Source organism: Leopardus geoffroyi, chromosome B3 (assembly GCF_018350155.1).
Source record: "Leopardus geoffroyi isolate Oge1 chromosome B3, O.geoffroyi_Oge1_pat1.0, whole genome shotgun sequence".
In the NCBI taxonomy this organism is placed as follows: Eukaryota; Metazoa; Chordata; class Mammalia; order Carnivora; family Felidae; genus Leopardus; species Leopardus geoffroyi.
The window spans coordinates 51,635,464-51,772,953 of record NC_059337.1 but is presented as its reverse complement, the minus strand read 5'-3'; the positions used below and the strand labels follow the sequence as shown (position 1 = coordinate 51,772,953).

General features: G+C 42.3%; 2 protein-coding genes and 2 long non-coding RNA genes across 4 annotated transcripts; all 4 read right to left on the bottom strand.

Annotated features, from left to right (window-relative positions):
* Nucleotides 1-15,796: 15,796 nt before the first annotated feature.
* On the bottom strand, nucleotides 15,797-17,691 carry LOC123583000. The gene is made up of 3 exons (XR_006704691.1): nucleotides 17,417-17,691; nucleotides 16,819-17,160; nucleotides 15,797-16,132 (listed from the first exon to the last, which is right to left on the bottom strand). It is a non-coding gene; the product is annotated as an uncharacterized LOC123583000 (long non-coding RNA).
* A 9,063-nt stretch (nucleotides 17,692-26,754) lies between these two features.
* Nucleotides 26,755-72,890, bottom strand: ONECUT1 (one cut homeobox 1). Its single transcript, XM_045449697.1, has 2 exons — nucleotides 71,323-72,890; nucleotides 26,755-34,519 (listed from the first exon to the last, which is right to left on the bottom strand). Exons 1-2 carry the CDS (start codon nucleotides 72,425-72,427, stop codon nucleotides 34,227-34,229), a joined length of 1,398 nt encoding a protein of 465 aa, XP_045305653.1. The 5' UTR covers nucleotides 72,428-72,890; the 3' UTR covers nucleotides 26,755-34,226.
* Nucleotides 72,891-82,770: 9,880 nt separating this feature from the next.
* On the bottom strand, nucleotides 82,771-87,713 carry LOC123582998. Its single transcript, XR_006704690.1, has 3 exons — nucleotides 87,230-87,713; nucleotides 86,957-87,046; nucleotides 82,771-83,588 (listed from the first exon to the last, which is right to left on the bottom strand). It is a non-coding gene; the product is annotated as an uncharacterized LOC123582998 (long non-coding RNA).
* A 37,284-nt stretch (nucleotides 87,714-124,997) lies between these two features.
* LOC123582172 (40S ribosomal protein S15a-like) lies at nucleotides 124,998-125,357 on the bottom strand. The gene has a single exon (XM_045448441.1). The coding sequence runs from the start codon at nucleotides 125,340-125,342 to the stop codon at nucleotides 124,998-125,000; it is 345 nt and encodes a 114-aa protein (XP_045304397.1). The 5' UTR covers nucleotides 125,343-125,357.
* Nucleotides 125,358-137,490: the final 12,133 nt, after the last annotated feature.

The window sequence follows — 137,490 nt, the reverse complement described above, 5'->3', positions numbered from 1 at the left end:
TCTGAGGGGGGGAACTGGAGACGCATAAATGCTCTTTCTCTCCCAGGGCTCTGCGGAGGAAGGATGGTCTATGGGTTACTGCTCTGGCTCAGTGATTGGCCCCCAGGGGAAAGGAAAGACAAGAGATCTGCACAAGCTCCAGACCAGATTCCCTGAAGGTGAAGCTACTGAGGATCATTGCAGTGAGAGGATCAGGACAATTTGGAGTTCAGTTCAAGGATGGGCTGACCGCATGTCCCAGGAGTGATGGATCCACTGGTTAATGTAACCACTGGCTTGTTGCCATGGTGATTTATGTCTCATGATTAGGGTGTGCAATCACAAAATACAATGACATCATGAAAATGTGTTTAATTTTTTTAATGTTTATTTATTTTTGAGAGAGACAGAGCACAAGCAGGGGAGGGGCAGAGAGAGACGGAGACACAGAATCCAAAGCAGACTCCAGGCTCTGAGCTGTCAGCACAGAGCCCGATGTGGGGCTTGAACTCACAAACCATGAGATCATGACCTGAGCTAAAGTCAGCCACTTAACCAACTGAGCCACCCAGGTGCCCCATGAAAATGTGTTTAAATGTGTATCTGTAAATAGAGTAGAACATTGCAGTTTCAATACTTGAAGCAAATCATGCCAACTATTTATTCATTCATTTGAGCCAGCATTCAAATTCAAGTATGTAAGCATGCCAGGAAGATTACTGAGGCAAAAAATATTAATGTATGCCTCCTGGTTTCTGAGTCAACTTGTGTATCACTTTTAATAAATATATAGCACCTGTTTCATCTCTAAATGATGACATCAAATGTTCCAGGGAACTTGACCTTCTCTAGAGGGAAACCAATAAAACTATGACAATATAACAAATACCTTGAAACAAAAATAAGAGCAAGGGAAAAATTTTAAAGTAGTTATTATGATAGGAATAATCTCCCAGAATTTTGACCCTGTGATTTATCAGCCAGAGAAGTCCTAGAGTTGGCTATAAAATAAAAACAGACTAGTTTTACAATCCTGAGTCAAAAAATATTTATTTTATACATATTAAAGGATAAAATCTTATTGGAGAGCCAAGACTAGCAACAGGAAATAATTAGCAAACAGTGCAAGATAATATTTAACCAGGGGACAAACCTAAAAATCAAGAGATCAAAGTTGCAGATATAATGCATGGATGAGGTACATAGTTGGAATCTAACTCATGATTGAAAGTAAAATAGCAAATATTCACATAGCGATAATAATATGCCAGACACTGTTCTAAGTCATTTAAATATATTAACGAATTCACTTCTCATTAACTACCAATGAGATAAGGTTTTGTTATACTCATTTTACAGATGAGAGAACTAGATCGGTTGGCATAGATCAGTTAGGTAATTTGTCCAAGGTCACACAGCCAGTAAGTGACAGTACTGAGGATATGATCCTAGGCAGTCTAGTCCCAAGGTCTGTGATCTTAACCTCATGATAACTCATACTTCTGTTCCTAGTAGTAATAATAATGGTAACTTTTAAATTATTATTTCCTATGTTATACCTGAAGTAAAGCTTAAGGTGTTAAGTGAAATACACGTATGCAGGTCACTGGTCTTAGTTTCATAATAAGCCACATCCAGAATATCCCATCTTCCTGTCTCCCGGGCTATAATGGACAGACTGTATCAGCAGCTGACTGATTACCCAGCTCATGTACGTGAAGCCTCAGGTTGTTTGTAGGTCCACAGCTGCTTTATCAGGAACCTAGGTTGCATAAATTGCTTTAATTGTGCCATGGAGACATGACTCTCCACCCTAGGTGAACACCTGCTCGAAGGCAGTCAATCTAAAGGCCGGCCGGTGATCTACGATTGGCCTCACCTGAGTCCTTTGGCCAACACTGCAGTGACCAGATCAGTCAGACTCTCTTCCTCTGAGATTTTTCTGTGAGGTAGAGATGGGATGCTAAATAAGTGATTTGGTGTTGAATTAGAGAGAGAAATGGAAAAAGCAGTAAAGAGGCATCAGGAGGCAGTAGAAGTAGGGGAGTCAGTCCACTGCAGAGTGGGAGGGAAAAACCAAGAGATGGCAGGCTCTGAGGACCTGAGTCACAAACTTGGCCATTGAGGAGGACTGCAGTGGAGCCCTGAAATGATGCTGGATTACCAGAGCCACGTCTGAAATGTCATGAGTGACCTTTTCATGAGGCCAGCAATGCAATCACAGAGGTGGCTCTTTGTCCCCTTTAGGTTTCCATGTGTCCTTATCATATAATCCCATTCGTGGAGATACTTTGATTATTTGCATTTTGTAACCTGAAAAAAATCTCACTAATCCAGGGATTTGTAACTCCATCCAGACTTCTCTTTGTTCCCTCTCCTCCCATATGCCATTATCAAACCCTGCTAAATTTGTTTTCAGACCCCTCTTTCTATAGCTACCTCTTGACTGGAAGACCTTAACCCTCCTACCCATACGGCTACAGTGGCCTCCTCCTGGCACAGCCAACTTAAAAACTCAGAAACAGGAACTCCTGGCTGTCTCAGCCAACAGAGTATGCAACTCTTGATCTTGGGATTGTGAGTTCAAGTCCCACATTGGGTGTAGAGATTACTTAAAGACAAAATAAAAAAAAAAAATCTTCAGAAACATTACTTTCTAATTTGTTTAAATATTGCTCTGGTGAAGAATTTCAATGGGATTTGGACTTTTTTTTTTTTTTTTAAAGGAACAAACCTTGAAATCAGTCCCTTCTGATTAGTATGCTATTACCACTGATTGAAAGCAGATAACATGGAAATTTCCTAGCTGAATCTCAACAAGATTACTTACATAATGAGCGTGTGGTATTGAAGAAATAATAACTATTGTGATTTATAAGCATACTGCTTCCTCTGGGTCTGCTTTGTTTTGGTGAGTTATCTTTTATCAGCCATGACAGCCACTAAAACCCAATGTCAAAATATACCCATTTTCCATAAGTTAATTTTTCCAGAATAATGAATCATAGCCCAGCTTATTGCTCACATAAATTATATATATATTTTTTAAAAATATTTATTTATTTATTTATTTATTTTGAAATAAAGATAGAGAGTGAGTGGGGGAGGGCCAGAGAGATAGGGAGACAGATCCCAAGCAGGCTTTGCACTGTCAGTGCAGAGCTCGACGTGGGGCTCAAACCCACAAACTGTGATATCGTGACCTGAGCCGAAATCAAGAGTCAGATGCTTAACCAACTAAGCCACCCAGGTGCCCCTAATTATTATTTTTAAGAACAAATATTAAGAATTATTTTTAGGGGCACCTGGGTGGCTCAGTTGGTTAAGCGACCTCAGGTCAGGTCATGATCTCATGGTTCAAGGGTTTGGGACCCAAGTCGGGCTCTGTGCTGACAGCATAAGCCTGTTTTGAATTCTCTGTATCCCTCTCTCTCTCTCTCTCTCTGCCCCTCCCCTGCCAGCTCTTTCTCTCAAAAACTAAACATTTTTAAAAAGAACTATTTTTAATGCTTATTTAACTCATCTAGCTCATTAATAATTCTTTTTTAGGGGCGCCTGGGTGGCGCAGTCGGTTAAGCGTCCGACTTCAGCCAGGTCACGATCTCGCGGTCCGTGAGTTCGAGCCCCGCGTCAGGCTCTGGGCTGATGGCTCAGAGCCTGGAGCCTGTTTCCGATTCTGTGTCTCCCTCTCTCTCTGCCCCTCCCCTGTTCATGCTCTGTCTCTCTCTGTCCCAAAAATAAATAAACGTTGGGAAAAAAATTTAAAAAAAAATTCTTTTTTAGTGTATGTTTCATAATATACAAATATATACAGCTGCACAAATTCAAACATATTAATGGATGATGTGTGTGATAAAAAAAATAAAAACTGGTGGGGGGCACCTGGTTGGCTCAGTTGGTTAAGTGTTCGACTTCAGCTCAGGTCATGTTCTCATGGCTTGTGGGTTCAAGCCCCACATGGGGCTCTGCACTGATAGTGTGGAGCCTGCTTGGGATTCTCTCTCTCTCTCTCTCTCTCTCTCTCTCTCTCTCTGCCCCTCCCCCACTTGCTCTCTCTCAAAATAAATAAACTCATTAAACAAACAAAAAACAAAAAACAAAAACAAAAGCTGGGGACCTCTTCCTGCAGGACAGAATGTTAGGTCTTTGAGGTTTATTCTCCCGCCATCCTCTACCCTATTTCCTCCATGCTATCAAGCTTGCTATTTCTGGAAGCTCCTGCTACTCCAACATCTTATCCCAGCTGCTGTTTAATCAGGTGATCTCAGTTAACATACCTTTAGTCTCCTATCAATACAATTGGCTAAATTTTATTATTTTAAAAAAACTTATGGGTGCGCCTGGGTGGCTCAGTCGGTTAAACGTCTGGCTCTTGATTTCAGCTCAGGTCATGATGTCAGGGTTCCGGGTTCGCGGTTTGAGCTTCTCGTTGGGCTCTGTGCTGACAGTGCAGAGCCTGCTTGGGATTCTTCTTTCTCTCTGGCCCCCCCCAGCTCATGCTGTCCCTCTTTCCAAATAAATAAATAAACTTTAAAACAAACAAATAAACTTATAGTTCCTAACTTACTTTTTCGTCTATAATAGTGATACAGACTAAACTATACTAGCAGCCAATATTTTAATTATGTTCTGTTTTGTTTTGTGTTGGACTATAAGGTAGCTACTAACATTCTCATTTTATACTAACAGTGTTTAGGTGTACCTACATGGTAGCTAGTTAGTTTATTGACCCTTATTCTTGTATAGCACAGCAGACCTTCCCCTTGCACAATTCTTTTGTAGTTTTCCGGCAGTACGTGGGTAGTAGGCTTTGCCAGTGGCGCTTCCATATCCCCTCAGCACTTACCATCTCCAAGCTCAGCTGGTCCTGCTTTCTCTGCCTGAGGGCTCTGGCCACTGCATCCCTTTTGCTCCTGCCAGGTGCAGACAAGAATGCGGAGGAGTAATGCCTCCTGGGAGCAGCACACAAGCAAGTTCTGAAGGGAACCGTGGATTTCCCAACTCTCCTGTCCTTTGGGTAGGAGAACTCTCATTCTATTCTACATTGGCCCCAGGGTTCTGCCGTGGGATGAAGTTTCAATTGCTCATGGTGGTGACTTGCTTGACAATGCACTTTCCGGGCTTCCTTTACTTTCCTGTCTCACTTCCCTACTTGCTTACAACTTGCATTTAATCAGTTTACTTTTGGGGAAACCCCAGAGAAGACAAGTGCATTGTGAAATTCTCTTTTTGCAGGTTTATTGGTGGCAAATTCAGTGTTTGTTTACCTGAAAACATCTTGGGGTGTCTGGGTGGTTCAGTCTGTTGAGTGGCTGACTCTTGATTTCAGCTTGGGTCATGATCCCAGGGTTGTGAGATCGAGCCCCCTGTGGGGCTCTGTGCTGGGCTTGTTTGAGATTCTTTCTCTCCCCCTCTGCCCCTCTCCCCTGCTCATGTGGGTTCTCTCTCTCTTCCTCTCTCTCTCTCTCAAAATAAAAAAAGAAAACATCTTCATTTCATTCTTATTCTCGGAAAATGGTTTTGATGGATACACAGTCCTAGGCTGTCAGCTCTTTTGCCTCCAACTTTGAAAGTGTCATTCCTGGGGTGTCTCGCTGGCTCAGTCAGTAGAGCAAGTGACTCTTTTTTAAAAAAATTTTTTAATGTTTATTTATTTTTGAGAGAGAAAGAGAAAAAGAGACAGAGAATGATGGGGGGAGGGACAGAGAGAAAGGGAGACACAGAATCTGAAGCAGGCTCTAGGCTCTGAGCTGTCAGCATAAAACCCAACATGGGGCTTGAACCCATGAACTGCAAGATCATGACCTAAGCCAAAATCAGCTGCTCAACTGACTGAGCCACTCAGGTGCCTCAAGCATGTGACTCTTGTTCTTGAGGTTGTGAGTTCACACCCCATGTTGGGTGTAGAGATAACTTAAAAATAAAAAATCTTGGGGAACTTGGGTGGCTCAGTCTGTTGAGTGCCCAAGTCTTGATCTTGGCTCAGGTCATAATCTCATGGCTCGTGAGTTTGAGCCCCGGGTTGGGCTCTGTGCTGACAGTGCTTGGGATTCTCTCTTTCCCTCTCTCTCTGCCCCTCCCCCATTCTCTTTCTCAAAATAAATAAATTTTAAAAAATTAAAATTAAAAATAAATGAAAAATCTTAAGGGTACCTGGGTGGCTCAGTTGGTTAAGTGTCTGACTCTTGATTTTGGCTCAGGTCATGATTTCACAGTTTGTAGGTTCGAGCCCCTATGCTGACAGCTGACAGCATGGAGCCATCTTGGGATTCTCTATCTCCTTCTCTGCCTCTTCTGCTTGCATGTGTTCTCCCCCTCTCTCAAAGTACATAAATAAAACTTAAAAAAAAAAAAAGAAAGTGTTATTCCACTGTCTGTCATTCTAATTACTATTCCTTTGTAGGTGATCTGCCTTTTCTCTCTGAAAAAAGATATTTTCTTTGTCTCTGGTATTTTTCAGATTTCACTATGATGTAACCAGGTTTAGATATTTAAGAAATTATCTTTCTCAGCATATGTTGTTTTACTGTAGCTTTAAATTCTTGACTTTAATCATTCTGGAAAATGCTCAGCAATGCTCTCTTTAAATACTGCATCCTTGCATTGTCTTTGATCTCTCCTTCTGAGACTCTAATTAGACATATGCTAAACATTTTCCTTCTTTCTATCTCAACTTTTCTCTCTGTGCTACATCTTGTTAATTTCTGAAGCTCTCTCTTTCAGTTAGCCAATTTTTGCTTCAGTTGTTTCTAATCTGCCTATTTAATCTCTATTGAGTTTTTAAATTTTCTATATATTTTTTATTTTAAAAGTTCTATATGTAACATATGGCCAACTAATCTTTAACAAAGCAGGAAAGAATATCCAATGGAATGAAGACAGTCTCTTAGCAAATGGTGTTGGGAAAACTGGACAGCAACATGCAGAAGAATGAACCTGGACCACTTTCTTACACCATACACAAAAATAAACTCAAAATGGATGAAAGACCTAAATGTAAGACAGGAAGCCATCAAAATCCTAGACGAGAAAGCAGACAACAACCTCTTTGACCTCTGCGGCAGCAACTTCTTACTCAACATGTCTCTGGAAGCAAGGGAAACAAAAGCAAAAATGAACTATTGGGACCTCATCAAGATAAAAAGCTTCTGCACAATGAAGGAAACAATCAGCAAAACTAAAAGGCAATCGACAGAATGGGAGAAGATACTTCCAAACAGCATACCTGATCAAGGCTTAGAATCCAAAATCTATAAAGAACTTATCAAACTCAACACCCAGAAAACAATCCAGTGAAGAAATGGGCAGAAGACATGAATAAACTCTTTTCCAAGGAAGATACCTAGATGGCTAACAGACACATGAAAAAATGCTCACCATCACTCATCATCAGGGCAAGACAAATTAAAACCACAATAAGATACCACCTTCCACCGGTCAGAATGGCTGAAACTAACAACTCAGGCAATGACAGATGTTGGTGAGGATGCAGAGAAAGAGGATCTCTTTTGCCCTGCTGGTGGGAATGCAAATTGGGCTAGCCACTCTGGAAAACAGTATAGAGGTTCTTCAAAAGATTAAAAGTAGAACTACCCTACCACCCAGCAACTGCACTACTAGGTATTTATCCAAAGGATACAGGTGTGTCTTTTCAAAGAGGCACATGCACCCCAATGTTTATAGCAGTGGTATCGACAATAGCCAAAGTAAGGAAAGAACCCAAATGTCCAGTGATAGATGAATGGATAAAGAAGATGTAGTATATTTAGACAATGGAGTATTACTCAACAACCAAAAAGAATGAAATCTTGCCGTTAGTAACATGGACGAAACTAGAATGTATTATGCTAAGCGAAATTAGTCAGAGAAAGACAAATATATGATTTCACTCATATGTGGAATTTAAGATACAAAACAGATGAACATAAGGGAAGGGAAGCAAAAACAGTGTAAAAACAGGAAGGGGGACAAAACATAAGAGACTCTTAAATACAGAGAACAAACTGAGAGTTGCTGGAGGGGTTGGGGGTGGGTATAGGGGCTAAATGGGTAAGGGGCATTAAGGAACACACTTGTTGGGACGAACACTGGGTGTTATATATAGGGGATGAATCACTGGATTCTACTTCTGAAATCAGTATTGTACTATATGCTAACTTGGATGTAAATTAAAAAAATAAATAAATACATACATACATACATACAAATTCTCATTTAAAAAAAAATTTTTTTTTTAACGTTTATTTATTTTTGAGACAGAGAGAGACAGAGCATGAATGGGGGAGGGTCAGAGAGAGGGAGACACAGAATCTGAAACAGGCTCCAGGCTCTGAGCTGTCAGCACAGAGCCTGACGCGGGGCTCGAACCCACGGACCGCGAGATCATGACCTGAGCCGAAGTTGGCCGCTCAACCGACTGAGCCACCCAGGCGCCCCACAAATTCTCATTTTTTATTGTCTCCTTTTTCCATTTTTGTGACTCCAACTTTTATTTATTTAGACATTTCATATATTATTTTCTAGTCTTTATTTGGTAATTCTAGTATTTGAAGTTTGGACGGTTCTTACTTTCTATAAGTCATGACTTATGATCAATGTTTTTGCTGATACTCACTCATGGTGCCTTTTTTCCTTATTGATCCTTGGTAATGAGTACATATTTGTTTGATCTTAACCTGGGGGAACCCTCAGGGTGAAGCTTAACTTTCCTTTTTTCAAAGGAAACTTTCATTTGTTTCTGCATGGAGGGGGCACTGCCTTCAGGGACCTTTTGGCCCCTTCCAGGGTCTCTGGCTTAATCTAGAGTGTAAGGTTCATTTTTGTGACCAAAGGTGTAGGCTCTGTTAAGGGCTGAATTGTCTCCCCAAAATTCATATGTTGAAATCCCAATCCCCAGTACCTCAGTATGTAACCATATTTGGAGATAAGCTCATTAAATATTTAGGTGATAACATTAAAATAAGGCTGGGTCTCTGATCCAATTAGGGTGGGCCCCTCATCCAATATGACTGGTTTCCTTATAAGGGAGTCATAAGTTTTCCTTATAAGGGAGTTCACCTCTGTGAACAGGTTAAGAAGCAGTGAGATGGTGACTATCTTCAGGTCAAGGAGAGAGGTCCAAAAGGGTTGGCACCTTGATCTTGGACTTCTAGGCTTCAGAATTGTGAGAACAATGAATCTCTATTGTTTAAGCCAGTCATTGTGTGGTATTTTGTTATGGCAGCCCAGCAGACTAATATAGGCTGCATGGTACAGTTCATTAGGATTTGCCCTCAGGGTAACAGCAGCTTTCCTCCTGTGTGTGTATTATTCAACACTCTGTTTTTAGCTCACATTTTAATCTCTGCCCCTGGGAAATGTCCCTTACTTCCTACAAGCTCACTGATGCAAAGAAAATATGTTTCACTACAGATCTAGCTGTTTGGTCGGGGTATCTATTCAGAGTATCTAGTCTGCCAGCAGCAGAAGTGCTTCAAATTCTATTGCTTTTTTAAGTACCAGTTTAACAATTCTTTCTTTATGATATTGTCCTGAGTGACCTTCTCCTATGGCAATCCTTTCCCTCCTTAAAAATCTTAGCGTTTATACATATATCATTTATTGCCATTCAGGCTGCCTTAGAATTAGTCACCAACCATTTCCTTGAAAACAGAGGCCAAACCTTACACCTTCTCTCACACAGCTCGTAAGGTAATCATAAGGTGCCTCATAAGGCACCATGGGGATCTATTTCATGTTTATGGAATGGTGAATAGAAAATGAAAAACAAAGGACCAAAACTCTTTAAGCTGTGACTACTAGCTGAACAGACTGCATGAACCACAGAGTTGATTATGGCTATTAAGTGATCTAAATACATTTTAACTACAAAAACATCACATCTGAGGCCCAATTCACAGAGAGCCTTTGAGGAGTTAGTGAAAAGGCCTTCCATTATCGGTGAGAAACACCCCTGAAAGAAATGAAAATTGACGTGAATCAGATCAGCAATCCTAATTTATTTTACAAATCCTGCTCTTCCTGAGAAACAAAAATAATAGAAACTAAATTTATCCTGCACTGCCTAACACCAGAAAGGAAAATACAGTCACCTGTTGTGACTCATGTAGCCTATTTGGCAATGATTTCCAGATTCCTCTTCCAATTAAGAAGCAAGACAGAACTAAGATTGTTCAGTTAAGTCTGTGTGGCTATAGATATTAGACCATAACCACATGGAGGCACTTAACGACATGGGGACTTAGTCTGTAAATGAATTCTGATTTTTATTTTTTTTATTAAAAAATTTTTTTAATGTTTATTGAGAGAGAGAGAGAGAAAGTGTGTTTGAGCATGTGCAGGGGAGGGGCAAAGAGAGATGGAGACAGAATCTGAAGCAGGCTCTAGGCTCAGAGCTGTCAGCACAGAGCCCAACGTGGGGCTCGAGCTCACAAACCGTTGAGATCACGACCTGAGCTGAAGTTGGATACTTAACCAGCTGAGCCACCCAGGTGCCCCAGTGAATTCTGATTTTTAAATTTACCAGGTTTCTACTATCAATTGTGTCATTTCATATTGTTGAAGAAATTAAAAGGAACCAAGTTGAAAATAAAGATTTAATAGCTATATAACAACATGGTCAGAATTACTTTATTATTTTAAAGCTTGATTTTTATTTATTTATCTTTTTTTTAAGTAATCTCTACACCCAACGTGGGGCTCAAACTTGCAACCCTGAAATCAAGAGTTGCATGTTCTAACAACTGAGCCAACCATGTGTCCCTAAGCCTTAATTTTTAAAAAGCTAAGAAAGACCCAAAGGAAGAAGAGGGACAAGGAGCTGAGAAGGGCAATGGAGGTGTGAGATGAGATGGAGGGATGTCACAACCAAGAGGAGTCAAGCACCGAGGCCACCTTGTGGGGTGACTCAGGAATCTGGAAGTGGTCCTCCTCCCTTCCAGCTCTCAGGGGCTCCTGGAGAAGTTCCGAACAGGCATTTGGAATTTGGAACAAGACAGATAGCGGTAAAGTGTATGTTAGTTGTCCTGCCTTGTAACCAGGGGCATTCTGTGTGAGTAGTACAGGAGTGGCCAGTTCTTAGTTAACTGTGATCTGGGAGACTGCTAGGAGCAAGTTTATTCCTAGACCAGTGCCAATCCAAAAAAACGGGACTGAATTTGATTTAGATTCTTCAATGGGCTCCATTTTCTGAAAGGCCATCAAATTAAAGAATCACATAGCCTCGTAATTAGAATTTTGATGGTTTCCATAGACTTATCTTCCTATTGTGTGATGTGTTTGTTTGAAACAAACTCACAGCTTGCTTAAGTTTACCTTCCTTTCTCTTAAGGGAAGAGACAATTATCCCCAAATGGGCCCAGACTAGTTGCTTTCTAGCCCAGCACTTGTGTAGGTGGTGACTTATAGGGGTATATATTTACTCAAGTGATATTTGTACCCCTCTTTTGTTAATAAATCTGTAAATCCATACCCCTTCAGACTCATTTTGTGGAAAAAAGAACCCCCACAACCCCCAATTTCCTACAAATCTTTTTGTGTAGCACACATATTTCAACTTCTGTCTTCATCTCATGAAAACATGATCAATTTCCTGTTGACTTGATTTGTCTCATGCACATGCTATTAGATCTTATGACTAATGCATGCCACCTTCTGAAGAGGACCTAAATAACCTACCTGTAATTCTAGTTCTTTTGTAATAGACCCACATCTGGTTTCTCTTCCTGGTCTAGTTAAGGCAGGTGATGTGCAGGTAATTTTTCTATCCCCTTCCCCACGGGGGTGGGGGTGGAGTGAGCTGCCCATCCCTGCACTACACTTCTGTGTCAGAAACAAAGGAATATGATATCCAAAGGGTTTCTGGGGAACTGTAATAAATAGTTTTCACTTATTACAGCTTTTATAGTCCAATTCTCCAAGGTGCATAAAACCAGCACATTGAGGTAGGGCAAATGAGTCTAAGTGTCAGATCTCAGCTTTCTTGTCTCATAGTACACCACAGAGAATACCTGAACCTTTGTGTAAGCCAACACCGAGGTTAAAAATACCTCTCTCTGCTCTAGCTGGGGGAGAGTAGGGCTTTACCTTGGAGAGGAGCGGATAAGGCCACAGCCACCCTCCTGAGCAGGGCATTCTGTTTCTGGAAAGCTGCCCAAATACAAAGATAGCCCATCACACAGCTCCCCCAGAAGCATAGTGGAGACAGTCTTGAGCTATCATAGAAATTTTAGAAGAATTGAGAAGCGCTTTCCCCCGGGGCAAGATACCTTCCTTATTCTAACAACCAGCACCTGAAATTCTATTGCTGTTAGATGCTTTTAGCTGAAGACATGTGAATTTGCAAACCCTCCCAAGAATGGTAACATATATCAATACATTAAACAAAGAAAAAACAACCTGTAGTTGTTGAAAAAGTCATATATCCACACAGTAAAAAACAAAACAAAACAAAACAAACACAGATAGTTCAAAAGGCTATACATTAAAATTAGTCTTCCTCCCACCCCATACCTTCAATCTCTCTGCAGTTATACTAGTCAGACTCAGGCAGATGTAAGATAGGTGTACCCCTATAGCCTTTCCCTTTGTTTCTTACCTACATGTGTACACACAGTTGTGTCCCTCCAATCTCCACTTTTTTTTTTTTTTTTGACCTCCTAGTTTTCTTCAATCGACTGATTTATTCTGAGGGTATGCTTGGAGATGGAGCACATCCTTCCCCGCTGCTGTTCAGTGTTACATGACCATCATAACAGGCTCAAGCTATCCTTTTTTTTTTAATTGTTTATTTATTTTTGGGAGAGAGAGTGCAAGTGGGGGAGGGGCAGAAAGAGAAGAGGATAGAGGATCCAAAGCGGGCTCTGTGCTGACAGCTGAAAGTCAGATTTGAGGCTCAAACTCATGAACCGGGAAATCATGACCTGAGCCGAAGTCAGATGCTCAACTGACTGAGCCACACAGGCACCCCCAGAGTTATCCTGTCTTAAGAGGATCCAGAGGCGCCACTTCCTTAAACAGAAGAAATATCTGAGATCACTTTAAGGGGGCTTTTTTGAGTAGATCACATGTTCATAGAACAAATTCTTTATTCCACAAAACATGGTAAACTATTTAGATTTGCGGGTAAATTAAGTTTGGAAATTGGAAGCTCTTGTAAACTTTGGGAACAGGTAAAACTTCAAATGTCCAATCTTCTACTTATGGGGCTGGGGCTGAGGGAGGGACCAGGCAGAGCAGGTGTGAAGTGGACGGTTGGACCAGGATCAGATCCAGGGGTGGGGTCAGAACAGGGCTGTGAATCAGAAAATGTAAACAGATCAGGCTCCCAAGAAAAAAACAGGTGTTTCCTGTAAAAGATTTAAATATTCTAATTTCTTTTATGTGGGTTTCTTCCAAGCCCTATCAGAGCATATATTTGTGACTTATGAGATTCCAAAGGTAGAATTATAAGTAGACTCTGATCCATATAATGAATAAGTAAGTAGGTTTTGTGTTTCATGGGACTAAGATAAATGCAGTCTAATTGAGCAGTACCAGTTGATACGTGAATGATACTTTATACTATTGTCATTTATGTCATTCAGTCTTTCTGTGAGACACTTTCTCCATTTTATAAAAACATACTTAGAATTCTGGCACTTTAAGAAGAAAATATTTTCTTTTTAGGAGATCTCTGTACCCAACATGGGGCTCAAACTTACAACCCTGAGATCAACAATCACATGCTCTACTGATTGAGCCAGCCAGGTGCCTCTTAGAATGCTGGCTCTTTAAAAACATTTAACCCAGGGGTGCTTAAGTGGCTCAGTCAGTTGAGTGACCGACTCTTGATTTCAGCTCAGGTCATGAACTTAAGGTCCTGAATTGAACCCTTTGTCAAACTGCATGCTGAGTGTGGAGCCTGCTTAAGATTCTCTGTCTCTCTCTGTCTCCCTCTCTCTCTCTCTCTCTCTCTCTCTCTCTCTCTCTCTCTCCCTCTGCCTTTCTCCCTAGCTTGTGCTCTCTATCTCTCTAAAATTAAAAAAAAAAAAAAAAGTTAACCCGAATCTCTGTTTTAGACCTAACTTCCGGGTTATAGGAGACTTCACGGATAGAGCAACAAGCTAAGCCACATCTGGAAGAAGTCATCAAACACACCCAGGAGGCAGGCATTTTCCAGATCAACTGATCACAAGTCTCCAAGTCAGAAGCATTAAAAAAGGGAATGTTGTAGATTAAGAGACAATAGGGAAATAAAAAACAAGTGCAATGTGTGGTCCCGCTATTGGAGCCTACTAATTGTTTGTTTGTTTGTTTAAAGTTTATTTATTTTGAGAGAAAGAGAGATCATGTGCAGAAAGAGCAGAGACGGGAGGGGGTGTAGAAGCCCAAGAAGATTCTGCACTGGAAGTGCAGAGCCCAATATGGGGCTCGAACTCACCAACCAGGAAATCATCACCTGGGCCGAAGTCCCACACTTATTCAGCTGAGCCACCCAGGTGCCCTCTTCTTTCTTTATTTTTTAGAAAAATGTTCTTTTAAGTAATTTTACACCGCTCAAACTTACAACCTCCAGATCAAGAGCTGCATGCTCTTCCGACTGAGCCAGCCAGGCACCCCTGGAACCTACTTAAGATGAACAACTATAAAGGACATTTTTAAGGACAATTTGAGAAATTTGAATTCTAACTGGGAATTATACATTAAGGCATATATTTATATAATTTAATTTGGTTCAATGTGAAAATGTTATTTGGACTATAAAAAACGTTCTTTTTTATTTACTTACTTTGTTAATGGGCTGAACTTTATTTGCTACCCACCGTCGCGGTGTGCCCTCCAGGGCTGGCTCAGAGCTTCCCCTATTACAGCAGCAGGTCCCCATCCACCTCCAAGAGGCACGCACTCGAGGGCGTATCTGGTAGCAGAAGTGGTGGCACCCAGGATCGCTGACCACCACCTTGAGCCCTTATTCCGCGTTGGTGAGGAGCACGCGGGAAGGCTGTCTCGTACAGAAAGTGAATGCCTGCGCCACTCGCCTCTCGGCCCCAGGTGCCCTGCACCAGGGTGTTGAAGACCACTGCAGACTCATCCAGCCCAGGGGTTGAAATGCAGGGCAGAGGCACCACCCTGCGCCTGGCTAAACAGCAGGCTCACATAAAACCTGCCAGCCTTGACAGGAATGACGCTACGAATCCTCATCACATTGCCGGCCCGGATGCCCTAGGGCAGCGGGGTCTTGTGGGACACATTCTGCAGGATCAGCGGTGTGGGGTCCAAAGGAACCAGGGACACAGAGGAGTGAAGCAGATGGGTCAGCCCCAGGGAGAAACGACCAGGACCCAGATCAGCAGAATCAGTAAGAAGAAAGGCACAGAGCCAGAGAAGAGAGAGCCAAAGCTAGGCAAAGAACTGGAGAGAGAAATGCAAAGCATCAACGGAAAAAGAGAGAGAGAGAGAGCATCCAAGAGGCAGATGGGAGCATTGGGATGGGTTGGGTCAACCCAGGAGCCACAGCCCAGACACTTCTTAGCACACCCTAGCACCCACTTTCTCCTTTCAAACAGGAGACCTCAGCTGGGCCAGGCCCTACCCCCTAGTCTGGTGCAGCGTTGGGTCCAAGCCCCCCAGGCCTCTAGGCCCCTGAGACCCTCACAGAGCTCCCCTGCCATGGCTGGGACAGTGGGGCAGACAATGAAATGAAAAATGTTCTTGTTTTAAAAAGATGTATACTGAAGTTAAAAAACAAACTGTGTCGTCACCATCCCCTCAACCCATCCCCCTCCTTCCACCACCAGACTTTGATTGAGTTCTTAAAATGAAGGCTACCAGATCAGAGTAGGGTACAGGACTGTGCTTCATTTTTCTTTTCCTTCTGGTTAAAGCCAAGTGTTATCACTGACACGTGGGGGTGAGGCGTGGGGAGAAAATTACAACAAATCAAAATGTTCACAGCCATGCATGTCTTTCTTGAGTTGCTTCTTTCTTGTATTGAATTTTGCACCGTCAGCAGAGCAGAGCTTGTGTTATGTAAAGCCAGGGATTCCTGCATCGCAGTATCTAAGTCCTCTTACCCACATCCTGTCACATTCAGCTGCAGATGTGGGAAGAGGCTCCAAAGCAATACAAAAGGTCTGTCTTGGGATATTGTGGGTCAAAATGAACTGCAAGGATTCTGGGTTAGAAGGGAAGACAGAAACAAGTTAGGTGGGCCCCTGGGCTGGCTGGTGCCTGCAGTGACCCCCAACCTGGGCCTGTACCAGAAACTCAGGAACAGCTCCTGTTGGGATCCTTTAACCCCATCTCTGTCAGTCTTAGTATTTCTCAAGCCTAGGCCCCAGGGAGCCCCGCTGAGTCTGGCTGATTCTGCAGGCCATGTCTTTCTATACATCCAATCTGCTGCTTTGCTGAACGGGCTGGGAGGGCTGGAGGGGGAAAGGATGTCTGAGGATGCCAGGCAGTGAGTGTTAACTGGGTATTTTCATACTGCTGGGGGACTCTGAGCAGACACCACAATGCCCGTCTGTCCATTAGCAGTAGGCTATGGATTAGAAGTGGTAGAAAGGATATCTTTAAATAGATTTCTTTTTTTGTTTGTTTGGTTTCAAGCCTAGTGATTGAGGTCACTCTGGGAGAAGCTTCAGAAGAAGCAGGAAGCTCTGGTCAGAAGCTCTGGGTTTTACATTTCACAACCATTATCCTCCCTCCTACTTCAATGGGAGAAAGAAAAGATTAGGTGGGTGGGGTAGTGGAATGAGGAACAAAAATCCTCAGTCTAGGAAAATCAGACTAGAAAACATTACAATACATATTTTATATGTCTGAACCATTGAGGGAAGGGTTTGGCTTAGCACAACTCACCTTCATCAGGGAATCCTTGGTGCCCAGCATGCCTGAAATTGTCCCAGGTCCCTGTTACCTTTGAGCCCACTCATTTTGCAAATAAATGGCATGAGCTCAGAACCAGTTTCCGTTCCAGTGGAAGGACTGGGCTTATCCAAATTCTTGTCTTTAAGTCCTAGCTCTGGCACCTGCTAGCTGTGGTGTTTTAAACCAGTCTCTGGCCTGCCCTGGGGCTCAGCAACTAGTAAAGATGGCTGAGATAAGGGGGTCGGGTATCAGACTTTCATGGGAGCAGTTCTGGGCTTTGGGGGAGAAGACAGAGGAGAGGAGAGAGAGAACCAAGTGGAGTTTCTTCCAAGTCTACAGTTAAAAAAAAATGCTATTAGTTGTATTTAAAAATGATTAAACGTCTTATAATATTAATAATTTATCATTTCCTTGTAATTCATTCTTTGAAAGCTTAAAAAACATTTGCAAGCCATCCTTTGTTATAATTTCAACAGCGTGGCATTAGCACCCAGTGGACGCAGTGCCCAGGGCTCTTTGATGCCCCAGGCTGGGTGTGGGGGCAGGGTGGGGATAGGGTGGGGTAGATAATTTTGCCTCCAAGCCTTACCTCACTGTTTACAAGTTCTTTCCTTCCTGCCTCATCACTTAAGTGCCAATAAAAATGGCATCTCCCTACAGTGACTGTACATCATATAATGACATTGTCACCTTCAACTCCTGGGTTGAGGATGTCTCATTGTTTTACCTCCCCTCTTTGCAATCTCAGGTTTTGTCTGGAGTTTTGCTGAAAATAACCTTGGTTGAGTGCTGCCATCTGCTGGCCAAAATGTATATAAGTAAGGCGATGTGGCAGGGAAAATGTTAAAACCTGATTGATGTTTCCAAGACCATGCTCTGTGATGTCACTGGGTTGCGGCTTTTCATATTATTCTGTCAGCAACCTATAAAGCAGAGACGGAATCCATAACTGACTTTCAGAGAAAAATAACTCTAGAAATAGGGGTTTAAATAAAAGTTTTTAAACCTTTTATGTTGAAGTAATTTGAGATTTACAGGAAAGTTGTAAAATAGTACAGAGAGTTCCATTAACCCTTTACCCAGTTTCCTTTAATTTTAAGTCTACATGACCATAGTGCCATTATTGAAACCAGAGAATTAACATTGACACAATACTTTTAACTATACTAGAGACCTAATCTGACTTTCGAATGTTCTTTTTCTTGATCCAATTCAGGAGCTCATGTCGTCATTTCTTCTTAGTCTCCTCCAATGGTGACAGGTCCTCAGTCTTTCTTGACCTTAATGCTTTTGAAGAGTACTGGTCAGCTATGTTGTATAATGTCCCTCGGTTTGTTTGATACTTTCACATGATGAGATTGAAGAAATACATTTTTGTCAGTGCATCATATAAGGGGAAACATGATGTTGATATGACTTAACAAATAGTGATGTTAACTTTTTTTTTTTAAGATGTTATTTTTTTAAAAAAAAATTTTTTTTTCAACGTTTATTTATTTTTGGGACAGAGAGAGACAGAGCATGAACGGGGGAGGGGCAGAGAGAGAGGGAGACACAGAATCGGAAACAGGCTCCAGGCTCTGAGCCATCAGCCCAGAGCCCGACGCGGGGCTCGAACTCACGGACCGCGAGATCGTGACCTGGCTGAAGTCGGACGCTCAACCGACTGCGCCACCCAGGCGCCCCTAAGATGTTATTTTTTTAAAGAAATCTCTGCACTTAACATGGGACTTGAACTCACAACCCCAAGATCCAGGATCACGTGCTCTACTGACTGAGCCAGCCAGGTGCCCCCAGTGATGCTAGCTTTGACCTCTTACTAGCTCTTCCTTAAGGAGGGGCCTGTCAGGTTTCTCTGCGATAAAGTTATTATTTTCCTCTTTTAAATTGATGGGTATCTTATGGGAGACACCTTGAGATTTTGCACACGTCCTGTTTATCATACTTCCACCTAGTGATATTAGCGTTCATCAATGGGTGTCACTTGCAGCAAATATTACTGTGTTGTTTGCCTAGTGGTGATTATTTCCATTTCTCCTATATTTTGAAATTGGAATTCTGCTGTAAGGAAGGGCTGTCTCTCCCCTTCCTTTCTCCCTTTGTCCCTTCCTTCCTTTTCCTTTTCTTTCTTTCTTTCTTTCTTTCCTTTATATCAGTGTGTACTCATGGATATTTATTTTATTCTATGGGTTAGAATCCAATGCTATCGTTTTTTGTTTTGTTGTTCATACTGTCCAAGCTTAGGCCTTTGGGCCTTTTAAGTCTGTTCCTGTACCCTTCAGCAGGTACCATCATTTAAAAAATAACAATGGTATTGAGATATAATTCACATACCATAAAATTCATGCTTCTAAAGTGTACAATCCAGTGTTTTTTAGTATATTCATGAGATTGTGCAACCATCACCACTATCTAATTCAAGAACATTTTCATCACTCCCAAAAGGAATCTGTTAGCACTTACTCCCCATTTCCTTTCCCTCAGTCCCTGGAAACCACTAATATCTACTTTTTTTTTTTAAGGACTTGCCTATTCTGAACATTTCATACAAATGGAATTGAAGGGTAGCAGACACCCCAAATTGTGCCACTTTGGCATGTGGATTATTTTGAGCTGCAGTCAATCAAAATGTTGCAGGCTCAAGAAAAACTTTTACCTCTCCCTTAACTACCTAAAAGAATTTAGACAGGGGGCCTGCCCAGAAAGAGGGCTATTAACTCAGATAGTGCTTTTTATCTGAAAGACGTATCTGTATGTCAGGGTAAATATATGGTTACTGAATACCTGCTCTATGAATTACCCACCTCCCCTTCGAAGCCCCAGGTCCGTATCCTATTCCTTTGCTCAGGCAGGCATACAAGCCACAACTGGTTTGCCCTTGAGTCTCATACCTTTGGGGCCCCCCTACATATGAAATTAAATATGTTTTTCTCCTGTCAATCCATTTTGTATCAATTTAAATATTAGAGTAGCCCAAGAACTTTGAAGAGAAGAAGGGATACATTTTCTGACCCTGCAGCATCATACACATGTGGCCTTTTGTACCTGTGTTCTTTCACTTTGCATAATGTTTTTGAAGCTCCTCTGTAGTGTAGAGTGTATCAGTTCCTCATTGCTTTTTATAGTTGAATAATAGTGCATTGTACAGACATGCCACATTTCGTGTATCCAGTGAACACTTAGCTTGTTTCCATTTTTTTGGCTATTATGACTAATGTTGCTATGAACATTAGTGTACATGTTTTTGTGTGAACATATTTTCAGTCCTTTTGGTTATACACCTGTGAGTGGAATTGTCGGATCAAATGGTAACTCTATGACCAACTTTTTGAGGAACTGCCAAATTGTTTTCTAAAGTGGCTGCACCTGTTTACATTCCCACTAGCAATGTGGGTTTCAATTTCTCTATATCCTCACCAATGCCTGTTTTGGTCTTTATTATAGCCCTCCTAGTGGGTATAGAGTAATATTTCCTTGTGGTTTTGATTTGCACTTCCCTAATGACTAATGACATTGAGCATCTTTTTTGTTTTTATCTTCCATTTGTATATCTTATTATAATTTATTTAGATTGCTTCAAAATTTTTTCAACAACGTACTGCAGTTTTCAATGTACAAGTCTGGCACTTCTTTTGTTAAATTTGTTCCTAAGTATTGTCTTGTATTGTATTTTGTTCTATTTTATTTTATTTTATTTTGAGAGAGAGAGAGAGAGAGAGAGAGAGTGAGCAGGGGAGAGGAAGAGGGAGAGAGAGAATCCTAGCTTGCTCCACGACCAGCATGGAGACCCATGTGGGGTTTGATCTCATGACCATGAGATCGTGACCTGAGCTGAAATCAAGAGTCAGACACTTAATTGACTGAGCCACCGAGGCGCCCAGTATTTTATTATTTTTGATGCTCATAAAAATGGAATTTTTTCTTAATTTCATAATCAGATTATTCATTCAATATATTAGTACAGAAATATAATTTATTTTTGTATAATGACCTTGTATCTTGCAACCTTGCTGAATTCATTCATCAGTTCTAATAATTTTTTTATAGATCCCTTAAGATTTTCCATACACATGGTTGTGTCATCTGTGAGTATAGTTTTGCTTCTTCTTTTTTATTCTGGATGGATTTTACTACTGTTTCTTGCCTAATTTCTCAAGCTAGAACCTTCAGTACATTTTTTAATAGAAGTGGTGATACTGTACATCCTCATCTTGTCCCTGATCTAAGGAGGAAAGCAGTCAGTCTTTAGCTATTAAATATGATGTTGGCTGTGAGTTTTTCATAGATGTGTTTTGTGTGGTTGAGGAAGTTCCCTTCTATTTCTGGTTTGTTGATAGTTCTTATGAAAAGATGTTGAATTTTGACATTTTTTCCTGCATCTATTAAGATGATCATGTGGATTTTGTTCCTTATTGTATTAAGATGGTATGTTAAATTAATGCATATTCACATGTTAAACCAACCTTACATTCTTAGGATAGATTCCCCTCAATCATGGTATGTCATCCTTTTTGTGTGTTGCTGAATTTGGTTTGCTAGTATTGCATGGGGACTAAAATCATCCCTAGTTGAGATTACTATGCTAGAGGAAAGACTAAATTATCTTTCTTTCCCCTTTATAGTGAACATTTACATAAGGAGGCAATCTAACATAACAGTGTGTAGCCAATGCCTTGGCCTGATGGAAGGAGAATTTTTATAAGATTCCCAGCCACCTCCTTCCGGTGGGCATAGCTGTATATGGCAACCCTAGGTGCTATGGAACTGAGAACAGGTGGGGCAATCCTTGAGTAAGGCATAGGCAGAGGAGGCAAGCGAATGTTTGCATAGAAAGTACCTGGCATATAAGTTAGAATTGCAGTTAAGTAAACAAAAAATTCCTTTTGTAGCAGGATTCTAACACAGACTCGTGATACTGAGGCTTTTCTTTCCAGGAAGCAACTTTATTCCTGCTGGCACTGCTCAGTTGGGTTGTACCCAAAGAACTGAGCCCTGAATGCCACGTGGCATAGTTTTTTATATATTTTCTACTTCTTTGTCTCCCATATATAGTAACACACAAACATGTAGCCTGATTAAGGGGTCTCATGTTACAACATCATCAGTCATCATCATCGTCATCTTTGTGAGGGATGTTGTCACCTATAGCCAGGTTGCCTTGAGGTTTTTTTTTTTTTTTTCTTTCCTTAGGGAGGGGACCCTACCACACTTTCTTATGATTAGATAGCTCCCAGGTTGGTCTTAGCTCTTCCCAGAGGATGATAAGGTGCAGATAAGCAAGTGCTTTGGGTGCCTTGAATGTTCTGGGCATATGGCCTGAGATCCTCTGAGCCAGCTGATTGACTTGGCTTAGATGAGTTACTATTAGGTGGACCAAACACACATTTAAGGTACCAACCATGCAGGGGCACTCAAAATGTGACAACAAATTTTGGAAAGACTATGATGTTTGATCTATTAAGAAAAGCATTAAAGTAATTACCATGGGAAAAATAGAAAATGTGTTTAATTTCTTTTTGTGTACTGTAGGTTTAGTATTATTTTGAGTTTGAATTCTACATTAGGGATATGGTAGGGAGGAGGTGGGTGAAAGGAGGTACATCATAATCTTTTCAGTGCTTAGTGCCTCTGAAGATCCAGCCCTGCCTGTGGGGTTATCAGAATGTGCTTTAATGGGAAGAGCCTCCAAGTCTTAATCCCTGATTTTATAAAAGAGGAAGCTGAGGCTCAGAGAAGTTAAGTCTTTGCTTTGTAAAGTGTGGTCTGTGGACCAGCATCACAGCATCACCTGGAAGCCTTTTGGAAATGCCAAATCTCAGGTATCATCTTAGACTTATTGAATCTGACTATGCATTTTGACAAGAACTCCAGGTGATCTGTGTACAGAGTCTGAGAAACACCGGGTTGAGAAATTTATTGAGGATCAAAGAGACAGCAAAGCCAAAGTGGGACCATACTGCTACCTACCATGTATTTATGATTTTGATGTCATAATTTACTTCTTTTTATATTGTGTATCCATTAGTAAATTATTATAGTTATACTTATTTTTTTAATGTTCACTTATTTTTGAGAGAGAGAGAGAGAGAGAGTGAAAGCTGGGGGGGGGGGGTGCAGAAAGAGCAGGAGACACAGAATCCAAAGCAAGCTCCAGGCTCTGAGCTGTCAGCAGAGCCCAATGTGGGGCTGGAACTCATGAACAATGAGATCATGACCTGAGCCAAAGTTGGACGCTCAACTGACTGAGCCACCCAGGCACCCCTCTATGTTTTCTTATAGCTCATTGATCTTCCTAAAAACAGCTGTTTAAAATTCTTTCTTGGGTAAACTGCAGATCTCCATGTCTTTGAGGTAGGTTACTGGAGGAGTATTGTGATACATTGGTGATGTCATGTTGCCTCAAATTTTCATCTTCCTTTAAGTCTTGTATTGCTATCTTCATGTTTGAAGTTGTAGTGCCCCTCTCCAGTCTTTACTGAATAAGTGTGACAGAGAACTATCTTCCTTGAGTCCTGCTGGGGATTCTGAGGTTTTCTCAGACCTTCTATGGATATCCCTGCTCCATGCTTCTTGCTGCCTCCTGTGGCAGAATTCTTAAGCTGTGTGCCTTCTTTTGATCCTTCACACCAGGCTGAGTGCTGATAGCCTCCCTTTTGCTTTCCCAAAGGTGGTGCTAAAGCTCAAGTTTTATGGTCTTTCCCTCAACCAAAGATTTGGACTGGTGCAGGCTTTCTGTGAGGGCTCCCTAGCCGTCTGCAAAGCTTTCTCTCACTACTATTGGGAGCACACATAGGTAACTGGCTATAGAGTGTGTGTGTGTGTGTGTGTGTGTGGAGGGGTGAGACTTGAGTAGTGCTGGGATGACTGTGGCCACTTGGAGAGATTTGTGGGTGAGGGATCCTCAGTAGATCATGGGTAAGCTTCTTGATGGAGTCCATGACATGGTTATTAGGATTTGTGTCTCTTTAGTGCCCTGAGAGCTCTATCTGCCACTGTGCCAGCCACCTTCTGTCTCCCATGTGTGAGCTCACAATTCAGTATTCTAGGTGCAGTGGGAGAAAAATGGGCATCTTTGGCCCTGTGCTGCACAGCTATAGAAGTTGCGTGCTCACTCATGTGCTTTCACTTTCCACTGTGGGAGAAATCATGGGCTAAGAAGGCCTCTCGGGGGAGGAGTGATGTGGGTAAAGTCAAACCACTCCTCTTACCCTCTCCAATGCATCCGAACTCATTTTGTTGTTGTTGTTATTGTTGTTGTTGTTGCTCCAGTGGTGTTCTGGAACCTCTGCTGGACTCCTGGACTTCCACAAAAGTTTTGTTGTTCATGGATAATTGTCTAAGATAGTGTTCTCCAGGGGTTCCTGGACCATGGGTAAGAGAGGCTAGAGCCAGTTCCTGGTACATTGCAGGGTCCACAAGCTGGGACTTACTACCCTGTATGGGTGGGCAAGAATCCTCCTGAGTCCCTTGGTAGATGATGCTGGATCCCATAGCTCCCATGAAGGTACTTGTGACCTTGGATGGATACCAAATTGTTGTTGATGGCGGGATATGAGTGAGGAACATCTTATTTGGCAAATTTACTGATGTTCATTCCCTGGGTGTTTTTTTAGACTGCTGGTTAAGAAAAGATGTCATATCCTATTACTGAAATTCTTGTTTTTATGGAAAGATGGCTTTGAGACCTAACCCTTTTCCCCCAAAACAAAAAATCTGAAACAAGAAGCCAAAGGCAAAAATGTTCCTGCTTAATGTTTTCTAAGGAACTGGCTGATGTAATAAACACTGTGCGGTCCTGACCATGGTAACTTGACTAAATTCAAATGGAATGAAGTAAATGCCCTGGTTGTGGAGACTTTTAGTAGTAACACGTTAGAGGGTTGGTGGTGGGAGTAAAGTTTTAAACACCTGAAAAGGGAATAAGGTGAATTGTCTCCCATCACCTCCTTTAAGCCCATGAACAAACCTACTGAGTGCATCAGGTTGTCATGAATGTAGTCATTGGAGGTGAGGACCCTTCCTAGTAGGGTGGAAATAGAAAAACTTTTTTTTTTAATGTTTTATTTATTTTCAAGAGAGAGAGAGAGAGAGAGAGACAGAATGCAAGCGGAGGAGAGGCAGAGAGAGAGGGAGACAGAATCTGAAGCAGGCTTCAGGCTCTGAGCTGTCAGCACAGATGCAGGGCTGGAAGCCACAAACCGTGAGATCATGACCTGAGCCAGAGTCGGTCGCTTAACCACCTGAACTACCCAGGCATCCCAGAAAAATCTTCTTTGGAAGGATTTGAAACCAATTACATCTTATAGGTATTTATTTTCCATCTGCAGTCAGTATGTATGCTAGTTTTAGCACTTAATGAAATAGAGAACTACTGACCCCATCTAGGAGGCTTCCATTTTTGTTTGACTTCTCTTCCCCTGGGCTACATTTATAATTTCTTCTGCAGGTACTCTTAGACCCTCTAGGTTCTCTCTGTGGAGCCTTCCAAATCTACCCAAACTAGCTCCACTCGGCTAAAGACTCTAATAGTTGAAGCCTTCAGGAGACAGTGTTTGGGATGCCTACAAGGAGACTCTCAAAGTCCACTTTCCCTTCAAAAACTTCTTCCAGACAGGCAATTGCTTTTTCCTTTCTGGTGTCCTGGAAGTTAGGCATTAAACTGGGCATCTCTTTAGGGTCAACCCATTGGACCACTTGGCAAATCCCTATTCACATTTTATTGTACGTCTTTGTTGCATATCTCCTAACTTTGGAAAATGTAAAGTAATTGCTGGAATATGCTGAGAAAGCAATCTTGCTTTTATATTGAAAAAATGGAAAGCCTAACTTAGATATTATTTCTTTAACTAGAAAAATATCTGCACTTTAAAATATTTACCAATAATAAAAACAGCTAAGATTTATTAAAGATTTGTCATATACCAGATACCATACTTTTACTTACTTGTAATATCTAATCCTCACAGCAACCCTGTAATATAGATACTTAGCCCACAGGGTGCCTGGGTAGCTCAGTTGGTTGAGTAGCTGACTCTTGTTTTGGCTCAGGTCATGATCTCATTGTTGGTGGGTTGAAGCCCCACACTGGGCTCTGCCCTGGCAGCATGGAGCCTGCTTGGGATTCTCTCTCTTTCCCTCTTTCACTGCCCCTCCACCACTCTTGCTCTCTCTCTCTCTCTCTCAAAATAAATAAACATTTAAAAAATATATAGATACTTATCCCCATTTTACAGATGAAGAAACTGAGATTTAGGGAAGTTAAATCATTAAAGTTAAAGAATGTGCCCACAAATCTAGTAATGAGCATAGCAGGAATTCCAAACCCAGTTTCCTTTTGTACCTGAACCAGGCCTCTTGATCAATCACTAGACTACCACTGCTTTCTAATTGAAGATCCTAATTCTCCATCCTCCCCTAGCTCTTGAGTCACACACACACACACACACACACACACAGTATTTTACTGATGAGGACTTTTAAAGGTCATTCTCTCTAATAATAATTTTTATTTCTTCTGAAAGTCAGTCAGGTTAATACAAATGGCTAACATCTACAAATAGAATGTCCCACTTCCATTTAAAAACAGCCTCCTGAGGCTCCTGGCTGGCTCAGTCGGTAAAGCATGAGACTCTTGATCTTGGGGTTGTAAGTTCAGACCCCAGGTTGGGTGTAGAGATTACCTGAACATAAAATCTTTAAAAAAACAAAACCAACCAAAACACAACAAAATAAACAAAACCAGCCTTCTGCTCCACTGGAGAATACCATTTTCTTTTTTCCCTTGTAATGAACCCTTCTTTAAACCATGACACTGGCGTTAGTTCTCAAGCACGTCACCCTCTCAGTTTCACCCTTCCTCCAAAGAAAAACTATGAGCTCCTTGCTGAGAATTGCAGAGAATAAGAACAAAAGAAGGCAAGAATTGTCTAAATTTAAAGTGCTGGAAAATCCAACATTTTATTTTACTACATTTTGGTGACTACATAAATGCTGAAACATTTTAACACTGAAAAGCATGATGGCATCATCACTTGCTTTTTTTTCTTTTTTTCTTTTTTTGCTTAGCAAACACAGCAGATGATATTGCACGGCATAAAGTGAGAACAGTAGCGAAGCTTAAAAAAATGAAAGAAACCTTAATGCAGTACAGGAGATACTCATAAACAAACCAGAATAATGCCTAATGCATTACACTTTTTGTTGCTACACACAAAAATACAGAAGAAGCATTAGACAGAGAGAGAGAGAGAGACAAAATATTAGCGAACAACCATAACTGGGTACAATAATCATTTAGTCTGAAATGCAGATGCAACGTAGAAACTACCACTGCTTTCTAATTGAAGAAGAAAATGACAACAATGTTTGTCTTTTATCAAAAAATCTTCTAAGCCCCTCATGGTTAGGTTTTTAAATTAATTATTTAATTATGTATTTACCTTTTTTTTGGGGTTTTTTTTTTTTTTTTTTTTTTTTTTTTCATTGCTAAGGAAGAACTCCCTCTGCTCTTGGAAGATTTTCTACTCTACTGATCTTTTTAAAATTTTATTTTTAATTTTTTTTTTTACCTGATGATTGTCTTAGGCACCCTCCTTACATAATAAACCATCAAGCTAACTTGAACAGGGAAACTGAGTCACACTCAAACGATAGTGAAGGTCAAAGGTGTACTGAAAATAGAAGGGAGGGGGGACAGGTCTGAGTGACACATGGGCTGCCTTCTGAAGGGACAAGGAACACAGGGAGATATGAAAACTACCGAAGCAAGTGGAAGACAATGTTTTAAAGTTTATTTTGTTAAAAAATACTTGTCACTTGGTTCAGACGGCAAATCTAAAATGAGCCCACAATGATTATGTAATAAATGCAGAACATACCACAAAAAGAAAATCAAGACTAACACAGAAACAGAAAATATGACCTTGTGAATACAACTCTGTTCAGCGTTTCATTGCTGATGGTAAAAGTCTACTCCCTCAACCATTTTCCTGGGCTTTCTGTAATTCACTGCTCAGCATTTGTATTAAAAACAAATAATTAGTCAATGCTTACCAATGATCCTGCAAGTCAGAGCAGATTTATTGCCCTATTAACATACATAACGAGTATAAAAATGTTTCTAAGAAAATGGAACATTTGACCCAAAGTCTAAGCCCTCCCTTTCCTTCCCCACCCCTAATACCCTTGCAAAAGAAAATAAGATAAAATTCTTGTATTGAGAGGAAAAGTATTTACATCTATGGATTTATTCCATATAGTTGAAGCAATTTATTTCCGCAAAATAAAACAGTGGGCACCGGCACTTCTGAGGATACTGCTAGTTGGCTGAGAATTGTGTGTGTGTTGACCTAAAGCAGGGCCAAGAATCTGAACAGCTTTGATTAAGGGGGCCTGGGGCAGGGACCATCTCTGGTGTGGACAAGAAAAGTAGTGGGAAGATGAGTGAGAAGAGACAAACTCAAATAGGGCTGGGATATATGCACTCAGGACTCTGACATTTGAGGAGAGCTCTTGCCATTTTGGGGGGGTGGTTGAGGGGGGGATGGGTAGAGGTGGGAGGTGGTGGGCGGGGGGGGGGGGGGCAAAGGGGAAGGGTAACTGTAGGTAGCAGATTACAAGAAATGGATGTGGAGAGGAGCATGTAACTGTGAAACATTTTCCTTGATTAACTGGGGCTAAGCAATTATGTCTTGCTTTCCTGTGGGTTGGCCAGACAGGCAGGAGCTGGGCCGGCTTCCTCTCAGCCTTGACTTTCTCAGTCAGGGCACAAAGCCATTCCACTTTCCTCAGCTCAGCCAGAAGAATTGCCTCTCTGCCTGCCCCCTGCCTTGAAGCAGTTCAGAAACTTGGTGAAACTTAAGAGGATTTCCAAATTCAAGTTAGCTTGCCTCTTTGATTTTTTTTTTTTGTTTGTTTGTTTTTCTGTGTTTTTTTACACTCTTTACTTCTCATACCCGTGTGAATGGTTTAAAAAAAAAAAAAAGTAGCAAAGTATCTCACAAAATGCCGGTGCTTTGAAACATTAAACAACTCTAAAATTCTTTGGAATTTCAGGTCTAACCTGCAAAATAATCTTTTCTAAAAAAAAAAAAAAATTAATAAATTAAAGGAAGAACACGAATAATGCCTTTCTCCTTTCTAAGTGACAAAAAGGACTACCGTGAAACACTCATTTTGGCATGTACAAGTGTTTTGAGGGGGGAACCTGGCAGTGTTCACAACACACATTGAAGTGTCTGCTAAGAAGCTGAAGATACACCCTGCAGTTAGAGAAGCTCTTGCCTTCAGCTTCATCTTAGCATCAAGAACAAAAAGATTGTAACGTAAAGCTTTGGCCGTTTCAATTCTACTATATACATTTTAAAAACTACACAGTCATAAATTAAAGCAGTGATTAAATAAGCTCATATAAAATGTAATTAAATTAAAAAAAATCACAGCACATTATAGAGAAAAATAGGAACCAGTTTCACAAAAAAGAGATTATATATATATATATGTATATATTTTTTTTTACCCTGTGGAAACAAATTTACTACAAAACACAAAAACTTCATAAGTAACCATCAAAAGGAGAATCATTTCTTATTCCATTCTTGCATTTTTTTACACAATCCTTAACCCACCTGGGGAACATTTCTGGAAATTAAGTCTTCCTTGAGCAACAGAGCAGTTCTGCCAAGAAAATAAACCCCAAACCAAAGCGGGGGGGGGGGGGGCGGTGGCGGGGGGGCGGGGAGGGTGGCGGGGGGACATCCCAAACATACAAACTACAAAATAAATAAGAATTATAAAGTTTTTTTTAAAGTAACCTTAACAATTATCAAACTAGTAAGTTCTGCCTTATCACATAGACTCTCTATACAACATAACCCTAAAACTTTATTACTATGAGGTATTTGGAGGAATTGGTAAAAGTGATGCACGGCCTGCCTGGTGAAGGGGCTCGGTGAAGTGGGGGGATCTTGAGAGGGAACGAGGAGGAGGAGCTTTGGTTTATCAGCAAGAAATTGGGGGGAAAAGTCATCCTTTGGTATCAAAGAAAGTTTCATTGCATGGTTGCACGGAAAAAGCACCACGGTGAATAATTATTCCTTTTTTTTTTTTTTTCATTAGTGGCCTTTCTAAGAGGCTGAGGTATTCAAAGAGTATAAGGTGAGAGGTCAACAGCGGTTTAACACTTTGGTTCAAGCAAGGCACTCGTCCTAGGAGTTTACAAAGTTTGCAACATGTTTGCCTAGAGATTTACAAGTAGAACTAGCAGTAGTAAGAGTAGTATTTCCTAATGTTGTTGTTATCATTTCGTATCATTATTATTAAGAATGAAGACAAGTTTACACACTGAGTGAAGAGTGAGGAGGGGAGGAGAGGTGGGGGAGGGAAAAGGGTGGAGTTCCCTCTGCAGACCAAGGCCGTGCATGAAAATATCTTTGGTATTCTTTGGTATCATCAATGTGATTAAAATCACCAATGGAAATCGAGTGAGGTAGCGTCTTTGGTTCACACTATAAATAGTAGATCTTTACACTTTTTTTTTTCTTTTTCTTTTTTTTTCTTTTTTTTTTTTTTACACGTGGAAGTAGCTATTTCTTACCTTCTGCTTCTTTGTCCTTACTATTTAGGAAATAGTTACCAAATGTACTGTAAAGCTAACCACACCACAAGAATAATCCAGAAGGCCAATCGCATCTCAAAATGGCCTCTGGTGTTTGAATGCACCCTAAACAACTAGATAGGAAAGGGGGAAGTGCTTTCTCTTTGTTTGCTAAATGCATAGTTTTCATCCTTTATGTACAAAGAAGGGAGGACCTTTCTTACAGAAAATGCCTTTATAGCTCATGTGAAAATGTCCTAGGACTCTTTGGTATAGCAAAGTTTGCATTTAACCTGCAAAGATGGATCATTCACCTGGGGTAGCAATGGGAGTGGCATGAGTCCAAAAGTAGCATGGTGCTTTTACTTTTTTGTCCTGGAAAATTAATTATGCTTTTTTTTTTGGGGGGGGGGGTGCAGAGTGAGTGACATATTCAGTTAGAATTTCTGAATTTCCCCACATTCTCTTTGGGTTTTGGGGTCTATGACAGCTGCATCCAGGGACTGAATACTTAGTTCCTGACATTCAGAATTCATTTACCTGAACATTTACTGAAGTCTGGGCCTCTGGAGTATCCAGACTTCTCATCTTCCACTCTCTTTCTTTGCCCCCTTTCAGGGAAACTTCTAGGCATGAGAGGACCTGAATGGTTTATGGTGAAAAACAGTCTAACTTCCATTCTACCAAAAAAAAACCCCACAGAACCCCAAAACATGTTAAGTGAAGTGCGGTTCTGGAAGAAACAAACATACAAATGAAAGAAGGAGATACCTTTTTAGGTGAATTTTCCAAAAGGATTGAGAAATAATGGATGAGCAAATGGCATGTGATCTGCTCCGTTGAGTGTGGTAGGTTAAGAAAGCTGAGCCATAAATTAATGCCACATGCCAAGTTAGAAGCAATAAAGAATCAGTTGTACATGACGTAACGAGTATATTGCTCGTGAGAAGCTGAGTTTGTCGTTATGATTTCTAAAAAGCAAAGGTTGTGAGTATACTTGGTCAAGTAAAAAAATTGTTTTTCAGGCTCTGATTTGTGCATCTGTTTATGAGAAAATATATCTCTAGGCCCTGAAATTGCGTAATGGGTGCAAATTCAATGCTGGTATGAAAATTATCTTTGGTGTCAGCAAATAGGATCACTGTATTTTTTTTTTCAAAAAAGCATTATGATGGGAATATTAGAAATGTAGTAATATTCTCTGAGACTGTGTCTACACAGTACCAAAATAATTGGTTGAAAGGTCAAATGCAATTGGATCAATCTGAAGGGGTTATGTAGCACAAACGAAGCAAAAACCATGGTGTTTGAATTCAACTTTTGTTTTTCCTGGGGAGCTGAATTTGGTAAGATTGTGTGTAGACACAGCTTGAATGTCCCTGCATTTAATATTCTCATGTTTTAAATAAATAAGGCTTTCCTCCCTCCTGAATTATAAATATATTATTATAGCTGTACCCCTGGCCCCCACCATTCCTGGAGAGAGTGAAAAAGTTAATCAGTTTTTTTCCTTTTGGTTTATGTCATTGACAAGATTATATGTTAAGCAAATCTCTAAGGGTGGCCACTGAAATGCTCTCTTTTAATAGCTGAACTGTAGTTGTGCCATATTTAGAAGAGAAATTTTTAAGCTGGAGTTTGGTATGAGATAAAAAAAATACTAAGACAAAATGTGTCAAGGCAAATGCACTATTTCATTAAAGGAGAAGTATGTGTTGGTTTGCTTTTCTCATTCTACAGCAGACATAAAGGAGATCCAGATGGCTTGTTGGTTTAGTTTCATCTCTCCAGGTGCCCGTCTCTTTCTAGACCTAGACAAGACGCTGAGACTTGACCTTAAGGAGTTAGGTTTTGTGTCAAGATGGTTCAATATTTTTCCTTTAGCATTTTAATGAATATCAATTAACAACTTATTGTTGTGATAACATTTCACTTCATATCTCTAATTAGGTGTGCTAATTAACCAAGAGTACCCAATTCTTTACCTAATAGTACAAAAGACATCCATTTGTTTGAGTTACAATTCAATGGAGTTCAGAGAGAATTTTTCTGGGAAGCAAGTGATTTACTTGGGTACTGCTAGTACAACTGTATTAGTTTTTTTCTTCCCCCTTGATTTCTCCAGTTCTGGTTAAGTGATTTGGAAAAACAGAAATTGAAAATTTTGTATTTGGAAGCTCAGATCTAGTGTTTTATCTGTCCCTGTTAGAGAGTGGACTCTCTGTTAGAAAATTTCCAGCTTAATGCAGTAGCAAGAAAGAATGTAGTATACTTTGGAGGCTATGCTTAGTGAAATAAATAGCTTTACGCCAATAGAACCCAAAGTCTTGTCTTCCACTAGAACTCTGGTTTTTTGTATGGCGTTCCACCACTTCTCAGTTGCCTCTGCTATTTTTATTGATGTTCAAGTCATAATATGTCAGAGATTGGCAATAAGATCAATTTGGTTACAAATACTGGATAGTTCATTTTAATAATAATGTTGGTCTGCTCACTTTGTGTGTTCGTAAAATATTTTTAAAAGGTATTTGGTGTCAAATGCATAAAGCAACTTTCAGTCAAATCAACCCAAGTATGATATCCTTTATTCAGTGGTCTTTTACTAAAAAAGCATTACTTTGAACAAATGTTCTAATTTAATTGTTTGCTCTGTTAAACTTAGTTTTCTAATTTATAAATGGGGTCCTACTTTGGAAGAATCCCCAGGTTTTCTCAGCTATGAACAGATTATGGCATCACGTCTATATGTCTAAGTATCATTTATGGATCCCGAAAGGGAGTGTGCCATCTGGATGTACATGTATACTACACTGACCTCTCTGTTCTGATATTAATTGCTTCCCTGAAGCTACATTCTTTCTTGCCAGTTCTGAAAACTAATATTTCAAATGCTTCAAGAGTCATAAATAATAGTCATGATTCTATGTGGCATGTGTATTACAGCTAGATCAGTTTATACGTATAACTTTACATAGTATCTTGTGTAAAAATAGCTTTGGTTATTAAAATCATTGCAATAAAATACCTGCACTATAATATTAAGTGTGTTCTTTGGTACCTAGGTGATTTTTCTTTTAATGGATGGACTCTTGTTTCATTTCTTAAAAAATATCTGAACATTCCTTAACAAACAAAGAGAATGCACTGGTTTAGGTGTCATTCAAATTTTCTTTGCTGGGTTTGAATCTGCATTTAGGTTGCGGGCCTGGCAGGTTCAAACGCTAGGCTAGACGAGCGAAATCACACTCCTATCCAATGAACTCAGACAACCCCACACTATGTTGGGTGCACTCCTATAGCACAACCCTTCCTGAAGACCAGCCTGCCTAAGTCCCTAACCACTGGTGATGCGTGTGTGTGTGTGTGTGTGTGTGTGTGTGTATGTATGTGTATGCACTCACGTACCCACACACAGTACTGAGACACCATACACCTTCGTGGCATAGTGGAACAGATGAGAAAGTCTGATCTTAAAAGATGTCCACTCAATGGCTCAAAATCACTATGCTCCAAACCACAAAACAGCCAAGCACAGCGAGAATGATCATGGATTGAAGGTGTGAGATCCAGTGGTGCTTTTCTGCTCATATTTTCTCTTGCCAAGTCGTTGCCCCGCTGAAGTGTGTGTCTCCGAACAAAGTCAGAATGCAGGTGAGCTAAGTCTTTGGTTTCTTTGGACTATAAATAACACTTTTTTTTTCTTCAAATATTTCTAAGTATAAACCTGCTATCTTGAGGTCCTGGTCTTTTAAAAATTTTTTTTATTTAAAGCTTTTCCACCGAGGTTTAGTTTGTGGGTGTTCCTTCATGCTTTGGTACAAGTGCTTGATGAAGAAGATGAGTTGCCTGAATTGGAGCTGCCCTCGTCCTGCCACTTGTCCAGACTCCTCCTCCTTGCGTTCATGAAGAAATTGCTGACCGTGCTCAGCTCCAACCCCAGCTGCTGGGAAATAGTGATTTGCAATTCTTTGGATGGACGCTTATTTTCCTTGAATATTGCATGTAGAGTTCGACGCTGGACATCTGTGAAGACCAACCTCGGCTTTTTGGGTGTGTTGCCTCTATCCTTCCCATGTTCTTGTTCTTTCCTTTTGCATGCTGCAAAAAAACATAGCAAGTGTTAGAACAAACTTGCCTGGGAGATTCAAGAGTAGAAAGGCAGAGCCAATAGCATTTGTTTGCCATTCCTCATGGACCACTTTGTGACTGCTGACCTCTAATTTTAGCACCATGTTGGGCTGGGAAGAAAGTGTAATTTAAGGATAGAGAATTAGGAGATGGGGTTCTGCGAGTCCTGGGTGTGGGTCCTGGCTTTATAAGCATCAACTCTTTGTCCATGGTAAGTGGTAAATCAATTAACACCACCAGCGCCTCAGATTCCTCATCTGCAGAATGTATTTTCTGTATTGTTCTGACAAAACAAACTCATTGCTTGAATTTTTGTATCATCATCTGCAAAAAACCTACCTTGCTGGGTTGTGGTAAGGATATATGAAATAGTACATGCATAAGTTTGTGTTAACTGAAATGCTTTACAAAGTCTTATTACCTAGATGTGGTTGTAGCCCTCAAGGGGTTTACGGTCTGCTTCTGGTAGAATACTAAGAGCCTAAGAGAGTCTGAAAACAATAGAAAAAGGAATTGCATTTGCTATCCTCCTGATCTTTTTTGTTTCCGAGGCAACTCCGTATGTAAGAAAACTGTATATAGCATGCTACCGTGCCCATCAAACAGTTTTCTACTGATTATTTAGTGGAACCAGGACTTTGGGAGGTGTGAAGCCTGCTTCCTTGCATTTGGGGCTAAACCTGTCATATTAGGCACATTCCCTTTTGGGGTTTCTCTGTGCCTTTTTGCTGTTGGAGTCTCCTTCTTCCCCTACCTCATCTCCCACTCAGAAGACCTATTTCCTCTCATGCCTTTTGGTCCTGCATCAGGTATCATGCTTCTTGGCTGCTAGAACTGTTCTGGTGTATCATCCAAATGTGGCCTTTGGGCCCCCATGGTTTGGTGTTGGATCAGGGGTTCTCCTAACCTCAGGTGCCATACTTCCTCTTTGAGGGCTAATATGGCTCACTAGCTTCCACCTGCCAAAGAGGCACTAAGGACTACATTGCTAATAACACGCTCCACCCACTCCTAATTTCCATCATCAATCAATGTCTATAGCCATCCCCAAATAACTGCACAACCTATATAAAAATGATGCTTTGGTTATGCTAATGCAACTTAAGAAGGCTCCTATGGGGCGCCTGGGTGGCGCAGTCGGTTAAGCGTCCGACTTCAGCCAGGTCCCGATCTCGCGGTCCGTGAGTTCGAGCCCCGCGTCGGGCTCTGGGCTGATGGCTCAGAGCCTGGAGCCTGTTTCCGATTCTGTGTCTCCCTCTCTCTCTGCCCCTCCCCCGTTCATGCTCTGTCTCTCTCTGTCCCAAAAATAAATAAACGTTGAAAAAAAAAAATTAAAAAAAAAAAAAAAAAAAAAAGAAGGCTCCTATGCCCTGGCTCCAATCAGATTGCTGCCTCTCAGCCCCCTACATAGGCACTGTGGAGCAACCAGTGCTTTCTTCATTTCTGGCTGGCTCTACTCTGACATGAGCTCCAGTAACGGTGACAGGCAGATGGGGTATCTTCCTGATTGACGTAGAGGCTGTTACTCTTTTATTCTTTTCTCTTCTTTTCTTTCCTTTCCTTTTTTCTTTCTTTCTTTCTCTCTTTCTTTCTTTCTTTCTTTCTTTTCTTTCTTTCTTTCTTTCTTCCTCTCTCTCTCTCTCTCTTTCTTTTGGCTTGAGTGATGCAACAGCCTATATTGTTGTGGTAACACTGATACAGATGCCCCATTCTGGGTTAGGTCTACCCCCACCCCACCCCACCCCTTGGTCCTCATCACTGTGGAACTTTGGAAAGGGAGGGGGCAGAATCCCTCAGCAGAGCTGGAGAGAGTCAAGTGGGACTGGTGAGTGTGGGGGTCACCTGGAACCAAGGGTTCAACAGGGTCAGGATGCTTGAATCCTCTGTCTTTTTTTTTTTTTTTTTAATGTTTATTTATTCTTGAGAGAGAGAGAGTCAGAGAGTGAGCAGGGGAGGGGCAGAGACAGAGGGAGACACAGAATATGAAGTAGGCTCCAGGCTCTGAGCTGTCAGCACAGAGACCAATACGGGGCTCCAACTCACAAACCATGAGATCATGACCTGAGCGACGTTGGACACTCAACCAACTGAGCCATCCAGGCACCCCTAGAATCCTCTGTCTTGATGGGGGCTGGGAACACTTGGGTCCCAGGTTCAAGACTGGTAATGCCCTGACCTGGGTTCAAAGCTGGGGTGAGGTCTGGAAAAGCCTTAGTCCAGGTTTCAAGAGATTCCCTTGGTTCCAGATCCCGGCTTTGGGGCTGAGCATGGGAGATGGGGGGGGGGGTCCCAGATTGAGGGTGGGGGAGTATCTCTGGGTCCAGAGTTTGAGGTTGGTCATGGATACTCTGATCTCCAAGCCCCAAGTTCAGGGCTGGGGAAGAGTCTGGTCTCCTAGGTAATGGGGACTGGATAGGAGGGATATCCCAATTTTGGACCTGGGTGAATGGTCACAGATGTCCTACTTTTTAAACTGGAAGGGGAGCTCTATTTTTAGGGCTGTGGATAAGGGCTCTGGGTCGCTGGTTCCAGGCCAGAGTCGGGGGTGGGCAGACATTCTCCAGGCCATTGGTACAGATCCCAGGCACCTAGGAGACCAATACTCTCAGTCTTGTTCTCAATCTTGTTCTTGAGGTTTTGCAGGTGCAGTGAGGCATCCACCAGAATCAGAAGCATAGGCCTAGCGATGCTGAGCAGGAAGGTACAAGTGCAGCCCGTCACCCAGAGGACGAGGAGGCCAATGGCAAGCACTGCAGCCAGGCAGTTGATGGTGGGGTGGCTGCTTGAATCTCAGCTGCCCACACCAGCACGTCGAGGCCACCATCACTACCAGGACATGTAGGAGGGTGTGCAGCAGGAGGGTGTACCCGCCCCTGGCACGATCCAGGCTCCCCTCCAAACCCAGAACCTCCACAAGTTCACCCTCCCAACACTTCAACTTGACTATGTCCCAGTCCCTGTCTCTGCCTGAAGTCCTGTTACCCTTTCATGCCTCCTCATAACTCCTGTTGGCTGCCCTCCTATTGCTGTCTCCTGCTCCACCTCCTGCCTCTTTTTATTCCAGGTTCTCAATTTCCTACCAGATGGCTCCAGTTTGGGACAGATGCAGTCTCTGTGCTCTCCACACATAGCCCTGCTCCTCTGCCTGCCCCTACCTGTCATTCCTAATCGCTTTAGCTCCTGGATTTCAGAGTTTTCCTAAGGCCTTAGCACAAATTAGCTCAGCAATCAGATCAGCTGAAAAGTTAATGGGTGATGGCTGAAGGAGACTCCAGTCTTTGGAGTCCAATAAAGGAGTCTCTAAAATGTTTTAACCATGTGCTACTTAGCAAAAAATGTTTTGAGTGTACACTTCCTAATATTATTTATTTACAAATTATATATATGTGTTACTCTACTACAGTATTATATACATGATAAAATATATACAAAATATAGAAATTTTGAAACAAGTAAAATAAAAATAAATAGACACAGAAATTCTCTTCTCCAGATGAATTAGGTTGCCCAGGCCCTAGCACGCACTCACCCCAAAGGACCACTGGTCCAATTCCAATCACAGGGAAATATGAGGGTAAGAATTTCAGAAAGGCCATGATGGGAAAGCTCAGTCATAAAAGAGACAGTTTTAGGCCAGTCAGGCCATATGGTACCTTTCATAACATCACCCAAACATTACTGGCTGTGCCCCTTCTCAACATAAGAGGTAGCATCCACATAATGGGAAGTATGTATTAAATGCCCCATCCCTCAGAGCACTGAGTCACATATACTGAACCAGCTGAGATTTCCCAAATAGAATCCCTGCCCCCAGGGGCAACTATAGCCCTCATTGGGCAAACTAGATTAAGTCTCTGAAAAAAGAGCTGACTAGACTGAAGGCAATTCTAGTTAGTTTGAATCAGCCCATGTAGACCCAGCTTTACACAATACTGATGCACGTAGCTGACTGATTCATTCATTCACTTTCAAAAACGAATATGACAGGGTTGCCTGAGTGGCTGTCTGTTCAGTTTCCAGTTTTGGTTCAGGTCATGATCTCTAGCTCTGTGAGTTCAAGCCCTGCATTGGTCTGTCTCAGTCAGCACAGAGCTTACTTCAGATCCTCTGTACCCCCCTCTCTCTGCTCCTTCCCCTCCTCAAAAGTAATAAACATTAAAAAAAATGAATACAACACAGGCTTTGCTCTTAAGGAGGTCACTCTTACAGTCACAGAAGCAAATAACTGTGAGTATAAAAAGAGTATACAGGATATTACTTCTCCTTGGGGATATTAAAGGAGGCATCAAAAAGAAGGTGTGCTTACTCTGGGTTAGAAAGGATGAATAGGAGCTTGTTAGAGAGAAGTGGGACAAACTCATGCCCAGCAGGGGGAGCAGCACTCATGTAGGATTGATAAACATCAGTAGATTGGGGTTAGTGGGGCAAGAGCACATAAAAGAGGAAAGCTGTGGGAGACAAGGTTTCACAGGTGGACAGAGATCAGAACTGAATTATCTTGTTGGTAAGGAGGAGTTACCGAATGGTTTGAGAAAGGGTGTAGTGTGATTAAATTTGGGTTTAGAAAAACCCTCCTGGTGGTGTTGTGAGGGATAAATCAGAAAGCACTGGGAGAATTGGGAGAATTGGGAGAAGGGTGCTGGGGTATGCCACCCTGATCCCCTCCGGAGTAAGACATTCATTCCTCTGCTATAAGAGTTGGTGGCTGTTGGCTCTCAGCTGAGGGCCATTCTGGGAAGTGCCCTTGGCCAAAGGTTATGGCACCCTGGGAGTGGGGTGGGAGGCTGCCTACAACCAGTGGGGGGTGCGGAGGGTACAGGATGGGGGTTGGAGGACAAAGGATGAAGAGGGTGGGAATGTGTTAGTTTAAGGATCTCCTCCCCAACCCCTTGCATCAAGTTGGGACAATTCCGAAGCGTCACCCAGTTCCATAGCACCCCATAGGGTTGGTTGAGGCTATTGTTGCAACTGTATCAAAGTTCAACTTCTTCAGCCTGCTCTTTCTTCCTCCACTCCCCCAGTGGGAGTTATTCTCCATTGCTCTCTCCAATATCCTGCCTACATGCAAGACTCAGAAAACCTGACCCGAGAAAACCACTGTACTGAGGATCCCATATTAGACAATGACAGTTGAAGGTAGAATACAGAGACCAAATGTAAGAGCTTCTTGGAAGGTAGAATCAAGAGGACTCAATGACAACTTGGCTGGGAGGGTAGAGATTGGAACATCTCCTAGGTTTCTGAGTGGAAGGTAGCAATGAGGCCATTAGGGAATGCAGATGGAGAAATGAACTTTATGAGAGCGGTAATCACTTCTATGTGGGACAAACTGCATTTGAAGTGCTTGTTTGACATTCTATTAAAGATCTCCAACATGTGGTTGTCCAGCAGATAGCAGCATATATATGTATATATATAGGGCCTAGGGCTCAGTGAGGAGGTGTGGGCTAGGACTGTAGACTGGGAAGGCATTAGGGCTCTAGATGGCAAATTACACAGAACATACCTATGGAAAGGTAAGTAATTGAGCATCAGTTGTAGACTCAACTTACAGAACTATAATTTATCATTCAGAAGGCAGAGCTAAGGGAAATCACAACTCATTTTCCACCTAACTAGGTTGTATATTTGAATGACTTCAATCTGGTCCTTCGCATTTGGCAGGACTGGGTGGGCTGAAGCTACTTCCAAACCAGCATTTTCCTTTTTAAAAAAAATTTTTTTAACGTTTATTTATTTTTGAGAGACAGAGAGATAGAGCATGAGTTGGGAAGGAGCAGAAAGAGAGGGAGACATAGATCTGAAGCAGGCTCCAGGATCTGAGCTGTCAGCACAGAGCCCGACGTGGGGCTCAAACTCACGGACCATGAGATCATGACCTGAGCTGAACTCAGACGCTTAACCTACTGAGCCACCCAGGTGCCCCCCAAACCAGCATTTTCCAAATGGTGTCAGAGAAATGATACTGTCTCCAATGGGTTCCTGGAAAAGATGGCTTGCAGGTCAAACACATTTGGAAAAACCTACTATATATATATATCTTTTTCCTCAAAATTCACACTATGTGTTAGCAAATGTAATTATGTTTCCCAAAAGTATTTAACCCTTGAACTCTGTATGGTAGGGAATGTCTATTAATATCTCATACTAATGTTGGGGAAATGCAGTTTGGAAGCTTCCTCCCTGAACTCTCAAGCATTACAGATGTCACAATGCCAGAACCTGGGAAGTGAGATATTCCAGGAACAGGGCACCTGGCTGTCTCATTCTGTATATCCAGGGCATGCTGGCATAGTGCCTGGATAGAAGGGTAAGTATTGTAGGGGGGGTGGCTATGACTCAGTGAATGTGGTATATCTGCAGAGAACTCTGTGAATAAGAATGCAGAGATATCAGTAGAATAAAAAGTGGACTAAAGCTTGCTGAGGCTCACTGGGTGACCTTAACTAAGGCTAGGAGGAACAACCCACAGAAGTAAAATCATGCTTCAGGAAGGCTCTACAGAACTACAATTGTTAAAACTGTTAAGAGAATATGAATGAGAGAAATGCTTTGAGATTTTTATGGAATAAATTTCAGGGTAGAGATTACCCTGGAGACTACCAAATGGAGGTCATGAGAGTCCACACAGTGTGCAAGGGAGGGAGCAAGAGGAGAGGAGTGAGAGTGAGGCATGACAAGAGATACTGCTGCTCAGGGAAAACCACTGCATGTGTTTTATGTGAAAGTTATACTTCTTGCTTAGCTATATAGTTTCCATTAAAAATAGATAAGTATTTATCATAGAAATGGATTAAAGGGAAGCGGATACTTATTGCTTGTGAAAGGTAGTGTTGAAGAGGAAGATGACCTGTCGTGAGTCACTTTTATGAAGGTGCACAGCTAGTGTATTTGCAGGATGCAGTGGCAAAGTGTAGTGGGGACTATCCTAGGAGACTTTGATCTTCTCTGTGGGCAAGGTCACCCACAGTGAGTACTAAGTGGGAGGCAGAAGTAGGCATGAGAGATGGTAAAAGGCAGAGCATGACTTTGGGTGCTACAAGAATAAAAGATGGTAAAGAATTATTTTTTTTTTTAAGGCAGAACATGAGGATATGGGTAAAAGACAGAGGCTCTCATTTTAGGCATGCCTACCTGTGCTTTGCCCATAGTTGGCAAGACTGAGCCAACTGTATTTCAAGAAATATGAATTCTGCAGGATGTTGAAAGGTATCCAATAACAATAACCTGAGTTATTGAGGTCAGTTTGGGAACTAGTGAGTAATTAAGGATTAAAAAAGCTTTTTAAATGCAGGACTTCTTAGAGCCTTTATATGTTAATGTGCACTGACACTTGGGGGTCTCCCCCAATTTAATATACTAATGTGCACTGATACTTATGGGGTCTCCCAAGCTTCTTTGATTAAGGAGCTCTTTATTCAGGGACTTTCTCTCAGGAATGGCATTACTTAGGACAGTGTTTCTCAAAATGTGGCTGGCAGACCCATACTGGTCTGTGAACTCCCACTGACCTGCAGGAAGATCAGGACAGAAAATTGAGAAGAAGCAGTTAGAAATTTTCATGGCAGTTTGGTATTGCTACAACATTCAACTGTGTTATTATTGTCCTAGTAATACATTTTTAATTGTATTATCAAAACTATTGTTCCAGGACAGATGAAAATTATAAACAAACAACTAGCCCTTGACTACATAGGGTTTAAGAGACCCTGTCTTGGAACATACTCTATAAAGCATGGTAGACAGTAACATCTTAGAATCTGTTGTTGGCCAAGCATTCCTTCATCAACTTGTATCCAGTTTCCTGATTTAATGACAGAAAGGACTTTACAGTATCTAAAGTGCTGACTGAGTTATGCAAAATCTGCCAAAAATTTGTCTAGGATCATGTGGGCACAGACATACTGGCCTGGAAGACATTTATAAAGCCAGATACATTTATAAGATAACTTTGTAGATGAACATGGGCTCAGGACACAGCTCAAGTCCCAGCTCTGTGACCAATGGTAGATGTGTGATCTTGGACAAGTCCCTCACTTTCTTTGAGTCTTAGCTCACCCAGCTGCAAAACAGAACAATGGCCTTCTTTCATCACAGGATTAAAATAATCACTAAATAAGACAATATATGTTGAAGTGATTATTAAAACTATAAACCCTTAAGGGAGTATTCCAGATGTGTGCAAATTAATTTTCTTCTTCAGTCATGATACAAGTATAAATATTGAATTTACACAGTAGGTTGGAATATTTGCTCTGCCTCTAGTATGTTGCATGAACTTGGACATGTCACTTGATCTTTTTTTCTTCCTTCTTTAAATGAGCAGACTATGCTTCAAGGCCTCTGTGTACTCAAAAGCCCTGTCAGTCAATTAATGCATGGCTGCAGTGTCTCTCCTGGTTTCCAAAGTCTATTATCACCTCTGTTAAATAATTTCCAATGCAACCTTACTTTGTCTTTTAGAATATATAGCCACTATATTGACTTTGTAGCACATCTCCTCTCACCTTATGGCTTCTCAAAAACAGCAAGTAATGGCTCTGCCGGATCATCAGCCAGTTCTGCAAATAATCCAGATCTGCGTTCATCTGAATGAACGTGATAAACAAAAACTCACATTCCTCATAGTTGCTTTGACTTCTAAATGTTATGAGCTCTGGAGGTTAAAATATTTACAGCAACCAGGACCACAGACATTGAGAACAGGTAAGCATTTGCCCTCCTAGGATTCTGAGCCATTAAACTGTTGCAGCTTATATTTTTACTGGGTTGCTACATTTTCATGAAAATTGTAGGACAATTTATTTAACTTGCTTCCTGACTTTCTTGATAATTTGTCCCAGAGTTGGCTGCTTCACATCGGATGAAATTGTGTACTGGAATAAGGCTACCTTCTTGTGTATGTTTCAACATGTACTTACTGAGAGTGTACTGTGGGTCCAGGTATAGTCAATGTATACTCCATCTTATCCATCTATGAGGGAGGAAGGTTTTATAAAAAGCATTGCACTAGTCGTCAGAAGCTTTGGGCTCTTGCTCTGACTCTGTCATCAATTAGTCAAACGTCTGGATTAAGTCATTTAACCAAGCTGGGTCCAGGTTCCTTAACTGTACAATGAAGGGATTGGACTAATGACTTATAGTCCCTTCAAGGTGCAACTCTATGACTTGATGTATGTAAAGGCTTTCTACATCACTCCAGAGGGAAGCAGCAGGCAGTACAGACCTTGTTCAGGACTATGGGTTTCTATGTCATTAATGGGCACCTGGACAAGTGTGAGCATTGAAACTGTTCACACTAGGGATAGCTGGGCAATCTTTCCAGTCCATGCCCTCTCTTTTGTCAGACCACCCACGTACCAGTACTACCTCCATCTCACTCCTGGCAGGCAGAGGTGGCCGAGGGGATTAAAGAGAGAAGATCGTTGGGCAGAACACCTTCCAGTGAGGTGGGAAGGGGAATAAGACCTGCATGTATGGTAAATGATATTATCAGATAGGATCAGAAAATTGAGCTTCAGAAGCACAGAGTCTTGCATTTGATAGGAACTGGTGCCTGGATAGAAACTTACATCACCCATCACCCCTGCCACTAATAAGTAGGCTCTTCTTATTCACTACTGCATCTTGGGTACCAGAACAATGCCTGGCTCCATAAACGTGTATTGACTGACTTACTAAAAAAAAAAAAAGAAAGAAAGAAAATTGGGCTTCATAAATTGTGTTATTCTTAGACATACTTTGTAAAAGTCCTTCAGAAAATTCTAGCTTGGGGCACCTGGGTGGCTCAGTTGGTTAAGTGACTGACTCTTGATCTCGGCTCAGGTTATGATCTCACAGTTCATGAGATCGAGCCCTGTATCATGCTCTGCGCTGACAGTGTGGGGCCTGTTTGGGATTCTCCCTCTCTCTCTCTCTCTCTCTCTCTCTCTCTCTCTCTCTCCCACACACACATCCTTGTGCGTGCCCTCTTGCTCTCTCTCAAAATAAATAAATTTTTTTTTTTAAAAAAGGAAAAGTCCAGCTTACCTTAGTTTTACTAAGAAAGACTAAGTGTTGTGGCAGAGGCGGGGGGTAGATGCACATACACACAAGTGAAAATCAGGACTGGGGGCTCACTTCTAAGCAGTCATGCCTATCTGATAGAATAAAATGGGAATGGGGCCAAATGAGAAACAAATCATGCGTCTGTCACTTTAGAGGCATTACTAAATCTCAGCAATGCACTATGAGGACTACATATGATAGGCTGAATGAAATTTAGGCACTTAACCTGTGGGGAGGGCAGTTTTAGCCTTGATGTCTGGATGGAGAACCCCAGAGAGGCAGGGTGAAAGAACCAGGCCTGGGGGGTTCAAACTGGATTCATTTGGTGGTCTGAATGTAATACATTGAAGGAGGACTGTATGCCTACCCTGTGCTATGGCAAAATATCTTCTCCCTCCAAACAACTGCCCAAGTGTCTGCCATCCTAACAGGATCCCAAGGGAGATGGGTCAGAGAGAAGTAAAGGGGAAAGCTGAAATTTCCAGGGCACCATGAAATTGCCTTGCCATCTCAGGACGGTGTGGCATTTTAATAGGGGCCTGCTAGAGACCCAGTGTCTTTGCCCTAAAGGCCAATGCTGGGGCCAAAATCCACAACCTGCAAGTCAGAGTATTCTTGAGCAGGTGACCCTGTGATGCCCCCTGTCATTCACAGGAGGTCTGGCCTCGGTTTGGAGGAGAATGCAGGCAGCTGCTCAGGCCCTCAGGCCCCTTAAGGCTCCAGGGTCAGGTGGGGTGCATTGGTAAGGTAAAAGCACACCCCAAAATTCTACCCAGATTTCTGATGGGCTTGCCCACGTTCATCCCTGCATACTCAACCCTTCAACCCACCTTCATCCCTGCATACTCTGCTCAGGGGAGCTTGGGGCTTCAGGGAAGCCAAGAAAGGGTAAAAAAGCAGCTGGGCCAGAATAGGCAAAGCCACAGGGACGGAAAGTAGGTTGGTGTTTACCTAAAGCTGAGAGGGTGTTAGGAGGAAATACCAGTAACTCCTCATGGGTACAGGGTTTCTTTTTGGGGCAGGTGATGAAAAGATTCTAAAACTGGTTGTGGGGATAGTTGCACAGCTCTGTAAGTATATTAAAACCACTGAATTATACATTTTAAATGGGTGAATTGTATACCATATAAATTATATCTTAATAAAATTATTCACGAAAGAAGTAGCTGAGCATGTGCACAGGGTGAGTCCTCTGTTATCACTCACTGTCTGCCTCTTCTGAACTATAGCAAGGACAAGCAGGGGTCGGCTCCTCATATCTACTGAGCCCCCAAAGACCCTCTCTTGACGGCTGAAGCTGCTTTCAAGGCAGACTCTATGTGGAGGAGCAAGAATGCAAATGAAACAGATTTCAGTAAAAGAAGATAGTGGTTGGGAGAGATATAAAAAGGGAAATTACTGGGGTGCCTAGGCGGCTCAATTGGTTGAGCGTCCGACTTTGGCTCAGGTCATGAGCTCATGGTTTGTGAGTTTGAATCCCATGTTGGGCTCTATGCTATTAGCGCAGAGCCTGTTTCAGATCCTCTGTCCCCTTCTCTCTTTGCCCCTTCCCCGTGTGTACTCTCTGTCTCAAAAATAAGTAAACATTTAAAAAAAATAAATAAAAAGGGAAACTATGGAAGTGAATGTGGCAGGTTTCCAAGCCCATTTGAACAGACCAATACCTACACTGTGGAGCTCAAACAACTAGAGTACAGGCCACAACAGCTTCTGAATTATAGCTCAGACTCCAGGAGTACTGGGTCATAATGTTATCTGCCTTGCCTTGAGTTATTTTGCTATATTATGCATATTTTTATAATCCAGGCTCCCAGTTGTTTTTGGAATGATGTAGCTTTTTAATTGGCAGATTTAGAGGACACAGAACAATGCATGGTGTGTAGTTTAAAAAGCAATTCCAGTGAGTTCCAGCTGATGGGGTCAAGGGCAGCCTTTGCACAGGAAGTGAACTCCTGCATACATTGTCTGGAAACTGTGATGCCCAGCAGAGGGAGGTAGAGCCAATCAGTATACCCTGCTGGACACAAGCTAGCTTTGCTCATGTCTGTGAGTTTGCGGGTTGCCAGAGAACCAGTGGAAACTCTTCTGGGCGTGCACATGGAAGGTCTAATAGAAACCTGCAGACATTCCCAGCCAGAAATGATCCCTATAACTCACCCCTGTTTCTTGCTTTACAGTGCTTAAAACATCTGAACCTTCCTAGGTGATCCCCACAAAACTCAAGTGAGGCAGAAACGGGCATTACTTCTTTCTCTATAGATGAAGAAACAATGTCAGAGAGGTTAGGTGACTTGTCTATGGGCACACAGCTGATTGGGTGGGGGAACCTTCAACCCACTGTGCCCTGGAGGCAGATGTCAGCACAATGGACACACCATCAAAACTTCTTCCAGAATGGTTAAATGGGCAGAAACAGCTGGTGAAAGGGAGCCCAGGGAACCCACAGCCAAGGTGAGCCAATACAGGAGCAGTGGGCCAGTGGGCAGCGGCCAGTTATCAGACCTGTTTTGCTACGGCTGAAAGGATTACAGTGAACCCATCCAGGAGAGTGAGCAGCACAGGAGAGGACACAGAGGGAATTCGGCTTTGCAGGGACAGTACACCCACTCTGGCCTGGGAGAGGGAAACTCATTTTGATAGGGATGCAGAGGGGCAGGGGACAGCTATCTTCATGTGGATATGGGCTTTGAAAGGAAGCTAGAGCTGACCCAGTGGAGCAGCTGGGGAGCAGCTAAAGGTGGGAGAATGTGCCCTATCAAATTCTGGTTCGAGGGTCACCTGGGTTGCTCAGTCAGTTGAGCGTCTGACTTCGGCTCAGGTCATGATCTCACAGTTCACAAGTTGAAGCCCCGCATCAGGCTATGTGCCGACAGCTCAGAGCCTGGAGCCTACTTCAGATTCTGTGTCTCCCTCTCTCTCTCTGCCCCTCCCCTCTCATGCTCTGTCTCTCAAAAATGAATAAACGTTAAAAATGTTTTAAAAACCACACAAATTCTGGTTGGAAAAGTCACCTGAACCTCTCCTTACCCCACCTGGTTTGCTTCTTTAACAGAGCCATCTAGGACAGAGACCGTCTTTCCAGGCATCTGCTATCTGGAGTCCTTCTGGAGTCAGCATATGAAATATTTCTATCCACCTCTCTTCTCTAGGTAAAACTCAATAGGCTATGGCCAACATGTGAGGCTATTGGACTTTATGATCCCAGGAAGGCAGAGGCTGCCTGTGCTTGGGAGAAGTGGAACAGGATCATCTGAAACGCGTGGCTGCTTCCCCTGTGCTAAACTCTGCACGTGTATCACCTTACAGAGCTCTCAACAACTATGGGAGGTAGGTACTATTATTATGTCTAGTTTACAAATGGGCAGCCTGAGGCTTAGGGGTTCAGGGACTGTCCTGAACCATCGCAGGGCCCTGTGATGGTACTGGAGGAGATGAGGAGATGTGGCTCAGGTATTCCTCAGACACAAACCGGGAGGGTACTAGGGAATCACACAAGCCTTTACTCTCTGTGGCCCCTCAAACAACCTTTTTTGTGTGGTTCTAGACTATCTTAGTTTTTCTCCCCACAAAATTTGTCTTCTCCCATTTGTTCTGTGTTCCCTCCAGTACTGGCTGAACCTGAACCAGAAAGGTGAGCTGAGTATCCTCATTGAATGAATACATTTTCATATCCCTGTGAGACTTGCTTTGTCCTCTTGCTGGGCATTGACAATCTCTCTCTCTCTCTCTCTCTCTCTCTCTCTCTCTCTCTCTCTCTCTCTCTCTCTCTCTCTCTCTCTCTCTCTCTCTCTCTCACACACACACACACACACACACAATTTTCCTGAGCACAAGCTCAAGCTTTTTGACACTCACAGGAAGAAATACCCAGTACCTGACCCTCCCCTCCACGATACTCTTTCCCTGCATTGCAGCTTCAAAGGAACCAGCGGGAAGCAACACGGCTGTCTTGTACCTGCTCATTCAGTTAGTAACATGGCTCTTTTCTCTGAAACACTGCCTCAGGGATTCTGATTTTTAAATTCCTAAACTTCTGTTTATGCCTGACCCACTGGAATTTTACTATATCGGTATCCCTCATCTTAAGGAGCCCCTCAATAGTTTAGACCCTAATAATTGGAAACAAGTGATATTCATGCCCTAGTTATGATGCTGATTCCTCTAAAAGTCAAAACAAATGGTAGACCTGATGAATTTCACGCTTATGATGTGTTATTATCTCATATAGGCCTATTGTGAATTGCAAGTCTTAATTTTTCGATCCTATTTCTTTAATCAATAGCCATGTATAATACTTTATAATATTCACAGCAATTGAAAGTTCTAAAATGGAATTCCTTCAAAAATAACCTCCAATTTTTTTTTTTTTTTTTTGAGAGAGAGAGAGAGAGAGGAGGAGGAGAGGGGCAGAGCGGGTGGCGGGGGGAGACAGAAAATCTTAACAGGCTCCACACTGAGCATGGGACTCAATCTCATGACCCTGGGATCATGACTTGAGCCAAAATCAAGAGTCGGACGCTCAACCCACTGAGCCACCCAGGCACCCCATAAAGGTTGACTCACTCTCTCTCTCTCTCTTTCTCTCTCTCTCTCTCTCTCTCTCTCTCTCTCTCCCTCCTTCTCTCTCTCTTTTTGAGTGAGAGAGAGTGAGAGGGAGCACTGCCATTACTCTTATGACCGAGTCAGAAGGTAGGTCAGGGCCAGGTAAGGAGGGGACTGTAGTAACAGAGTGGAAGAGCAGAAGATGCAGAGGGGCTGAATTTGGGCTGAAGCATTGAAACAAGCTGAACAAGTTTATCAGCCTCACCCAGATAAAATGCTCAGGTGGGGACACTGGTTATCAGAGGACAGAAACATGCTGTGTCTGTCTTTGCTAAGTCTGGGTGGTGACTGGTCCATACATCCCTCAAAAACAGGGATGCGGTCAAATCAAGGTTTGAAAAACTCAGATGAAGAATGATTTACATATAAGGTGAAATGAAATATCATTTTGTTTCTTTTACTTCTGGTAACTGCCAAATCATTGGATTTTTTTGTGTAGGACCTCTGGCTGTTGGGAGAAATTTTTTTAAAAAAATTTTTTCTTTTTAATGTTTATTTATTTTTGAGAGAGAGAGTGAGACAGAGTGTGAGCGGGGGACGGTCAGAGAGAGGGAGACACAGAATCGGAAGCAGGCTCCAGGCTCTGAGCTGTCAGCACAGAGCCCGACACAGGGCTCGAACTCATGGACCATAAGATCATGACCTGAGCTGAAGTCAGATGCCCAACCGACTGAGCCACCCAGGCGCCCCGGGAGACCTTTGATTGAGGAGTGAGAGGTGTCATTCCTTCCACCCTGGGTCTCCATTCTGGCCTGAATTTTGCAGTGGGAGAGTCTAGAAGGATCCTCAGAAGTTCCTAGCCTTGGTTATAAATAGGAATCACCTGAGAAACTTCAAAAACATTGCTGCCTGAAACCCATCTCCAGAGATACTGACTTATTCAGTCTAGCAGAGGCCCAGCCCTGAGATTTTTTAAAGCTCCCAAGGTGATTCTAACATATACATAGTCAGGTTGAGAACCAGTACTCTACATCAGTGTTTCTCAAACTTGGTGTACAAACTTGAATCATTTGGATATCTTGTGAAGATTATGATTCAGCTGTTCTGGGTGCGGCCTAAGAGTCTGCAAAAGAAACAAGCTCCAGGTGATGCCTAGCTGCTGGTCTCTGACCACACTCCAAGTAAGCAGGGTCTAGAGTCCAGAGAAGAAATTCTAACTGATGTGTTTGTGGGCCAAATACATCAGCATCACCTGGGCACATGAAGAGGAGGTTTGTTCAAAATACACTCCAGAACCTCATCTTATCCCTACTGAATTCGATTCTCTGAGAAAACGGGATTCACAAATACACAGTTTAAACAAACTTCCCAGGTGATTCAGATGCCCAAGTTGGACAGCCACTTGCTCCTAGGCCAGTATTTCAGAACTTGCGAAGGTCAAAAGAATCACTCCACACGCTTGTCAAGACTACAGACTGACCCAATCAGAATTTTAGAAGTGGCCTGGGAATCTGCATTTTAAGAAAAGCAGCAGGTGATGCCTTTTGATTTTAGGTTTAGGAAAGCCTGGTTGGTAGGATCTTCCACTGGGGCCAGGGAAAGTCCAGGTAACTCTTTTCCCTTTCTCCACCATGAAGTTGTCCCTGAAAAACCTAGGTATGTTGACTGTCATAAAAATCCGTAGAGGAGAAGTGAGTATGTAGGGAATTAGGGCAGAAGCATCCATGTGTTCAATGCTGGAGGCAGAGGGATTTATATGGTGATTCTCAAGAAAGAGGAGGTTAGGGGAAAACAGGGGGAACAGGTGTGAGCCTTTTCAGCACTGACTGCACCTCCTCCATCTTGACTGTACTCTCAGTTGTCTACTTCAGAGGGGAGACAGCTGTGGAATTGGAGGGCACCCCCTCTGGCAGGTTAGGGTACTTCACACTCACCCTCCCTCTCTGCCTCCTGATTATCCTCCTGGGCTGGCACCAGGAAGAGAAAATAGAGCTACGGTGTTTATTTTCTTTTACATTACACCCTCACACCCATGCTGTGACAGAAGAACCTCTATTTGTCTGCACTAGACCTGTTTTATATTTAAATATGTTTTTTTTAATGTTTATTTTTGAGAGAGAGAGGGAGAGAGAGAGAGAGAGAGAGAATGAGTGGGGGAGGGGCAGAAAGAGGGGGAGACACAGAATCCAAAGCAGGCTCCAGGCTCTGAGCTGTCAGCACAGAGACTTGATGCGGGGCTCAAACCCACAAACTATGAAATCATCATGACCTGAGCCACAGTTGGATGCTTAACTCAGGCTCCCCTATTTTAAGATATGTTTAAAATATAACTTTACATAATAATGCATGGTTATGTGTGTTCACACACACATACACACACACACACATATACATATCATAAACCCATGGTGCACATTTCCAGCTATGCCTCTCAAACTTTAGGTTTAGAATCACTTCCAGAGCTTATAAAAACACTGGGCTCTACCACAGGGTTTCTGAATCAGTAGGACTGAATCAGTAGGACTTTTTCTAACAAGTTCCCAAGGGATGCTGGGGCATATGTATGGGGGAAGAATTGAAAATAAACCCTAACAAAAATTTTTATAGCAGATTTGTTTATTTTATGGTATGGGTGAAATTACTTTAGATGTATGATACGATTGAGTAAATGAGTAAGTGTGGGTGGGGGAGAGAAAAACAAAAATAGAGATGTTATGGGTGCCGGGTTCTCACTGTAGAGGAAGGGATATGCAATGTTTCATTGTGCTTTGTGGATATTGCTTTATTTTTATTTTTATTTATTTTTATTTATTTTTTTTTACAAATTGAAGGTTTATGGCAACCCTCATGGAGCAAGTGTATTGGTGCCATTTTTCCAAAAGCATTTACTGTGTCTCTGTGTCACACTTTGGTAATTCTTAAAATATTTCAAACTTAGTCATTACATTTGTTATGGTGATCTGTGATCAGTGGTTATGACTTGCTAAAGTTCAGATGATGGTTCACATGTTTTAGCAATAATGTATTGTTAATTAAGGTTTGCACCTTTTTTAGACATAATGCTATTTCACACTTTATAGGCTATAGTTGGGGCACCTGGGTGGATCAGTCAGTTGAGCATCTAACTCTTGATTTCAGCTCAGGTCATGATCCCAGGGCTGTGAGACCAAGCCTTGCATGGAGCACCATGCTGAGCATGGAGTCTGCTTAAGATTCTCCCTCTTTCTCTCTCTCTCTCTCTCTTTCTGTCTCTCCATCCCTCCCTCCCCCCTCTCCTTCTGCCCTTCTCCCCTGCTCATGCTCTATCTCTCAAATAAAATAAAAAGTGTATTTAAAAAATAAGCTATAGTGTAACATAAACATAACTTTTATATGCACTAGGAAACCAAATAATCACCTGACTCACTTTATTGCAGTATCTGTCTTACTGCAGAGGTCTGAAACTGGACCCACAATATCTCCAAGGAATGCCTGTACAAATACGGAATGGGAAAAGGAAGAAAAAATCCTATGGGTATATATTGTAATTGGATGTGCAGGTATTGGTGTGAACTCGTGATTTAAAAAGTACATACATAAGCATGTTTATGTATACACGTATATAACATATGTATGAGTGTGTATGTACATTTGTTGTGTGCGTGTAAATATACGTGCATATATTTCCTGGATTTTTCTGAATGATCCCATAACAAAGTCACCCTAGCAGCCAAACCCCACACCTAGGACTTTTTGGTCGCTAATATCATTCCCCACCAAAATATACCAGGGCTCATGAAAATGGCAGATTCTAGGAGTAGAACAGGGTAGGTAATAGACGGGGTTGGTCCATCTTATTGTAACACCAGAAAGTTAAAAAAAAAAAAATAGATGGAAGAATGTCCTGAGAACATAGAAGGCAGGTCAAAGGTGCTCCCACTGGTCAAGTCTGGGATAATTTGAGCACTGAAATAGGTGAGTACAGTAATGAATTATAAACCAGTGTGTGTGTGTGGGGGGGAAATGTCTGAAGCTACACCAGTAATAAATTGAAGGGAGCTCTTGCTCATGGAAGAAAGCTGAGAGCTGGCTGCTAAATATGGCAGGAATGCTGGAGATGGAATATCATTCTAAAAACATTGTGAGGGGCGCCTGGGTGGCTCAGTCGGTTAAGCGGCCGACTTCAGCTCAGGTCATGATTTTGCGGTCCGTGAGTTCGAGCTCCGCGTCGGGCTCTGTGCTGACAGCTTGGAGCCTGCTTCGGATTCTGTGTCTCCCTCTCTCTGACCCTCCCCTGTTCATGCTGTCTCTCCCTGTCTCAAAAATAAATAAAACGTTAAAAAAAATAAAAGCATTGTGATAAACAATAGATCAGGCAAGAATCAGTAGAAGCCAAATCTATGGGGAATTTTTCAAACAAGGCTATTTGCATGACCTTAAAGTGTCTCTATACAGATTGCTTATTAGTTGTAAGAAAGAAAAAAACACACAACTGCAATTATACAGCGGAGAAACTTGGCGACAGCTTGGCTGGGTGATCAAAATAAACTCACCAGTTAGGTGAGGGACAGACAGACTTTGTGGCCTCGAGATGTGATCCTCTGAGAGGACACACTTCACTCATGCAGCTTTCTGGGTAAGAAAGCATCCCCTCAATCCAATCACGAGGAAATATCAAACAAAAAATAAAGTGGGGATTGTATGCTTCAAACATGTCAATGCTATAAAAGGTGAAGTAAGGCTGTGGAATTGTTTCAGATTAAAGAAAAAAAAAAAGGAGATATGAGACAGTTCAGCCTGAGACTGGATTCTGTCTTGGAGGAGAACAATGCTATGAAGGACAATACTGGGTCAACTGACAAAAGTGAAGTGTAACTGCATAAGGGAATAGCTGTGCTCTTGGAAATACACTCAAGTATTTAGGGGAAAGAGACCAGATGTTTATAACTTAACCTCAAATGGTTCATGGAAAAAAATGTCTGTGTGTGTGTATATGTGAGAGAGAGACAGACAGACACAGAGTGGGAGTATAAGTGCTTGAGCATGTGTGTACATTTAAGCAAGTGGGGTCAAATGTAAACAACTGGTCAGTGGGTCCTGCTAACAATTGGGAAAATGATTTATGGATGTTCTTGGTACCATTTTATTTTTGTAGCTTTTAAAATTTGTGAAATAATTTCCAAAGAAAAATTTTTTAAATCAAGCTTTGGATAATATTTAATGGCACTGAAATGTGTTCAATTTTAAATTCTCTATGAGCTCAATTTTGTGAAAAATAAAAATTTTTAATGTATCTTTATTTTTGTACTTTTAAAAACCCAGAGGGAAACGAAACTATACCCAGGTATCATTCTGGATTATGGGATGGATAATTTGACTCTGTTGTATTGTTTATAATGTTTCATATTTTCCAAAATTTCTACATCCTTCATGTATTACCTTAATAATTACAAATTAAGTTTGAAGGAATAAAACAGATATTTAATAAAGTTTTATGTATAATGTGGCTGACTGCTATGTCATTCCTTAGTAATTGAAAAAACGAAGCCAAACAAAAACCCCTAAAATCACTGAATGTACAGTGATAGAAAAGGTTGTCAGAAAGTTTATATCAGTTATGACACTTTATTTAAGGTATAATAAAGTCATATAAATTTATGCTTACCCAATCAATTTATGGACCAACCCAAGTGTCCAAAAATAGGGGATTGCTTAAATGACAGCATAGCTGTAAAACACAAAATGTGTAATATTTTCTGACATAGAGTGCTCTAGGAATAGAAGGAACTGTCTTTGTTTTTCTCTGTTGATCTCTGCTGTCCTGCAAATCATAAACACCTTATCTATTCACATCTGTTAAATGAATGAATGCTAGTCATGAGGTATTTGGGAGGGGGGAGGGATGATGGAATTATCATGAATTTTTATTGTCTCCATTATTCTTTTATGTATTTTTGAATGTTCTACCATAAATGTAATAATATGGGACTTTTTAATTTTAAAAGCTGTAAAATAGTTTGTATGTATCATCCCATTGAGAAAAGATTAGAAGAATATTCTTTAAAAGGGGGGTTATCTCTGTGTGGGGGGTGTTATGGGTGATTCTTGTCATCTTTTTTCTTCTTTTTTTATAAAGATTAATTTTTTTTTATTTTAGAGAGAGAGTGAGAGAGCACAAGCAAGGGAGAGGGGCAGAGGGAGAGACAGAAAGAATCCCAAGCAGGCTCCCTGCCTGCGTGGAGCCTGATGTGGGGCTCCATCCCACAACCCTGGGATCATGACCCAAGCCAAAATTAAGAGTTGGATACCCAACAGACTGAGCCACCTAGCCACCCCTCTTTCTTTTTTTCTTTAAAGATTGTATTTTTAAGCCATCTCCACACCCAGTGTGGGGCTTGAACTCACAACCCTCAGATCAGGAGTCACACGCTCCACCGACTGAGCCAGCCAGTCCACCCCTTGTCATCTTTTTTTCTTGAACAACATTTTCTTTTACAAAGAAGTTATTCTTTTAGAACACTGGAATTAAAAATGAAATTATAAAAAATTTAAATTATAAAAAGTTTACAAAATTATTTAAAAAATGAAATTATAAAAAATTATAAAAAGATAGAGGGTGCCTAGACATGGTAGGTATGCAACAAATAGTAAAAATGTTTACTAGGGTTATGCCATGACAAAACCAGGGTCTAAAATTAAATATATATACAGTACAATAATTAACTGATTAAAAACCTCTATCATTGTATTGAAGGCAGTGTTCTAAAATGATATAGTAGCTGCATCTGGGTGTTATATTACTTTAAAATAGGGAGGCTGGGTGGTAGATAGCATATATTTATATAAGCTTAAATTTTGAACAACTTTCCTATATTAAGTTGTCTTTCATAAAAGAACCGGATTAAAGCATTTTAATGAAACACTTGATACCACTTTCAATATACCCAGAAGGGTGGTCACCCTCCTGGTGCTAGTCCTTAATTTCAGTGTTCAGATAATTGCACTGGGCAGTACCTTGCTGGGCATATAAATATATTTACAGGAAGGCAACTGTCAGTCAAAAGAGCAGAATAAAGGAAGCAAGAAGCATTCAATCTTTTTCCCAGAAAGTTATTTGGGAGAGGGAAGAGGTCCTTGATTATTTTAAAAGAGGGATACATATGCATGCACACACACATGCACAGGCATGTACATGCATGCTCACACAGTTGAAAAGCCATAGACTATCTCTAAAAGATACACAAGAAACTGGTAACAAGGGTTGTCTCTAGGGCAGGGGGATTGGGTACTGAGGGAATAGATTAGGAGGAGAACTTGGTTTTCTCTGTATACCTTTCTATGTTGTTTAACTTTTGTTAATCAAGCAATTAATTAGAAGTTTATGTATTTATTTTGAGAAAGAGATAGTGCGCGTGCATGCACACTTGAACAGGGGAGGAGCAGAGAGAGAGGTGGAGAGAGGATCCCGAGCAGACTTCACACTGTCAGCTCAGAGCCCAACGCATCTCGAGCTCATGAACCATGAGATCATGACCTGAGCCAAAATCAGGTCACTGAGGATGCTTAACCAACTGAGTTACCCAGGCGCCCCACCGTGTTGTTTAACTTTTAAAACACAATGTGCACATAGAACATACTCAAAAATAAACATTTATTAATTAAAAACAATTATTTAAAAAATTGGGGGCTTGTGGGGGAACAACTGTGTAAACTAGACTAGTTTTAGAAAAGCAAAATTTGCATTCTGGTGAAAGTGACAAAAACCATTACTTGCCAGTACCTGTCTGCCCTCCAATACACCTGTGCTTCTATACCCTCCTCTGTTGTCTTCACTTATAGACACAGGGCTCCTGACCAATTGTTACAGAGGATTACAGAGAGAGAGAGAGAGAGAGAGAGAAAGAGAGAGAGAGACAGAGTGCCAGTGGGGGAGGGGCGGAGAGAGAGGGAGACATAGAATCTGAAGCAGGCTCCAAGCCCTGAGCTGTCAGTGCAGAGCCTGATGCAGAGCTCAAGTTCACCAACCATGAGATCATGACCTGACCCAAAGTTGGACACTTAAATGACTGAGTCATCCTGGTGCCCCATGCTTTTGTTTCTTTACCAGCAGGAACAGATTTGGGCTAACCTTTGGCACTCGTTCTTCATGGTTCTTGTGTGCCCAATGGTAGGCAGTTGGAATGAAAGTACCTATCACTGCCCACCAACACTGGGAAATACAAACCAGACCTAAAGGACTGAACCTACAATCTTCACCTCACTAGCATGCTAACATCATGTCTTCCCCATTCAGTAACATGTTCCTGTGAGGACTACTTGATTTTACATCTCAAATCTGTGTGGAGGCCAGAGAGCCCACCTCTCTTAAGAATATGCTTGAGTGGGTGGGCTATTCTGAAATGTTGTATCTTTATATTTACATCAACACAGCCATCCTGTAGGGCTAATGGTGTATCAAGCACCAGCATCCCAAACCAGAACCATAGGAGTCAGTTCCTCTCTCATTTTTGTTCTCCACGATGTCTTCACTACTTTTGATATATCTCTCAAGTTTTGCCTACCCATTTTCTCCACCTTTGCTGACGATGACATACAATCAGACCCCCATCATCTATTTCACCCCACCTCCCAGCTAGTTCCTTGCTATTGTTATTCTCCTACTATCTCACTCAAGTTTGCTTTCAAAAGCACACAGCTGGGGCGCCTGGGTGGCACAGTCGGTTAAGCGTCCGACTTCAGCCAGGTCACGATCTCGCGGTCCGTGAGTTCGAGCCCCGCGTCGGGCTCTGGGCTGATGGCTCAGAGCCTGGAGCCTGTTTCCGATTCTGTGTGTCCCTCTCTCTCTGCCCCTCGCCCGTTCATGCTTTGTCTCTCTCTGTCCCAAAAATAAATAAACGTTGAAAAAAAAATTAAAAAAAAAAAAAAGCACACAGCTGACTTCATTCCACTATGTATTATATCTCTATCTGTCTACAAATATAAAACTATGGAACTATAGATTATTCCAGAAAAATGGTAAATAAAGGGGCAAAAATAAAAGTCATTTGCCTTAAACCCTCCATATAAGTGTTCTAATTCTCAACCTGTAATTATATTAGAATCACCTGTGAAGCTTTTTAGCCAGCACCTATTTTCTCCCCACCTCTCCTCCACCAACCTAATTTGTTCCCTTAGAGGAATATAAAACCCTCTGCCCACTCCTCCCCAGCCTTGAAAACCACAGCCTTGGAGAACACTTTTGTTATTGATGGGAAGGTATTATGTCACTCAGCTGTGCCAGGGAAGAAACAAGCTTTCAGCTCTATAATAATTCAGATTCAAGACATCTGCAAAAACATTTCAGCCTGGGCCTCCGCACATACTGCTGTTCCCTCTGCCTGGTAATCTCTTCCATTTCTGACCCAAGTCCTATTCATTTTCCAGATCTTCAAACTTGTCCTTTCATCACACCCCAAAGTTCTCTTGGCATGCATGCAGACACACACACACACACACACACACACACACACACACACAAATCAAAAAGAAGGAAATGAACAGCTATTTGTCTCTCTTTCTCACTAGACTGTAAGTCCTAAGGGACAAGTTGGCTGAATATGCCATCCCCAGTACTGAGCACACGTGCTGTAGCTGGTGCTCAAATGAATGAAAAGTAAGTCTTTCTTTCCATTATCTAATAAAATTTCCTCTTTCACTTGTTTTTATTTTTAAGTTTTTATTCACATTCCAGTTAACATACATTGTAGTATTAGTTTCAGCTGTACAATAGTGATACAATACTTTCATATAACACCTGTTGCTCATCACAAGTGCCCTCCTTAATTCTCAACACCTATTTCACCCCCCCCCCTCTGGTAACCATCAGTGTGTTCTCTACAGTTAAGAGTCTGTTTCTTGGGGCACCTGGGTGACGCAGCCAGTTAAGCGTCCGACTTCAGCCAGGTCACGATCTCGCGGTCCGTGAGTTCGAGCCCCGCGTCGGGCTCTGGGCTGATGGCTCAGAGCCTGGAGCCTGTTTCTGATTCTGTGTCTCCCTCTCTCTGCCCCTCCCCCGTTCATGCTCTGTCTCTCTCTGTCCCAAAAATAAATAAACGTTGAAAAAAAAAATTTAAAAAAAGAGTCTGTTTCTTGCTTTGTCTCTTTTTTCCCCCTTTGCTTATTTGTTTTGTTTCTTAAATTCCAAATATGAGTGAAATAATATGGTATTTTTGTCTTTCTCTCTCTGCCTTATTTCATTTAGCATAATAACCTCTAGCTCCAACCATGTCATTGCAAATGGCAAAATTTCATTCTTTTTTATGGCTGAGTAATGTTCCACTGTGAGTGTGTGCATGCGTGCGTGTGTGTGTGTGGCATATATTCTTTATCCATTCATCAGTTGATGGACACTTGGGCTGATTCCATAATTCGGCTACTGTAGACAATGTTGCTCTAAGGCATCCTCTTTCACTTCTTGTGTCCTGTCCACAATTGGCAGAATATAATTTCTAAGAGGGTTGACATTTAGTACATGGCTAGGAACAGGGTAAATGACCATAATGCTGTGAGATTTGTTTGGTCCAAGCTGTTTGAGTTGGGAAACCAGAAAAAAATCAATCTTTTTCCTCCCCAATGTTAAAATTAAATAACATTTACATCCATGAACGATATGTATATTTAAGTTAGGAAGCCTAGTAACAAAATGAACATTTGTGAAGGCAGCATCCAACAAAAGAACTAAAACAGCAGTTGCATTGTAAAGCTACTTATCTTCTGACCTTCCCCTACTGGAGGTAACCACACGCTGGAATTTGAGTTTATTATTCACTTTTTCATTTTTTTTAAGTAGGCTTCATGTCCAGCATGGAGCCCAATGTGGGGCTTGAACTCACAACCCTGAGATCAAGACCTGAGCTGAGATCAAGAGTCAGATGCTTTAACTTACTGAACCATCCAGGCACCCCTCTTTTTTTTTTTTAAATAGCTTCATCATATACTTATGCATCTCTAAACAATAAATTGTTCAGCATTGCTTGCTTTTGAGCTTTGTAAAGGTGATATTGTTCTTTTTCTAAATGTTTATTTATATTTAAGAGAGAGAGAGAGCAGGGGAGGGGCAGAGAGAGATGGAGACAGAATCTGAAGTAGGCTCAAGGCTCAGAGCTGTCAGCACAGAGCCTGATGCAGGGCTCCAACTCAGGAGCTGTGAGAACATGACCTAAATGAAGATGGATGCTTAATAGACTGAGCCACCTAGGTGCCCAAAAGTACTAATGCTTTGATGTGATCTTCCATAGCTTTTTTCCCCTTAATTCAACATTGTTCCTAAGACTCAACTATGCTGCTGTATATAGCTGTAGCTATATATGGTGCAAAATATCATCGTAGTATACTACTGCATTAGATAAATATATCACAACTTATGCACTCTTTGTCAATGGACATTTGGATGTTTCTGACTTCTTTGCTCTTATAAACAGTGCTGCTACAGTCTTGTATACATCTCCAGGAGCATCTGGAGATGTGACTTTACCTAGGGTATATACCAAAGAGTAAAATCACTGGATAGGTGTAGGTTCAGGTTTATAAGTCAATGCCAAATTATCTTTTGAAACAATGGTAACAATTTACATTCCTAACCAGCAGGGTATGAATTCCTGTTGATCCAAATCTTCACCAACAGCTTGTATTATTAGGAGACAGGAAACTCAAACTGCAGCATATTTGTGCCGGAAGGCAGCACTCCTGACTGGATAAGTTGTTTTCTCCTGACAGTTTGACAGGAGAGCCTGACCTGAGTCTTTGCCCAAGAGATGGGCCCCTGGGCCTTACACCTAATGTTGAATCCTGACTTTGGGACAGAGCACTAAGTAGAGACAAAAGACTTTGCTGTGGATACACAGTCATCCAGAAGGCAATCAGTCATAGAATGTGGGGCCTGAAAGGACCCTACAGTCAATTCCTTCATTCTACATTTAAGGAGACTGAGGCCCCAGAAAGGGTAAATGACAAGTTCTCTGAGTTAATTAATGCAAGAACTTGTCTCTGGGGCTTTTGATTCTTAGTCCAGGGTTTTTAATTTTAATTTCTTTATTTGTTTTAGTAATGTAAGGTGGCATAAAATGATCTATTAAATTAAAAATAACTAAGTATCCAAATAAATGCCAATTTATTTTTTAAAGGTAGTTGTTTGACTTATGTGACTGATGAATTTACTAATTTTAGCTTCTCTGCTTATGAAGAAAACAGGGATAATATTGAATTCCACTGGGATAAATAGGGGGAAAATGCAATCTCCACAATTACAGTTGTCAGTATGTAAATTTGACTGTACTAAAAGACACCTATCTCCTGGGGAAAATAATCCTCAATTTTATGTCTGACCATCTTCATCCTTGGATCATTTCATCCCCCCCCCCCAGAAAATGCTAAACACTGCTTTATAAGTCACTTTTTGTGAGGAAGGCAAACTTCAAATTCAGTTTTTTTAATTCCTCTGTCTCTTATGAGCATTGATAATTAAGCTATCATAAGAGTCTGGGAGCTGTTTGTGAACATTATAGTAAGATAGCCTCAGTAACTTGATGGTTTATAATATCAGATGGCTTTAATATTCAATAATTTATAATATCAGAATGCAGAAAAATACTGAAAAAGGCCAATTCGCAGCTGAGGTACTTAGCACCATTCAGAGTGTGCATAACAATCAAGCATGGCATGATCCCCTGCAGAGGAATCTGTCCTCTTGAATCAAAGCAGTACAAGTGCAACTAGGGAGATGCAGAAGGGCTGCTTTACTAGGAAGGGTGCTTATGTGAAGGAAAGTGGCCTCAGAAGCCTTCAATGGATATGTTCATTCTGGAGCTGTTCACTTCAGGGAATTCCCTCACCACCCTCCCTTGGCTCATCTGCCTAGCTCCTCCCTACACTGAGAATCCATTTACCACTTAAAAATGTCTGCTGATTGGGGCACCTGGGTGGCTCAGTCGGTTAAGCGTCGGACTTCGTCTAGGGTCATGATCTTGGGGTTCAGGCCCCGTGTCAGGCTCTGAGTTGACAGCATGGAGCCTGCTTGGGATCCTCTCTCTCTGCCCCTCCCCCACTAGCGCGCGCGCGCTCTCTCTGTAAAAATAAATAAATTAATTAATAAACTAATAAAATATCTTCCGGTTTAACAACGTCTGTAGGCTGGCAATAAAGGCTTCCTGTGAGATATCCTTTTTTTTTTTTTTTTTTTCTAATGTCAGGCTAAAACTCAGGAGGTGTTTATTATTTTGGGATGGGGGCTTGGAGAGAAAGAACACCAAGAAATTTTGCTAGGAATGCTAACCAAACTGCTGAGGTGCTCCTGGTTCAGGTTTTCCTCCTAGCAGTCATTTTAATCAGCACTTCCCCTATTTAATGAGCTTGTAGTGCCATTACATAATCACCCAGCTCGCTGGATTAATGATGAAAAGAGGAACTGATTTTTCCAGTTGCATCATTTGAAGTAAATGTTAACTTTCTTTCTGAGTCCTTAGTTAACCGCATTAGCGTGACAAATATGTCTTTGTCTAGCATAAGTAATTAGAATTTAATCACTTTAACTGCATCTTAATTATCCCAAATGAATTGAAAGGACATTTAATAGCAAAGATTAAATTGCCTTAATGAACGATTTTTGCGACTCCATCAATACTTGAATCGCGTTAGCCACTCCTCTCACGCACTTCACCTGCAGTGAACACGGGGGTCACTAGGTGGCGCGCTTCGCTCGTTTATTTATTTAATCCTTGTCCGCCACCACCTTCCCGCCCCACCCACTCCCCACCCCGCCCCACCCCCCTCCATTGATCTGTTTTAGAAGACAACAGGAAAGAAAGTGAAAAGCTCATAGTTTATTGTGTTCCTTTGATAACCTCTCTTTGGGACTATGAGATCATCACCAGATGCAAAAACGAAAGCAGTGATTTCAGAAACTGTCGATTCTGAGTACCCTATGGCATATGCAAAGGAAGATGAGAGACACACGGATAACTGGAAACACATAGTGTTTGAGGGAAGTTGTAAGTTGTCCTCTGGATGATTGCCAACTTATACACAGAGTCTTAGTTTCATTTATTATTTTTTAGTGCAGGGTCCTAAAATATGAGTAACAGTCAAGCTTGAAATAGCAAGACAGGTACTGATCTGAAGCAAAGAAATGTAATTGCTGTCCAAGTGCAGATCAGAACACCGATGCCTCAAAGTATGGGAGGATTGGGCCTTTGGGCCCTCCTCCAGGCATGAGTCCCAATGGACCAGTCCTACCCACAGAACACATCTAATGATTGATCTTGCCCATCAATAACTGTTTAAATGAACAAATGGATAGGGAGACTTGGGTTCCATGTCTAGCTTTCACACTGCCTTATATTCCCTCTGGAGGCTTCTTCAAAAGAGAGCAATAAAGAGTCTCACTTATAAGTCTTCGGTAAAAAAGCCTTAAGTTTCCATAAGTAACTTCCTTGAGAGTCTAGAGGAAACACACACTCTTCAATTTCAAGACCTTTATTATGCAGACACTTTCCAGATGGGGTATTTATGACAGCAAATTAGACATCTCCACATTCTAGGTCCACTGACCTGGTGGATCTGTACTAGGCACAGGGTGGAGAGTAAGAGGGTTCTGGGCTTTGAGCTGGGAAAGCTGAGTTCAGGACATCAGTGCTTACCACAGGTAAATTATGTAACCTCAATGAACATGGAAATAGAGAAGATAATAGTAACTACTACTAAACTAGTGGCTCCCCAACTTTGCTGCTCATTAAAATTACCTTAGAGCTCTTAAAAATCCCAATGCCCAGGTCATGTCCTATACTAATTGCACCAGAATATCTAGGGTTTTAGCTAGGAACCATATCTGTAAAGATCCCTAAGTGATTCCAACATGTAGCAAGATTTGGGAGCCACTCAAATAGGCAGTGAATATTAAATAGGAACACCTATGCCCTCACACAGTACTTGACTAATAGAACATACACAACAGACATAAGCCCCTTCTTTATTAATTGCCATGACAAATTGGATGGGTGGTACTTCAGGGGCTGGTTCTGTTTAGCTGTTGGTTTACCAAATTGTCTCATCTAAAGGAGAAGAAAAAATCTAGAAGCTGTTTTCCAACTTGATAATGTAACACCTTTAGGAAGAACACAGTGTAGATGATTCTGTAGCAAGACTCAGTGATAAAACATAAATTCCTATGTTTATATCAAATCATCAGACTTTCTCAGAGAAAAGCAAATAGCATATGACTTGACTCAGATGAGGACTTTAAGATACAAAACAGGTGAACATAAGGGAAGGGAAGCAAAAATAATATAAAAACAGGGAGGGAGACGAAACATAAGAGATTCTTAAATATAGAGAACAAACAGAGGGTTGCTGGAGGGGTTGTGGGAGTGGGGATGGGCTAAATGTGTAAGGGGCTTAAGGAATCTACTCCTGAAATCATTGTTGCACCTATGCTAACTAACTTGGATGTAAATTATAAAAAATAAATAAATTATTAGGTAAAAGAAAAAAAAAGAAGAAAAAAAAGAAAAAGTATTATAATGAGGCAGAAAAAAATAATCAGACTGTCTTGTGATTGGTGTAGTCATGTAATCCAATCTTATCACTTCAAGAGGAAATTAAGCTTCACTAGTATTAACATACTTGTCACAAAATAAAAACCTGTGCATATCTATTGATAGAAGACAGGAATTTATGATTGTGCACTAAATTCATACCTATTAGAAATCAGTTTTTTTTTAACTGAACTCTATGAAACTGACACTTTTCATGGAGAAATAATGTGGCTTTCTTCTCCCAAAGGTGGTTATTCATCTTACTTAAGTAGAGACATGATGAAAATAGTATTTAATGAATGCTTTTATCCAGAATGATGAGAAATCTATTCTCTAACTACCATTACTTCAATAAGACCTCCTTCTATTGCTACCCTAGGCTGGGGACCATTCAATTTTAGCAAGAGTGTGGAGATTCTGCTGTTTTAACTGAAATGAAACTAGGCATTTCTCATCCAATCCATGATGGCTCCTTGGTTGATTTAAAACATTAAGCTGGTGTTTAACTATTCCAATATGTGGAGTTTACAAAGAGCACTGAGCACTATTACTTGGAGGACAAGGCTTCTAGCTATGGATTTTGAGGAGCAAGACAAAAAGAACCTCTTTTTAAATTACCCACCTCCATCAGGCTTGAGGATTTTCTTTCTTACAAGGAAATCAAGAATAAATTTTACTGATATACCCTGTAAGAGCTATTTCCTCTGAGAACTTAGGGTAGCAATGACTGTTTGATTAGCTGAATTTCCCATGAATGTGGAAATGATGACATCAAAACAGCTCATGTAACAACCTTCTTAAGGACCTCGTAGATTAGAGATGACTATAGATTTTCCCCAGCACGGATCAAAGGGACTGAATTGAACGTTTTAGCTTAATGATCCAACCCCTGTCACACCCATAGGGACTCGAATTCTGATTTTGTAAGCGGGTGTGCACGTGTACTCAGACACACACAGAAAGCTGCCGGGGAGGGACGAAAAGATCAATCACCAGCTTGACGAGGACAGGTTTGATCTTTTTGATTACTTGACGGTGCCAGTGTATATTCCTGGCAGGGCCTCAAGATTTCTCATAAACTTCAGAATATTAGCTGTTAGTTTTCACTTCCTTACTACAACTCTTCAAAGGCATCCTACCCACTTTCCAGCAGCAAAGAGAAACTGGAACAGGCTAGCCAGGCGGGGCCCTGTCCAGGGTCCTGACGCTGCACCAAGACTCCAGGTCGGTCGGCCTCTGTAGGCCCTTTCACCCACCCTACACTAGGGGAAACAAAGACCTCCAAGCTCAAAGCCTCAGGGCTGTCTCCAGACTCCCGTCAGTTAGCTAGAAGGGGAAACAACAAAACAAAGGAACCACTAATCCACACATCCAGTACTGCATCTCCCAGCACCAGCCTCCTACTCCACACCACCGGGGTCACCTGCTTTCCTCAAACAAAAACATGCCAGCAAAAGTATAATTTGGATAGAAAATCCAAATGTGAATTTTGTTTCGAGAGGTCAGAGTTGGGGTGCACTTTGGGGGGCATGGCAATTTTGTCTCATTAGTGGAGTAACACCCAGACATTGTCAGGAGCCAAGACAGATCTACTATGTATCCCTTTCTTCCTCCTTCACACCCTTTTCCTATCAAAAAATAATTACTGTTTTGCAAATCACTAGGATAACGATGTTCTAAAAACAAAGCCATGGCAAGTATCCCTTTCCTCTCCGCAGCATGTTGAAACACTGGAGGCTTGCTTGGTGGCCGGCTGCAGCAGCCTGCAGGGGGCGTATGCAGCTATCACTGCACACAACCCATCAGGCCACCTGGGGAAGCTGAGCCCAGTGGAGGGCATCTGGGAGGGCAGGATTCCAGCTCTGCACAGGGCAGTGAGGCTCAATGCTTGAAGGTAAAGAAAGATGCGGCCTGGGCTCCGAGTTGCTTTGTTGTTACAACACAGGTATTGTTGGCACAGTCTGTCCCAAGTGCCAGTAGCAAAACAGCTATGACAGGGTCTGTCTCTCTAGTGACCACTACATCCCTGGGGCCAGCAGATCACTCTGGCTGATCCTGATCACCCTTTGGGCACTTCCAAGGCGCTGGGGCTGCACCTGCTGGTGGGACAGCCAGCTGCCATCAGAATGGGGTTATCTGTCTCAAGCAGCCATCCTGCATGTGCTAACACTAGGGTTACAGACAATAACCACCAGGCTTCCTCAAGCCTCAATAACAGGTATTCCTACACCAGTCAAATAGTTGGCTCCAATCTTCACTGTATGCACACTTTTTAACACCAAGTGTTCCTTTCTCGCTTCACTGGCATCTGTGTTCCCTAGTGGGGACTATAAGAAGGATCCCACACCCTCAAGGGATCAGGTCCAGGCTGAGAGAAAGGCCCGTGCAGAGCTTTTTGGTGACTGTCCCTAAGGATGAGAACTTTTGGATTCCTGCTGGGCTGGTGTGGGGGGGGGGGGAGTGGGGAGGGGTGGGGCTGGGGAGGGGTCGACAGTCAACTCCTTGAGCATATGGCCACTATTCACCCTGAGGGAATGAGGGTTCTTTGGGACTCCTCTGGTCTCCTCCTGACAACTGGCTGCCCCCACCATTGCATGTTGGGAGAAGGTGCTCCCTTCTCCTCCACCACTGCCCCTCCTCCCCAGTCCCACTGGCTCCTGGGCTGCTAGGAAGATGCGGTTGGCCGCGCCCGCAGGCCCTTTGTTTGAATTGCAGTGGACTGGGAGAAGCTGCACCAATGTGAGAAGTGGGGCTTGAGAGAACCAGTCCATTTGGCACCTTCTCCTATTTTGGGGCCCAGGAACTCTTCCAGTTCCTATGTCCCCATATGCCCAGTCCTAGTTTTTCTCCTGGCCTGGGAGTCTTTGAGATTTGGGGAAGTGAGGTTCCCAAGGCCCAGCATTTCACTCCTTCTTCTTGGCTCACTTGGCCCAGGGATGTGAGGGGACAGTTGAAATGTCACCCACTGGGATAAATATTAACAAAAAGCAAATGGACTTGCAAGGAGGCCAGTTATCAATCAACCAGACCACAAGGCCACTTATGGCAAACACAGCCCAGGTTGGTCCCGGTGAGACTTTCTCATGGCCACTTCCTGGCTGAACATTCTCCCTTACATACATACCCCCAGACTCAGGCTCTCCTCCAGGTCTTTCTGTGGCCAATTCTGGACAAGAAGGGGGTACAGTCCCAGATGCAGGAGATCTGGAAGGCTCCCTGGCTGGCATTGTTTGGAGGTTCCCTTCTTTCAGGTACCCCACGGTCAAAGGGGCTTGGCACCCATCCCTGCCTGAGCCTGGGGCCTCTGGGCTTTGCTTCCTGGGTCCATGGTGCTGTACCCTCGGGTAGTGCACATTCCAGCCTCTTCCTAGGCTGACAGCTCCTCTATTGTTGCCAAAGCCTTCCGGAATCTTTAATTGGAAACTAATCTCAGGGTCTTAATAGGCGCCCACCCACCCATACAGTCCAGCCCGCCCACGCCTACTGAGGATGAGAAGCAGCAGTGTACTTTAATGGGGCAGCAGCAAGTATTAGGTTGAAGGAACACATATTGATTTTTTAAAGGTACTTAATTTGGTGAGAATTTCCTCCTGTCTCCCATCTTCCACCAAGCCAATGTAATATTGTAAGGAGAAAGCACCTCCCCAAACACACTGCCACGAGTGGAGGTTTTACACTTGATCTCAGCCAAAAGGCCGAGCACCAGTGTAGGTTTTGACCCTCCACAACAGGCTTCGTGGAGCCTGGGCACCCGGAAGAGGATGGAGAAGCCAATCATTGCAAAAAAACCACCCAGCGGGATAGGGACGACGTTGAGGGTCTTTAGTGCAACAGCGAGTCAAACTGCAAGGGGCATCTCTGTGCGTGGAGGCTGATGATGGCGGTAATGTCCCCAGCCTCGACCGAAGTGTCCTGCAATGCATTTAAATCTGCACTTGGGGCCTACTAGAGATTATTTGGAGACTTCAGGAAAAGGCCTCACGCCCTCCTCACCCCACCCGGGAAATGCAAATGTTAAAGGAATGGCTCTTTGTTCTTCGGTGACTTTAAAATAGGACGTGGTTCCTGCAATATAATGGGATTGTTCCCGGTTGGGCTCGCTCTGCAAGCGTCCCCATCCCAGCCTTTTCAACCCCTTCAATTAAGTTAAAGAAAGAAAATTAAACATTTAGCGCTCCATCCGGGTCCTAAGATATGGATTCCACTTGGGGTTGGGCACCAAAGCTTGTCCTGACACAGTATCCGATTTTCCTTTTTTAAAAAATTTTCCCCCCAAGAAAAGGCCACGTGCCTGGGCCGAGCTTAACTCGCCTTTGGCTGCTGGGTGCCAGACCGTTGCCCCTTAGATAACTTTCTGGGTCCGGTGAGGCTGGCCCAACCTTCCCACATGACGGCCCCAGTACTCGTGCTACTCCCTCAACAGCACTGCGGCGCCCACGCGTGTAGGTCAGAGGGCCCTCGCGCAGATCACGGTACTAAGTCGGGTTTCCAGGGCTGGGGGTCATCTCTGAGCAGAACCTGTCAGTCTGATTTTCCAGGATGCGACGGGCGGGGGGGGGGGGGGGGGGGCGGCGCAGAAGGGAAAGGCGGTCACTGAAGTCTCGAGCAAGCACCTTCACCAGGCTGGGGATGGGGGATGAGTACCAAGCTTCCCTGAGGGGATCCCTCTTCATTTCCACCCCGTTCCTCCATTTCCTCTGCCCCACAGGCGGGCCTGTGAGAGCACTGCTGGTTAAAAGGTCCTCAAGCCGGAGTACCAGGCTGACGCAGGCGTGTAAAAAGGCACTGACTACTTTGGGCTCCTGCAGAGGCAGAGCAAGTCAGGGAGAAGGGTAGCTGTTTCTCCCGCTCCTTGTGGAACTTCAGCTGCCCTAGGGTCTTGGTCAGCTCACACGGGTGGCAGGCGATATGGTGTATGCACACAGGGATAGGGAATGGATTCGCGGGAACCCCGGAGGGCACCTTGTCAATCTCTCTCTCCTAACCTTCCTGTCCTATCCCCCCCTCTCCTGACTTCCAGGCGCAAGCTGTAATAGCCCGCGCGGGGACATTGCTTGGAACCAGGAGCGCAGGGCTGGGCTTGAAAAACTGGCGGGGCACAGGCTCCGCCAGTGCTGAGGACCGCTGAGAGGCCAGGAGCGCCCAGACCCTAGGAGCGCTTTGGGTAGCATCCGGCTCCCGCCGCAGGCTCACTGGCACGCCGGCACCTGCCTCCCTCTAGCTTCTCATTGGCCCGCACGAGGTGGGGGAGGGGGCTCTGGCCTCTCGCTTTGGATTTTAGACTGTGAAACGCCTCAGTGCCCCCGGCTCTGAGCGGATTGACTGTCTCTCATTCTCCAGGGACGAATTAATGGAGAACGATCAGTTAATTAACAAACCCTCATTCCGGCTTTTACCTTTCTCTTCGCCAGGACTCAGGCCAGGGCACCAGGCTGAGATTGGGGCGGGGGGAGTAGCACGGACCCAGGAGTCAATCAAGTCTGCCGGTCTCATCAAACCGTGTCCGCCCTCGGTTGCCCTTGGCTCTACCTCCCCGTGTGTCCTCTGCCCTCCGGGGTCGCCGAATCCGCTTGAAATCTCCAATGTGATTCAGCCTGGGCTAAGCTGTCCCCTCAGCCTGCTTCCAGGAGTTTTCCTTGAACCTTGGCTTTGAGAAACTGAGAAAGCTAGGCGCTGTCTGTGCAGAGCCGAGGAGACATTCCTGCTCAACTCAGAAACACCGGGCCTCCGGGTTTCGCGCCTGGGAGACCTCTGCTCGCAGACTTGGGGGTCATGTCCACACTTTCACCCCCTTGCATGGGGATTCACTCGAAACACAAAGCAGAGGAAACAAACAAACAAAACAACAAAAACGAAATGCGAAGTCGTAAACTAGCCGGCAGCAAAGGCGGTCCGTGGGCTCAGCTGTAAGCTCCCTAGCTGCTCAGCCGCACTCACCCTTACCTCGGCACCATCTGCCTTCCTTTCCCTTCCACAGCCGGTTACTAGGGTAGAGTGCGTGCTCTTAACACAGCGTCGGCGCCAAACACACCCTCCGTCGGCTTCAGAACCTTTACCCAAACTCTCAGAGTGCGCTCCCCATCCCTCCCACCCCTGCCTCGCGCCAATAGAGTAAGCTCCGGAGGGGGTCACCGCCGTAAGTTCAGCCAAACGTGGGCGGGCAGCTGCTGCACACTCCTACCCAACACCCGGGCGTGTGCCAGGAGTACTGCCTGGCAGAATCTGCGCGCAGTTCCACGCACTCGTCGCCTTCCTCTTCCCAAACCCGGAGCGTCCAACTGATAAGCGACGCACAGACGTATCCAGCCAGGTGCCGGGGTCTCCCTTCGCCTCCGGCGGTGAGCGCTTCCAGCACTGTCTCCCAGCATAAATGCGTCCCGTTCCCGCAGTCGCCCAGGCGGTACCGCTCAGCTCCCGGAGCCTACCACAGCCCAATGCACTGAGTTCTGGAGGAGGCGGTCTGCACCTGGGAGCCGTGTGCTGGCTCTTCCAGGCCCAGGGGAACCCCCCTCCCTTCTGGGGGGGGAAGGAGAATGGGATGAAGCGTGCCCAACCCTCTCTTTTCCCTCCCTTCTTCGGCCCCTTCAGCTTCCCCAACCTCTGATCTCCCCCACGCGCCCAGCTCCTTGGCCGGCTCACCTGCCAAGCGGAGCGCAGACATGCGCTGGAACTCGGGCTCCTGCAGCCACTTCCACATCCTCCTAAAGGTCTCCCGTCCGGACTTGAGTTTGCTCCAGGGTTTGGGGTTGCGCAGCAGGTCCGAGAGGGTCCCTTGGGAGCGGCAGAGCACCCTCTGCGCGAAGATGGCCTGTGGGATGCTATAGCGCTTGAGCTCGGTGGTGATACGCTGCGCCACCTCTTTGGTATTGATCTCTTCCATCTGCCCTGAATTACTTCCATTGCTGACCTGTGCGCCGGTCACCGAAGGGTTGGGTTCCCGGGCCGTGCCCAGGAGCTGCCCGTGGCCCTGGGCGTTCAGGTGGGCGTGAGGGTGGTGCGGAGGAAGGCCGTTGATGGGCACCATGCCAGCCGAAGTGGGCGTGAGGTGCTGCTCCCCGTGACGGCCGAGCATGGCCGGGTGGTGGGCTTCGAAGCCGTTGGGGGTGAGCATCTTGTCAGTGGGCATAGCGGCGCCCGGGTGGGCATAGTGAGGGAGCCCTTGCTGGGAGTTGTGGATGCCGCCGAGCCCGGAGCTGGAGAGGGGCGAGAGGCTCTGGCCCATGCCGGCCACGTCCTTGTGGTAGGGGGTATAGAGGTTATTCATGGAGGCCAGCCCGCGCTCGTCCCGCATGAGCGTGAAGCTACCGCTCACGTTGCCCGCCAGGCGCTGGTGGTGGTGCGGGTGGTGGTGGTGATGGTGGTGGTGGTGATGGTGGGGGAACTTGTCCGAGACGGTGGAGATGGGCGGCAGCGGCTGCAGAGGGGTTAAGGTGGTGTAGGTGGTGGGCATGCTCATACCTGGGGGAGTCTCGCAGGCCATGGTCATAGTGGGGTGCAGGGGGCCGGCCAGGCTGTGCTCGGGGGCCCGGTGGTGGTGGTGGTAATCGCCGCCGCCGCCGCCGCCGTCCAGCAAGGACGCCATGCCCATGGAACGAGGGTGCGCGGGGGGCAAGTGGCTGCCACGGTGCGCCACGGAGCTTCGCGCGTGGGGACTGCCGCCCAGGAGGTCGGCAGGAGCGGGCACTGGCTCATGGCTCACCCCGTGCAGCTCGCCGATCGCCTCCATGGTCAACTGCGCGTTCATCGTGATCCGGGCGAGCGGGCGGCGGACACAACATCGATGAGGCCGGGCAAAGGCGGCGAAGGGCGCACGCAGTCCGGTCTTCACATCGGCTGCCGGCGACTGTTGCCTGCCTGCCTTCCTTCCTCTCACTGTGGGGCTCTGTCTCCCTCTCTGAGTGTCTCGCCTTCCCTCTTGCCCCCACCTTCCCCTCTGCGTCCTCGGCTTTTTTTTAAATATTAATTTCCAAAAAGGATCCGTGCCGTTGGGCGAGCGCGGAGCCCCCAGCCCGCCCGCCCCTGGCCCCCTCTCGCCCTTTCCTTCTTAGAATTCTGAGGCCCCCGGCTCCCCTGACGCAGCCCGCGCGTCTTCGGCGGCTGCTTTTTGCCCGCGCCGCTGGCCAGCTCCAGCCATGGCTCGGTTACTGTTGCAGACTCTGTGGCCGCGGTTCCGCCGCCGCTGCCGCCGCCGCCGCCGCCGCCGCCGCCGCGGCCCGCCCTCACGCCCGCCGGGCTCTGCGCGCAGGCGCGCGGCTCGGCTCCGCCCCCTCGGCCACCGCGCGGTAGGCCCGTGACGTCCCCATACAAATGATGGAAGGGGGGCTCCGCGCCTTAACAGCGGCTCTGGGTGGCCCTGGAGCGGCGCGCACGTGCGAAGGCCTGGCGTGGACCGCGACCTGGGGAGGCCAACGCAACCGCTGGAGACTTGCACCCCTCTCGGCTCTCTGGCTGGGGAGCGCTTTCACCCAGCAACGTTTCCTGGGCTCCCATCCCGGGAGGCGCGCTACGCCTGGAGAGCCCTCACCCCTCCGTCCAGTTGCTGCTTCTCGGTGTAGATTGCCCAGAGAGCCTCAGCCAGTGTCGTTACTCCTTACACTCTGGTCTACCAAGCTTTTCCCCAGAGGGCTTCTGGGAGTCCGCGCTTTCCCCATCCTCAAACGCTTGGCCTCTTTGGAGGGAGTAGAAGCAAATATCTTAAATGCCTTGGTCAGCTTGGTGCCTGTTGACCCGACAATCTCCATCCTTCCTGATAATCCTCTGCCCACCCTTCCTCTTACACGCACGGGAGAGGAGAACGCTCAGTGCCACGAGTTCGGGCCCGGCCATACCTCTCTGTCCCCCGCCGCCTGGGTCCTTCTTCATCTCAGCTGATAATTAAGGCGGAGTGCCACTTCGCGAATGACTGTGTGTGTGTGTGTGTGTGTGTGTGTGTGTGTGTGTGTGTGTATGTATTGGGGGTAGGGAGTGCTCTGGTGGGTTCCCACGTTAACTTCTGGGTGCTGGTGGGGCTGCCGAGGCGCGAGCTGTTCTGCGGTTGCTCTAAGGCCCTCGTGGTGAAACACCCAGAGGACGCTGCTTGTGGGAAGAACTGACGCCGGCAGTGTGGACCTGGCGCGCCGGTCTCCGCTTGGCCCGTAGGGACGCCCTCTTCCCGGCGTCCCCGAGAGAAGCCTCCAGATTTGAAAATCAATTCAGCCTCGGGCGTAATTGTCCGCTTCCCACAATCACGCTCCAATCTGGAATCGAACCTGGTCCTTGGGCTTGGTGGGGACGCGTGGGGAGGCCCCCAGTGTGGGACGTACACCCGGCTACCACATGCCGAGGCTTTCTTTCATTTACAAAAGAGAGGAAAAAAAATCCGTAACAAAAGGCAGAGCCTTGTCTGCTTAGGTGCTTTCATCCCTCAGAGAAAGGACAGATGTGCCCATTGTCCAGCCCTTGGCAGTTACGACCGGGTCAGCGCCGAGCCTCAGCCCCAGGCAAGCAGTGGTCACAATGGGGGACAGGCTCTCAGAGCCTGGGTTATCTGGACCTGGATGTGGAACAAAGCGTGTGTGGCCTTCTCTGGGCCAAACTTAGACTGTACGTTCCTTTCCTGGGGCACTTAATCAGAGCCCACCAGCAGTGTCTCTGCTGAAAATGTTCTTAGACCCTAGGAGAGGCCAGGGCTGAGGTAGGGGGAGTAGTGGTGACTGAGTCCCCTAAGCAAACACTTGAGCCACACAATCCTTGGGAGAAACTTCCAATCAGCTAAGGCATGAGCAGGCCCATCTCTTTATCTAGTTCCCTGACAAAACCAGGGCAACATCATGATCCAGGTAGATTAAGGCCAGTGGGTACAGTCCAACTTGACTTCCTTGAAAGTGGTCATGTCCTGGGATTGGTTAATCTGGTTGGTTTCATCACCAGAGGCATGCCTATCTTGTCCAAATAATGCTTGTGGAGGCCCAGGAAATGGGAATGCATCTTGGAGGACTTAGTGTCTACCTGCACAGTGAACATTTAGGAATTTAACGCCCCCAGAAAAGAAAAGTTTTTTTTTGGGGGGGGGGGGAACACACTGACATAAAGAAAGTCAGGGAACACAGTTACTCTATTTAAACTTATATCTACACCTAAACTATTCATACACACACACACACACACACACACACACACACACAAAAGCATAAAACACAGTTTCTGCCTACTGAATCACAATATATTGGTGGGAAGCTGTATCCTTGGTTCCTTATTGTTTCTGTTCTCTTTTCTTACAACATAGAGTACGTAGCTCTCATATGAGACCAGACAATAGCTTACCGTAGCAGGCTGTCTTTGAGCTAAACCTTTGAGATAAACCATTGTGTATCCTCCCCACCCGCACATATTTTAATCCCCTTGAAATGATTGATTTGCCCTTATGACAACTCTCTTCCCAAAAGACAGTTTGTTAAAAAAAAGAAGTGAATATCACCAAGTGCACAAAGTGTTCATGGTTTTCTCTTTGTGTAAGTAATTAGGGACTTGATCTTGGAAACTCTCCATGTGTGGTTCCCAGCTGGGCCCCTGGAGCCTATGAAGAGGGCTGGGATCAGGTGAGCTCAACATTGGCCCCCACCCCCTACAAAAAGAGGGTCTGGTTCAGTCTTGGTCTCTAAAGGAGAAGTCAAAGGAAAGATCTGTATAAGTGTTATGTATGTTAAAGTAATGTGTGTACAGGACTTGCTTTTGGTTTGCAAATCTCCCTAATCTTTCTTGGCTTTTCACACCTCTCATAACCATTGTTTACCTGTAGTTGACCCAAATTGCAATGGTTTTTAAAGAAACATTGTATTCTTATTCGACCTTTTGGAAAATTTTCCTGTTACTAAGGATGGGTGATGAGTGGGAAGGATGCTCTTAAGCTTAGTTAAGGTGAATATACGTGTGTGTGTGTGTGTGTGTGTGTGTGACAGACACTAGATGGATTGCCAACTGCTGGAGGGCTGCGATAGCTTTTCATCATTTTGTTCCTCTCTTGCTTCCCCCCCACCCCACCTTCCAGTGCCAACACAATGCCTGGTACCCGTCAGGTGCACTATGGGTAAAGAAATAATTAGAGCTCAAGAGGGGCCCCTTAAAACTACTTGGCTGGTCAGTGTATACAATTACAGGATGCTGTTCAATTTTTTATGACAGTCAAGAAATTTAAGGGGAGGGCTTACTGTCAGCCGGTTAGATTTTGAGTAGAAGCATGGAAATTAATGAAAAAAAAAAAAAAAGGGCCAATCACCACCACGAAATTACATACATGTATATATTTAAGAAGAAAGAAATGTTTGTTAGTGGCAATATTTTCAGTGCAGAAACAAGATTTTCAGACTGCTTATTTTGTAAATGTTGGGTGGCAGTGGTTGGGCAGATACAGTCCTTCTTGTACTGAGTGGGCCACAGCTTGCCATGTAACTCTACCATGCTTAGAAGAGAGACTGGGAATAAGGCCATTTCTCCAAATGCTGGCCACACAAAATTCTCTCAGAACCTTCCATAAGTTTCAGAATTCCTGTGTTAGTTCTTCTTGTGAGTTATAGAGATGTAACCTGGCTCAGTTCTAGTTTTTAGGACCATTCCAAAAAAATGTCTCTAGCCCCTCTGAGCCATTAAATGTTTACTTCCTATTTGTTGACCATACAAACAGCAAACCTGGTGTCAAGGGCAGATTCTCCCATCCAGGGCTCCAGGGGAGGCTGACTCCTTGGCTAGAGCCTCAGAATGTAACTCACCAGAATTTCTGATGCCTGTAGCAAGTCTAAAATTAAACTCCTGGTGAGGAACCATTTCTATGGGGTCTGGCAACAGTAGGGAACTTGATAACTGTGGAGTGAAGTGTTTGGCCCTGGATGCTTCCTGCCAGCCTCTCCTGTCCTTTACACCTCTGTAGGAATTTTATTCAGAAAATTGCTGTTAGTTTAGAATAGAACACCAAAAAATTCAGAAGTGACCTGGTGATTCACTATTGAAAACCATTTTTTTAAATTAGTCAGTGGCTTCTCCCCCCTCTCTGGGGGCCGAGGAAGTGGTAACCAATTATTCTAGCCCTCTTTGTCAACCTTTGATCTTCTATTTAGCATATAGTTTTTATTCATCTCTTAGGTTAACTTTTTTCCCTTTTTAAAGAAAAAGAAAACCTAACAAACTAAATTACGGGTTTTGCCCATGACAATATATAATATGTGTGTCTATGAGTGTGTGTATATATATATATATATATATATATATATATATATATATATATAACTGTACTTTTGCATTCGCCTTTGTTTCATTTCCTATCCACTCCTTCTAAGTCCTAAAGAGAAGATGCACTGGAGAAGGGCCCGTGCCAACCCCTCCTGACTCGGGGTTCTAGAAGGTTCAAGGGTTGTGTTCCAGGAGATGCGAGAGGCAGTGGTCTCAGGATGTCAGCGGTCCTGATAGAGCATCTCTGATTACTTCCTCTCTTGGGCCATCTTGTAAGCCAGAGGCGGATTCTCATGGGCTTAAATCCATTCCACTCTGGCGAGGGCTTATTAAGGCATCAGAGCGCTGAAGGGAAAAGGGGTGTCCTGATTCCATGGGGCTGCGGGAAGGGTTCAAAGCTTCTGGGTGACGCTCTGGCCAGAGCACCAGGCGCTGGACGCGGTCAGCTCTATTCCGGGAGAGTTGGCCTTCTCTCGCCAACCCTTCCGTGGATTTCCTTGGTCTTATCTCTGTATGGTTGAAGCATATCACAAGGAGAGACCTATAACGGCTGCGGAGGACGACGAATTTTTTCAGTTTTGGGGCGATGCTTAAAAGGCTCCTCTTCCCTTTCTGGATTAGCCACGCTGGGGGGGGGGTGCGGGTAGAAAGTAGCAGTGCTGGGGGCTAGGGAGGACCGGGACAAGGGAGAAGGGTCCCTTTTGGTGCAAGGCAAAGTGACTCGAAGTGAGTAGAACTCGGAACAAAGAGGGCTGGCCGAGGACAAAGTTGGCTCACGACGGTCTCCGATGCACCAGCCTCCAGGCATGATGAACACAGGGGTGAAAGTCGCAGGTTTCGGCCCAGCCTGAGACTGGAGAGACTGGGACCAACCACCCTTACACCATGTAGATTGCAGGCTCTGCGGTCGGGCGCACAGCCCACTTGGCGGGCTTCTCCGCAGCCTCGCAGGATAACGTCTACCCGGGCCGAGAACAGCTGCACTTGGGAAGGAAAACTCTTTAAACAAATCATTTTGGTGTCTAATCAATTAGTGTTTGCGCAGTCAAGTACCATAGATTTAACAGAATAATCGTTACTGCCCTTGTCTTTATTTGACCCGCAGACACCTAGAAGATTTAAAAATGAAACGCCGGTGTTCCGGGCTCCCCACCCCTTGACGGCGCTTCCCTCCACGCTCAGCCGGGCCCCCTCAGGGCCCTTTGTTTTCTCCTGGCCGAGCCTCCCTGTTCCCTCCCTTCCTTCATCTGTCGTTTCCCCTTCATATTTTCCGCTCTTCTTTCTTTTCTTGCCCATCTGGCCCTGTCCACATTGCTAGTCTCGGCTTCCTCGTCCCTTCACTCCCTGACTTGCGCGCGAACCCATCCTCGGAGTATGGGACCCCTCGTGCTCTGAGCGAGTGCGCCAGCCTTTGGCCCGCGCGCCATTCCGGCGCAGGATTATTAAATCTCTGGGGCCCAGAAATCTGTTCCTCGGATCTTCACCCTCTGACCCTGAAGCTCACTTTCCCGTCTCCACCCGAGCCACCCGAGCCACCCGAGCCACCCAAGACCACCCGAGGCCCAAGGGGTCCTGGGAGTGCCAGTTAGCTTCCCCAGAGTTCGGAAAAGACTTTCACCTGGGCGGCGGGGCGTGCGTGCGTCGCAGTGTCTTGCCACATAAATATGGTGACCCAGGGCGCAGGAGGGGCCTTGAGAAGAAAATCTGAGAGCGCAACCTTGGCCTCCAACCCACGAAAGCGGGCCGTGGAAGCAGGGCCTGCGGGGTGGGGGCGGCGTCCCTAGGGATTGGGGTGTTTTGTGTGTTTGTGTATGTGTGTGTGAGGAAAGGGGGGGGTGGAGAGAGAGAGAGAGAGAGAGAGAGAGAGAGAGAGAGAGGTGTGAATGTGTCGTTTCTCCGAGTCTTGCTTCTCTGAGCCCGGTTGACGCCCAAGGGTTGGGGGAGGGAGGGGGTTGGGAGGGTCTGCAGGCGGTCATGAATAGCTGCTCGTGTGTCTCTCTCTCCACCTCGTGTGTCTTTTTTTTTCCAGGCCTAACCTCTGTGTGCGTGTGTGTGTGTGTGTGTGTGTGTGTGTGTGCATGTATTTGTGTAGGCACGCGAGCTGTGCGCCCCGCCCGGCCTCGGGCCACCAAGGCTGGGATGTGGGAGCCCCTAGTCCTGGGTCAAGATTCAGGAGGGTTGTAAGGTTGGTTACCAGGGCCAGGAGGCCTGGAGGCGGGGCTAGGAGGCTGGAAGGAAGATGGGAGGGCGAGGTGAGGAATTTTGAGGGACCCGGGTGGCCAAGAGCGCCTCCACCTCTCGTTTTGTCTAATCATCGTTTAACCCTTGGAGAGAGGTCAAGCCTGACACACCTGGGTAGTGGATTGGTTAAATATAAGGCTGTAATTCTAAAAAGGGGAGAGGAAGAGGGAGCTGGAGTTGTGAAGCCCCCTCCTTCTCCCACACAGCCAGCCCCTGGGGGCCTCGGCTGCCCCAATCTAAGCCTCGGTGGTCTTGAGGTCCCTGGGAGTGCCTTACAGTCACCAGTCTCTGGCACTCACCTGAAAAATTTTGCTCTCAACAATAGATGATTATAATGTACTTGACTAATGCCTGTATTTTCCTGTTTAACATACATTAATCCAAGTAACAAAAAAATCAATACTGCTAACAATATTGCAAACAAATCCTAGTCTCTCTCACACAAAAACTGCTCCCGATTTTCAGTCACTTCTACCCACTTGAATTTTGCTGTTTCTCTTCATCCACTGTAGTTGCTGGCTAACCTGGAATCCAATCCTGGATTTCAATGGCCTTTCTCTAAAAATCCTGTTTTTTTTTTTTTTTTTTTTTTGCCTTGGGGTAGAACCTGCAACCCTCAAAGCCCAACCTCTTTCCAGAGGCCCTTTGAGGATTCTGAGTGTACCTCAAACTCTGTCTCTTCTGGTACCAGCAAATGCCTAAAGTCACTGGTCAATAGTTTGGATTTTGTTGTTTGCCTTCCCTAAGAAAACCCCCTATGAGGCAGCCCCCAGACCTCAGAGAACTGGAGACCCCATATTGGACTTTCTGGGCCAATCTGCTTCCACCCTTGCCACTTGCAGCTAATCGCAAATGGTGGTTTTTGCTGGGAGATTTTTACGATCCTTATTATGATTATTTAAAAAAATTGGTGTTTTCCACCTGGAAGGAACAAACCAGAGGGGCTAGCTAATGAAGGAACTTAGGTTTGCAAAACACTGTAAATAATTTAGCATAGTATTTCAAGGAAAAAAAATAGCTTTCTTAAATCATCCCCGCAATATAAATTGCAGACTTACAGTATGGTCCTGGTAAGTCTAAATTTTTAAAGGAGCAATATTCAAAGAGACATAGATGTCTGTATTAATTATTTATTCGCCAGTGCCTTCCTTCGTTTCTAACTTATTATTAATTAGGCGCCTCTAGTCTTTCGCAGAGCGCTCCACCGAGCCGGTTGCAGCTTTAAATATGAATTAAAAGCAAATCCAAGCTACTGTAATGCGAAAATTATTCCGTGTCTTGCATGGCAGAGATGAATAGCTGCGTGGATCAATACCGTGAAACTCGGCTCCGAACGACAGGGTTATTGATAGCGTATATTAATGATGTTAATGATGGAAAAAGGAAAACAACGGCCCACACGACTTAGAAACTTTTTAGCCGCTGAAACCCCGCAATAAAAATGGGAAGGGGGCAGGAATCGGGCTTAAGTGTAATAAGAAAATTATTTATGAAACCGGATAAATGACTTCAGAGTCTTGATGCATTTGAACCTAACGCTCTGGCTCCTGGCGGCCCCGGCTCCAGCTGGGGAGACCGCGAAAACCCTAAGCCGCGGGGAGCTGGGGAGTGGAGGGCCCTCTGCTCGCCTCTGCAGCCTCCGGTTTGCAGCCCACCTTCCCCCACCTCCGCCAGGAGAGCCCTCTGGGGCGCTGGTCGCAGGCGCTTTTGGAAGTTAGTGGAATGTGTCAGGAGCGAGGCTGGCCTCTGCTGTCCCAGCAGGGACAGTGAAGCAGTCATTGGGGCCCGGAAGCCCGGACTTTGGCCCGATTTCTTCACTGGTCCTCTTGGCACCCGTTCCCATAGAAGCGTCAAGCGTCAAATACTTTTGGCTTGGGGTGGGGGGGAGCTCACAGGTCTGATTTCCACACTGTCGCCTCCAGTCCATCTGGCTAAGGCTCTCCGTATTCCCCACATGCGAACGGGTGGCTCATGTCTAAGAAGGGATTAGTTTGGTTGAAGAGAAACTGTTCTAAACAGGGCAGGAAAACTGGGAATGACGCTCACGCAACTCCTCCATGCCTCAAGGGGTTCTTTACCAGGCACGGGGTGTAACTGGGCCTTGGCATCCAGCGCCGGGCAAGTGCAGGATCCTCGAGGCTCGGTTTCCTAAGCGTGGGGAGTGGTGTGAGCGCTCAGGTTTGGGACGCATCCTCCAGCAAAGCGGCCTGGGCACCTCCCCCCTCTTCCTGGCTGGTCCCAAATATCGACCCACTTTCCCTTTCTCCCTAGCCGAGGGCAGGAACCAGGGAGCGAAAGGTTAAATACTGACCCTGGAGGACGGCAGGGAAAGGTCAAAGCCCCAGGGTCACTCTCAGGCCCGAGGTTCCACCCCCACACCCTGCGTGGGGGGGGGGGGGGCATAGGGCTACCAGGTCCCCTCCCATAGGCAGGGTCCCAGGCGTTTGCACGCGGAAGGGGGGGGGGGGGGAGGGCGACCCCTCCCTGCTAATTATAAGGGCATCCTTATAAAAGATGCTAGGATAGTAGGTCCTCCCCTTATGACTCAGTCTGGTTGGTTTTGAGTCTGGTCTTTTGGATTAGAGTAGGAAGTTGGGAGGCTTTTAATTTATGCTTGGGCCAGTCATTTGTTCTCCGTTTCAGGAGGGAGTAGGAGCCACCTGGATGGAGCCACAGGAAATGTTCCAGGTCAACTACAGTTTCCTGCAAAGGATGGGGTATTTTTGTATTTTTAGTTCTTTTAAATTTTGTTTTTCTTCCTTCTTTTCTTTTCTTCCTGTCCTTCACCATCTTTTTCACTTCTTTTTATTTCCCTCCCCCTTCCTTCTATTCTTTCCTCTCCACCTCTCCTTTTTAATTTTCTGCTACCTTCCTTCTTTTCTCCCTCTCCCTTTCTATTCTCATTATTTTTTTCCTCTGAAGCTTTCTTCTCTCATTTCCTTCTTCCTTCTCTTCCTTCTATAGCAGAGAGGCCTGGTCTACTTCTCTGCACCTCAAGACTTTCCTATGAAAGGTGCTCACTGTATTCTGCACAGACATCAAATAATTTTTTTTTTTTTTAAAGAAAAGAGGCAAGTGAGCTCCAGAATGCAGAGGGAGCACCCTCTAGGCCCTTTTGCTGTAACAGGTATCCCCTGACACTTTCAGCTGAGTCTTTGCAGTGGCCATGTCCAGCTGGCTCAGTGGCACCCCTTTCCCAGGCTTGGAACTCGACAAACAGGGAGAGTGTGCTCCCCTTGCTAATGCTCCTCCGGGTGCCATCTGGGCCCCTGATATTAGCAAGAATCTTAGGTTGTTGTTTTTACTTTTATTTATTTGGCTATATTTTGAAAAAAATTAAAGTGAATCTCTGAGGCCATAACTCGTAAAACTGCCAGCCGAGAGCCTTAAATCTACCCTAGGGCTCTAGAGGCAGCCCAGTTGAAACCATTATCTAGATAATTAGACAAAAACGAAACTTCCTGCCATCCGGGAAGAGCCACCTCTCACCTATCTGGCTTCAAAGTCCACCATCAACTGCATGTTACAGATAATCGCCCGCTGCGTAGATGCAGCATTATACCCACACAATCTACCAGCAAGCGGCCATTCCTTGGAAAGGAAACACAACAGACACTGCACAAAATCACTTGATTCTGGAAAAAATCAATATCGAAATTAGGTTTATTGTCTGCTTATACGATTAAAAATGACAAAGTGTTGCCTTTTATTCTCATAAAAAGACAGAGGGCTGAACAAAATAATTTACTATGGTGTTCTGCTCATTTCATTTGCCTGGCAAAACCTGGAGGAGGCTGAAAGGGCATTTGTGAAGCTCAGTGGCGAGGCCAGAGACCCCTTGCTCAGGGATGAGCTCGCCAGCCATCAGAGACATGTGCTGCTGCTGTGTGTGAGGGTATTATATTTCCTAACCTTCAGTTTACAGCAGTGCGGGTCTAGCTTCCTCAGTTCTCAGTTCTGCTTCATTCTAAAGATGTGCTGGGCCATCTGTACCTTGCCCCTAATTTCTTTAACTCAAACCCATGTCCCAGGTCTTGTTCTCCTAAATAACTCTAAGGATGACACTGCTTTAGAGGTTGCACAGGTCTGGCAGCGCCAGAGCCTTCCCTCAGTCGTAGCCTCCCAGATCCTCGTCCAGCCACCCTGCATCTTCCATCGCAGTCCTAGTGCGTGTATACATCCGTGTGCGTATGTGTGTGTGCGCGCGCGTGTGTGTGTGCATGTGCGCGCTCGCTCCTGACCCTCTGCTTGGCCCGCGCTCGCGCCTGACCCTCCGCTTGGCCCGGAACAGGCTCCCTTCCCCCGAAGGTTCGTGGGTTTCCAGAGTCTGGGCTGCAATCAGGAAAATGGGGTTTCGGAAACCTCTGCACTGGATTCTCCAAGTGTGGCCGGCGATGAGCGCATTCGAGGAATACGAGTGTATTGGGCGTGCGCTGGTTACACCAACGCCGGCGGGTATTTATCTACGTTAAAAACAAAAAGAAAAACCAGAAAAAAAAAATCCACCATGTAAATCTCGTCTCAAATTCATTTCCCTCTCCCTTACCTTTACCCCCAGTAGCCAAGTTAGAATCTACCCTCATCTCTCAGCTTCTGCTCTTCAGTCAGAGACCAGCGTGCCCAGAGCAGGCTCCCACTCGTTCACTGCCTTGTTCTAGAACAAAGTGGCTCCCAACCGCGCACTAAGGTTCATGGAGCGTGGCCTGCGAGAGAGTGTGAATAGCTTCAAGAGCACTTAGCACAATTAGGAAAATAACTACCAAGCCAGGTCCCTTAGAATTCCCCCGCGCCTTCCGATTTGGAGCTGGTTCTGTTTAATGGGTTGCACAAGCCGCGGATTCATTTGTTAAAGTCGTTAATTGGCTCTCCTTTTGTTCTGGAACCTGGAGGATTTATCTCCTGGAGGTTTCTGAAATGAAACCTAACCTAACCCTCTCTTCTATGGAGTCCCCAGGGACGTGGCTTCTCCAAGGTCGTTTGGCCTCTTCTCCCGGTTGAGGGCTTAAGGTGAAGCCGGCATGGATTGCTTGTTATTTGGAAATCTGACAGGCCCGGCTAGGTGCCGAAACTGGGCTAGCAGCAGTCCAGCCCCAACAGCTTAGCCTTCTTTCGGTATCGGGCTCGATGCTGCTCTCTGCCCTGTCCGGCCCATCCAGCGTACCCTCGAGTCAGGCACCTTGCCGGGAGATGCCCAAAGAGAGGAGGTGAAGGCCCTGGGTCCTGACAGGCAGGGCTAGAGGAGGCTGCCTTTGGAAGGAGGAAGGCCGAATGAGGATTGGGGCATTGGGTGGCCTCTGCTGTGTGGTAGCTCCAGCTCCTTCCTGTGTCAAGGCAGATTCATCTACCAGCTTCTCAGGGAACAAACCCGGCAGTCTCCTATCCCTGTCCGTCTCTCCAGCCTCTTTTCCTTACTGGCCTCTGTCTCCAGCCTTGAGAGTCCCAGAGCTGAGGGTTCCAGGTCAAAGGTCAGACCTTCACTCCTTCACTAGGCTTGAGGTTCCACCTGCTTGGCTTCTGGTGTGAGGTGAGCGCAGGATTCGCCTGGCCCATCATTCTCTTTTGGATGCCCATTGCCAACCAAAGACAGAACAGATGCTGATCTCAGAGCTCCCTCCTCCCCTACTTAGCCCTGTCTGATAAGGTGGGGTCTTGGTGTGTGTGTTTGGGGGGGGGCATTCAGTTTAATTTAAAAAATCATATCCAGACCATAAAGTCACTCATCTGGATATTTTAGGAGATTTATTTTTATTTTGGTGAGGGTGGGGTTTAATGATTTCTGTAAGTGTCCAAATTGGACTGGTTTTGAGCACAGGATTGACCACAGGAGCAGGCTTCCTTTGCATCATTGCATCATTTCCTTTGCTCCAACCCTGGTCAGAACTGGAAAGAAGTTGTCACAAGGGATCCAGGAGAGGCAAACGAATACCTAGCCCTCCAAGACGGCAGATCTGTTCCAAAGGGGCCGACCTTTTGCATGAATGGGGGCAAGGTCAGCAGAGTAAAAAGCAGATTTCTATGCATGTTCACGTGGCCCAATGTAATGAACATATCTCCATCAATTCCTGGAGGCAGAGGGCTCAATTTACTTCAGTTTTAGCAGAGGAACATCCTCAGCCTTAGCTTTGACTGACTATACAGCAGCAGAGTAGTTAGAATTCTCTCTCCAATGAAAGCGATGGTCAATAGAATTCTCGGTATCAAATGAGCAATAATTTGCTGTGGCTACATGCTGGATAATGAAAGATGTTAGCAGGATCAATAAAAAATGAAAACACTTTTACTTACATCTTGAGTTACTGTTTTAAGAGAGGGAGAGGGATGCAACAAACCCAAAGCTAGGTTCAGAGCCTCCTCACACTCCCCTCAGACACACAAAGCTGTCACCATCAGACAGAAGCTTCTTGTAGCCAAGGCCTCTAAGTTACTCCTGTGCTCACAGAAGAGTAGGTTATTTACATCAAATTAACTCCTTAGAAACCTGTAATAATTTAACTATCAGAGTTGTAAAAATTTTACTTTTTTTCTACAGCCGGAAATAAATTTTAAATTGTTTTCCACCCAGAACTAAAGGTCACCTAACTAGTTGTAGTTTGCCCAAAACAGGAAAGCATCTCAAAGCTGAATTGCCCTTTGAAATGCCTTGAAATAAATGTGCACTTGACCAAGATACCCAGGAGGATGTGTGCTCTTTGGTTGTGCACACACAGGCAAAGGCATAGATTTAATTCTTTTCAATTTGTTACCTATGGACATTAAATCTGCAAACTTCAGACCTTAAACCTATTCTTCCCAGCCTAGTTAATTCCCTCATCTTCTTTCATAATCATTTCGTTTGTTCAATTTGTTTTCAATTTGCACTGGGTTTATTTGTACCTTCCAGTCTGCTTTTTTTACCATTCAATCCCAAACACTCCCTCTACATATCTAGTCTTTAAGAAACCTATTATGAAACAATCAGGAGAGCATTCTATATATTTTTTAAGATACAAAGGTTTAAAAGATGAGAAAAATATCCCGAGTGCTCTGCATAGAACGAGTACAACGAAAAAGCTCATGGATTGACAGCTTCCAGCACCGGAACCAATATAAGCAAAGAACATGGGCAAACATGTGTTCGGCTGCTTCTAAGGGTTTAAGAAGCCTACAATTTCTCACAACTTCAAAAAAAGAAAAGAAAGAAAAGAAAAGAAAGAAAATAAATTTAGCCGCCGCTTTTTGCTCTCTCACCAGAGAAGCTGGTTCTGCCACTGAGATAATGGTCAGTGCTGCAAGAATAGTGGCCTGTGATCATCTTTAGCAGGTTTGGGCTGAATTTGGAGAGCCAACCGAACAACCTGGGAGATTCAGAAAGCGGGAAGCTCTCTAGGGATGTGGAGACAAGTTCCAATCGGGGTAATTCCCCACTACCCCCGTATGTGAATTCCGAGGGCTCCAGTTCCACAACGCGCACCAATGCAGGTGCTGTTCTGCATCCTCACGCTGCTTCGCAGGAGAACCGCGCACAAACCGCATACGCGCTCGCGTACCGGCCACCCAGCTGGGCACGCCGGGATATTTACTCCCTGCTTGGGAGTCCTCCTCCCTGCCCTCATTTGCTACTTTAAACTCGCCAGGAGGACCCGTTAGCGGTCGTGGCTGGGAGGGCAGGCGGGAGGGGGGCGCCCCCGCTCGGCACCCAGGCCGTGACACGGCTTCTGCCCTCCGTCCTCGGCTCCCACCCTGTTTGCGTGGCCACAAGCTCAGCAGTGGACCTGAATGGCAGGGCCCCTGGAGCCCCTGCCCCGGCTTACCCACCCCCCTCCCCCCGCACGCGCTTGTGAGACTGGCTTACCCCGGTGGGCGAGTCGCGGCGCATTAGCGGATTTCATGGCAAGTTGCTTCTGTGACAAGCGATCAGGTTCGCGTTGGAGGATTTGCCCCCCTAAGGAGGGAGGGAAACGAGAGTCAATCTGCATAATTTCAAATGTGAAAGAAACCGGGAAACTGGGGAGTCTAATTTCAGGCACCCTAATTCCCCCCACCTCAGAACCTATAAGCCGCCCCACCCCGCTCCCGCGTCAATGAACCCTAAGAAAAAATAATCCGCACATGTCGCAGGTGATACCTTTTATTGTGCTCATTTTAAAGACCGGGACGGGTTGGCCCCCTCCATGAAGCCTTTCTCGACAGCTCAGCCCGGGGCAGGTGGGTCAGTCAGGCCGCTCCTGGGCCCGCGGATTCCTGCAGGGTCGCGAGGTGAGGGGTGCGAGAAAGAAAGACCTCGGGCTCCGTGCCAAACGGCCCCCTTTGGCGCGCAGGGTTTGAGCCAGACGCACAAACCCAAATTCCCTCCAGCGCCTTCGGCTCCATCTTTAAATCCAGGCAAAGATCAATTCTCCCTCTCCCTCGCACACACACATTTGCAGCCATAAATAAACAGCTCCCAGCTAAATCAGGAACCGGAGAAGAGAAAGAGAAAAGGAAGAACAGAGAAGGATGAGAACCGCAGCACGGGTCTCGCTTCTCCCAGGAGCCGGGTGGCTCCTTTTGGTCAGGCCACCCTCGCATTTGGGGTTGCAACTTGCATTTGAATAGCTGCCTGGGCTTGTTATGGACCCGGGAAAGCTCTGAAAGGGAATCACTATGCAAATTGTCCCAGTTACAATCGAAAGGTTCGATCTTCAGGAGCTGCCTGACGGAAGTTGATGTCAGCTATCTGTGCATTAGGGTTGCATTACCGCCTTCCCTGGCCTTCTCACCACCCCCTCTCGGCCTGCCAGAGAGGTTTTTTTTTTTTCTTTTCTTTTTCCTTTCTTTCTTTCTTTTTTTTTTTTTTTTTTTTTTTGCTTATGTGTATATTTTCCCTCAGTAATTAAAAAAAAAGCGGCGGGGGGGGGGGGGAAGGCTGAAGGTGGTGGCGTAGCTGGCTCGGGCCTGGGAGGCCCACGGGTGGAGGGAAGGAGGTGTGGCCGCTCTGGTGGGTAGGACAGGGTGGGGGGAGGGTCATTCTTTTGCAGCAGGTGTTGACGGTGCGTCTGAAATCAAACATTTAGAAACGTTTTTTTAGCGCTTTGCTGGACTAGATGGCGACGAGGGGTGGGGGCGGAGATGTCTGCCTCCGCCCGCCTGCTTGATCCTACAATGCTGGCTACAGATCAATACCCGCTCACTGTAATCCTAGTAATTGTAGGACTCGCAGCTTTTATTTAAAAAAAAAATAATAATAAAAGGACACTAGAGCGCGGGCAGAGGGCTGAGGCAGCGTGGCTAGGCGTGGTGCCGCCGGGCGTCTTTCTGGGCTCCCATCTTTTACCTTATTATCCCAAAAGCTCCCCGCAGTGGGATGGTTTTGAGATTCCAGCTCTCAGGTATTAGCCCGGGAGGCGCAGGGACCTTCGGGAACAGCGAGGCTCGAGTGGCTTTCGGCCGGGAACCGCGCTCGCGCGAAGGCACTCCTTGCGGCTTAGGGCAGGCCGCGTGCGGTAGAGCGGTCCGCCCGGAATCCGGCCTCCTTGCGGGCCCTGGAGGGAGGGCCAGGCCTGGAGGTGGGCTTCCTGAGATTGGACAATGGCTTGCTGGCCTTAGGCCACACAGGCTCCCGACCACGAGGCTGCGGGTCCCGAGGATGTTGGAACTTAGGCCTTTCGGCAAAGAAGACGCGGTTTTGTCCCGCTTCGGCCGCTTCCAAAGGCCTGAGGCTGGGCCAGGCTTCCAGATGCCAGGGAGAACGCCCTGCCGTAGGCCTGGCGTGGGCGCTCCACCCGGGTGGCTGGCAGGGGCACTAGGATCCGGCGGTTTCTCCCGCGCGGCCACTGTAGGCCTTGGCTTCCACCGGGAGCGCAGCCATGGCCCACTGACCCCGCTGTTCTCCTGGGCCGGGCGTGTTTGCAGGGCGCCTGATGCTTGGGCCGCCCTCCCCTTGCTGGCAGAGTCGGGGCAGGACCGCTGGGGCCTGGGGCCGTAGCCCCCACGCGGCTGGCAGCGCGCAGCTTCTGGAGACCTCGAAGATGACCATCTGTCATTCAATTAAGGTTTCAGGGCAGCTGATGGGGGAGCCAGGGTCAGCGACCTCAGGACAAAACGGCCTGCTGCCTCGCATAGGAGAAGTTCAAATGTTAAATGCAGAACATTGTGCCCTCTCCCAGCCCTGGCCCCCTCCCAGCCGCAGGTCCGGCCGGTGGACAGCAGTGGGGTGAAGGGCAGCGGTCATTAGCACTTAGATTTCAGCTCTGGGCCGGGCTCCTTCTGTTGGGTCATTTTGACCAGAAAACCTTTAACCCTTTCACTCCAGCCCTTTCGGTAGGAAGGCCAGCTTGTCTGAAGGAGGAAAGAAAGAAGGAGATCAGATACCCCCATATATAGAGGGACCAATATTTCTGGTCGCTTCTCCATAGGAGAGGAACCTACAAGATACAAGGAAGACAGTTCTTTATAGCCAAACCAAAACGTGTTCATAAAGTTTTATTTTTTACCTTTCAGTTTTGGGTAAGAAGTGCATTCATTAAGTATGATCATGCAACAAACCACTGGTCCAGTGTGGGAAGAATGGGTTTGTAAAAACTCCAAACTTCCCTCCCATAATTATGTGTATCAAAACGTGTGAATGGTGATGAGTTTCAGCCAGCTACAGACAACCCCATTTAAAGTGCTGGTGATGAAAAGTCTCCATTGCAATCAGCCTCATCTACACTTGAAAGTATGTTGGACAGTTGACCTTTCCCTTTTGGGACTTTCCCATAATAAAATGAGGCAGAAAAAAAATTTTAAACTAATGGGATTCAGAAAATACATTCATTAAGCATTCACAGGCTGTGGGCATTTAGGTGTTAATATTATTGGCTTCCTGACACTAGCCAGAAAGAAAAGCAGCCACATACTTAACTGTTATCAATGGAAGATCCAACTATTCCTCTCAATTATTAACCATGAAGCCTGAAACAACTCTATTAGCAAGATATCATTTCAAGGCTTGGAAAAGTAGGTCCTTTGGTAGGTTTGTTAGTAATGGAGGAAGGACCCAGGGCTTCTGGCTTCCAGCCCCAGTTCTCAACTTTAAACCTTAGTCCCTACTTTTTGGAAGTAACTATCAAGAAATCAATTAATCAATGAGACATGCAGCATTGAAGCACCTTAGCAAATTTTTCATTGGATATCAATGAATAATGCATGGCCCTCCCAGTATATTGACTGTGGTAAATGGTCTTTAAGGTAAGGTGCTGCAACAAGTACCTTTAAATAAAATCAAAATAAAAAGTTTACCACAATCATAATAAATTGTTCAGTCATCTTCTTATTGACTCACATAGCATCTTTCTTCAGGGGCATTTGGAGTTATTTTTTTCCCCTTACAAACAGACCAGAACAAATTGATGAATTGAGCTTTCACTATGCTAATTTAGACATTATAAATATTTAATTAACATCCCTAATAGCCAGTCATAGTGGGCCCCGCTCTACTTTACACTGTTCTTAATCTAAAGTAAATGCTTTTCCCATTAATAGCCTGATGCCATATTAGCAGCTTCCTCGGTAAAAGGGCCCCATTTAGTCCAAGAGGAGGGGGGCATTGAGTAGTCTGCATTAGACAGAGGTTTATTCCTGTTTGTAAAGGATCCTGGGAACAGTATCAAGTCTCTACAGATTCCACCTTTCTCAGTTCTTGCTTAGACAATCCTAAGAATAGGAACAACCTCTCAATTTCATGTTTCTAGACAAGGTAATCTTTTGAGGTTGTATTATAATAGAAACTTATTTTGGTAAGGCTTACATTAAAAAGTGGATTGTAGGTAATGGATGACAATTTTCAAACTGTGGAATGTACTAGTCTTTTCTACAGAGTGGTGCAGTGAAAAGAATTCAAAGTCAAGTCAAATGATATAAGTTCAAATCCTGTGGCACTCACTGGTAGCGGGACCCTTGGGCAGGGGATTTAACCCCTCTGAGCCTCAGTTTTCTCTTTTAATGTGAATATAATTAATGTCTATGCCACAGGGTTACTTTTAAGATTAAATGGGAGAATGTATGTGAAATTGCTTGTCATATAGTAAATAATTAATATTGGGCTAATTAATAAATGACTTCCAAATATTCATTAACCTTTCTGTCCCTTTTATTTATTCTTGTCTTATCTAAAATATCCTGTTATAATCTAACATGATATCTGCAAATGTTTGTCTCATCAATTCTTGGATCTAGTTTCTACAATATGGAGAGAAAGTGAGGTGTAGAAGAATCCCTATCCAGCAGGCTGTATAAACCAGATACTAGGATTTTGACTTTCAAAAGCTCTGAGTCATAAACTGATCACTGAAACGTCCTTACACAACAGTCCATATGTGGTTTAGAAAGATTCTAAAAGCAGCCTGATATTTCCCAGGGGGCAGGAATCAGCCAAGAACAGAGAGTTCACGAAGTTAGAAACTCTATGGGCTGATCTAACTCTGGGATATGAATCTGCAGATGCTGAACATGGTGGTAAACAGCTGAAGAAAGGAAGAGAAACTTCAGAGAACTTAAACTTAAAACGTTGGAAAGATAAGCTGTCTTATTCTGATAATATTTCTCAAAGAATTTGAGGAAAAAAATGGAATTGACTTATTAGATGCTGCTGGTTGCAGAGACAACAGAAACCCTGAATTATTATTTGCCAGCAGAAAATAGATGCTACTTAATGTAATATAGACATGAATATCGACAAGATATTTATCTAGATATAGTAAATATACTAGTAAAATCATTTAGATTTTTTGTACAAACCAAATTTCCCTTTTTATTTTTGATTAGCAGTGGAAAGACTCAGAAAGATCAATGGGAAAGGGACAAGGGATTGGCTGAGATGACTTCCTAAGTAGCAGAGTAGTAGGAGGTATAGACAAACACAGCGGAGGCTGGCATTGGGTAGCTCACTCTCTCTTCCTTGTGCTGCTTTTCCACTCTCTTGCTCTCAGTCTCTTCTTCTATCATTTTTTCTTTCTACTGTGTGAAGATTTATTAAATAGAAAGGGAAACATTTTTGCATGTCCCTTCCCATCCCCCAACATTTTATTTTGAGATACCCATGGGAAATGTTTTTGACTCCCAGAGGTGTGTCCCAGAGTGTTAGTTCCCGAGGACACCATTACTTCTAGGAGAATGCTTGGTGTGGGCTTAGAGAACTCTCATTATCCACTTCTTGGGCCTCCTGAGTGAGGGCAATGGGCCTGTTGGCGGTAAGCTATGGTGAGTCATCCCTGAAGCTCTGAGGAACAGTGGAAAGTGATTGGTGGTGTGGAATACATAATATTTGCTTAGCCATCCACTGCCCAGTGAGTGCCAGGCAACTTGCCGGGCATGGGAGTTCAGAGGAAACACAAAGTCGTTCTTATTCCTAATCTGAGGGAAGTGGCAGATATTTAGATGCTATTTCAGAGATCTGAAGAAAGCTGTAAGAGTAGAGGATGGGTAGCTACCTTGGGCAGGGAGTTTGTCACTAAAGGCTTCACTCAAGGAAGCAAACCCTCAAGCTCAGGAGGAGAGATGGAATTGGGCAGGTGAAGATGAGGATGTAGGGGAGGACACAGAGGCAAAGAGAATAAATAGTACATGCTAAGGCAGTGCAGTCTGAGTGTTCAGTCTGGGAGGCATGAGGGTGTACAGCTGAAGAAGAAAGCTTGGGTCCTGTGAGAGACCTTGTTGCCAAGTTGGGCGTGGATTTTATCACTTACTCAACAGGGAATCAAGAGAAATTCTTAAGCAGTCAAATGAGATGATCAGATTTATTTCTTAGGAAAATAACTGGTGGCAGAATGAGGAGATTGGGGACAGGAAGGCCAATATAAAAATGACAAAACAGCAAACCAAAGCAAAACTAGTATTCATACTCTTGGTATATATAAAGCTTGAATTTATTAAATGATTTCCCAATTCTCCATTTCTTTTAATTCAATCACAGAGAAATCAGTATCAATTTTTTTACATGTTTATTTATTTTGAGAGAGAGAGAGAGAGTGAGAGAGTGGTGGAGGGGCATAGAGAGAAAAAGAGGGAATCCCAAGGCAACTTCTACCCTGTCAGTGTAGAGCCTGACTTGGGGCTTGGTCCCATGAACCATGAGATCATGACCTGAGGTGAAATCAAGAGTTGGACACTTAAGCACTGAGCGACCCAGGTGCTGAAGGTATCAAATTTATGTAAGGACAGTAAATGTGATTATTTTTCTATTTACTATTACTTTTGGTTAATTTTGTAAGAAATATTGTAAGTAACCCATACTTTGGGTTTGCCTTTGAATCTTGTTGTTCTCTATTGAACTTGATTTGCATGTTTTGGGTGGATGACTATTGTTGCTGGACCGGAAGCTTGTCTTCAGGGGCAGTGTGAGCTGGTCACTTTCAAACAAAACCCAAAGCAATTCAAAACCCTTGAAGAATAACGTGGATCTTCATTATCTGTCTTCTTGGAAGTATCTTAAGACCTGCATTGCTCTTTCCACATCTTAAATTCCTAACATTCCACTTTAGACATCTCTTTCTTCTTCCTCCCAAGTCTCTCCTCTGCTTCCTTAGTAATGAAATTCCTAAAATGTTGGGTGCAGCAATGTGCTCAGATATGCAGCTGTATCTCCTGATCTCTCTTGCAGAAAAGGGTAGTGGTCTATGAGAGGTGAATGGGGGTCTTATGGTGAGACTTTCAGAAAAGTACTTTACAGGATGCTGAATCAATTGGGATGTGTGACCTTTGGTCTTGCTTCTTCCTTTTTCCTGATATCTGGAACATAGACTTGATGGTTGGAGATGCAGTGATCATCTTGCACCTATGAGGCATTTTTGAGGGTAAAAGCTATATGTTAAAAATGGTTTGGCAGAAAGATAGAAGGAGCCTGGTTCCTGATGATCACGGAGTCATCATTCCAGCCCTTAATTGTGTACTACCTCTGGATTTTTTTCACGAGAGAGAAATAGGCCCTTATTATATTTAAGCCAAGGTTATTTCAGATGTGTTACTAGCAACTAAATATATTTCTAAGTGGTACAACCTCCACAGACTTTGAAAGTAAAATCTGACAATCCTGGCATGAATGCATTGACATTATTAATCAATCAAAAAATATATTTCCTTATTTTCATCACTTTGATAGTCTGTAACTTGTCATGACAATATTGCTTTTTCCCTTTTTGTCCTATTGCTATGCAGATACGTTTTGATTTCCTGTTACTTATCCTAACTCTAGTATTTATTCTATGTCTTCCTATTCATATGTTCTCTTTTATTTGTCTCTGTTTCTCATATGAAATGGCTTTGGATTTCTTGTATTTCTTAACTCAGACTTATTTATTATTGATAGTTGTAAGCTTCTAATTACTTCATTAGGTCTTTAAGGAGTTCATCTCTGAAGATTTACATTTTGAAATATATATTCTGAAATGATAAATGCTTTATTTTTATATCTTCTTTACATCACTATTGAAGCCTTATGAAATACGTACATGAGTAAGTTATATTAATTAGTTTTACTTTAGGGTGGCATTGTTAATATAGAGGTTATTGGGTCTAATTGGGTTGAGCAATACTTTTCTAGACCCATGCTACCCAAAATGTCTGCTTCTCTAGGCTGAAATGGGCTGGTCCCTGAGGCAGGTCTGCATCCAGGTGGCGCTTAAAGTGATGGAGACTTATCCATCTACTGAAAAGAATGAAGCATTGGTTAGTGAGAGACTGTCCTAAATGACCTTGTCCACAAGGCATGCAATTAAGGGTTTCTCTTTTGCTTGAGTTTGATTTATCCCTTCCTGTCTCCTTTGAAGCTTATAGCATTATTATTATTTTTTTCTGTTGTGGTGTACCCTCTTCCATTCAGATTTATTGACACAAATAGCAACATCCCTAAATCTGTAAAAGTCTGTGTCCACATACCTTTTTCTGTTACTGTTCCTACTTCAGCACAGGAGCATTGGCTTCAAACTAATGACTTTTGTTGGTGTTACTGAGCATGGTGTGTGGTTACACATTACAATGGCCAGTGTCTTGTGGCTTACTTGACCTAATGTTCCTAAAAAAAAGATACTGGTACATGAGAATACTGAATCTATTCCTTGAAATATATGTTCCTTACCCATTGTGTTTAAAAAGTTCAAAACTCACGGTCACTGCAAGTGTAGTGTCTAGAAATAGACTAAAATCAGAGTGAAACATAAGGAGAGAAAGAACAATAGGCAATTTGAAATAGGAATAGAAGTAGAAATAACACTTCAAGGCAGAAAATCAAGCTGTGGTTCTTTTTTTTTAATTTAAATTTAAATTTTATTTTATTTTGAGAGAGAGAGGGAGAGAGAGCCTGAGCAAGTGGGGGAGGGCAGAGGGAGAGGGAGAGAGAATCTTAAGCAGGTTCAACGCTCAATGCGGGGCGGGGGGGGGGGGGGGGGGAGGGCTGTTGCCGGTCTCGTTCCCATGACCCTGGGATCATGACCTGAGGCATAATCAAGAGTTGGTCGCTGAACCTACTGAGCTGCCCAGATGTCCCAAACCACAGTGCTTCTTCAAATTGTGTTATAAAATCCATCATTTTCAATAGGACTAAAAGTAAAATTCTAGTAACTTCTGAGGATTTAAAGCAGGAATCTTATAAACTCTAGGTTCTTCTTAGGAAAACTGAAGTAAAGGAGAGCTACTGCAGGTGGAGCTTAGGGTTTTGATCCCTAGTGAAACAGAGTAGCTTCATTTCATAAAAAAATTTGTGTATGAATTAGTGTGTGTAAAGAATTTATCTCCAAAAGCAATGGGAAAGCATTATTTAGTACTCTTTTTCTTGATCTCAAGTAGGCATACATAAGCAGTATTCTCAGCACCCCTAGGTAATTTAGTTCTCCTCTTTCTTATGAAATCCTGTGATTACTATTAAATGAACAGATACAATGAAAAATTCTCTTTAAAAAATAAATTTTAGCAAATAAAATTAAATATTGAACCATATTGATGAAGATATTTCATGTTTTTCTGAGTTTTTAGTCTTGTTTTGAAATGTTGAAGATCCCTAACTAGATTTTTTTTTTTTTTTCAACGTTTATTTATTTTTGGGACAGAGAGAGACAGAGCATGAACGGGGGAGGGGCAGAGAGAGAGGGAGACACAGAATCGGAAGCAGGCTCCAGGCTCTGAGCCATCAGCCCAGAGCCCGATGCGGGGCTCGAACTCACGGACCGTGAGATCGTGACCTGGCTGAAGTCGGACGCTTAACCGACTACGCCACCCAGGCGCCCCCCTAACTAGATTTTTGACATTAGAAAATTAGTGACAGTCCCTTATTAATATATATTTCGAGACTTTTTTTTTTTTTTTTTTTGCCATAGTGGCAATACAAATCCCATTTTGCTCTATAGAGATAGTCTGAGTTGGAATCATATCACAATTTTCAGAGACAGAATGATGTGGATGTTTAAAACATGGTTCTTTAGGGGTGCCTGGGTGGCTCAGTTGGTTAAATGTTCGGCCCTGGCCATGATCTCCCAGTTTGTGAGTTCGAGCCCCGCATCCAGCTCTGTGCTGACAGCTCAGTGCCTGGAGCCTGCTTGGGATTCTGCGTCTCCCCCTCTCTCTGCCCCTCCCATGCTCATGCTCTGTCTCTCTCTGTCTCTTGATAATAAATAAACATTAAAATTTTTTTTTAAAAACATGGTTCTTTAAATATGAATGTAAGAGATGTAACATGATAGTTCTTAAGACTTTGCATTATGGGTGTATATTTGATGCTGCTTTAATATTACTCTGCAGGATGAATTATAGTCTGAGGTTCATTAACATTTACTTTACATCTAAGTTGAGGTATATATGGCTATTTCATACATAACTACTTCTTTGTATGTTTCAGTTTTGCAACTGTCAAAGAAGTTGACAAGCCTCCTTGTTTCAAAAATTAAAAACAAATTATTATTGGGGTGCCTGGGTGTCTCAGTCAGTTAAGCATCTGACTTTGGCTTAGGTCATGATATCATGGTTTGTGGGTTTGAGTCCCACATTGGGCTCTCTGCTGTCAGCACAGAGCCCGCCTTGGAATTTCTGTCTCCCTTTCTCTCTGCCCCTACTCTGCTCTCACACACTCTCTCTTTCACTCAAAAATAAACATTAATTTTTTTAAAAAAATTATTTTATTATTTATTATTTTTATTTATTTTTTATGATTTTATTTAAGAGGCACAAATAAGGCAATGCAAATATTAGATATGAAAGAAAAAGGACAGAGACAATATCAGGATAATCATTTATTTTGGTTTGTGATACAGACAGTATGGCACCTTCCCTCTGCTGAATCCAACAAAGTTGGACTACATGTTGCTAAGATGGACTAATTTGATAGTTAAAGAATAGAAGTTGAGTACTACAGTGACACAAGACAAGATTGGAGACTTGGGCAGGGACTAGACCACAAAGGGCCTTTGGGGCTAAAATGTTAAAGACTTCTACACTGTATTCCAAATGCAATGGGAAACAATTGAAGAATTTTTAACACAGTGACCAGACCTTATTTGTGTTTCAAAAGATTCCTGTGGTTGGGGCGCCTGGGTGGCGCAGTCGTTCAGCGTCTGACTTTGGTTTGGGTCATAATCTACCCGTTCGTTTGTGGGTTTGAGCCCTGTGTTGGGCTTTGTGCTGACAGCTCTGAGCCTGGAGCCTGCTTTGGATTCTTTGTCTCCCTCCCTCCTCCCACTCATGCTCTGTCTCTCGAAAATAAATAAATGTTAAAAAAAATATTTAAATGATTCCTGTGGCTGCTGTATGGGCAATGAATAATAGAGGCTGAAGAGTAGAAGTAGTGAAATTGAGGAGGCCGTTGCAGTTTTGGGTGAGAGATGTTGGGTAGGACTAAAGTGGTGACTATGGAAAGGGAAAAAAAATGGAACTTTCGAATGTCAGTTTTTTCTCAAACTCTTCCAAAAATATTGAAGAGGAGGGAACACTTCCAAACTTATTTTATGAGACCAACTACCCTGATATCAAAACCAGACAAAAAACCAAAAGGGAAGAAAACTACAGGCCAATATCTGTAATGAACTTTGTGATATTGGGATTTATAATAGGAAAGACATATTTGGTCATTGTCCCCATTTCCAACACAGAGCTCCAGAAATCCTTAGAATTTCCTAAGCGATGAGAATGGTAAACGTGTCTTTTGTTATGCTAATGAGGTGATTTGTGGACCCCATCTAAGGATGGGTGCTGGCTGCCAGAAGAATTAAACAGATGACTAGAGGGTTGGAACTTTTAGTCCCACCCCCTATCGACCAGTGAGGGTAGAGGGACTGGAGGTTGAATCAATCACCAATGACCAATGATTTAATCAATTATGCCTAGTAATAAGCCTCCACAAACCCCCTTCAAAGAGGATTCAGAGAGGTCCTGGGCTGGAGGTTCAAGGAGAGTGGCCTGGAACCTCCAAGTTTTTCCTCTATACCTTGACCTATGCATCTCTTCCATCTCTCTGTTCCTGAGTTATATCATTTTATAATAAACTGCTGATATAGAAAGTAATAGGTCTCTCTGAGTTCTATGAGCCACTCTAGAAAATTAATTTTATCAAAGGAGGGGGTTGTGGGAACTGCTGATTTATAATCAGTTGTTCAGAAGCACAGGTAACAACCTGGACTTATGAACTGGCATCTGAAGTGAGAAGGGGCACTAGGGCACTAGGGGCACTAGTCCTACAACTAGAGTTGTAGGACTAACTCTTGACATTCAGGATCTGATGCTATGTAGATATTATTAGAATTGAGTCAAATTGTAGGATACCCAGCTAGTATCAGATAATTGCTTGTTGGGAATGTGGGAGGACTCCCTGCTCTACACATTTTAGTTTGTGACCAGACATCTTTTAAACACAGATGCAAACATCTTCAACAAAATACTAGTAACTTGAATTTAACAGCATATTAAAAGGATCATGTACCATGGCCACATGAGATTTATCCCAGGAATGCAAGGATGGTCCAATATATGAAAATCAATTAATGTGATATACCACATTAACAGAACAAAGGGGGCCACCTGGGTGGCTTAGTTTAATGAGTGTCTGGTTCTTGAATTTGGATAAGGTCATGATCCCAGGGTTGTGGGATCAGGCCCTGAGTTGAGCCCTGTGTTGGGCAGAGCATGAAGCCTACTTAAGACACTCTCTCTCTCTCTCTCTCTCCCTCCCTCTGCCCCTCTCCCCTGCTTGTGCTTTCTCTCTCTCTAAAAAAAAAGTGTTAAAAGGTTAAATCCATGATCAGTATTCTTACCACAACATTTGGAATATCACTTAGAAGTGGAGCAGATAGCAATTGCAGATGAAATGAAAGTGGAGATGTGAGGGAAAAGAGTTTAAAACATAACTATTAGGTGTTTGGCTCAAGCAGCAAATGGTAGCACCATTTCCTGAGATGGGGAGTCTGGGTGAAAGCAGAATTTTTTAGGAAAGCGTGGAGCAAAGAGAAAACAGAGTCCCTATTTTACATTTTACATTTGAAGAGCCTTTTATATATTCTCATTTCTTCCTATGAGAGATGATAAATACAGTAAAGCCATCATGGGTCTGTTTAATGCTATGAAACTTGTGGAACTTACATAGTGAATTATGAAATCATCATAGAGTGTTCTGTGTCTAGTTTGTTTTCCTAATGACCCTACATTTAAAATGATTTGCTTATTGTTTTTAGGGATTTTATTGAAGTGCTATACTGTGTCAACTTAATCAGACTGTTACAAGAAGAGTGGCCTGTACTTTGAGAACAGATGGAGGATACTCATGAGGAGAAATTGTTGCTGGAACATAACCATGGATTTACTCTTCCCTTATGACTTTGAAGGAAGCAATACTGATGCATAATGGCAAAGAAATGGTTGCCTAAAGTTCTTGGCTATTTATTAAAGAGCTTATATTAGTCAGGGTAGACTATCTGCTATAACAAACTTAGACTTAAAAATTTAAATGGTTTATCCCAATAAATGTTTATATCTTGTTCAGAAAAGTCTAATATGGATGTTCCTGTTTGATGGGGAGACTTCACTGTGGTCACTTAGGGATATGGGCCACTTCTGGCTTGGTGCTCTCTGATGGAGCCTCTGCATTGGCTTGGGAGATAGGGAAGAGAATGAAGGCCGACCATGGAGGTCTTATGGGCCATGTCTAGTAATGCCTATCAATTCCACCTGCATTCTGGTGGCAGCCACACCCAACTTCAAGGGATGATAAGGAATGGAGTTTAGCATTGTGTCCAGGAGGAAGGGGAACAATGGTGATCACTGGAAACACATGAAACAGGTCTCTTCATTCTGAAAGACTGTACTCTTGAGTTTGCAGTTTACCCTTTGCCCTTTTCTGAGGCCACCTTTGATTTAAAGGAAAGGAGCTACAGAACACTCCCTCTCACATTTGACAAAGTATCTCTATAAGGCTGCCTTTTGAAAGTTGGAAATTAATCCTTCTCTTCTTTTGTTTAATAAAAATCATATCTTCACTCAAAAATAGCTCTTCTATCTGTTTGCCATATCTTGTTTTTGTAAAGTAACTATTTGCTGAGTCTCTCATTTGTAACATATTATGTATGTATGTATGTATGTATGTATGTATGTATGTATGTATTTTATTTTAGAGAGAGAGTGGGGGAGAAGGGCAGAGAGAGAGAGAGAGAGAGAGAGAGAGAGAGAGAGAGAGAGAGAGAATCTTAAGCAGGCTCCACAATCAGCTCAGAGCCTGACATGAGGCTCAATTCCACAACCCTGGGATCATGATCTGAGCTGAAATCAAGAGTTGGACACTTAACTGACTGAGGTACCCAGGTGCCCCTCATTTGGAACATTTTAAATTGGTGAAGTTCAATAATTTTTGACTTACAAAAATGGCAATTTCATATTACTACACCTAAAAGAAGGTTCAGATACATCTCAAACCCCTTCCTTTCCTTTTCTTCTGATATTAATTGGTCTTCAAGTGTGGGTTATTCTACTTCTGAAATAAATGTGCAAAGAACTTGAATAGACATTTCTCCAAAGAAGATAGACAAATGGCCAGAAAGCACATGAAAAAATGCTCAACATTATTAGTCATTAGAGAAAGGTAAATTCAAACCACAAAGAGATATTACTTCACTCACTACGATGGCTATAATAAGAAAGATGGACAATAACTAGTACTGAAAAGCATGTGGAGAAATCAGAACCCTCATATATTGCTGGTGGGAATGCAAAATGGTGCAGCTGCTTTGGAAAATAGTTTGGCAATCCCTGAAAAAGTCTAACAGAGTTACCATATGACCCAGCAATTCCAGTTCTAGGTATATATCCAAAAGAGGTCCACAAAAAATTTGTTCATGTATGTTTGTGACAGCATTATTGGTAATAGCAAAAAAGTAGAAACAATTCAAATGTATGTCAGCTTATTAGTAGATAAATAAAATATCCTTACAAGGGTTTATCATTCAGCAATAAAAAGGAATGAAGCACAGATACATGTTACAACATGGATGAATCTTGAAAACATGGGCTAAGTGAAAGAAGCCAGATAAAAAAGGCCGCATATTGTATGATTCCATTTATGTAAACAAGTTCAGAATACACAAATCTGTATAGACAGAATACAGATTAGTGGTTGCCAGGCTGTGGATAGGAGGAAATGAGGAGGGACTGCTAATAGGTATGGAGTTTCTTTTTTGGGGAGATGCAAATATTCTGGAATTAGATGGTGGTGATGGTTACATAACTTTTAAACATAGTAGAAATAACTGACTTGTACACTTTGTAAAGATAAATTTTATGATGTTTGAATTGTATTTCAGTATAAAAGTTAAAAAAGGAATGCATGATAGGTATTTTGTAGGTAGTTAAAATGCCAAAGATAGAAACAGAAAAAGATATCAGCTGGGCATATCTGTTTGGGTCTATTTCTTTCTTTTGTTTTTCCTTTTTTTAAGTAGGCTCCACACTCAACGTGGGGCCTGAACTCATAACTAGAAGATCAAAAGTCACATGCTCTACCAACTGAGCTAGCCAGTCACCTCTATTAAATTTCCTTCCTTCCTTCCTTCCTTCCTTCTTTTTTTTTTTTGGTTTTATTCTATTTCTGAGTTCTTTATTCTGTTTCATTGATCCATGTGTCTATCTCTCAGCTAATACCATATCGTTTTGATTACTGTAGTTATATCATGGGTCTTAATATTGGGTAGAATAGTTCCTCCCAAGATATTCTTCTTTGTCAAGACTGTTTTAACTATTTTAGAGCCTGTGTTGTTCCAAGTAAATTTTATAATAAACTTGACTTTATCCTCAAAATCTTGCTAGGATTTTGAAAGAAATTGCACTAAACCTGTGGATCAACTTGGGGAGAATTGACATCTTCAGTTTGTTGAGTTTTCCAGTTAATAACTATGGAATTTTTTTTCCAGTTTTATTGAGGTATCATTAACAAATAAAGATTATTTGTAAGATATTTGAAGTGTACAGCATGATAATTTGATATATGTATACACTGTGAAGGGATTCCTCCCATCTAGTTAATTAACACATCCATCACCACACATACACAAAAATATGCACATTAATTATTTTTTGTGATAAAATTTTGGTTCTATTTTCTTAGAAAATTTCAATTATTTAATACAGTGTTATCAACTATAGTCATCAATTTACACTGCTTTGAATATATGGCTTTGTAGTATACCTCAAAATCTGAGATTGTGATGTCTCCAGTTTTGTTCTTTTTTCAAGATTGCTTTGACTATTTGGGGGTCTTTTGTGGTTCCATAGAGATTTTAGAATTACTTGTTCTATTTCTGTGAAAAGTGCTGTTGGTATTTTGATGCAAGAGATTGCATTAAATATGTAGATTCCTGTGGGTGGTACAGACATTTTAACAATATTAGTTCTTTTAATCCGTGGGCATGGCATGTTTTTCCATTTGGTTGTGTCATTTTAATTTCTTTCATTTTATATTTCTTAAAGTACAGTTCTTTCACCTCCTTGGTTTTGTTTACTCTTAGGTATTGTATTATTTTTGGTGCAATTGGAGATGGGATTGTTTTCTTAATTTCTTTTACTACTATTTCCTTATTAAGTTTATAGAATGCAATGGATTTCTGTATATTGATTTTGTATCCTGTGACTTACTGAATTCATTTATCAGTTTTACTAGTTTTTGGTGGAGTCTCTAGGGTTTTCTATACATATTATCATGCCACCTCCAAATAGTGAAAATTTTCTTTCTTTCTTACCAGCTGGGATACCTTTTACTTCTTTTTCTTTTCTGATTACTGTGGCTAGGACTTCCAGTACTATGTTGAATAAAAATGGTGAGAGTGTACTTCCTTGTCTTGTTTTTGATCTTAGGGGAAAAGATCTCTGTTTTTACCACTGAGTATGATGTTAGCTGTGGGTTTTTCATACATGGAGTTTATTATACTGAGGTTTGTTCTCTCTAAACCTACTTTGTTGAAGGTTTTTATCATGAATGGATGTTATACTTTGTCAAATGTTTTTCCTGCATCTATTAAAATATCATATGGTTTTTATGTTTTCTCTTGTTGATGTGATGTGTCACATTAGTTGATCTGGGAATACTGAACCATCCTTGCAAACCAGGAATAAAGATCCCACTTCATCATGGTGAATAAGTTTTTAAATGTGTTGTTAGGTTTGGTTTGCTAATATTTTGTTGAGGATTTTTGCATCTTTTGCATTATGTTCATCAGATATTGACCTGTAGTTTTCTTTTCTTTTTTCTTTTTCTTTTCTTTTCTTTTCTTTTCTTTTCTTTTCTTTTCTTTTTTCTTTCTTTTTTTGCCTTGTCTTTATCTGGTTTTGGTATTAGGATAATGCTGACCTCATAGAATGAGTTTGCGTTTTCATCCTCTTGTATTTTAGAATAGTTTGAGAAAAATAGATATTAACTCTTCTTTGAATGATTGGTAGAATTCACCTGTGAAGCCATCTGGGCATGGACTTTTGTTTGTTGGGAGTTTTTTGATGACTGATTCAATTTAATTGCTGACAGTTGGTCTGTTCAAATTCTCTATTTCTTCCTGCTTCAGTTTGGATAGATTATATATTCCTAGGAATTTATCCATTTGTTGTATAGATTGTCTAATTTGTTGGCATATAATTTTTCATAGTATTCTCTTATAATCTTTTGTATTTCTATTTCTGGGGTGTCAGTAGTTAATTCTCCTCTTTCATTCCTGATTTTGTTTATTTGAGTCTTCTCTCTCACTATTAATTAATTAATTAATTAATTAATTAATTAATTTTTAATGAAACTGGCTAAAGTTTTATCAATTTTGCTGATCATTTCAAGAAACAGCTCCTGGTTTCATCGATCTGTTCTATTGTTTTTTTAGTCTCTATTTTGTTTAGTTCTGCTTTTTAAAAAAAGGTTTATTTATTTTTGAGAGAGACAGAGGGGGGCAGAAAGAGAAAGAGGGAGACAGAGGATCCAAAGCAGGCTCTATGTTGACAGCAGAGAGCCCATTGTGGGGCTCAAATTCATGAGCTGTGAGATCATGACCTCAGCTGAAGTTGGATGCTTAACTGACTGAGCCACCCAGGTGCCCCTGTTTAGTTCTACTTTATTATTTCCTTTCTTCTGCTGGTTTTGGGTTTTTTTTTTTTGTTCTTCTTTTTCTAGCTTCTTTAGGCATTAGGTTAATATTTTTATTTGAAATTTTTCTTGCTTCTTGAGGTAAACCTGTATTGCTATACTTCCATCTTGGAACAGTTTTGCTGCATCTCATTGTTTTCATTTTCTTTTCTTTCTTTTTAAAAAAAGTTTTAATGTTTATTTATTTTTGAGAGAGAGAGAGAGAGAGAGAGAGAGACAGAGCATGAGTGGGGGAGGGGCAGAGAAAGAGGAAGACATGGAATCCGAAGCAGGTTCCAGGCTTTGAGTTGTCAGCACAGAGTCCAATGCGGGGCTCGAACTTACGAACTGTGAGATCATGGCCTGAGCTGAAGTCGAATGCTTAACTGACTAAGAGACCCAGGCGCCCCCATTTTCTTTTCTTTTTTTAAAAATGATTATTTATTTTTGAGAGGAGGGGGGAATGAGTGCAGGAGGGGCAGAGGAAGAGGGGAACAGAGAATCTGAAGCAGGTTCTGTGCTGACAGCAGAGAGCCTGATGCAGGGCTCAAACTCACCCACCACAAGATCATGACCTGAACCAAAGTTGGATGCTTAGCTGACTGAGCCACCCAGGCACCTCACATTGTTTTCATTTTCATTTGTCTCCATGTTTTTTTGATTTCCTCTGATTTCTTGGTTGAATCATTTATTGTTTAGTAGCATGTTGGTTAACCTCCATGTATTTGTGTTCTTTACAGATTTTTCCTTGTGGTTGATTTTCTATCTAGTTTAATAGTGTTGTGATCAGAAAAGATGCATGGTATGCTTTCAGTCTTTTTGAATTTGTTGAGACTTGTTTTGTGGCCACATATGTGATCTATTCTGGAGAATGTTTCCTGTGCCCTTGAAAAGAATGTATACTCTTCTGTTTTTGGATGGAATGTTCTGAACCTATCTGTGAGATCTATCTGGTCCAATGTGTTTGAATGATCTACTATTGATCAAGTTAGGTAGGAAAGTCCCATACTATTATTATATTCATTATTTCCCTTATGTTTGTTACTAGATGCTTTACGTATTTGGGTATTGCCATGTTGGGTGCATAAATATTTACAACTGTTATACCTTCTTGCTTGTTTGATTGTTATTTTTATGATTGTATAGGGTCCTTCTTTACCTCTTTATCTTTTGTTATGGTCCTTTTTTTTTTTTTTTTTTTTTTTTTTTAGTGCTTATATTTGAGACAGAGAAAGACAGTGTGAGCAGGGGAGGGGCAGAGAGAGAAAGACACACACAGAATTCTAGGCAGGCTCCAAGCTCTGAGCTGTCAGCAGAGAGACTGACACGGGGCCCGAACTCACGAACTGCGAGATCATGACCTGAGCTGTGGTCAGGTGTTTAACCAACTGAGCCACCCAGGCACTCCTTTTTTGTTACAGTCTTTTTAAAAAGTCTATTTTGTCTTATATAAGTATTCACACCCTGGCTTTGTTTTCACTTCCCTTTGCATGATAAATGCTTTCCATCCCTTCACTTTCAATCTGCATGTGTCTTTAGGTCTGAAATAAATCTCTTTTAGGCAGCATATAGATGGGTCTTGCCTTGTTAACCCTTCTGTCACCCTAGGTTTTTGACTGGAGCATTTAGGCCATTTCAATTTAAAGCAATTATTGATGGTATGTGCTTATTGTCATTTTGTTACTTGTTTTATAGTTGTTTTTGTAGTCCTCCTGTGTTCCTTTCTTCTCTTCCTCTCTTCTCTTGTGGTTTCCTAGCTTTCTTTAGTGATATACTTGGATTGCTTTCTCTTTATTTTTTGCATATCTGTTACTGGTTTTTGATTTGTGATTACCATTAGGTTTATATATGACATCTTATGCATATAACAGTATATCATAAGTTGATGGTTGCTTAAGTTTGAATCCATTGCAAAAGCACTAAATTCTTACTCCCCGCCCTCCCCCCGCCCCAACTTTTAGGTATATGGTGTCATACTTTACATCCTTTTATTTCATGAAACCCTTGACTGATTTTTATAGATATACTTAATTTTACTACTTTTTGACTTCCTGCTTATGATCTTTCTTTTCTACTTAGATAGTTCCCTTTAATATTTCTTGTAAGACCGGTTTAGTGGTGATGAATTCATTTTACTTTCGTTTGTCTGAGAAACTCTTTATCTCTCCTTCTGTTCTGAATGATAACCTTGCTGGATATGGTATTCTTGGTTGCAGGTTTTTTATTTTTTTCTTCTTTCAAAACTTTGAATATATCCTGCCATTCCCTTCTGGCCTGCAAAGTTTCTGCTAAAACACCATCTGATGGTCTTATGGCGTTTCCCTTGTGTGTGTTTTCTTTCTTCTTGCTGCTTTTAAAAGTTTCTTTTTTTAATTTTATTTTATTTTATTCAATATATGAAATTTATTGTCAAATTGGTTTTCATACAACACCCAGTGCTCATCCCAAAAAGTGCCCTCCTCAATACCCATCACCCACCCTCCCCTCCCTCCCACCCCCCATCAACCCTCAGTTTGTTCTCAGTTTTTAAGAGTCTCTTATGCTTTGGCTCTCTCCCACTCTAACCTCTTTTTTTTTTTTCCTTCACTTCCCCCATGGGTTTCTGTTAAGTTTCTCAGGATCCACATAAGAGTGAAAACATATGGTATCTGTCTTTCTCTGTATGGCTTATTTCACTTAGCATCACACTCTCCAGTTCCATCCACGTTGCTACAAAGGGCCATATTTCGTTCTTTCTCATTGCCCTGTAGTACTCCATTGTGTATATAAACCACAATTTCTTTATCCATTCCTCAGTTGATGGACATTTAGGCTCTTTCCATAATTTGGCTATTGTTGAGAGTGCTGCTATAAACATTGGGGTACAAGTGCCCCTATGCATCAGTACTCCTGTATTGCTTGGGTAAATTCCTAGCAGTGCTATTGCTGGGTCATAGGGTAGGTCTAGTTTTATTTTTCTGAGGAACCTCCACACTGTTTTCCAGAGTGGCTGCACCAATTTGCATTCCCACCAACAGTACAAGAGGGTTCCCGTTTCTCCACATCCTCTCCAGCATCTATAGTCTCCTGATTTGTTCATTTTGGCCACTCTGACTGGCGTGAGGTGATATTTGAGTGTGGTTTTGATTTGTATTTCCCTGATAAGGAGCGACGTTGAGCATCTTTTCATGTGCCTGTTGGCCATCTGGATGTCTTCTTTAGAGAAGTGTCTATTCATGTTTTCTGCCCATTTCTTCACTGGGTTATTTGCTTTTCAGGTGTGGAGTTTGGTGAGCTCTTTATAGGTTTTGGATACTAGCCCTTTGTCCGATATGTCATTTGCAAGTATCTTTTCCCATTCCGTTGGTTGCCTTTTAGATTTGTTGGTTGTTTCCTTTGCTGTGCAGAAGCTTTTTATCTTCATAAGGTCCCAGTAATTCATTTTTGCTTTTAATTCCCTTGCCTTTGGGGATGTGTCGAGTAAGAGATTGCTACGGCTGAGGTCAGAGAGGTCTTTTCCTGCTTTCTCCTCTAGGGTTTTGATGGTTTCCTGTCTCACATTCAGGTCCTTTATCCATTTTGAGTTTATTTTTGTGAATGGTGTCAGAAAGTGGTCTAGTTTCAACCTTCTGCATGTTGCTGTCCAGTTCTCCCAGCACCATTTGTTAAAGAGACTGTCTTTTTTCCATTGGATGTTCTTTCCTGCTTTGCCAAAGATTAGTTGGCCATATGTTTGTGGGTCTAGTTCTGGGGTTTCTATTCTATTCCATTGGTCTATGTGTCTGTTTTTGTGCCAATAGCATGCTGTCTTGATGATGACAGCTTTGTAGTAGAGGCTAAAGTCTGGGATTGTGATGCCTCCTGCTTTGGTCTTCTTCAAAATTACTTTGGCTATTCGGGGCCTTTTGTGGTTCCATATGAACTTTAGGATTGCTTGTTCTAGTTTCGAGAAGAATGCTGGTGCAATTTTGATTGGGATTGCATTGAATGTGTAGATAGCTTTGGGTAGTATTGACATTTTGACAATATTTATTCTTCCAATCCATGAGCACGGAATGTTTTTCCATTTCTTTATATCTTCTTCAATTACCTTCATAAGCTTTCTATAGTTTTCAGCATACAGATCTTTTACATCTTTGGTTAGATTTATCCCTAGGTATTTTATGCTTCTTGGTGCAATTGTGAATGGGATCAGTTTCTTTATTTGTCTTTCTGTTGCTTCATTGTTAGTGTATAAGAATGCAACTGATTTCTGTACATTGATTTTGTATCCTGCAACTTTGCTGAATTCATGTATCAGTTCTAGCAGACTTTTGGTGGAGTCTATCGGATTTTCCATGTATAGTATCATGTCATCTGCAAAAAGCGAAAGCTTGACTTCATCTTTGCCAATTTTGATGGCTTTGATTCCTTTTTGTTGCCTGATTGCTGATGCTAGAACTTCCAACACTATGTTAAACAACAGCAGTGAGAGTGGGCATCCCTGTCGTGTTCCTGATCTCAGGGAAAAAGCTCTCAGTTTTTCCCCGTTGAGGATGATGTTAGCTGTGGGCTTTTCATAAATGGCTTTTATGATGTTTAAGTATGTTCCTTCTATCCCGACTTTCTCAAGGGTTTTTATTAAGAAAGGTGCTGAATTTTGTCAAAGGCCTTTTCCGCATCGATTGACAGGATCATATGGTTCTTATCTTTTCTTGTATTAACGTGATGTATCACGTTGATTGATTTGCAAATGTTGAACAAGCCTTGCATCCCAGGAATGAATCCCACTTGATCATGGTGAATAATTCTTTTTATATGCTGTTGAGTTCGATTTGCTAGTATCTTATTGAGAATTTTTGCATCCATATTCATCAGGGATATTGGCCGGTAGTTCTCTTTTTTTACTGGGTCTCTGTCTGGTTTAGGAATCAAAGTAATACTGGCTTCATAGAATGAGTCTGGAAGTTTTCCTTCCCTTTCTATTTCTTGGAATAGCTTGAGAAGGATAGGTATTATTTCTGCTTTAAACGTCTGGTAGCACTCCCCTGGGAAGCCATCTGGTCCTGGACTCTTATTTGTTGGGAGTTTTTTGATAATTGATTCAATTTCTTCGCTGGTTATGGGTCTGTTCAAGCTTTCTATTTCCTCCTGATTGAGTTTTGGAAGAGTGTGGGTGTTTAGGAATTTGTCCATTTCTTCCAGGTTGTCCAATTTGTTGGCATATAATTTTTCATAGTATTCCCTGATAATTGTTTGTATCTCTGAGGGATTGGTTGTAATCATGCCATTTTCATTCATGATTTTATCTATTTGGGTCATCTCCCTTTTCTTTTTGAGAAGCCTGGCTAGAGGTTTGTCAATTTTGTTTATTTTTTCAAAAAACCAACTCTTGGTTTCGTCGATCTGCTCTACAGTTTTTTTTATATTCTATATTGTTTATTTCTGCTCTGATCTTTATTATTTCCCTTCTTCTGCTGGGTTTAGGCTGTCTTTGCTGTTCTGCTTCTATTTCCTTTAGGTGTGCTGTTAGATTTTGTATTTGGGATTTTTCTTGTTTCTTGAGATAGGCTTGGATTGCAATGTATTTTCCTCTCAGGACTGCCTTTGCTGCATCCCAAAGCGTTTGGATTGTTGTATTTTCATTTTCGTTTGTTTCCATATATTTTTTGATTTCTTCTCTAATTGCCTGGTTGACCCACTCATTCTTTAGTAGGGTGTTCTTTAACCTCCATGCTTTTGGAGGTTTTCCAGACTTTTTCCTGTGGTTGATTTCAAGCTTCATAGCATTGTGGTCTGAAAGTATGCATGGTATAATTTCAATTCTTGTATACTTATGAAGGGCTGTTTTGTGACCCAGTATATGATCTATCTGGAGAATGTTCCATGTGGACTCGAGAAGAAAGTATATTCTGTTGCTTTGGGATGCAGAGTTCTAAATATATCTGTCAAGTCCATCTGATCCAATGTATCATTCAGGGCCCTTGTTTCTTTATTGACCGTGTGTCTAGATGATCTATCCATTTCTGTAAGTGGAGTGTTAAAGTCCCCTGCAATGACCACATTCTTATCAATAAGGTTGCTTATGTTTATGACTAATTGTTTTATATATTTGGGGGCTCCCGTATTCGGCGCATAGACATTTATAACTGTTAGCTCTTCCTGATGGATAGATCCTGTAATTATTATACAATGCCCTTCTTCATCTCTTGTTACAGCCTTTAATTTAAAGTCTAGTTTGTCTGATATAAGTATGGCTACTCCAGCTTTCTTTTGGCTTCCAGTAGCATGATAAATAGTTCTCCATCCTCTCACTCTCAATCTGAAGGTGTCCTCAGGTCTAAAATGAGTCTCTTGTAGACAGCAAATAGATGGGTCTTGTTTTTTTATCCATTCTGATACCCTATGTCTTTTGGTTGGCGCATTTAGTCCATTTACATTCAGTGTTATTACAGAAAGATACGGGTTTAGAGTCATTGTGATGTCTGTATGTTTTATGCTTGTAGCGATGTCTCTGGTACTTTGTCTCACAGGGTCCCCCTTAGGATCTCTTGTAGGGCTGGTTTAGTGGCGACGAATTCCTTCAGTTTTTGTTTGTTTGGGAAGACCTTTATCTCTTCTTCCATTCTGAATGACAGACTTGCTGGATAAAGGATTCTCAGCTGCATATTTTTTCTGTTCATCACATTGAAGATCTCATGCCAATCCTTTCTGGCCTGCCAAGTTTCAAAAGAGAGATCAGTCACGAGTCTTATAGGTCTCCCTTTATACGTTAGGGCACGTTTATCCCTTGCTGCTTTTCTCTTTATCCTTGTATTTTGCCAGTTTCACTATGATATGTCTTGCAGAAGATCGATTCAAGTTACGTCTGAAGGGAGTTCTCTGTGCCTCTTGGATTTCAATGCTTTTTTTCCTTCCCCAATTCAGGGAAGTTCTCAGCTATTATTTCTTCAAGTACACCTTCAGCACCTTTCCCTCTCTCTTTCTCCTCTGGGATACCAATTATGCATATATTATTTCTTTTTAGTGTATCACTTAGTTCTCTAATTTTCCCCTCATATTCATGGATTTTTTTATCTCTCTTTTTCTCAGCTTCCTCTTTTTCAATAATTTTATCTTCTAGTTCACCTATTCTCTCCTCTACCTCTTCAATCTGAGCCGTGGTTGTTTCCATTTTATTTTGCATGTCATTTAAAGCGTTTTTCAGCTCCTCCCGACTGTTCCTTAGTCCCTTGATATCTGTAGCAAGAGATTCTCTGCTGTCCTCTATACTGTTTTCAAGCCCAGCGATTAATTTTATGACTATTATTCTAAATTCACTTTCTGTTATATTATTTAAATCCTTTTTGATCAGTTCATTAGCTGTTGTTATTTCCTGGAGATTCTTTTGAGGGGAATTCTTCCGTTTGGTCATTTTGGATAGTCCCTGGAGTGGTGTGGACCTGCAGGGGACTTCCCTGGTGTATAACTGTGGTGTATATCTGGAGTTGGTGGGTGGGGCCGCAGTCAGACCTGATGTCTGCCCCCAGCCCACCGCTGGGGCCACAGTCAGACCAGTGTGTGCCTTCTCTTCCCCTCTCCTAGGGGTGGGATTCAGTGTGGGGTGGCGTGGTCCGCCTGGGCTACTTGCACACTGCCAGGCTTGTGGTGCTGGGGATCTGGCATATTAGCTGGGGTGGGTAGGCAAGGTGCACGGGGGCAGGAGGGGCAGGCTTAGCTCACTTCTCCTTCGGTGATCCACTTCAAGAGGTACCCTGTGGCAGCGGGAGGGAGTCAGACCCGCTGCCGGAGGGGTGGCTCCACAGAAGCACAGCATTCGGTGTTTGCGCGGAGCAAGCAAGTTCCCTGGCAGGAACTGGTTCCCTTTGGGATTTTGGCTGGGGGATGGGCGAGGGAGATGGCGCTGGCGAGCGCCTTTGTTCCCCACCAAACTGAGCTCTGTCGTCCCAGGGCTCAGCAACTCTCCCTCCCTTTGTCCTCCAGCCTTCCCGCTTTCTGAGCAGAGCTGTTAACTTATGACCTCCCAGATGCTAAGTCCCGCTTGCTGTCGGAACACACTCTGTCTGCCCCTCTGCTTTTGCAAGCCAGACTCGGGGGCTCTGCTTGGCCGGTGGGCTGGCCCTCCGCCCTGGCTCTCTCCTGCCAGTCTGTGGAGCGCGCACCACCTCGCGGCCCTTCCTACCCTCTTCTGTGGGCCTCTCGTCTGCACTTGGCTCCGGAGACTCCATTCTGCTAATCCTCTGGCGGTTTTCTGGGTTATTTAGGCAGGTGTAGGTGGAATCTAAGTGATCAGCAGGATGCGCGGTGAGCCCAGCGTCCTCCTATGCTGCCATCTTCCGAAGATCTCCTGCTTTTAAAAGTTTCTATCACTACTTTTTGCCATTTTAATTACTACGTGTCTTGGTGTGGACCTCCCTGGGTTGATTTTGTTGGAAGATCTCTGTGCCTTGTGAATCTTGGGTTTCTGTATCTTTCCCCAGATTTGGGAAGTTTTTCAAATACATTTCAAATGTATTTTTTCAAACACATTTTCTGCCACCCTTTCTCTCTCTTCTTCTAGGATCCCTATAATGTGAGTGTTACTATATTGGATGGTGTCATTGAGTTCCCTTTATCTATTCTCATTTTTTATTTTTGTTTTTCTTTTTGCTGTTCAGCTTGATTGGTTTACATTACTATGTTCTGCAGGTCACTGATCTGTTCTTCTCTTTCCTCTAGTCTACTATTTATTCCATCTAGTATATTTTAAATTTCAGTTATTGAGTTCTTCAGAATCTTGTGACCTTGCTGAATTCATCTACTAGTTTTAGAGAGTTTTTTTCTTTTTTAAAAATGTATATTCCTTGGGATTTTCTATCTAGACAATTATGTCAGGCACAAATTAGAGATTTCTTTCTTTCTAATCTGAATTTTTAAATTTTTTCTTACTCTATTGACAATACTATGTTGAATAAAGGAAGTGACAGTGGGCATCTTTGTCTTATTTCTGATCTCACAAAGAAAGGATTTGGTCTTTCACCATAAAGTATATTAGTTGTAGGTTTATTGTAGAGACTATCAAGTTGAAATTTAAAAAGTTTTGTTGTGTTAAATGTTATAAATATGTTGAACATGAGATATTGTTAATTTTCACTGAAAATGACTGAAGGGGAACCTGGGTGGCTCAATCAGTTAAGCGTCTGACTTCAGCTCAGGTCATGATCTCATACTTCATTAAATTCAAGCCCTGTGTAGGGCTCTGTGCTGACAGCTGAGAGCCTGGAGCCTGCTTCGGATTCTGTGTCTCCCTCTCTCTCTGCCCCTCTCCCATTCACACTCTGTCTCTCTCTCTCTCAGAAATAAACATTAAAAAAAATGAAGGGGCGCCTGGGTGGCGCAGTCAGTTAAGCGTCCGACTTCAGCCAGGTCACGATCTCGCGGTCCGTGGGTTCGAGCCCCGCGTCGGGCTCTGGGCTGATGGCTCAGAGCCTGGAGCCTGTTTCTGATTCTGTGTCTCCCTCTCTCTCTGACCCTCCCCCGTTCATGCTCTGTCTCTTTCTGTCCCAAAAATAAATAAAATAAACTTTGAAAAAAAAAATTAAAAAAAAAAAAAAAAGAAAATGTTGCCTTATATTCTTTTCAATTAAATATATTTCTTTAAATTTAATGGTCTTTGTCAGTCTGATATGTAAAAAATAGTGTCTCATTGTTAGTCTTTTTTACATTTTTATGTAAGCAAATTTATTAATTTTTCTTTATGGCTTTTGGAATTCATAGCATTTCCAAAAAGCTTTCCTTATTCCAATTTTATAATTTTTTACATGTCATTAGATCCTCTTAAGATTTAATTTCTTTTTAGAACTGTGTCAGTACTTCATCAAAAGGTTTTCCTACACATAGAGTATCTTTGACAAAAAGTGCTCTTTCAGTTGAAATGTCTTTATCTTTTTCTATCAGAATAGAAAAATTAGAGTCTGTTTTAATTACCATCATGAAGAAATTACTCTTATAATAAAAATGTCTAAGGTGAATGTAGATAATCATTTAGAAAAATATATTGCAGTGTTGTGAGAGCTGCAGCATATGATGGTGAAACAGATTTTGAGCCATAAGACCTGGGTCTAAGTACTATTTTCACCTCCGAAATTGTGTGGCTTTAGACAGTTGCTTAATTCCCCTGGACCTCAATTTTCCCTTTGTAAAATGAAGGGGTCATATTAATCTAGAAGTTTCCATTTTCTTCTGCATATATTTGAATCTATGCAGAAATGTATTGTTAAATACTTAAGCCTGCAATATTAAATGGTGTAGAAAATTTGAGCATATTTGTGTTTATCTACTTTATCTGCTGATGTGAAAAAGTTGTAAACAGTTTTTTTAGATTATAACACATACTCTTCTGTCTTAAATACCATTATATTGTTAATGCTTTTGCTATCTATTGTTATTGAAAAATTAGACATTTTTTAAGAATTTTTTTAACATTGTTATTTATTTTTGAGAGACAGAGAGAGACAGAGCATGAGCGGGGGAGGGACAGAGAGAGAGGGAAACACAGAATCCGAGGCAGGCTACAGGCTCTGAGCTGTCAGCACAGAGCCCGATGCAGGGCTTGAACCCACAAACTGTGAGATCATGACCTGACCTGAAGTCGGACATTCAACTCAGCCACCCAGGCGCCCCATGCAAAATTTGACATTTCAATGAAAAATTAGTAAAACCCACCGTTTACATTTCAACTAAGCCAAATTATCTTATTTTTGTTCTCTTCATCATTTAGACTTGTCTGGAAATCATTTACTTGAAATGCCTGTGTACCTGTGGCTTGGTACTTAGATTGATGAGCTAATCTCCCCAAACACACATGTATCCACTGTGGTTTGTAAACATTTGGGTTTCAGTAATCTTACAGAATGTCTGTTATGTAAACCAGCAATAAAATGTAAACAACTTATTTGATCACATTGTTTACAATATGGAAATAATTTGGCAGAGGATATGATGGAACTCATTGAGGTGGGAAGCTTAAGTGGGTACAAAGGCTTCAGATGGGAAAAGTTTTATTTATGGGAATAACAGTACACAACTCAGTTTTTTGTTTTTCGTTTTTACCTCCCCTGAGAACATAGTGTATTTGCTAAACCTCAGAGAGCAAGCACCTATGTAGCTCATTCTTGGAGTTTGCCAAATAAACATTCTCGTAACCAAAAATCTATTCAGAATAATCAAATTCTTTACTTGTAGTTCTCAAAAATGTGGGAGAGATTCACATGTATAGTCCACTGAAACAGTTTTTAAAATCTTCACTCCTTTCCCACCTATTTCGTCACAATCCTCATCTGCCATAGGGCATTTTGATCTACAATTTACCTCAAATATCCTCCTAAGTCCAGCTTAACGCTGCTCTTCCTTCTCACCTCGCTTCCCAAATCTTTATTATGTAGATCAATCTTTCGTCTTCTGGACTGGTGAGGAGGTGAAATTGGGCTGGAAAATGCAGTTATTTTCTTTGGCAGGGTGGGCTTAAAGAAAAGGCTGTGAGAACAATTTTGGTTGCATTATATTAACAATATAGCACAAACTAGAGGCCTAGTTAATATTTCTGAGTAAGTGAATGCACTTTGATCATTCTCATTATCCCAGAAATTGCCCTACTTAGTTAAAAAGAAAATCTAGAAATATTATGAAATATCAGCTATATCCTGTTATCAAGCTGAATGGAAACAGATCTTAAATTAACTCAGCTGTAATCATCTTGGCTGGCATGTTAGAAGATTTTTCTTTTGGATGCTGAGTATGCAGCATTTAATACTCACTAAACCATGTCATTTTGCTTCAAGGGACAGAAATGGAGTGGCTTTTTAATAAAAGCAATATAAATTGCTTATATAAGTTATATACGTTATATTGATTTTATTAAAAATAATTAGAGCTCTTCAAATGAAATACTTAGTTATAAGTCTAAAAAAATATGTAGAAGACCTATAGGAGAAAAACTGTAAAACTCTGATAAATAAAAAAACCCTAAATAATTGGAGAGATATTCCATGTTCATGATTAGAAAGATTCAACACTGTCAAGATGTCAGTTCTTCCCAACTTGATCTATAGGTTCATTGCAATCCCAATCAAAATCCCAGCAGATTATTTTGTGGATAATGACAAACTGAATATAAAGTTTATATGGACAGGCAAAAGACTCAGAATAACCAACACAATATTGAAGGAAAGGACCAAAGTTGGAGGACTAGGACTACTCAACTTCAAGACTATAAAGATAGTGTAGTATTGGTGAAAAAATAACAAATATACCAATGGAACAGAATAAAGAGTCCAGAAATAGACCCCCATATACAGTCAATGATGTTTGACAAAGGAGTAAAAGCAATACAATGGAGCAAAGATAGTTTCTTCAACAAATGGTGCTGGAAGAATTGGACATCCACATGCAGAAAAATGAATCTAGACACAGACCTTACACCCTTCACAAAAATTAACTGAAATGTATCATAGATTTAAATATAAGCTATTATAAAGTATAAAACTATAGCCCCCCTAGTAGATAACATAGGAGAAAAGTTAGATAACTTTGGGCATAGTGCTGCCTTTTTAAATACACCACCAAAGGTATGATCCATGAAAGAAATAATTGATAAAGTGGACTTCATTAAAGTTAAAACTTCTGCTCTGTGGAAGACAATCTCATGAGAATGAGAAGATAAGACACAAACTGAGAAAATATTTGCAAAAGGCACATCCAGTAAAGGGCTATTCTCCAAAATAGACAAAGAAATTCAACAATAAGGAAACAAACAACTTGATTAAAAAATGGCTAGACCTTAACAGACACCTCACTAAAGATGATATAATAGATGGCAAATAAGAATATGAAAATATATTCAACATCATATCTCATTAGGGAAGTGCAAATTAAAACAACAATGAGATACCACTACATACTTATTAGAATGGTCAAAATCTGAAACACTGGTAAAATCAAATTCTGGAGAGGATGTGGAGCAACAGCAACTCTCTCATTCATTGCTAATGGGAATCCAAAATAGTACAGCCACTTTGAAGACAGTTTGGAAGTTCCTCGCAAAACTGAACATAATCTTATCATATGATCCAACAATCATGCTCCTTGGTAATAATCCAAAGGATTTAAAACTTATGTCCACATACACAAAGAAATAGAAAAGCATTGCATGCTCATGGATTGGAAGAATAAACACTGTTAAAATGTTTATACTACCCAAATCAATCCCTATCAACACCAGCATTTTTTTGCAGAACCAGAACAAACAATCCCAAAATTTGTATGGAACCACAAAAGATTGTGAAAAGCCAAAGCAATACTGAAAAAGAAAAACAAAACTGGAGGCATCATGATTCCAGATTTCAAGATATATTACAAAGCTGTAATCATCAAGACAGTATGGTACTGGCACAAAAACAGACACATAGATCAATGGGACATAATATAAAATCCAGAAATGGACCCACAACTATATGGTTAGCTCATCTTCAACAAAGCAGGAAAGAATATTCAGTGGGAAAAAGTCTTTTCAACAAATGGTGCTGGGAAAACTAGATGGCGACCTGCAGAAGAATGAAACTGGACCACTTACTTACACCATACACAAAAATAAATTCAAAATGGAAGAAAGATCTAAATGTGAGACAGGAAACCATCAAAATCTTAGAGAAGAACACAGGCAGAGATCTCTCTGACTTTGGCTGGAGCAACTTCTCACTAGACATATTGCCAAAGGCAAGGGAAACAAAAGCAAACATGAATTATTGGTACTTCATCAAGATAAAAAGCTCTGCACAGTGAAGGAAACAATAAACAAAACTGAAAGACAGCCTATGGAATGGGAGAAGATATCTGCAAATGACAAATCTGATAAAGGGTTGGTATCCAAAATCTACAAAGAACCTATCAGGGAGGTAGAGAGTGTTTAAGAAATTGAATTATATTTTCAAGTTTTTAAGATCAATTTCATTTAATGCCTCCCAAAATGCTGTGTAATATTTGTATGTCTCTATTAGTGCAGATCCAGTGATATTTCTTTTGTCTGTTTAATCATATATGTATGTGCATATATACATATATGCACATATACCTAATACATGCATTTGAAAAAAACACCATTATATCTACTTATTTCCAGACAAGTCAGAGAAACTTATTTAAACTAAAAACAATATAGCTGAAGTTAATATATACATATGCTGAAAATTCAAAGCACAGCAGGGTATGAAATGAAAGATAAAACTCTCAATATACTCCTCCCATCAGGAATCATTGTCAACTGTTTCTCATGTAGTCTTTTGTACATTAGAACATTTTAAAAATTCTCCATGTGTAGGCAGGTATATGCTTTTTAATATTTAGTTTTATTTTTACCTATTGAAAAATTTATTTGTACAGTTGATATACAATGTTACATTAGTTTAAGGTTTATAACATAGTGATTCAACATTTGTATACATTATGCTATGCTCACCACAAATGTAGAGAGATGGTAGCTTTAAAAAGATTTACACTGGGCGCCTGGGTGGCGCAGTCGGTTAAGCGTCCGACTTCAGCCAGGTCACGATCTCGCGGTCCGTGAGTTCGAGCCCCGCGTCGGGCTCTGGGCTGATGGCTCAGAGCCTGGAGCCTGTTTCCGATTCTGTGTCTCCCTCTCTCTCTGCCCCTCCCCCGTTCATGCTCTGTCTCTCTCTGTCCCAAAAAAAAAAATAAAAAAAAAAAAAAATAAAAAAAAAAAAGATTTACACAAAAAGAGTATACTACATTTACTACTGTGAGTCTTTTTTGTTTGTTTCATTTGCTAATATATTACAAATTTTTTTATGGTTTTATTTTTGAAAGAGATAGACAGAGCATGAGTGGGGAAGGGGCAGAGAGAGAGGGAGACCCAGAATCTGAAGCAGGCTCCAGGCTCTGAGCTGTCAGCACAGAGCCTGATGCAGGGCTCGAACTCACAGACTGTGAGATCATGACCTGAGCTGAAGTTGGATACCTAACTGACTGAACCACTCAGGCGCCCCTCATTTGATAATATATTTTAAGCCCATTGCCATTCCATTTCAACAAGATCTACCTAATTTTGTCAGGGCTGTATAGCATTCCATTGCATAGATATAGTATAATTTTTATAAACAAAATTAAATGATATTTAGTTATATATAATTATTAGTTATATAGTTATATATATATATATAATTTTTTTCTATTGTAAGCAGTACTGCAGCTCATAGCCGTGTGTGTGTGTGTGTGTGTGTGTGTGTGTGCGTGTATGTGTGTGTGTCTGTGTGTGTGTGTATGAATATATTCCTACCTATTGAATTACAGGGTAAAAGAGCATGCACAGTGAAAATTTTAAAAATAGATTTACCAAAATGTTCCCACACCAAATGTAAAGATTTATTCTAACAGTGTATGAGAATGCCCGTTTCCCCACCCATCATAAAAAAATGTGTGCATATTGAGTAAATAAACTTTTGTTATTCTGGTAAAAATTCAAAGACAGGCATTTTGCTTTTCTTTTGACTTTTAATCTTGAAAACCTTCTTCATTAAGGACTTGCAGCTCCCAGTAGAAGCTCTCTGGACACCCCCGAACTGAGGATTAGCCTTCTCGCCTAATCTTATCCCCAAAAATAATCCTTTGAAACAAATGGTGATGATTGGTGGGGTGATGGTGGCTAGGTTCTGGAAGGGTAAGTGGTTTTAGATCAGATAAAGCTCATGATATTTTGTTATTCCATAACAAGTGGAGGTGATTCATATTATTAGGTTCAAGTTGGCAAACTACAGGTCTATGGGAAGCAGTGTGGCTCCAGTATAAACAATGGAACATGCAGAAAGAGCCCAGGTAGACTGATATAAGGTGGAGTCTACTGTGCATCTTTACATGCACTATATCACTAGGTAGAGTCAAGTACATCTCAATTCACTGGGTTCTGTCTCAGGACAGGGCCTGATTAGTTTTGGAGGGCATCTACGGTAGGGAATAGATCATTTAAAGCTTCTTTACTGTGCCAGGTACCTTGTAAGCCTTCCATATATGTGTGACTAATTGAATTGAACTCATAGGAGCTGCATTAAATGGCTATGGTGTTTTGGGCCCAGTCAATACAAGCTGATTGAGCATAGGGATCACTCTGAGGAAAGGGACTCACCAGTTAGGATCCAGAAAGGGTGTCCTCTCATTGTCACATTGGTTACACTCCTCTATATGCCATGGACTCTATAGATAATTTTTGGCTCTGATTGATGCCTCTTTATTTGTAAATAAATCATACTTTTGGGGTTCCTGGGTGGTTTAGTTGGATAAGGGTCTGCCTTTGGCTCAGGTCATGATCTTGTGGTTTGTGGGTTTGAGTACCACACTGGGCTGACAGCTTGGAGTCTGGACCCTGCTTTAGATTCTGTGTGCGTCACTCTCTCTCTCACTCTGCCTCTCCCCTGCTCACACTCTGTCTCTCTCAAAAATAAATACTTAAAAAAAATTTAAAAATTTTTCATATTTTCCAGGTTATACTTGCTTAGCAAATAGTAAAAAGTGGGGAAAAAAATCTCATCTGTATTATACCATAAAAAGCCATTGTATTGATTGGCTCTAGTTAATTCTCTTCTGTGTCATGTATTTATTTATCACATATTTTATAATTGTTACGAATAATTTAAGATATACCAAAAGATACAAAAAATATTACAGCCAACACGCAGGTACTCACTATCCTGCTTAAGAAGTAAAACACTGACCCATGCTGTTGAAGCTCCTTTTGCCCGTTTTTCCTGTCATGTTTCTTTCCCTCTCCCTAAGAGATAGTTGTTACTCTGCTATATATATTCTTATATTTGTATGCATCTATCATTACATAATGTAAAATATTGATTTACATGTTTTTAAGATTCGCATAATTATTTTTTATGCAATTTGTATTTTTTAAAGTTTATTTATTTATTTTGAGAGAGTGTGCCTGTGAGTGGGTGAGGGGAAGAGAGAGTGGGAGAGAGAGAATCCCAAGTGGGTTCTGCGCTGCCAACACAGAGCTCAACGTGGGGCTTGAGCTCATGAACCGTGAGATCAGGCCTGAGCCGAAATCAAGCCAGATTCTCAGCTCACTGAGCCATCTAGGTGTTCCCGCAATTTGCATTTGATGCTTAATATGATTGTGAGAGGCATGTTGATGTAGCTCTAGTTCCTCCATTTTCATTGCTGTATAGTATTCCTCCACATGACCTGACTACCATTTATTCATCCATTCTCTTATTAGTAGTTAGTAAGTTGTTTTCATGTTTTGCTATTACAAAAAGTAAAATTTTCAGTGGTTGTCTCTTTATGTACTTGTAGAAAGTTTCTTTTGGGTTAAGTTTCTCTTAACAAAATTGAGTCCCTTATTTTATGCATTCATTTTAATATAATTGAGGTCATCCTATATACACATATTTTTCCACTTACTATTAAGACATAAGGATTCCTCCTTGTTGCATACTTTTCATAAATAATTTTTTAATGTTTATTTTTGAGAGACAGAGAGAGAGAATGTGAACTGGGCAGGTGCAGAGAGAGGGAGGGGCAGAGGATCTGAAGCTGTGCTGATGGCCGAGAGTCTGGTGTGGGGCTCAGACTCATGAATGGTGAGATCATGATCTGAGCTGAAGTTGGATGCTTAACTGACTGAGCCACTCAGGCTTTATGAAAAGCCACCCTTTTCATAAATATTTTTTAATGGTCATATAACATTCCAACATGTGAGTAGAATAAAACATTCTGGTATTATTAGAAATCCAGGTTGTATCCAGATTTTCACTATTATAGATGATGCTCTGAATGAATTTGACTAGAAAGCTTTTTAGGTATTTTGGATGATTTCCTTAGGTTGGCTTTCTAAATAGTGAATTATTGGGCCAAATGGGATGTATGATTCTACAGCTTTTGCTACTACCTTGCCAAATTGCTCTTCAAAAGGCTAATAGTAACATTCTTGCCAACTAGCAGTGTACAATCTGAACCTGGAACTTGAAGGGCATTGTTGATGTCTTTTCCTGATTTAGGGGAGAGTGGTTCCAAATACTTCCTACAAGCAATTCAGAGTGTCCTGGACCAGAGGACACAGAAAGAGATGGGTACTAAATAAAAGAGTGAGAGGCTAAAATACTACAAGGTTTCTTGTCTAAAGGAGAGGACTGCTTCTCATACTGTTCCAGAGAGAACTGACTACAGGAAGGTGGGGCAAGGCATCTAAAGATGCCTTGCATATTTGCTCAGAAAGTCCCTTTTTCCTCAGTGTCTTTCTTCTAGTATAGCTCATCTCTAACTTCCTTTTTGTCTCCTTTTCTCTTTTGATTTTCAGGTAAATGATAATATCTGCAGATAAAAACATGGGAATCAGAAATCTTTTAAAGAAACTGAATCTTTTTTCTTAGAAGATATTATCTGTCATTTTGTTTATAATACTCAATTACAGTCAACAAATATTAGGCATCTGCCATATCCCACGCTAGGATACAATGATGAACAAAATATATTATGATAGTTTATTATTGTTAGCACGAATCCTATGATAGTATATTGAGTATATACCCTTTACGATAACCATACTGGTTGTAGAGAGTAATGGCAGTCATGTGTATCATTAGCAATACTAATAAAGATTACTACACTGACTAGCAGTGTCTGCAAATTTGTTGTGTTGACAAGTGTTTTTCTGGGCACTGCTGGAAATGAGATGTATAGGCAGATATTTTTCCTGGAGTTTCCAGTTCTTTCATTGCTGAGCAGGCATGCCAGATTGGTTGCTTATTAAAACTGGCATGGTGCCCTGTGGGGCTAATGTGTTAATGACAAGTAGTGCTTCTCTTGAGCATTGGCCCTGCCCCTCATTAGTGTCCCCCAGGATCTGCCGCTGCCACCTTGGGTCTCCATTCTGCCCCCAACATTCCACTGAAAGCCTCCAGGAGTGGGGTTTCAGTGCTGCTCATACATCATAGGTGAGTCTTTAAAAAGGGATCTTAAAGATGGCAGGATAATTTAATGGCCAAATGTAATATTTGTAGCTCCAGAGGCTAAGATAATGATGAAAGCAATGAAACCTTAGGGTCTGGAGCAGGGTCTTTCCACCGAAGAGGGTGAAAAAGGTTGTGGAAGAATTTGTTTTATTTATTTATTTTTATTGTTTTGAACTTCCTTTGAATGTTCATGTATTTGCTAACAGGTCATGAGGGAAGGAAAGATATAAAAGTAGCTAAGAGGGAACTATGGTATTTTGAATTGGTATGGTGGTGTGGGTGGTTTCATTGTATGAAAGTAGAAGAAGGATGGTGGAAACTAGAAGAGGGGTGACCTACTCAATAGACCTGTGCAAACCTGACCACACAGGCCAGTTGGGGAGCCTCTTAGCTACAAATACCATGTTCCAGTTGTTCATGGAGAGGGCTTTCTCAGGCTATATTATACTTTGAACTGTAAGGGCAATTTTTATGCCCTCTATGCACACATTCCCAACAAGGGTTTATTGTTACACAATTGTTAAGAGTTAATGATATATTTATTGCAATGTTTCAGCTTTTGGCATTTGTCAACACTTTTCAATAATAACACTGGGTAAAAAAATGATTGCTGAGAGCTCACATTGTTAGTGAACTGATTTTCTAAGCTCATAGAATTTAAACACTCTTGGAAAAAATTTCTCAATATAAAAAATTGTATCTGATCTGTTAATTTTATAAGCGTATTCATTATTACTATTATTAAAACTAATGAATTCAACTTGGCATTGAATCACCATATAATTAGAGGAATAAAATCACTCTGAATGCTGAACTCATTGGGAATGGATAATTTGACTACTCTAGCCAGTTCTATTATTAATTTCAGGGTTGTTCAGTTCCGCTTCAATTAAAATCAAACATTTATTAGTTTCAATTGAATTGTTATCTTTGAATAAGTAATGTGGGTAATATATGCACAAGGTAATATATGCAATGATAATAAAATTCAAACAGTATAAAATGGTATACAGAGAGAGTAAGTCTCTGTCCCATCACTGACTCTGTGTATCTGCCCTCTCCTCAATGGCAATCACTTTATCAGTTATGTGAGTGTGTGTATGTGTATGTGTATCCATTGAAAGATGTATCAGAGACCAATCTATCTGTTTTTCTATATTATCTCTATCCATATGTGATTTTATTTTACATAGATAGCAATATGGTATAAACATTTTTCTCCTTTTGCTTTTTAATTAATATTATACCTTGTTCATAGTTTCATATCATTTTTTTTTTGTCCATTGAGGAATATTATTTGCACATCTAGTACATTCCTAGGAGAAGAATCCTAGGATTTTCTCTCCTGAGTATTTTCATCTTGCTTCTTCATGGTCCAGGATGCCAGCTGAGGTAAGTACAATGAAACCAAATTGGTGAGATGGGAGATTATTCTGCCATTTTTCTACATCTTTGAGCTGTACATCAAATCTGGGGCTGATCACTCCATACTTGTTTAATCTGCCCATGAGGTTCCCAACAATTTTCCCAGTTCTATGATCATCAACAATTTCAAATTCGCCAATGTAACCATGGTTCATCGTTACAATTAGAAACTGGATGACTTTGGAGCATGGCCTGATAAGAACCTGGCATTTGCCTCTCTTTTCAGCATTGTTAATGCTCTTGAGAGCATCCACCAGGACATTCATGTGCACCATTATGGTGGCACAGACAGATGGTGGAAACAGTTTTCCTATCTTTTTTGAAAAACTGTTGAGCATTTTACTGTAACCCAAAAATGTATGAAGTACCTACCATGTTCTAAGTATTGCCTGGGAAGGAAAGATGAATATGACATGTTTCTGTCTCCCAGGGCTTATGTTCTGGTGGAAAAGAAGATATATCTCTGGGTGATTATAAAAAAGATAGGCTGTAGGTGTGCTGTAAGAATGGTGAAAGAAGAGTTAAAAGAATGAACCTATAAGAAAAAGATTAATTCTATTTGGAAGACATGAGAAGTTCTCCCAGAAGTAGAAGATTTGAAAAAGATACTGAATAATTGGTAGGTCTCTGATGGGTGCAGATGTGGGTTAAGGGTTTCCAAGCAGGAAGGGGAGAAAGGGATGCATGCTAAATCTGTTCAGGGCACAGTAACTATGTGATGTGGTTTGGATATCAATTTGGTGGTGGTAGTGGGCGTGTTTGTGGGAGAATGGGAGTGAGAGATAGAGTTGGTTTGTTGCTTTGAATGTCAGAGTGAAGAGCAAAGCTGTGTGTGTATGTGTGTATGAGAAGTGGGTGGAGATGAAGGAGGGAAGGCTTTTGTGTAGGCCAGATGTAGGGAGAGCCTGAATCTGAGCACGTTTTGTGGGAGGAGAAAGGAAGAGATGAATTTCTGAGATATCACAGAGCTAATTTTTCTTATGAATAAAGGTTGGCAGCTTTGTAACATCATTAGCCATTCTAAATCTATTTCCTGATGAACTTGGAGTTTTGAATTCCTAATGAGGACAATCTGACTGACAGCCCATTTAGGGTAATACACCTTAATAGAAAAGTCAAACACACTTACTTTAACAGAGACATGCAACACCATTAATTTGCAGAATAAAAATAACTGTAGGTTGGCATCCCTTACTATGTAGTTATCATGGACATGGCTGATTGGAAAAAGCACTGAAGAATTGTGTGTGTGTGTGATTCTGAATTGAAACAAGGAACACACATCTATGTTCAATTGTGCCACTACTTGCAAAGGTGATTTCTACAAGTGAGAGTGCTAGAAAACCTTTAAAGGGTAAAAAATGAAGGAAATAAAATGCTCCAGATAACCTTAAGAGCGAAGTATAAATGACACTTTGCAAGCCAACTTCATTAGCCTGTCTTCAGCATGAGCGCTGTGGTGACAAATCGACATTACTTGTGTTTTTTTCATTATTTGGAATCTCTCACAATTCCAAGTGGTTCTTGGAAATGGGAAGCTAGACAATTAGCACATGAATTTGTGAAATTCAAATTGACTAGATTCTCAAAACAGCTACTTAAAAAAATTATAGTTTGTTTTTTTTTTAAAGTACTTCTGTCTTTACCCTACAGGGACACATACATGTAGCACAGTAAGTGAAATTAATATCCCTTTTTATGTGTCCCTAATAAATAGTTTTTTTTCCCTGAGCAAGTGGCTATTTGCAAGACCTGTCAAATATTTCAAATTACTGGCTGGAGTGATGCTCAGGTGAATGGTCCACTGACTTTGTTTCGCACAAGCCACTTTAAAAGTTCAAGGCAGGTGGTAAGTTACACCAAAGATTCCATGAGTCCTCACCATACTCAGGGCTGGGGATTAGAGGTTCCATAACTTGGGAATTGTAACTATGTTGAGTGGGGACAAGTGGCTGGAACTAGGCAAACTTCATGTTCCTTGGACATCAGTATGGCCAGGAATGGTAAGGGGAAGGCATTGAGGTGCACAAGTTATTGGCAAGATGAATCATTGCCCAGCTTCCAAAAACAATGCAGAAAGTCCCATTTGCAGTTTCTTTTATCCCTGACCTTCCTCTGAATACCTCCAGAGTCAGATATGTGCAATTGTTAGAAGGCTTCTGAAATATTATGTTGATTTCTGCTTCCTTATGATCCATTTGTCCTAGCACTACCCAGAAACCAGAACTTTAGGATGCATAAGAAACAGCTAGGGATGCTTTTCCCTTTTCTCTTTTCTTAAATATATTTATTATGGAAAACTTTAAACATGATACAACAGTAGAGAAAACTATAAATAAAAAAACTATGTCTTCCTTATCCACTCTCAATAGTTGTCAATATATCAATGTATTTATCCTCTCTCCTGCTTTTTTTTTTTTTTTTTTTTTTTTTTTTTTTTTTTTGAGAGAGAGTGTGCAAGTGGAGGAGAGGGGCAGAGGGATAGATAGAGAATCTTCAGCAGGCTCCAGGCTCAGTGTGGAGCCCAATATGGACTCCATCCCATAACCCTGGGATCGTGACTTGAACTGAAATCAAGAGTAGGACTTTCAACGGACTAAGCCACCCAGGTGCTCCCTCTCCTGCTTTTTTAATGGAGTAGTTTAAGGAAAATCTCAGTCATACAATTTGATCTGCATATACATTAATATGCATCTTGGCCAGATGACAACTTTATTTCTATACATTCATAACAGCATTATTACACATAACAAAATTAACAATAATTCTCTAATTTAGGTAGTACCTAATCCATATTCATGTTGTCCTGGTTGTCTCCAAAATGTCTTCTAAAGGTGGTTTCTACACATTATACATTGCACTGAATTTTATATTTCTTAATATAAATACATATTTCTATCTGTGACAGTCCCCCCCATCCATTAAAAAAGTATTATTTGCTGGAGGAACTAAATCATTCATTTTATAGAATGTGCTACATTAAAGATTTGGCTGATTGTATCATTATAGTAAATTTTAAATAGTTTACCCTGTTTCCTATTAACTGACAGTTACTTATATAGGAGACTTATTTAGATTTAGTTCCATTTTGGGGGCAAAAATACATGACAGATGGTGCTGTGTGCTTCCTATTGAGTCACAGCAGAAGGAGTCCCACATTTAGTGGTGTTGAGATTGATCCATGGATTCAGGTGTTATACCCCTGAATGCACTGATGCATTGGTCTGGCCCAGACCTCTGAATCAGAATCTCTGAGAGAATAGCCCAGGTGATTCTGAGACAGGTGACCCATGGACCACTAATATCTGAAAAACATTGTTCTAGCGAGGCATTCTGAGGTGGGAGAAGTTTTGGGAAATACAGTGTGTGATGATTAATTTTATGTGTCAAGTTGACTGGGACATGGGGTGCCCAGACATTCGGTCAAACATTATTTCTGGATGTGTCTGTGAGGATGTTTCTAGATGGGATTAACACTTGAATTGGTAGACCAATTAATTCATATCACCTCCCTCCTCAGGGAGGACCTCATCCAATCAATTAAGGATATGAATAGAACAATCAGGCTGAGTACCAGGAAACTCCTCCTACCCAACTGAGCTAGAACATCAGTCTTTTCTGCCCTTGGACTCAAACTGAAAACTTGACTCTTTGAGCCTCCTGGCTTTTAGACTAGAACTTATACCATTGGCTCTCCTTATACCATTGGGTCTCCCACTTGCCAGCTGTAGGTCTTGGGACTTCTCATCTTCCATAATTGAATGATCCAATTCCTTATAATAAATCTTTCTTTCTATCTCATTGGTTCTGTTTCTCTGAAGAACTTGGACTAATATACTGTACTAAACAATGCAAAATATGTTTTTTTTACTGCAGGACCTCTCAGATTCTTTAATACATGCTAATGTGTATTGTAATTTTCCAAGCAGGGGGATGGTTTGTAGAATTTTCTAGACTAATGTGAGCAAGAAACCTTTTATGATCATGCATCTTGCGAGGTTGGTGTTCCACCTGTTTACAGTAAACAAAGCTTTGATGCATAGAATAAACCTCCTTAATTTTCCATCTGCCAGCTCTTCAGATATTTTAAGTGGCAGTTTCTATCCTTAGACTTCTCTTTTTTAGGGTGAATTTCCTAGGACTTCCAAGTTTTCCTTATGTGCTTACTCTCGCATCTTCTTTTTCCTTTTCTCTTTTTGGAGTATTCTCTGGTTAGTCAAATCCTAAATAGTTGTGGCTTACCTTTTGTATGTTGTGAGGACTATGAAGAAGGCCTTAAGGAAGGCCTTCAGGAACAGCTGGTGTTTACCTGGTTCAGAAAAAGTAGGACCTCTAGCTGGTCAAAATAAGCTTTTGGTACCTCAAATTATGTGCTCTTCTCAGAACTATCTCTAGCAGTTAGTGCTGCTTCATTTTTTTAAAGTTTTTAACAAAAAAGATAATTTATTGGTTCATGGAATAGTACCTTCAGGTATGGTTTGACCAGGGCTCAAATGGAGAGACCTGACTTCTCTCCATTTCTCTGCTCTCCTTCCTTAGTCTTCTATTCTCAGGCAGACTCTCCTTTGGTGGTTATAAGATGGCTGCAGTGACCCCCAAGGCCTTGTCCTTTCTCATTCATGTCTAGCAGAAAAGAGCAGAGTCTGCTTCTTGTGAGGCTTTAATCGTTAGATACTTCCATCTGATGAGAGTTTATCTGGATGGAAACAGATGAGCCTTTCCTTTTTATTTCCCAATTTGAGTATATATCCAAAGACACAGACTCTTGCACATGTTTTAAGTGCCTAGAAGCAGCTGAAGCTGCTGAGAAGCCAGAGAAATTCAACATCAGTGGGTGAGGAGGGCCTCAAACTTTACTGTGGTCAGCCCCTGGTCTTTGGTTGTTCAATAATTTACCCACCTGCCTCCCCTCCTCCCAACCCATTTTTTAGCTGAAGCCCAGAGAGCTTAGGTGATTTTCCAGATATCACACAGACAGTTGTGGGGCAAAGCTGTGCCAGACGCTCTTTTCTACAAAGGCTGGGACTACATGTTATGTGGGAAATCCCACTTATGAACTTTATTTCTTGGGCAAATGTTTGAAGGTGCTTTTTAATTCTGCAATATCAGAAACTGCTTTCCCTTATCAACCCTGAATGTACCCTTTGTTTTGGAGGCCAGTCAGAAGGGGCAGCAGCTATTACTCATTGCCTGTCCTTTGGACCTTGGCTCCACAAGATGGGGGGCTGCAAGGCTTCCTGAGTGGGCAGGGTTTGTGAGTTCATGATCTTGTGGATGGCTTATATCAAACCTTTAAAAAGGACAGAGTTGAGAGAAATCTAAGTTTAAGAAACTCTGGGGTATGATATATATGGAACTTAAATGTTATATATACTTACACACACGTGTATGTGTATGTACACACATATATATATACACACACACACACACACACATATATATACATATATATATATATAATTTTCCTAATCTTTTCAGCTCATCTACTTTATTTTTTTTCTTGCTCCTTCCTACTCCTTTACATACTTATTCACAGAGCAAGAGTGTTGAAGAATGGTCAAGGAAAATGAGTCTACCATAGCATAAGTCCAGGTTCAAATCCCAGTGCAGCCACTTATTGGATGATTGTAGGCAAACTGCCTAAATTTCTACACGTTTGGTTTTGAATCTGCAAAATGAAAATACTAATACCACTACAACACATATCAGCTGATTTTTGTGATTGTTAATGGGGATAATGCTTACCACGGGTTTAGTATAGTGCATAACCCACATACTATGTAGACATTAGCTCTTACACTATCATAATTACACTTTCTACATAGTTATAATTATTGTGTAGACATCCTTTTTCTGTATTCATGTAGTATGTGATCAACATGAAACATTTTATCTGAAATAATTAAAAATTTTTACAGAAAGAATTTCTTGGGAAATCCAGGATATTTTACTTCTTGGCACTGCGGCACAATTTCCTGCCCTGAGGTCACATTTTGAGTCCGCAGCAGCTCTTGATTATTTTGGGTCCACTCTCAGCAATTGGGCAGCAGCTCCTCCTCTCCTTTCTTTGGCAGCTGGGGCAGTGCTGGGTCAGGATGCACAGAAACCATCTGAGCCAGTGGCTTCAGGGAGCAGTGCATGGTTGATCAGAGCCTTGACCTGGTTGGTTCCACCTGACTTTCTAGGAACTCCCACCTTTTCCCTCCCCATTGTAGCTGGGTAGATAAGATTTTATGGTATGTGATAACAATGGGATCTTGCATTTAGAGTGTCTTTCTTTTTCTCTTTTATTCCAAGGTATTCTCTTGAAAGGGCAAATATCCATCTTTAAGTAGTAGCATTCCTGTGAAGTTAAAAGGCATAGAGAGGCAAAGAGAAAATGGACTCCTAGATAATTCCATGATAGTTGGACCAGGGTGTGGCTGGACAAGTTGGGGATAAGAGGAAAGCTAACTGTCAAACTCTCCTGCCCCTCTATTCTCTCAGATCCTTTCTTCTAGAAGATGCTATCTGAACACTTACGAATGTAAGGCCTGGAATCTCTCTGCTACTTTAGCTCCAAGTGCCTAGGCAAAGTGGTCAAGATGGTAGAACTTGTCTCTCACAATCTTCTGGGTCCTGTGGGTGCCTCCTCACCTTGCCTCTACCCATCTACCAAACAGCCCAGGCATGGAATGTTCCCTAGGCTATTTAGATTAAACCAAATCACAGGTTCTAGTGATGTAACATGTTACCCTTTCTCGGAAGTTCATGTTTGTAAAGGGTTATCTGGAGAGAGGGGAATGCTTGCTACTCAGAATTAGGAGACTTGGACTAAATTCCTGTTGACGAGCTGGTTGATTTTGGGCTAAATATCAACATCTTTTGGCTTCACTTTCTCTTATTTCAAGCAAAAACTTAATTAGATGGTGTTAACATCTAGAACTTAGTTTCCTGTGAGTATCTGTATATGTGAAGCATATACAGATGGGGTTAGGGTATACTTTTTAGTTAATCAATTAATCAATCAGTTAATTACATTAGAAAAAAGTTTATTCTAGTATAGTTAACATATGGTGTTATATTAGTTTCGGGCGTACATTATAGTTATTCAGCAATTCTATACTCAGGCTTCATCACAGTAAGTGTACTCTTAATCCCCTTGGCCTATTTCACCCATCCCCCACCTGCCTCCCCTCTGGTAACAGTTTTTTCTTTATAGTTAAGAGTCTGTTTTTTTGGTTGTCTCTTTCTTTTGTTCATTTGTTTTGTTTCTTAAATTCTACCTATGAATGAAATCATATGGTATTTGTCTTTCTCTGACTATTTCACTTAGCATAATATACTCTAGATCCATCCATTTTGTTGCAAATGGCAAGATTTCATTCTTTTTTATGGCTAATATTCCACTGTATATACATACCACATCTTCTTTATCCATTCATTTGTTGATGGACATTTGGGCTGCTTTCATAGTTTGGCTATTGTAAATAATGCTGCAATAAACACAGGGGTGCATGTATGGCCTGCCTCCCCAACCCTCTGTGTTTTCATGTTCTTTGGGTAAATACCCAGTAGTGGAATTGCTGGATCATACAGTAGTTCTATTTTAAGTTTTTTGAAGAACCTCCATAGTGTTTTCTATAGTGACTATACCAGTTTGCATTTGGGATAGGGTATACTTTTGAGTAGAAGGCCTTTCTGGTACCTTCCAAATAAGTGACAGTCTATATATCCTGCTTCCTCTCCTGAGAACTGCCAGAAATTTGGGGAGCTCAGAGTGCCCCTCTAAGGCATCAGTGGGGGACAACTAAATGGATTATTCTTGGAAAGGTATAAGGAACAACCAGAGGAATGAACCATATCCTGCCTCTGCACATGGCACTGTTCTGAGGCAAGGGAATAGCATGTGGATTATTATTTCATATATATATATAAATTTCCCACATTTCTGTCTGGCCATATTTTTGGGACCCCCCCCCCCCCAACTTGACAGTGGCCAAGCTGAATTCTCAGGACACAAAACAAGACAAACAAGAAGGCAATAGCTATTCCTGGGAGAGAAAGAATCAATAACCAATGTTTTTTCCTGCCAACCTGAATTTGGAAAGAAAGGTACAGCATGAAATTTTACCTTCCTCTTTCAACCAGGCACCACAGACAGAGATATGGGATAGTTGACTTTGTTAAGAATTCTTACCATGTACTGCCTTCTGCCAGTTTCCCAGGGTGCTGTCTGCAGGCTCCATAGTGAGTGCGGTGTCCCACTGGGTCTCATCTTGGTCACCAGAAACTACACAGGAGGAAAAATAATTCTTCCTCTATGCTTTATAGTGAGTACCTGGCTGAGATCTCTTTTTCTCTAGGGTACCTTGTAAATGGATCAGCTTAGTTAAGATGGTTAAAAGTTCCCTACTGTGGTCACTAAAATTCAAGATGACTTTTGGTAAGGTTAACCTACTTGCTCAACTGTAAAACAAAATTTTATTCATCTAAGGCCTCACACTGGGCCTAGTCCAGTTTAAGTCAGACCCACTCTGATCCTGGGCTCAGTCCAGTTTCTAAGTCAAAACCAGTACAATGCCAGATCCAGTCTGGTTTTTGAGTTGGAGCCAGTCTGACTCTGGCCAGTTTACAGACCCACTTTAGAAAAAGAAATGCTCAAACAAGTCTGAAAGCTCTAATGCTAAAAGCTGCAGAACTAGGATCCGAAAGACACTTATCCACTACCTACAGAGACAGTGAGAAAGCAGTGAGCTCAAGAGGCTCAACAAGCACCTATATGTCTGGTTGCTCATTGCCCTTGGGGGTTATCAGGAGTCTCTTTTGGTTCCCTCTTCTGACAAGAGAACTGCTAGAAGATAAACTGAGGCATATGAAAAATTTTAATACTGGGTGAAATAAGTCAGTCAGAGAAGGACAGATATTATCTTTTCACTCATATGTGGATCTTGAGAAACTTAACAGAAGTCCATGGGGGAAGGGAAGAGGAAAAAATTAGTTACAAACAGAGAGGGAGGGAGACAAACCACAAGAGACTCTTAAAATCAGAGAACAAATTGAGGGTGGATGGGGGGTGGGGCAGAGGGGAAATGGGTGATGGGTCCTGGGGAGGCACTTATTGGGATGAGCACTGGGCGTTGTATGTAAGCCAATTTGACAGTAAATTATATTAAAAAAAAAGAAAAATTTTAATAATTTGAGCAAAAATCAATTCAAATTGGGCAGCACCAAACTAGAAGTGGTTAGCAGAGCTCCCCATTTCAAATTTATTAAGCATGCATTGGACTAGATCTTCCAGGGAAAGTAGGTTCCAGTCTTTGCTTTCCACCAACTTTGAAGTTAAAACTTTGCCAATGGAAGTATAGATGCTCTTGAAAAAGATTTGCCTCTTTAGTGACATCTGTTTTCCTGTCTATTTGATAATTTTGGTCTTGTCTGTACACTGCATCAATGGGGACAGGGTGAGCTTAGTCTTTTGACTTGACCTCTGGCTTCCTTTGTGCTGTTTTTAACTTTTTCACAGGTTTGGTTTGCTGGATTTTTCTCCCTTTTTCTCCCTTCCTCTTTCCTTCTTTTCTTTCTTTTTTCCTCTATATCTTCTTTTATCTGCCTTTTCTCACTTCCTCTCTTCCTTCTAACACAATTTTACTCAATTACAATACATTTTGTTATATTCCAATATAATTTCGTCTGTGTGAAAAAGGATAAATAAGCCACAGATAGTCATAGGCAAATAGTTAAAATACAAAGCAATATATGATATTGTAAATTTATATGCAAAGAGAATTGGTTGTATAATTAGATAAGAAAACCTAACTTTGACTAAGGTTTAGGGGAAAGGTTTCACAAAAGAGGTGAAATTTAGTGTGTCTTAAAGGCTGTGTAGTGGAAGAGAGAGGTATCCACATGTGTGATGGAGCCAGCAAGTCTGGAGAACAGCAGCAATTTTGGAGTGACAGAGAGCATTAGATATGTGAAGAACTGATTAAGGTAGGAAAGATAAGTCAAACCAGGTTCTGAAGAGGTATTCAGAACTTTATTCTTTCCAAAAGCTCCCAAAGACAGTGCAAAGTTCCCAAACAAGAAACACGCATGATGAGCTCTGAATTTTATTTAAAGCTCAAAATTATATTATCAAAAGAGATGATGATAATATTAATAGCTCGTGTTTACTGTGCATTTACTATACAGAGACACTATGTTAGCTACTTTATATCCATTATTGCATTCAATTATTATGATCACATCACAGTGTGGGAGTGTTATGGACTGAACTGTGTCCCTCTCAAATTTATTTGTTGAAGTCCTAACTGCCAGTAACTCAGAATGTAATCCTATTCAGAGATAAGGTCTTTTATTTTAAAATTTTTTAATGTTTATTTATTTTTGAGAGAGACAGAGAGACAAAGCACAAGCAGGGGATGGACAGAGAGACAGGAAGACACAGAATTCGAAGCCGACTCCAGGCTCTGAGCTGTCAGCACAGAGCCCGACACAGACCTTGAACTCACAAATTGTGAGATCATGACCTGAGCAGAAGTTGGACGCTTAACCAACTGAGCCACCCAGGCACCTCTGGAGATAAGGTCTTTAAAGAGGCGATTACATTAAAGTGAGGCCATCTGAGTGAGCTCTAAGCCAGTCTGACTAGTAACCTTACAAGAAAAGGAAATTTGTACATACAGAGAGATACCAGGGATGTGTGAGCACAGAGAAAAGATTGTGTGAGGATACAGGGAGAGGGCAGCCATCTGTAAGCAAAAGAGAGTCCCCAGAATGAAATCAACCTTGTCAATAGCTTGACCTTGGACTCAGTCACCAGAGCTATGAGAAAATAAATACTGTTGTTTGAGCTATGTGGCCTGTGGTATTTTGTTATGGCAGCCCTAGAAAACCAATACAGGATGGGTGTTATCCCCATTTTGTAGCTGAGGCGACCAAGGCACAGACAGCTATTTCCGCATGATTGCACAGCAAACACATGGAAGAGATGGAAAGAGCCCTAAGTCACTATACCCCAAGGCTGCCTTGGAATCCCAGAGGGGCCCAGAGACTGTGAGGAGTATAAGGCATTAATCCACTTGTAGTTTTAAAGGTGACATAAAGGGGTGGTAGAAGGATAAGCTTGAGGGACCCATGCTTAATGCTAACTGTTGCTCAGACATAATTTATTTGGAAACATGATACCTAACTCCTCTGTTTTCCCTTTTATTAGTAATGTCACAAAACAATTCCATAGTTTCTCTCTAGATCAACGGTGAGAATCTGGAGGTATATTTTAAAACTCAGGAAATAGTCCATATTAAGATGATTAAGAAAGATCTACGAGGCTTCCTTCCTTGCTGTAAATTGTGTACTTTATGTTAAAATTGATTACTGTCATCATTCATATGGCAGATGTTGATGAGTGTCACCCTGAATCTTCCAGACATCAGATCATCCAGCTATCAGGCTGGTTTTGCAGAATGCACAATTTTGGTTTTCCAGTGTATAATTCAGTGTCAGAAGAGTTTATGTGCCGCTTAAGCCCCTGAAGCCTATAGATAGGAAATACATTCAAAATGCAATAATTATGTTTTTAGAGTGCTGGGTCTGTGCTAATAAATCAGAGAGGAAAGTCTGGCAGGATTGGAGGCCAGTGCTAAGGACAATAATGTCAAGATTCTAGCGAGGAGGATTGGAGGTCTGTACATAGTTGGGCGGGGGCTGATATTCAGCAACTGGATACACAGTCACTTGTGAATTCCATGTCTTCTTGTCCTTTTTCATGAAAGCAAGGGAATTTACAAAAGCCTTCCACTGTTGGGGGAGCACTGGAGTGTAGCAAAGATTTATGAATGAATACTCTTTTTTAGTTCTTTCTCTGCCTCATCCTTCCTCATCCTTTAATTTCATTCCCATTTCTCTTTGATAAACAAGTGGGAAGAAAAGACTATAATATTTGTAAAAAAAAAAAAAATAAGCACATGTTAGGAGACCTGGGATTTAGTTCTGACTTTGCTAATTGGTATATGACCTTGGGGTGACTGAGCCTTCATTTCTGACTCTATAAAATGAAGGGGACAGATTATGTAATTCTAATATTTGATGATTCCAACTTCTCTTTGTTCTATGAAAAAAAGTTGAAATAAAAAAGGCTGAAGGCTATCAAGTAGCATGAATTGTTAGTGTCGGGGTCAATCCTCCTAGGAGAGTTGGTGATGTGCTCCTTTGTTTTGACTATCTCCTTTCTCCACTGTTTCTCCTTTTTCTTTGTTTTCTTTGGTTCACATTTTATTTATTTAATATAATTTTTAATGTTTTATTTATTTTTTGAGCGAGAGAGTGACAGAGCGTGAAGGGGGGGGGAGCAGAGTGAGAGTGAGAGAGAGAGAGTCTAAAGCAAGCTCCAGGCTCCAAGCTATTAGTACAGAGCCTGACGTGGGCCTTGAACCCATGAAC

What these genes read in the sequence shown, in the direction of transcription:
- ONECUT1 (XM_045449697.1), bottom strand. Translation starts at nt 72,427, where the DNA reads ATGAACGCGCAGTTGACCATGGAGGCGATCGGCGAGCTGCACGGGGTG. An exon ending in GTCTGCGCTCCGCTTGGCAG is followed by an intron (nt 34,520 to 71,322) that starts GTGAGCCGGCCA and finishes GTTTTTTTGCAG; the next exon opens with CATGCAAAAGGAAAGAACAA.
- LOC123582172 (XM_045448441.1), bottom strand. Translation starts at nt 125,342, where the DNA reads ATGGTGCACATGAATGTCCTGGTGGATGCTCTCAAGAGCATTAACAAT.